The sequence below is a fragment of the Plecotus auritus genome (assembly GCF_963455305.1).
Source record: "Plecotus auritus genome assembly, chromosome: 13".
Classification (NCBI taxonomy): domain Eukaryota; kingdom Metazoa; phylum Chordata; class Mammalia; order Chiroptera; family Vespertilionidae; genus Plecotus; species Plecotus auritus.
The window spans coordinates 20,121,660-20,264,747 of NC_137779.1; the positions used below are offsets into that span (position 1 = coordinate 20,121,660).

General features: G+C 47.6%; 2 protein-coding genes across 5 annotated transcripts; one reads left to right on the forward strand and one right to left on the reverse strand.

Annotated features, from left to right (window-relative positions):
- Nucleotides 1–3,455: 3,455 nt before the first annotated feature.
- On the forward strand, nucleotides 3,456–45,843 carry ST14 (ST14 transmembrane serine protease matriptase). The gene is made up of 19 exons (XM_080650816.1): nucleotides 3,456–3,719; nucleotides 23,458–23,614; nucleotides 24,053–24,180; nucleotides 24,331–24,401; nucleotides 24,760–24,917; nucleotides 25,118–25,153; nucleotides 25,395–25,635; nucleotides 28,740–28,879; nucleotides 29,192–29,289; nucleotides 30,456–30,565; nucleotides 30,725–30,855; nucleotides 32,513–32,617; nucleotides 32,957–33,067; nucleotides 33,176–33,289; nucleotides 33,593–33,715; nucleotides 34,712–34,898; nucleotides 43,748–44,022; nucleotides 44,998–45,134; nucleotides 45,206–45,843. Exons 1-19 carry the CDS (start codon nucleotides 3,639–3,641, stop codon nucleotides 45,365–45,367), a joined length of 2,565 nt encoding a protein of 854 aa, XP_080506942.1. The 5' UTR covers nucleotides 3,456–3,638; the 3' UTR covers nucleotides 45,368–45,843.
- Nucleotides 45,844–71,014: 25,171 nt separating this feature from the next.
- ZBTB44 (zinc finger and BTB domain containing 44) lies at nucleotides 71,015–117,841 on the reverse strand. 4 transcript variants are annotated; one of them, XM_080650531.1, is made up of 6 exons: nucleotides 117,297–117,841; nucleotides 91,013–92,086; nucleotides 79,968–80,052; nucleotides 77,351–77,514; nucleotides 75,980–76,063; nucleotides 71,015–73,008 (listed from the first exon to the last, which is right to left on the reverse strand). In XM_080650531.1, the coding sequence occupies exons 2-6, from the start codon at nucleotides 92,028–92,030 to the stop codon at nucleotides 72,998–73,000; spliced, it is 1,362 nt and encodes a 453-aa protein (XP_080506657.1). In that variant the 5' UTR covers nucleotides 92,031–92,086; nucleotides 117,297–117,841; the 3' UTR covers nucleotides 71,015–72,997. The 4 variants fall into 4 exon arrangements, with proteins under 4 accessions (XP_080506657.1, XP_080506656.1, XP_080506655.1 ...); XM_080650530.1 differs by having other exon boundaries at nucleotides 75,763–76,063; nucleotides 117,297–117,839; XM_080650529.1 differs by having other exon boundaries at nucleotides 75,763–76,063; nucleotides 77,351–77,460; nucleotides 117,297–117,813.
- Nucleotides 117,842–143,088: the final 25,247 nt, after the last annotated feature.

The following is a 143,088-nucleotide window of genomic DNA, read 5'->3' on the forward strand; positions in this document are numbered from 1 at the left end:
TAGATCCGGCGGGCCCCGGTGGCTCAGGGGTTGAGCGTTGACCTATGAACCAGGAGGTCGTGATTTGATTCACGGTTCAGGGCACATGCCCGGGTTGTGGGCTTGATCCCCAGTGTGGAGCGTGCAGGAGGCAGCCAATCAATGATTCTCATCATTCATGTCTCTCTCTCTCCCTTTCCTCTCTGAAATCAATAAAAATATATATTTTTTAAAAGTACTTAATTCACATATCATAATGTTATGAGGATGAAACCAAGTGGGTTTGGTGTCCATGGACATGACACAGTGGCCGTGGGGAAAAGGTCCGGGATTCGCAGTGCAAGGCGTTCATTAGCCAAGAGCTGAAAGGTGACGCTCCAGGAACCTGGGAGACCATACGAGACACTCCTCTGGCTGCGGAACAGCAGTTTTCAGAGTCATGAATGCCATGCACTTACGCTACTTTGAAACCAGCTACTTTCAATCACCCACATTCGCTGAAAGGTCTTGTGCCTCTGGTAACCATAGTACCAATGTACTACCTAGGAGGGACACAGGGGATTTTTGTCCCAATATGCAGAAGCTCGTGTTTTATATCTTCTATTTAGCTCTGGAATGCTTTATATGATGGACGGTAGCAGGTCTATTTTCTATTATAAAACTGACATGAATTATTATGCTAGTCATCATGCTGGGCTCCGGGGTCTCAATGAATAAGTAAGACACGGATGGGCCTGCAAAGAAAAGGTCAATTCCACGACGGAGGTACCAGCAGACCTAGTTGTGGTTTGGAGGGAAGGAAAATCTCAAGGAGAAGACAGGACATCAGTCGGGATGGGCTAGGCTTGCTGCAACATTGAATAACCCTCAACTCTCAGGGCTTAACTTCCCCAAGGCTTAATTCTTTTTTTTTTTTTTTTAATGGTGCAGTCACCTTGGGAAATCATTTGACTTTTTAAAAAAATATATTTTATTTATTTATTTATTTATTTATTTATTTTTTTTACAGAGAGGAAGGGTGAGGGATAGAGAGTTAGAAACATCGATGAGAGAGAAACATCGATCAGCTGCCTCCTGCACCCTCCCTACTGGGGATGTGCCTGCAACCAAGGTACATGCCCTTGACCGGAATCGAACCCGGGACCCTTGAGTCCGCAGGCCAACACTCTATCCACTGAGGCAAACCAGTTAGGGCCCAAAGCTTAATTTTTATTCATGCACCATGTCCGGTGCACATCAGAGGGGTCTCTGCACGTGGCAGCCGCTTAGGGTCACAGGACCATAGAGGTTTTATCTCAACCTGTGCTCCCAGGGTGACTTTGCAAGGAGAAGGGGGTGGGGACTTGCTTCCTTATGCTCCTACCTGGAAGTGGTGTGTGCCCCCTCCTGGGACATTTCCTTGGCCACAGCTAGCCATAGGGCCACACCGACCTTTGAAGGAGAAGGAGTGCAATGCTAGCCCGTGCCAGGAAAGGAGAGAGCTAGAAACTGTGAGTGAAAACCACTGATGACTACCCATGACTATGATGACTCCGTAGGTGACTGGGTCTCAATACACAGAGGTGGGTGTGAGGGAGTAGGGCCTCCCAGTGAATGAGAAGCACTAGGGAAGGTGCACAGGTGGGGAAGCCTGGCTGAGAGGAGCCCCTAGGAATGCTGGGAAGCCAGGTTGCCGAGGAAGGCAGGTGGCGTTGCGGAAGCCATGCTGAGGAGGTTGGGCTGGGTCCAGGAGACACTGCTGCTTGTAAAGCTATGGCCGAGGAAGAGGAACCTGATTGCTGTGTGTGGAAGAGACCAGAGGGCAGAGGCGGCAGACGGGAGGCAGGAGATCACTCGCTTGGTACACAAATCCAGGCAAAGGGTGATGGGGGTGTATGTACACAGGGATCTTCTAAGTGGGGAGGAAAGGAAGGGCTCTATAGATCAGCTACCTGAGAGAAAGGCTTGACCGGCATTGGGACTAATGGGATAGAAGATGTAAGGGGGAGCCCTGGCCGGTGTGGCTCAGTTGGTTGGGCACCATCCTGTGCACCAGGAGGTTGCCGGTTCCATTCCCAGTCAAGGGCACATGCCTGGATTGCAGGCTCAAAACCAGGGGTGCAGGAGGCAGCTGCTCGATGTTGCCCTCTCACATTGATGTTTCTCTCGCCCTCTCCTTTCCTCTATCTCTAAAAATCACTAACTATTCTTTAAAAAAAAAAGTGTAAGGGGGAGGTGGAGATTCCAAGATGATCCCAAGGTTTTGAGCCTGGGAGAATGACACTGTCACAACCAGAGAAAACCGTGGGAGATGGGCGAGTCTGGAAAGGAAGGCTGGGGCTTGAGGACTGCAAAGCAAGGATTTTATTTACTCTTGTTTCCAGGCACCTAGCGTGTGCTTAGCCTGTAACACGTGCTCAGTAATACCTGTTGATTGTGTAGATCAGGGGTCCTCAAACTTTTTAAACAGGGGGCCAGTTCACTGTCCCTCAGACCGTTGGAGGGCCGGACTATAGTTTTAAAAAAAAACTATGAACAAATTCCTATGCGCACTGCGGGCCCGGGACGAGTCAGCTGCTAAGCAGGACAGGCAGCGGCACCCGGCGGGCCGGATAAATGTCCTTGGCGGGTCGCATGCGGCCCGCGGGCCGTAGTTTGAGGACCCCTGTGTAGAACACAACTCCACGATGCCAATGCTAGGAAGGTAGAGCCACCTATATAAAGCCCTAAGACAAGATGCCAAGAACATGTAGAGAAAAAGGGGAGGAGGCTGAAGGGAGAACTTGGAAATCTACATTTAGGGGCCAAAAGTAGGACCAGAGCCCGGGGTAGGTGGGCATCTGCGGATGAGATCAATCCGTGTCAGAGGCTGCACATGGGTAAAGGATGCTGGGAACAGATAAGAGGGCATTTGGGTGAGCAACTCAGGACTCTGGTGACCCCCACTCCCCCAGGGAGAGCTGGAAGCAGGCCAGCAAGGGCCTCTAACCATGAGAACGGGCAGCTCCGGGCCGCGGGGGAGGCCGCGGGAGGCTGGGCCGGGGCAGTCCGGTTTTTGTTTGGGTTTGGAGAGGTTGTAATTGAGACCTAGTCACGCCGCCAGGTGGAGACCGAAGTTGCAAGAGGGCGGGAGAGAAACCACGGCTGGCATCCAGGAAGCGGGTGGAAGGGACAGGGGAAAGGCCACTTCTCCCAGGGGGGAAGGAGAGCGCGGGCAGCCCTTGCTGCTGTGGCGGGGTGCCTGCTATTACGTGCGGGGCGCAGTCAGTGCTAATGGCCACCACCCATGAAGCCGCCGCAGCTCACTTCCCCGTCCCCCCCAGGCCGGTGGCCTTATTTTCCCCTTGACGGACGGAGGCGGCTCCCGAGGCTGGAGGGAGGCGGACCCGCGAAGGGGCGGCGGGTCTGGGGAAGGTGCAGGCGAGAGCGGCGGGAGGCGGGGCGGCCCGGGAGGCCACACCCTGAAACTACCTGCGCGGGACAGGAAGAGCCGGGGCAGACCCGCCCCGCACACCGCTGCTGGCCGGGAGCCGGGCCTGCGACCGGACTCCCCGCCACCTGCGCCCGCCACCCCTCGCCTCCTGCGCCGCGCGCCCCGCGACCCACTGGCCCTGGCGGCGATGGGAGCCAGCCGCCCGCGGGGACCACGCCTCTGAGACCCGCGAGCGGTCACCGGGACCATGAAGAGCAATCGGGGTCGCAAGGGCGGAGGGGGCTCCAAGGACCTCGGCGCCGGACTCAAGTACAGCTCGCGGCCGGAGGTGGGCGAGGGCACGGGCGGCGGGTAGCCAGGACCCCTCGGGCCGGGGCGAGGGCAGCTGGCTTTGCAGGCGCCGTCCGGGCGGGGAGCCGGGGTGCGGCGGCAGCTGGACCGCCCGCACCTCTGCTGCGCTTTGTCTCGGCCGGGGACCGCTCCACTGCCCTCTGTGGCCCGGGAGCTGGCCCCACAGGTGGAATTTCCTGTTCGGCGGGTGCCTGGCCACAGGACCTTTGGTACCTGTTCTGCTGCGCGCCAGCCACGGGGGAGGCGGGAAGGCGCAGGTGTTCGGAGATGCGGACTCTCCAAGGAAAAAAGGGACCATCTCGGTCCCTGGTCCCTCGGGGGACTCCGCGCTATCAGAGCAACCCCCAGAGGAGCCAGGGTTGAGGGGGGTGGGGTGGGGGAGGCTTGGAGTGGGTGGTGTGGCCGGGAGAAGGGAGGTCTCCAGGGGGCTTTGGGGGGTAACCTTGCTTGACCTCTTCAGGAATTTGTTTTTTCCTTACTGGTCAGGGGCATTGGGGGCCCTTTGCAGAGGGCATCCGGGCACCTGGGAGACTAGAGCCTTGGCTGTCGTGAGTTTGGAGCTAAGGACTCCACGGCGGGGCTTGTGGCCGTCTCCAAGGGAGGACAGAGCTTGGGGGAAGGTGCCTCTGTGGGAAAGGATGTGGGAACGTGTCTTGAGCCTTTAGATGACAGGGAAGCCGGGAGCCCTTGTTTGGCAGGAAGAAGAGTGGGAGACTGAGAGATCTCAGACATGACGTGGAGGTCGCGCTGGGATGGGTTGCTAGTTGCCTTGAAGGGCACACCGAGGTGGCAGTGCTCAGCAGGACCCGCAGCCAGGCCCCCACCTCTGCCCAGCGGGGTCCCAGGTTTCCTGGCGGCCAGGTGAGCGCCAGCTGCAAAAGCCAGGCGGAGCCAGGCGGAGCGGTGCCCCTGCTCTCCCTGCGCCCAGGCGTCCTGTGCCCCGTGCTGTGGCACTGCCCCACGCCAGGTCCGATGTTGGAGCTCCTAAAACCACTTCCTTTGCTCCAGCGGCATCCTGGCTTAGGCAGCTCGCAGGAGCCGAGAACCACAAACAGAACTTGTTTCTTCCCCTTTTCACTCCTCTCCTTGTCCGAGCAAGCAAGCATGCGACTGGGCGGCCGGCCTGCGGGGCCTGTGCTGCTGGCCTCTCTCCGCCAGCTGGAGGCACTTCGCCCCATGGGTGCCTCTGTGTTCCTTCCTGTAATTGTCGTGTTTATGAGCCCTGGGTAATTGCCTACCGAGTCTCCTCAGTGAGGACCTGCCGGTGGGTGTTTGTTATTTCAGGGCGGGTTTTTCTCGGTGACTTCCCTTTCTGGCACTCTCTCCTGCGGACGCTGGGGAAGCAGGGTCTTCCCCGAGCCTCCTCTGAGTCATCTCTGACCGTGCGCACCCTAGCCCCACCCCACGGGGCCAGGCCTGGGGCTCACCTCCACATTCTGCCCTGAGCTCCAAGGGCACCACGGGTGGACGTCTCCTGCCCCCTGCCAGCCCTTGCTTTCTTCTCCCCTTGGCCCCAGTTTCTCACGTTCCATGGAGCTTGTCCACTCTGCACCCACTGCGCTCTTCCTCCCACTTGCGATGAGGTGCTTCCCTTCTCATGGGTCACTTTGTCACTTTGTCTCTCCCGCACCCCCATGCCCTCTGCTGAGCTCCATTGAACCAGCTCTGTACCTCGTTCTGTGCCCGGCACCATGGCAGGGAGGGCTAAAAGGCAAGTGGGACATGGCTGTTTCCCTTAAGGAGCTTACAATCTGGAGCGCCGTGTAAGAGGTGTGTGAAGAGATGAGACACAGTGTGCCCTGCAGGGAGTGGCCTGCTGTGCCCAAAGCCCATTCATTTCTCCAGGAAGTTCTCAGTATCCCTGCCCCCCCTGCCCCTGCCCCTGCCCCTGCCTCACCAGCAGCCCCACTCCCTGGGCCACGGACAGTGTTTGGACAGTGTTCACCGTCAGGTCTGCAGACTCTGCCTTCACTTGCTCCCTGACCGGGAGGAGCAGCTGCCTCCCTGGGTTTGTCTTCTGCGTCTGCAGAGCCTCGTTGCCATGCCAGCCCCCACAGGGCACCGTGCTGCTGGCAACGGTTCTACTTGGCGGTACTTGTGTCTGGCTGTGTGCTTCCCAAGGCTGATGCTCCCGCCTCTGCCGCACCCCTACCGGTTCCTGGGCAGCGGGAAGTGGCCGCTCGCTGCTCCGCACACCGTGTCTGGGGTTGTGTGAGCCCCGGTGCATGAGAGCTGGCGCACGATGCCGGCAACAAGAACGGGGAGGTCCGTCTCACTCAGGGTCCGGCCTCTGTTGAATATTTGATGGTGGCCATGAAGTCGCTTTGGCATCGATGGGTTCCTTCTCAGGGCTGCCCATGTAAGACTCGGTGTGCCCTAGGCATGGGGAAGCCAGGGTTGGGAAATCAGACGTGGGGGCTAGGCCGTACAGCTCTGGCTCTTCCGAGAGGCATCTCTTTGTTAACTGGTCAAACATTCACTCATCCACATAGCAGATCTCCATTAGGTACACACCGACGGAGCCTGTGCCAGGTATGGGGCACCAGCACTGGGGAAGACCCAGTGACACAGGCCCTGCCTTCGGGGAGCACCTAGTGTAGTGTGGGGGACAGGGGATTAAATTCTGTGTGGTAAGAACGAGGTTCCGGAGAAGCCCCGGTGGGCACTGAAGACGGGCAGCTGACCCAGGCTTGTGGAGTCAGAGCTGGTGAGTGGGGCAGAGGCCGTCGGTGATGTGGTGGCCGGAGTGACCCACGCGGAGGCAAGACCGGGTGCCGCTGCTTTTCCTGCTCAGAGACGTTACCTAATCTCTGAGCCTCAGCTTCTGTGGCTGTAAAATGGGGATGACATATATGTTCTAGGGTTGTTGCAAGGATTAAAAGGGAGGCTTTACAAAATGACAGCCATTTGTGAGTTGCAGCGTGGTGTATAAATCACAGTTTGAATTTCTGAGTTGAAAAAGGACTCGAGACTAACAGTAGGGTGATGTGGCGTCAGGAGAATGGATGCACATGAAGAGGCTCACAACCAGATTGTCCGGGGGGGGGGGGGGAGGCTCTGACCTCGCAGAAGGGCCGGCCTGCCCCCCTGGGCACAGGGAGTCTCTCTGAGGAACTTGGGGGCACAGATTCCAGCGATCGAAACCCTCCTCCCAGGGTCCCACCTGTCATTTCCCTCCCTTCACGTGGCTACTGTGAACATGACCCTCTATGAAATGGAAACGTGTGCCAAGACCATGGCACTGGCTGCTGGTCCCTTTCTCCTTTTTTTTTTTTTTTTTTTAATATATTTTATTGATTTTTTTACAGAGAGGAAGGGAGAGAGAGAGTTAGAAACATCGATCAGCTGCCTCTTGTACACCTCCCACCGGGGATGTGCATACAACCAAGGTACATGTCCTTGACCGGAATCGAACCCGGGACCCTTGAGTCCGCAGGCTGACGCTCTATCCACTGAGCCAAACCAGTCAGGGCCCTTTCTCCTTCTTATTCTCCGCTGCCCCTCCCATCACACAAAACAAAACGTTTAAACGCTTCCTTCTCTCTTGGGGCTCCCAGAGGCTCCTGTGCTGGAAGGTGTGTGCAAAGGGTGAGGGGTGGGCATGGAAGGTGGTCAGCAGGACACTAAGATTGTTCTTTCGGTGGGGACTCGCCTCACAGGTGCTGCAGATGGCCAAGCAGCCTGCCTTCTCCGGGGGTGGGGGGTGGATTTGTCCACCTTGGTCTGGGGAAGACCTTGGAATTCATGGCCCTCATTTAGGAGATGTGGACACTGAGGCATCAGAGAAGACAGTCCTCCCTCGATAGCTGCCCACTCCCTGTGGGAAGGCACTGAGGATGGGTCTGCCCCGAGCAGGCGCCGTATCATCACAGCTTCCCCCACAGGGTCCATTTATATGGCCTCTCACTCTGCTCCCCGGGAGCCGGGGGCGAGACTGTGTGCACTGTGGCCTGTGGCCACCCTGGCCACCGTGGTCTTGGAGTTCCTCTGGTAGCAGTTCCTTTTCTGGCTTGTGGTTCTGCCCGGGCTGTTGGCTCATGTCTCTCCTAAAGGAGAAAGCGTTCTTGGAAGAGGAAGGAGAGTGGGATGGAGCCCCAAGACGCCGTTGCGTCCGACACTGTGCACATGCTCCTGAGGTGTTTAGAGGACTAGTAATCATCGCCAGCGTCTGTGCAGCCTATGTCATGTGTTACGCCTCTTAGTACTATTATTATTACCCTTTTATAGGTGAGGAAAACGGGCCCAAAGCGAAAAAGTAGTGAGAGCAGGATTTGAACTCGGGTAGTCTGGCTCTGCTGTGTTTTGCTTGGACTGCTCTAGTGCAAGACAGAGCTGTCGGCCCAATGGGCTCAGGACGGGATGGATTACTAAGAGTAAGAATTGATTTGATTTGGGTAAGAGACTGGATTTCTCTTCTTGGGATGTGCCTGAGATGCCTGGGGCTTAGCAAAATTACAGTAGCATTTGCATGAGAATGAGGTTGGGAACATCTGGGCTCCTCAGAGAGAGCTCACCCTGGCTGGCAGTGGTGAGAAGCGTGTCTGGGGTTTGCTCACAGCTTGTGTCCAATAGCTGCCCTTTTTTGTTTGTTAAGAACTTTTCTAGAAGCAGGTCACCTACTGAAAATTCTTTCTTAGAATCTCATAGTTTCAGAATTTGCTTGTTCTTGCCAGACTTAGCAACAGAATCCTTAGAATCTTGGTAACGGTTGTCTGACTGGTCAAAATTTTGGCTCCTTTGTCTCTGAGATGGTGATGATGATGATGATGGTGAAAAGGAGAAGAATATGATGTCAGTCATTCTACCCCTCATTAAATATGCCCACTTAAATTCATTACCTCTGTTTATCCTCATAGCAACTGTGCGAGGAAAAAAAATGCCTAGTTCACAGATGAGAAGACTGAGGCTCAGAGAATTTACATAATGGCCCAAAGGCAGAGGTAGAACAAGGATTCAAACCCAGATCGCTGAGACTTCAAAGCCTGTGATTTTACCCGCAATGCCATTATACAGTTGTATTCCAAAGACGACGGTGATTGATGCCTATTCCCAGCCGAATCCTGGAGCACACCATTAAGCACTGTGGTGAGCACCAGGCGCCAACACAAGTCCACTAAACACCTGTCACACCACTCTTGTCTGGTTTCCCCTTTTAATGAGTTACTCATGTGGTAGACCAGGAGTCCGGCGGGGGATGCGATTTCAACAAGGCTTTGAACAAAACGTTCCTTTATTCATTACATGAATAAATGTCATAATGGAAATTTTTTTTTTAAAATATATTTTATTGATTTTTTACAGAGAGGAAGGGAGAGGGATAGAGAGTTAGAAACATCGATGAGAGAGAAACACCGATCAGCTGCCTCCTGCACACCTGGATGTGCCCGCAACCAAGTTACGTGCCCTTGACCGGAATCGAACCCGGGACCTTTCAGTCCGCAGGCCGACGCTCTATCCACTGAGCCAAACCGGTTTCGGCGGAAATTTTTAAATTAAAAATAATTTACCCCTTCAAGCCAACAAATCCGGTTGCTTACATTTTTTGATGCCTTTTTCCACTTCTTACCCTCTGTGTATGTTTTATCGAGTTTGTTGCTAGGCGCACACCAATTTGTGTTCTGGGAAAGGCATTGTATCAGCCTCCTATCTGCTGGGCACGGTGGAGGACGGGGGCCTGGAGAACCGTAAGGTCCGGTGGGCTTGTGTCTGATTGAAGGACTGTGCCAACAGGGTCCATTTATGGATCCGAGTCCCTCTGGGCTGCTCCTAACTTCTTCCTGGGTTCTGCGACATTTCTCATTTAGTAGCAACTCCGATGAGGTCTTGGAGCATCTGCTTATCCTCTTTGTTGATGGATGACACCCTCCTGGGGGGAAAGGCCATACCTTGGATGACTTAATTATGAGTCAGAAAGACATGGTCAGCCTCTAGGATAGGCAACTGTGTCCATCTCTGTTAGGAGTAAGTCATGCTCTTGCCGTACCACCCTGACAACGGACACTAAAGCCACTTCCTTCCCCCTGTGGTGATGTGACTGCTGTGCTGTGAGCCAGGATGATGAAGCAGGAGGAGATCCGGACTGTAGAGCTGACACCAGCTCAGTAAAAGCCAGGCATGTAATGTGGCTCCCTAGAATCTAAAGTAAATCCCCTCATATTTTTATTTGGTTGTAACTTTAAATTATTATTAAAAGGTTAATATGTACATATTTAAAGAGAATTTGGCTCAGATAAGTAGAAAGAATTTTAAACTGAGGAAAGTCCCCTAGAGAAGCATTTTATTAACTTGGTATTGCCTATCCTATGCATGTTTTCTGAAAGAAGTTGCTTTTTTTCCCCCCCTTACTACAAAAGTTAAGGGTTTTTTGGTTTGTTGTTGTTTTTTAGACAAGCAATACAGAAATATACAAAATAGAAGGTGAAATTCCTCTGAAATTCTCTTCCAGAGTTTTTAAAAAATATATTTTTATTGATTTCAGAGAGGAAGGGAGAGGGGGAGAGAGATAGAAACATCAGTGATGAGAGAGAATCATTGATTGGCTGCCTCCGCCCCACACGGGGGATGGAACCCAAGCATGTGCCCGCAACCCAAGCATGTGCCCTGACCGGGAATTGAGCCGTGACCTCCTGGTTCCTAAGCCATAAGTGAGGGGGAAAAAGAATTTTTTTAAAAAACAACTACCTTCTCTGTGAGCAGAGGATATTATCATTGGCGTTGTTTCTCAGATGCCAACAGAGATTTGTGACTTGTTGGTTATTGCTTCAACCACTGAGCCACGCCGGACGGGTTCTCTTCCAGATTTTATAATCTCTATAGTTTGTCTTATATTCTCCCACAGGTCTTCTATGCATATACAAACATGTACTTATTTGGATATTAATATATAGTATATGTGTACATGATTCTTCTTCCCCAAATGGAGTCATAATGTCACTCCTATTCTGCAACTAAAGACATGGTCAAATAAATTAATTCACACATTTATTAACTTTGGTTGTAGAGCAAAGACAGCCTGTATCTCCCCCCAGTCTTAAGGAGCAGGTGGTTTACCTGAGACTGAGACTGGGATGGTGGTGTGAAGGGGGTGCTAGGGAAACCTGGAGGAAGTCATCTCACTGAAACAGTGGGGGAGGGCCCTGCTTGGCAGCTTCTCAGAGGAGACACCTGAGGTGTTTAGGATGATGGGAAGGGCCTATGTGCTTTCTGACCTTTTTTTTTCTTTCTTTTCATTTAACATTGTCTCTTGGACAGTTTTTCCACATATCACCTACTTTTATTTAATTTTAAATATATTTTTATTGATTTTAGAGAGAAAGGGAATGGGAGAGGGATAGAAACATCAATGATGAGAGAGAATCATTGATCGGCTGCCTCCTGCACACCCCACACTGGGGATTGAGTCCACAACCTGGGCACGTGCCCTGACTGGGAATCAAACCATGTTCCTATGACGCTCAACCATTGAGCCATACTGGCCAGGCTTACCTACTCTTTTAAAAACCATTTTTGAGCCCTAACTGGATTGGCTCAGTGGATAGAGCGTCAGCCTGCAGACTGAAAGGTCCCAGGTTCGATTCCAGTCAAGGGCATGTACCTTGGTTGAGGGCACATCCCCAGTAGGAGGTGTGCAGGAGGCAGCTGATGGATGTTTCTCTCTCATCAATGTTTCTAACTCTCTATCCTTCTCCCTTCCTCTCTGTAAAAAATCAATAAAATATATATTTTTTAAAAAAACCATTTTTGATTGTTGCATAAGCTTCCAACAAGTGGCTGTATCCTTGCTGATTCATTGTTTCATTTTGTGTGTGTGCTAATTGAATATGTTAATGGCAACAGCTGGATCAGGAGAAGGTGGGTAACTGATGAACTGCTCCCAGGGAGACCACTCGGTCAGGCCTCATTTGGATTATGCTGTAGAGTGCTGGGTTCCATGTCTGCATGGGAATATTGCTAGCTCATCGTATTGTGAGGTTGGACCAGATGGCCAGAGGCTTAGGAAACACTTGGATGTCTAGATGATTGCGTTGAGCGTGTTTAGCGAGAGGAGGAGCCGACTCAGCATGGGGACCTGGAAGTCCTCCGGGAGCTGCCTGAGCTGCAGGAGCTGCAGGAGTTCGGCTGGCCCCATTGCCACACTCACGTGCCGGCCATTGTGATGCTGATCACACCTGGTGGAGGAAGGATTTGTAATGTTGGCAGCCAATGAAAATGCTATTTCCCCCAGAAAGGATGGCCTTCGGAGGATGGGGGATGGGATGATGGCTACAAATTGCCTCAGCTCTAAGAATCCAAGTCCAAGGATATGGTTCCGCAGCTCTCCCCGGGCTCCTATCCTGTTACCTCCCTCCACGACAGGGTTCTGGGTTGTGACCTTGGACTTGGGTCCCCAGACCCCCTCCCTCGTGGTGCTTTCTTTCCTGTTTGCGTATTCAGTTCTTTCACCCAAACAGCCACTTAGCAGGGGTCCTCAAACTTTTTAAACAGGGGGCCAGTTCACTGTCCCTCAGACCGTTGGAGGGCCGGACTATAGTTTAAAGAAAAAAACTGAACAAATTCCTATGCGCACTGCGGGCCCGGGACAAATCGGCTGCTAAACAGGACAGGCAGCGGCACCCGGCGGGCCGGATCAATGTCCTCGGCGGGCCGTAGTTTGAGGACACCTGACTTAGAGTGTACTCCGACCTGCCTGAGAGCTACGCAGAAGGTGGGAGAGATGTTTTTTAATGCAGTCCGTGCCAGAAGGCACGTGGGCTTGGGGCTCTTCCACTAACTTCTGCAGATCCTGGGTTCACCAGCACGGCTGCTCACCACCACAGACGTCTCGTGGAATACTACTCAGCAGTAAAAAGGAACAAGCCACTGAAGCGTGCAGTGACTTGAGTCACGCTCCAGGGAATTTTGCTGCGTGAAAAAAGCCAGCAGTCCCTACATTTATATACTGGATAATTCACTTCTATAACGTTTGAAAGGACAGCTTTAGGACTGGAAGATGGGTTAGTGGGGAGGGGCCGGGAGGGAGGTGGGCATGGTCACACCCAGGCAGCAAGAGGGTCAGAATCTCCACTTTGCCGGTGGGTGAATACAAGAAACGATATCAGTGATAACAGCGTATGTGGAACTTAATGTTGACACACAGAGCAACACGAGCAAAACGGGAAACGTGACTCAGATCAATGGGTTATATATATATATTTTTTAATATATTTTATTGATTTTTTACAGAGAGGAAGGGAGAGGGATAGAGAGTTAGAAACATTGATGAGAGAGAAACATCGATCAGCTGCCTCCTGCACACCTCCCACGAGGGATGTGCCCACAACCAAGGTACATGCCCTTGACCTGAATCGAATCCGGGACCCCTCAGTCCGCAGGCCGATGCTCTATCCACTGAGCCAAACCAGCCAGGGCTCAATGGGTTATATTAATGTTGTGGTCGTTAATATAGTTTCATAGGATGTTAGAATTGGGGGAACCTGGGCAGAGTGTCCAAGGGACCCGTTGGTGTTATTTCTTACAAACTGCACATGATTCTGTCATGATCTCAACAAGTGTGTCAATAATTCAGAAAGCACTAGCCTGTGAAATCAAAACGTGGGCTCAAGCAAAAGGCTGAGAAGGAGTTACACGGCACTGCCTTCACTTCTTGCTCCTCTTGCTGGGTTTCTGGGGGGATCTGCCTGGTGGTCGCTGCAGGTGGGTGCTTCTGCTCCCTGTCTGGTGACACGCTGGGGCAGGTGGGAAGGTCGGGGGCCGGGAAGAGGACCCCTGACAAATGAGGACGGACCCAAGAGCCCAGGGAAGGGAAGGGGCAGCGGGGCGTTGGGGCAGCGGATGGAGGGTGAACTTGGAGGCTAGATGGAATTCTCTGGTGGAATTACAAAAGCGGATGTGTCCTGGGGGTAGCTTTTAACTGGGAGAGGAAGAGACTCGAAGAGACCAAATTTGGGGGCGCTGTAAGCTGAACTAGGATGTGAGCTGAGCATTCTCTCCCCTTCCAGCGCCGACACACGTTTGGAAAGTCCCCAGCTTGTTTTGGGTACACTCTACACCTGGCTGTGGAGAGAGACATCTTTCAAGCAATCAATCTATCAACCAATCAATTGCTAACGTTGGCAAGGTCAAGGGTAAAGGGATGGGGAAAGCAGAACAAATAGGAACCGGGGCACCCTGACCTCCCAGGGCTGCCTGGTCTGCTCACTGATGCCAAGTGGGTGGTGCAGGTCATAGGGGAGGCGAGGGCCCAGGAGAACGTACTGTGGATTGAGATGGTCCGCAGAGGTTTCCCGCAGGGGCGTGGCCTTGGCTGTGTCCTCAAGGGCAGGCAGGTTTGGTAGGTGGTGAGAGGAGTCCTTCTGAGTGGGCAGGAGGGGACCAGCCTCCTGGTTTCATGCAGGATTGGGGACCTCCTGGCTGGGGGCAGGGTGAGAGGTGGGGGCCGTCAGCACCCCTAGATCAGATGTGTAAACCGAGACCTGGAGCGTGCTCAGGCAGACTCCCTGGTTTTGCTGGGAAAATGGCTTCAGGTCCAAGAATGGGTGACAAAACCCCAAGGAGGGCTGTCTCCCCTCCCCTCCTCCCTCCCCACCCCCTGCAGTCCCTGCTGGCCTCTGCGCAGGGGGGAGGAAGGGAGGGGAGACAGCAGCAGGAGGAGGCCCTTGGGGTGCAGGGATGGATGGGCTGGTCTTGGTTTGTGGCTCCCAGGGGCTTCCTGTATGAGGCCTCCAGGCAGACTTGTGCTTTTAAGGGTGTTCTTTTTGTTTTGTTTTGTTTTGTTTTGTTTGAATGTTTTAACCTGAACTCCAGCTGCTCCACAAGACCAGAGGGAGGAATGGGCCTTGCTTGGCTTTGGGCAGGTGGATGGACGGTGGGTGGAGAGATCAAAACTGAAGGGAGATCGTAGGTAGGCCCTTGTCATTAGCATGAGTCAGGTAATTTGTTTTTACAACACCTCCACTTAGAAGGCTGCAAGGGGTTATTAACCCACTTTTTAGAGAGGAGAACAAGGCACAGTGAGGCCTATTTGCCCCAATGGCTCAGAGCTCCCAGGCCCCACACCTCATGTAGGTGCCACCCACCCCGATCCCTCAAAAGGGAAGGCAGGGACTTGCATCAGGGGTCCTCCCCAGTCTGTGGTCTGTCCCCTTTGGGGGTCATGTTGCAGGTGCGTGTGGTCCCAGGACCCTGCTCTGTGTTCAGGGCCTGGGCAGTGCATGGAGTTGGGGAGGGAGCCTTGCTGGCTGGCAGGGGCCCAGCCCGGGTTTCTTGCTGACACAGTGCCCGGTTGGCTGAGTCAGGCCCCCACGACTTCTCTTCCTGCCCCGACCAGGTGTGCAGCTTTGTTTGATCTTTCCTTCCCTGGGAACTTAGCTGGGGGTCAGCGTCCTGTTCCCCTGGGTGGCTCGGGGCCACGGATCTCAGGTAATTCTGGGCTTCTTCTTCTGGTGGGAGGACATTGACGGGTCAAAGGGCAAGTGTGAGAAGTTGGGCAACAAGAGGCAGCAGGTTCCGAAGTCCACCACCAGCTGACCCCACCTTGGCTGGGCGTGTGTCTCCGAGGAACTCCGGTGGCCGCCTAGGAGACCAAGGGATGCCCATAGCCTGTTGTGGGAGGGCCCCAGGCATGGAAGCAAAGATCCACCCCGTCCAGCTGAAACTGAAACTGACCGGCTGGCGCCTCTCTCTGTGGTGGGACGTGGGCGAGCCCAGCCTACGCTTCTGGGAAATGAAGGCTGAGTTGCTGGGACTTGAAGTTCCTAAGAATAACCTGGCCCCGCTCCTGGCTGCTGTGTCAGCCTCTCCATAGAGAGGGGCTTGGGAATGTGGATGCTGGAAGCACGTTGCTCACTTCACTTCATTTTTATTGTTACTTTGCATGCCCAGGCCGGTCGGGGAAACGCTGGGGTGGGACCATCCATGGGATCCTGAGACTCTGGCTTCTGAGATCAGTTGTTGGGGCTGCTGAGTGGGCGGAGGATTCTGATGTGGTTCTTTTCCCTTCTCCTGTGTCCCTTTGGTCATCCTGTGATGAACAAACTGAGTGTCCTCTCAGCTGGTCACTGTGCTGGGCCGGGGCTACAACGGCGGCAGGGTGGCTGAAGCCTTGCTCCCGGGAACCTGCATACGGGCTGCTGCTCTCTGTCTACAGCTGCCCGAGGTGTCCTAAGTGTGGGTGGTGACTTAAGTAGGGAGACATATTTGCCCCAGGAGGTCACGGTTCGATTCCCCGTCAGGGCACATGCCTGGGTTGTGGGCTCGATCCCTGGTAGGGGTTGTGCGGGAGGGAGCCGATCAGTGATTCACTCATCATTGATGTTTCTATTTCTCTCTGCCTCTCCCTTCCTCTCTGAAATCAATAAAAATATATATATTTTTTAAAAGTAGAGTGAGCCATCCTAAGTAGGGCCCCTCATAATCAGCCACTTAAAAAAAGAGGCCTTTCTCTAGTTTCTCCTTGGAATCTCAATGCTATGCGGCCCTACTGTGCTCAGCATCGCCTGGGAAGACAAAGGCAGCGTTAGTTTTTGGAATTCATTTCTTGCGCTGTCGTCTTAGGTGGCCCGTGTATCTGGGGATTCTGGCCAGGATCTGACAGGGACTGGCATCCGAGAGGGGATGTGAGAGTTATGCTGGCTTTGTATTTCTCCTTGTAGAGGAAGGCACGTGCCTTCGAGTGCCACAGAACACAACACTTCCTCTCCTTGGAGAACCATTGCAGATGCTCAGACGGTCCTTTCTTGCTTGAACAATCTCAGGGATATTGTATGGCTCTAATGACCCTAGTGACAGTGATGACATCATGGAGCTGAAATCCACCCCGTCTGGTGACGGGTACACTGAGTCACCAGACCCCTACGTGAACAGCACCTGCCACAAATCAACGGCAGAATCGGCAGTGGCGTGTGGAGCCAGTCACCCTGTTCTAGTCTCAGGTCTGAGCAACACACCTTTGTGTCCAGCCAGTGACATCACCCCTGCCCCTTGACCTTGGTCTCCAGCAGCGAAAGCAGGTTACCAGTTGCGGTGTGATGGTCTTGCACGGTTCCTCCCAGGACTCTGAGTGACCTTTTCTGTTTTCAGGTTCATTCCCCTTCCCAGCAGGTCACACCCAACCTTAGCCAAATGAGCAACGATCCTTAAAAAAACACACACAACCATCTGGCATGAAGATTTCTTTGCTCCTCGTCTGCTTACATGGGAATCTTGCATGGATTTTCGGATTGTTGTTATTTTTAAAATTTATTTAATTTATTTTTTTATTGCTTTCAGAGAGGAAGGGAGAGGGAGAGAGAGAGAGAAACATCAATGATGAGAGAGAACCATTGATCGGCTGCCTCCTGCTCGCCCCCTATTGGGGATCGAGCCCGCAACCCAGGCATGTGCCCTTGACAGAGAATCGAACCGTGACCTCCTGGCTCCTAGGTCCACACTCAACCACTGAGCCATGCCAGCCGGTCAGTTAGTGTTATTTTTGTCATTTATGAATGTCAACACTCATCAGTTGCTTTTCTCTAGTCAGGCCCACACTCCGAACGACCGGTGACAAGTGTAGCTCTGGATTCACTAGGATCCCCTAGTGCCAGTGGGAGCATGGGCCCCAGAGAGTTGGGAGCTGGTGGCGGGCCTGCCAGCGTGTGCTTGGGAGCCAGGAGACGGTCCCTCTGGAGTGGGAGGATTGTTTGGTTGACTTGGACACCGTTTTGTTTGCTTAGTATTGAGCTTTCATCCCTGGTAAGTTTCGTACTCCAGGGGAGTCAGGGACTACAAGGGTCTTTCTTCTGTCAAAAATAGCTTTTGGCCAAAACCGGTTTGGCTCAGTGGATAGAGCGTCGGCCTGCGGACTGAGGGGTCCCGGGTTCGATTCCGGTCAAGGGCATGTACCTTGGTTGCAGGCACATCCCCAGTGGGAGGTGTGCAGGAGGCAGCTGATCGATGTTTCTCTCTCATCGATGTTTCTAGCTCTCTATCCCTCTCCCTTCCTCTCTGTAAAATGTCAATAAAATATATTAAAAAAAAATATATAGCTTTTGTACATCAGTTTATTAGGACAACCACCGGCCTTGGGGAGGAGATGAGTCGCTTGCACGGGTGTGCTTAAAGCAACAGGAAATAGGGTACTGAAGGGCTTCTACATGCTCCTGGATTTCTGGACCATCCTCTCTATCCCTCTAATAAGTTGGATGTCAATAAATAAATAAGTAAATGAAATAATAAGTTGGATGGGAATGGCGATCATCTGACCCTGTCCCTGCAACCTGCCCCTTGGGTCATCCCCCTTCATCCCTCCAGGTTCTTCACTCTTCATGTACCCCCAAGCTTTTCACGCCCACCTGTCCTCCAGGAAATCATTCCTGGCTTCTTGTCCGAGCTGGTGTTGAGCCTTGCTGGGTGTCTGGGGCCTGTGGCTGGCTGGTGGCAATTGGCCTTTTATTTGTTTGTAGTAAGCAAGCATCTGGCTTCACAGTGCTGGGTTTTGTATGTACACCTGTAGTAAGCAAGCATCTGGCTTCACAGTGCTGGGTTTTGTATGTACACCTGTAGTAAGCAAGCATCTGGCTTCACAGTGCTGGGTTTTGTATGTACACCTGTAGTAAGCAAGCATCTGGCTTCACAGTGCTGGGTTTTGTATGTACACCTGTAGTAAGCAAGCATCTGGCTTCACAGCGCTGCGTTCTGTATGAACACTTGCCAATGTGTTTACTTCTACGAAAGAGAGCAAGAAGAGGCAAAAGCAGACGCCGGCATGCGTTCTCTCCCATTGGCTCCGTGGCCCTGCAGAGAGATTGTTATGTGGAGGGGGATGGTTGTGTGTGTAGCCAAGCCGAATGGATGGAGCTCCCTGCCCCCTCCTCCACCAGAGCATGCTTGAAACTCGTCTGCGGTGGAAGGGCGTGGCTCTCAGCCTTAGTGTTGCTGCTTTACTGACTTCACTACCTTTGTGACTTTGTACAGGTCACTCCCTCTCCGCCTCAGTTTCCTTATCAATAAAACCACTGGGCTAGGCCAGGTAATCTCTAACATGCCTAAAAATGGAGCAGAGAGTAGGGCCATAAAAGGAAACAGTCTAATTACTGATTAAACAGCATTTCTGGGCTGAGTGGAGCCCAGCGGTCACACTGCAGGGACCACCAAGGCTCTACCATTGAGCCTGTCCCCCGGCTGATGGCCTTGCTCCAAGGCCAGGCCTGGGCCGCCCTGGGGTGCCCTGTCCATGGGGCTTGCTTTCCTTCTTCCCTGAATACTTGCTTCCTGAGTACTGGAAGCTGACCACTCTGGGAGGCAGAGACCAGGACCACCTGGCTGCGTGATCCTGCCAAGTCCTCATTTCTCCTGGCCTGGTCTGTAGGACAGGGTGGTGGCCCTACTCATGAGTGATTCCAGGATGGTTGCGAGGCTCAAGTAAGAAAATAGTTGTGAAATTACTCTGTAAATTGAAAATAAAAACAATAAACAATCATTTTTCTTACATTTCTTCTAACACATACGCACATTTATACAGTCTGTTTAGAGAGTCTAGCTCTAAAGCCTTATTTTTTTTATTATTAAATCTTTAATTATGATTAGACAACCAAGGACCATTGGCCATTGAAAGAAAACCCACAGCCTGAAAGAGAAGGACAAAGTTCTGAAGAGAATGACGACATATCGATATATATAAATACCTAGTTGGTAACCTCAGAAAGGGCCAGAAGGTAATGCATTCATAACATAAGAAAAGATGCCCAATAAAGTAACCATCAAAGAATAAAGCATCATTCTTGGAAATGAAATAGATGATTTTTGAAATTTAAAGAAAAACACGCATTGCCTTTATAGTAAGTCTTGATCAGGTGGTTTTAGTCCTCCAGTTTTGTTCTTCTTTTCATGGTCTGCTGTAATTTCCATATGAAGTTCAGAGCAGAGAGCTCATCAAAAAGCCAGCTGAAATTCTGATCAAGATTATATTGGATCTCTAGACAAACTTGAGAATAGATATCTTGACTACATTGACTCTTGCAATCCGTGAACATGCGATGTTGCTTTGATTTATTTTGGTCTTTTAAAATTTCTCTCAGCAATGTTTTATATATTTTAAAATATTTTTATTGATCTCAGAGAGGAAGGGAGAGGGAGCAAGATATAGAAACTTCAATGATGAGAGAATCATTGGTCGACTGCCTCCTGCACACCCCCTACTGGGGATCGGGCCTTATTTCTTTGATAATATCCTCAGCCAGGCTCTGGAATTGGGCTCTGGTGTCACAGGAGATAGAGGTGAGAAGGGAAGGACATTGTTAGAAGTCCTCAGATCTCCACTTGTGTCCCAAGCAAAAACACCCCATCCCACCAGTCCCACATCAGGGGTGGGAAGTTGATGTCTCTCACATGTTCTAGAATGTTAGTGGCTGGGTTTAAATTGCTCCATCCAAGAGATTTTTTAAAAAAATTATTCTCTGGAACAATTAAAGCACCCCATAGAAAAGATCTGCAATAGCTTAACTGTTGGGAGTGTCCAGTAAAAAAGCCACTTGTGCCAAGCCATTCACACAAAGCTTCTAAACAGCCTTGTGGACCTCATTCCTAAATACTCATGAACAACCAAGCATTCTCGGGCATTGGGGAAAGCCTTGAACATGAAAGAGAAAAGGCATTCAGTAGAAATACAAAGATGAGAAGATTGTCCACCCAAAATTCAGAGAAAAAGAAGACTAAAATTCAGAGAACAAGAAAGGACTGTCAGAAATTAAAGTTTTAAAGCAGAAATGAAAAACTCAATAGAAAGATTAAGAAACAAGATGGATAATTGCAGAGAAAGAATAAGTTAGAGATCAATACATATAATAAAAATTGCAGAGAGGTAGAGCAGAGGATATGAAGGGGAGGATATAATCTAAGAAATAATACAAGAAAGTTTTCCAGGTGCAAAGATAAGAGTTCTCAAATTCAAAGGGTAGGTGGAGATTTCAGCTCACGAAATTAAAAAAAAAAAAAAAAAAAAAAAAAAAAAACAATTCAAACCACATCCTCTAGGCTTTCAGAGAAAGATGAAAAAATACTATTATCATATGTCTCAAAAGCCAAATTAAAAGCTAAAAAAACAATGGAGCCTTTAAAATTGTAAATGAAAATTATTTGACACCTGTAGTTCTATACCTAGCCAAACTATCAACACACATGACTGCAGAATTAAGGTACTTTCAGGAATATCCAAAGTCTGACATTTCTCCAGAAGTTACTGAAGTATGTGCTCCACCAAAATGAAGTGATCCAGGAGAGATGAAGATATAGAATCCAGAAAATGGGGGTTTTTAACATAAGAGGGAGGTGAAGGGAATTCCCAGGATGATGGTGAAGGAGGTTCCAGACACTAGCTATGAGAAAGGACACAGGACTGTAAGAGGGAGACCCCCTGGAGGAAAATGAAATGAGAGGCTATTTGATAGACTTTTTGTGTGGAAGATTAAAAGAGTATTACAGAGGTCTTTGATTGTATGGAAAGACTTGGATGTGTGTTAAAAAGAAACCCAGTGAAAGAATATTTGCAGCAGGGAAAACAAAATATAGTTGTACTGGGAAAGAAATAATAGTGAACAATATTTTCAGAGACTAATAATGAAAACACAGAGTATGGATGTAATTTTTTAAAAAACTTTAGCCCTATCACTATGGGGAGGTTAGGTGAGAGCGAAGGAAGGACATTGAAGTCCACATTATCATAAAAAAAGTCAGTTGATTCTATTTTAAATAGATGAATCAAGAGACAGTAGTACTGGCATATAAGGTAGAAATATGGGGACAAATTCCAGAGCAAGCAGTTTGCCTCTGGGGTGTGTTTCTTATCTTTTTTTAAAATTTCTTTTTATTGAGGTATAATTGACATACAATAATGTGTAAGTTTAAGGTGTATAGCGTGTTGATTTGATACATTTATGTACTGTGATATGATTACCATGGTCAGGTCAGCTATGGAGTGTGTTCCTGTGTACGATATTACATAAAGTCACAGATACAACCAGTTGGGAAAGTAAAAATTTAGAGATAAAAGTATCCAAATGTGACAGGAATGGGGAGAATCTTTCATAGAGAAGGTTTAAATGTGACAAACAAAGAAATGTCCATTCAAGCACGTTATTTAGAGTTCTGAGGTTAACACCAGAAGAACCACATCTGCACACGGTTAAAAATGGCACAGCTGTGGAATTTGGGGTGTGGCTCTCACTTTTATTACAATTGCTTTTGCCGTGGATATGAGGTAGTTAAGCCTATGAACCGTTCAATTTCATGACACACAGCCCCTCTGCATGATTGAAGACAGGCAGATCGCGTGTTGGAAAAAGTTCACATGTCATGGAATGCTGGCCCTGCACCTGCCCCATCCACACATGGTCCCCCCCACCCCCGCCACTTCCTGATGCCCCTTTACAGGGAGGACCCCAGGAAGCCACCATCCTGTTTGTGGGAAGGTGTTTTTTTGTCGTTGTCGTTTGTTTAATACACTTTTACTAGAGGCCTGGTGCACGAAATTCGTGCACAGGGGGTGTGTCCCTCAGCCCAGCCTGCACCCTCTCCAATCTGGAACCCCTCAAGGGATGTCCAACTGCCCGTTTAGGCCCGATCCCATAGGCCTAAACGGGCAGTCGGACATCCCTCTCACAATCCAGGACTGCCTGCCTTCCTGATTGCCCCTAACCGCTTCTGCCTGCCAGCCTGATCACCCCCTAACCACTCCCCTGCCAGCCTGATTGATGCCTAACTGCTCCCCTGCCAGCCTGATTGCCCCTAACTGCCCTTCCCTGCAGGCCTGGTCACCCCTAACTGCCCTCCCCTGCAGGCCTGGGTCCCCCCCAACTGCCCTTCCCTGCAGGCCCGGTTGCCCCCAACTTCCCTCCTCTGCCGGCCTGGTCACCCCTAACTGTTCTCCCTTGCAGGCTTGATTGCCCCCAACTGCCCTCCCCTGCTGGTCTGATGCCTCCCAACTGCCCTCCCCTGCTGGCCATCTTGTGGCGGCCATCTTGTGTCCACATGGGGGCATCCATCTTTGACCACATGGGGGCAGCCATCTTGTGTGTTGGAGTGACCATCAATTTGCATATTACTCTTTTATTAGATAGGATTATTAATTTCAGAGGAAGGGACAGAGATAAAAACATCAATGATGAGAGAGAATCATTGATCAGCTGCCTCCTGCACGCCCCACGCTGGGGATCGAGCCCGCAACCTGGGCATGTGCCCTGACCAGGAATTGAACCGTGACCTCCTGGTTCATAGGTCAACCACTGAGCCACACCAGCCAGGCTGTGGAACATTTTGTTGTTTTTCCGGCTCTTGGGTCTAAGCACGAGTGTGGATTCCAATAGAGACATGACTTTCTCATCTTGAAATCGTTCACTCGGACCCCTAAGGCTGAAGGCAAGGTGGCTTGTTCCACAGTGGCACGGCCAACTGGCTAAACATTGGTGAAGCAAGGCCACTGGGTAGGGTGTACAGTGTACTAGTGTGTGCTGCCCACAGGTGCAGGGGACCGGTGGGGCCTGGGGCTGTGGGGGCTGGAGCAGGGGCTGCCTTTAGAAGCTTGCACCGAGGCACCTGGTGGCCAGTCATGGCCCTGGGCTGGGCCCCACTCCTGGGCCTCTCCCTGTGTCGGAGCGGATTCATGTACGTGGAGAGCTGCAGTGACTGGGTTTGCATGGCGGGGCAGGTGGGAGAGTGTCTGAGCCGCTGTGCCTTCCTCTGTGCAGAGCATGCATGCCTTTGAGGAAGGCCTGGAGTTCCTGCCGGTCAACAACACCAAGAAGGTGGAGAAAGGAGGCCTCAGGCCTTGGGTGGTGCCCGTGGCTGTGCTTGTGATCCTCCTGGTCTCTCTCGCGGCTGGTTTCCTGGTGTGGCACTTCCAGTGTGAGTAAAGCTGGGCTGGGGAGGAGGGCTCTGGGGAGGGCGATGTGGGGATGGCCTACCTCCTCCCTCAGGGACTGACCCAGGGCCCGCATCTTTTTCTTTTTTTTTAAATATATTTTATTGATTTTTTACAGAGAGGAAAGGAGAGGGATAGAGAGTTAGAAACATCGATGAGGAATTGGTCAGAGCTGGCCCATAGTGCTCAGGTCCACTGGCCCCTCCTGGCACCCACTGCCCCGGTTGTCAGCAGTTCTGTTGCTTTTCATGCTTGGGTCTGAGCATGTGTGTGGACCCCATGGGGACCTGGCCCACCATTTCCACGCCCTTTATCATCACTCCCCCACCCCAGGGCTGCTGAGGGCAGCTTGTGGAAATTGGGGGACGGGACAGGGGTGATGTCACTTCCTCTGACTGTTCTCCTTCTCTGGTCTTGCACAGACCGGGATGTGCGGGTCCAGAAGGTCTTTAATGGCTACTTGAGGGTCACCAACGAGAACTTTCTGGAAGCCTATGAGAACCCGAACTCCACTGAATTTGTAGAGCTGGCCAGCAAAGTGAAGGAAGCGGTGAGTCACGTCCTGGGCTGGAGCCCTGTCCTGGCTGTATCTCCCTGAGCCGGTGTGAGGCAGGGAAGGGCACCAGGTCCCAGGATGGAGGGAGTGGCCTGGGCTGGGGACAGAGGTACTGGCCTCACTGAGCCTCCTCTTTTTCCGCAGCTGAAGCAACTGTACAGTGAGATCCGCGTCCTGGGGCCCTACTACAAGGACTCGACAGTGACTGCCTTCAGGTGGGTGCTGCGGAGAAGGCGGGGGGCGGGAGAGGGGGTGCTGGGAATGGGATCCGTGCGCTATTGTAGGGGGACAAGTGCCTGGTGGCCAGCAGGGTGATGCAGCCATGAGGCCCTGGCTTGGGGAACCAAGTCCTGTTCTGTCCACAACTGTGACAGCTTCTGTCTGGGCCGTGTCACCATGACGGAGGGCGCCAGGCGGGAGGGCACCGGGCCTGCCGCGTAAACCACTCCGGAGTGCTAGTGCTCCTTTGCTACTTTTACAAAGTGGGTTTGGGTCTGCACCGGGCATCTGGGCGAGTGGGGACCAGCGGGGGCCCAGAACCCACCCGCATCGCAGACTTGGGCCTCTCCGCAGCGAGGGCAGCGTCATCGCCTACTACTGGTCGGAGTTCAGCATCCCCAGCCACCTGGTGGAGGAGGCCGAGCGCGTCATGGCCGAGGAGCGCACCATCCGCCTGCCGCCCCGCGCCCGCACCCTGAACTCCTTCCTGCTGACCTCGGTGGTGGCCTTCCGTGAGTGCGGGCCTCGGGCTGCCGGGGGTGGGCACTGGCGGGCCAGCCCGGGCCGAGCGGGGGACCACTGCAGGAACTCGCTCTTCTCTGCAGGAAGATAAGACAGCCAGCTGCTGGCTCCTCCCCCGGGGGAATAAGGAAGCAGGAACGAGGAAAGAGGCCAGGCCAGTAAATACTCGATTCTTCCTCTTGTTTTTCAGCCACTGATCCCAGAACAGTGCAGACCGCCCAGGACAGTAAGTGCCATGCCCTCCTCCTAGTGGTGGGTTGGGATGTGGCCAGATGCCCTTCAATTCAGGGGTCCCCACAAGTCACACATTGGTGACAGCCAGCACATCCCTTCGCCTGTCCCAGGCCAGGAGATGCCGCTTCCTGGTCTCTCCTAGGCCCATGGCAACCTGGGGCGCCTTGGGGAGGCCAGCCCTGGGGGTACCCCAGCTCTGCCCGGCTCTGCCTCTCCTCCTCTGTTTCCCACAGACAGATGCAGATTCGCCCTGCACGCCCGATGGGGGGAGCGGACTCGCTTCACCACGCCAGGCTTTCCTGACAGCCCCTACCCAGCCTTCGCCCGCTGCCAGTGGACCCTGCGGGGCGATGCCAACTCCGTGCTGAGCCTCACCTTCCAGAGCTTTGATGTCGCGGCCTGTGACCCCCATGGCAATGACCGGGTCGTGGTGTATGACACCCTGAGCCCTGTGGAACCCCGCACGGTGGTGCAGTGAGTGTCCCGGGGCGCAGAGGTGGGCTGTGGGAGCTGGGCTGGTGCCTCTGGTGGGCGGGGCCTCTGGGCCAAGTTGGAGACAGTGTGTGTCACAGGCCCCTGCAAACTGACAGGCAGCAGAGGGCAGGTGTGGCGCCGTCCTCAGCATGAGCTCAGCGGAGCATCGCGCAGGTGACGTCTCTGCCTTGGCTGTGGTGAGGAGGCGATTGGTCCCTAGACACCAGTAAGCAGGGTGTCCTTCACCGGCAGAGCCAAGGTGCGCCCTGCAGTGGTAACACACGGTTTTGTGGAGGCCTGAAGGTCGGGAGAGGCTGCCATTGAAAAGATAGTTTGTTGCTCGGCTGGCGTCGACCTATGAACCAGGAGGTCGAGGTTCGATTCCCAGTCAGGGCACATGCCCTAGTTGTGGGATCAGTCCTCAGTGAGGGGCGAGCAGGAGGCGGCTGATGAGTGATTCTCTCTCTCACTGATGTATCTACCTCTCTCTCCCTCTGCCTTCCTCTCTGAAATCAATAATAAAATATATATATATATATGGAGCCGTTAAACCTTAAAAAGGAAAGGAAAGGAAAGGAAAGAGTTTGTTACTCACAATTCCCAAACGGAGGGCCCCCTGGGGAAGCACCAGGGTGGTGGGGAGGCGAGGACACGGTGGCGAACATGGCAGTGCTGTTCTGTGTGGTTCCTGCAGGAAAGGTGAGGCAGGGAGGTGCTCTAAGCAACTCCCATGGGCTCTGGGGCCTGGGGCTGTCTCTCCGGGGCTGGGGCCTGGTTGTGGGGCGATTAGGCTGGTGGGTGGTGGCCAGGAATGTGGGAGCCCCAGGGAGGAGACGCGGGGTGGGCCCTGAATGGGCTGCCTTGCACGTGAAAGGCTTGGCCGTGGGTGTGTCTAGACCAGCCGTGGGCAAACTACGGCCCACGGGCCAGCCCGTTCGGCTGTTCTATCCGGCCCGCGGAGCCGAAAGAGCGGAGGGTTCTCTTGCTCTCCCCTCCGCTCCTTTACTTTGAATTTATGTTAGTTCACACAAACACTCCATCCATGCTTTGTTCCGGCCCTCCGGTCCAGTTTAAGAACCCATTGTGGCCCTCGAGTCAAAAAGTTTGCCCACCCCTGCGTCTAGACTGTCCCTGGGAATGGTCTGACCTTGGGAGGGCCCTCTCTTCAGTCAGCAAGGTCCCAGGTGCGAAAGCATCAGGACGGCAGGGACTCGAAAGGCATCACGCACCTGCCACGGAGGTTGGGGTGCGAGATGAACGCCACCCCCGCCAGCCGCTGGTTGGGCAGGGGCTGCCCTCGGAGGCGCTGCAGGCGGCGGGCGGACTGCCCCCTCCCCGCTCTGCCTACGTCTCAGGATGAATGACAGGCTGAGATTCAAGCCCAACCCCAGCGGGAACCATGTGCTGCCACAGCTTAGCATCAGCACCTCTGTCTCCACCCTTTTTGGCGCAGGGTTCTGCCCCTCCTACTTCACTAACTGTACTACAAATAAACACATCTCCTGGGAGGCCAGAGTGGAAAACAGGCATGCGTAAGGGGGACCTACATCATTCATAATCTTACTTTCCAGAAACAGTCACTGCTGACTTTGTGATGTCTATTCTTCCAGACTTTTCTGCTGTGTGAGTGTCTTTGTGATTATATTTAAACTAGAGGCCCAGTGCACGAAATTCGTGCACTTTGGGGCAGGGGTCCCTCAGCCCAGCCTGCACCCTCTCGCAGTCCAGGAGCCCTCGGGCTGATGGCTTAGGCCTGCTCCTTGCTCAGTCCCAATTGGCTGGACCCTAGCAGCAAGCTAACCTACCGGTTGGAGCATCTGCCCCCTGGTGGTCAGTGCACATCATGGTGAGCGGTTGAGCGGCCTTAGCATATCATTAGCATATTATGCTTTGATTGGTTGAACAGAGGACCGGACACTTAGCATATTAGGCTTTTATTATATAGGATATAGGGTTATACAGCACCTTTGGTTTTGTTATCTGCTTTTAAAAAATGAAGTTTAAAATAAAATGAAGGGAAAATAAAAAGTAAATAAAAATGAAGTATACAGGATAGGGCAAAAGTAGGTTTATAGTTGTTCCTATGGAAAATCTATAATAATAAAAGCATAGTATGCTAACTAGACAGGACGTTCTTCTGGACAAAGCTGGGGCTGCGAGGGAAGCCGGTGCCGGCAGCCGGGGGAAGGAAGGCCTACTCTTACAGGAATTTCATGCATCGGGCCTCTAGCAGTACAACAATTCATGAATAATACAAGAATAAAGCCTGCGTTTCACATACTCACAATTTTAAACCTACGTTTGCCCCACCCTTGATGATGATGGTCTTTCTGAACCAGTAATTCTGCCTCTGGTTGTTGTTTTCCGGTGGGACGGACATGGTGTAGTTGAGAGGCAGCAGGACACAGCCCTTGGCCGCCTGGGCTCCGGAGCCTGATGCCCGGGCTGGAATGCAGCCCTGACGCTGACTGACTGTGGAATCGTTAGTTCACCTCTCCATGCCTCAGTGTCCTTATCTGTAAAATGGGGCCAATCGTCTCTACCGTGTAGAGTTGCTGTGAAGCTACCTGAGTTAATGGCTATAAAAGCACTGAGTGTTAGTAGTTCATAGTGTTACGACTACCGTTCTTGCTATTAGCCTGTAGTTTTTTTTGTTTTGTTTTGTTTTCTTTTAAATATATTTTATTGATATTTTACAGAGAGGAAGGGAGAGGGATAGAGAGCTAGAAACATCGATGAGAGAGAAACTTCTATCAGCTGCCTCCTGCACACCTCCCACTGGGGATGTGCCCGCAACCAAGGTACATGCCCTTGACCGGAATCGAACCCGGGACCCTTCAGTCCGCAGGCCGACACTCTATCCACTGAGCCAAACCGGTTTCGGCATATTAGCCTGTAGTTTAATGAATCCTCTAATGTTAGGCAGTCAGTGTTTCTGAGGTTTTGCTATTTTAAATGGATTGTCTTATCATTAAACCCTTACTGAGGTTATGTGTAGGGCAGGCCTTTTGTGGAGGGGCCCAAGGTTAGGGGTGGGGTCCTTGGGCCCCCTCTGCGTGGCTTCTGTGTGCCCTCACTGACGCCCGCCTCTTTTGCCCCTACAGGCTGTGTGGCACCTACCCCCCCTCCTACAACATGACCTTCATCTCCTCCCAGAATGTCCTGCTCGTCACGCTGATAACCAACACGGAGCGGCGACATCCTGGCTTTGAAGCCGTGTTCTTTCAGCTGCCCAAGATGAGCAGTAAGGAGGGCGGGGGTGGGGGCAGGGGCAGGGGCGGGGAGGGCAGAGGGAGAAGGGGACAGCAGGTAGTGGTGGGCTGGCCAGGTCGGTGACAGAGGTTAGGAGCTTCAGTCATAGGCCATTAGCCCTTCACCTGGGTCCGGAGCCCCACCAACGCGGGCAGCCTCCCAGCCCTGGCTGTGGAGCCTCCCGGTGCCCAGCTGCCAGGCCTGGCGCCGAGAGCCCTGGCTTGGCCTCAGGCCACTCCGCCTGCCCCTCCGCCTGGCCCAGCCCGTGCTCAGTCCTCGTGCTCTTTCTCCTCTTTCCTCTCAGGTTGTGGAGGCTACTTATATGACGCCCGCGGGACATTCAGCAGCCCCTACTACCCGGGCCACTACCCTCCCAACATCAACTGCACCTGGGAAATCGAGGTAGGCGCTGTGGGGGGAGGAGAGGGAGGGGTCAGGGAGATGAATGAGAGAGAGAGAGGCAGAGGGAGGAAGGGACGCTCCGGGATGGCACATGAGGAGCGCAGAGGGGATGAGCTCCTTGGCCACCCCCACGAGGCTGCAGGTGTGGACGCACGGGTGGCAGGGTCATGCGTGGCAGGGTTGTGCGTGGCAAGGGCGTGCGTGGCAGGGTCGTGCGGGGCTGACCTGCTGCACAGTCAGGCAGACCCAGACTCCAGTCCCAGCTCCTCCGTGGCTGTCTGGGGGGCGTGGACAGAGCCTCAGCTTGCTCTGGGTCACCTAAGAGGGCCGCTGGCTGCTCCCAGCCAAAGGTGGGGTGGGGACGAGGTCGGAGTGGGCATGTGCCGCTGAGAGCACTTGCTGAATGGCCCTGGGACAAGAGTCCCGCCCACAGGACTGCTTCTCACGCCCTCCCCATCCCAGATCCATCTCCTTTTCCTCCCTCGATAATGGTGGGAGGACCTTCCAGCCTTTTTTTTTTTTTTTTAATATGTTTTTATTGATTTCAGAAAGGAAGGGAGAGGGAGAGAGAGAGTAACATAAAGGATGAGAGGGAATCATTGATCAGATGCTTCCCGCATGTCCCAAATAGGGATTGAGCCGCAACCCGGGCATATGCCCTTGACTGGGAATCGAACCATAACCATAACCTCCTGGTTCCATGCGGCTCTTTGGTCCCTTGAGTGTGGCTCTTCCACAAAATACCACAGCCTGGGCGAGTCTATTTTGAAGAAGTGGCGTTAGAAGAAGTTTAAGTTTAAAAAATTTGGCTCTCAAAAGAAATTTCAATTGTTGTACTGTTGATATTGGGCTCTGTTGACTAATGAGTTTGCTGACCACTGTCCTGGTTCATAGGTCAACGCTCAACCACTGAGCCACGCCTGCCAGGCCCAGCCTACTTAGCGATATAACCGTGTCTCTTGCTCCTGAGTCTAGAGTTTCTTCCAAACACGGCCCACGACCCCTCCTGCTCTGGGTGGCATGTTGCCCCCGTGGCCCGAGAGGAGAAGCAGCAGCCACACTCCCTGCCCACCCCCTCCTCCCAGCCCCACGGCCACCACTGACACCCTCAGGTTTGGGAAAGAGGGAAAGAAGCAGCGGAGACCTAGCAGCGTGTCTTTCTGCAGGTGCCCCACAACCGGAACGTGAAGGTGTCCTTCAAAGTCTTCTACCTGTGGGAGCCCAATGTGCCCGTGGGCACGTGCCCCAAGGACTATGTGGAGGTCAACGGGGAGAAGTGAGTGCCTGGGAGAGCGGTGAAGGCTGGGGAGTGGGGGAGCAAGCCAGTGAGTTGGGGGACTGGCTGGGGAGTCAGGGAGTCGGGCCCGGTGCCCATGTGGGGGGAGTGTCCGCGCCCCAGGGTAGGTCCTCTGCCTACAGTTGGCCTCCCCCGCAGGTTCTGCGGAGAGAAGTCCCAGTTTGTGGTTGCCAGCAAGAGCAGCAGAATCACGGTGCGCTTCCATTCGGACCAGTCCTACACCGACACGGGCTTCTTGGCCGAGTACCTGTCCTATGACTCCAGTGACCGTGAGTGGCTTCTTCGGAAGGAGGAACCTGGCTAGAGGGAAGGACCCCAGCGGCATGCTCCGTGCTGCATCTTCCTAGCGTTGGGCCTTCCTCATCCTAAGGCCCCAGGGAGTGTGAGGCGCATGTCCCTCTGGCAGCCTTCTGAGAGGAAAAAGACTACCTTACATGCATGTATTATTTTTAATCTATTTTTTTAAAAAGATATTTTTATTGATTTTAGAGAGGAAGGGAGAGGGGGAGAGAGAGAGAGATAGAAATATCAGTGATCGGCTGCCTCCTGCATAGCCCCCTACTGGGGATCGAGCCAGCAACCCGGGCATGTGCCCTGACTGGGAATCGAACCGTGACCTCCTGGTTCATAGGTCGACCCTCAACCACTGAGCCACGCCGGCCAGGCCATGAATGTAAGAAAGACCCCCGTGAACGCTGGCATATACCACGCCCTTCGGTCCCAGGTGCGGCCCCTGAGCCGAGGACCCTGGTGCCTTTGGACCACCTGTCCCTGTGGCTCTGGATCACTGATCATCGGTGCTTGTCTCGGTGGCCTTTTAGCACCTTTACGGTTAAGAGCATCATTTTGAGACATTGGAAACTTCAGGGCATGAACACCACACGAACTGCTCCTGGCTTGGACAGGTGCATGAGCTGTCCCTGAGGGATCTAGCAGTTTCTGTTGCCTTTAATTTCACTGTCTGTGGCGTGAGTAGTGGTTCTTCCACGTACAAATGGTTTTTTTGTCAGCCCTTCATCGGAGAATAACCTTTTGGAAGACATTTTAACTATACGCAGGAATCCAAGTTTAAGTAAAAATTCTATGGCATGGCTCTCCACCAAGAGTGAAATTAGCTGCCGAAACCGGTTTGGCTCAGTGGATAGAGCATCGGCCTGCAGACTGAAGGGTCCCGGGTTCGATTCTGGTCAAGGGCATGTACCTTGGTTGCGGGCACATCCCCAGTGGGGGGTGTGCAGGAAGCAGCTGATCGATGTTTCTCTCTCATCGATGTTTCTAGCTCTCTATCCCTCTCCCTTCCTCTCTGTAAAATATCAATAAAAAAATATATATATAAATAAATAAATAAATAAAATAAAATTAAAAAAAAAAGAGTGAAATTAGCTGAGCAAACCCCTTGGATAGGTGACTAAGCTACCAATGCAGACAAAGTGACAATGGTCTCCCCGAACCTCGCCGTCTGCCTGATGACATCAGGTGTCAGACACCTTTCCATTTCAGAAACACGGGAATGAGGGAAATGCCTTGATTAGGGAAATGTGGGACAGGACACCCACATTCCCGAGCTGCCCAGCTGCTGTTGCTCTGTGTTGCTCTGGGACACCTGGCCCTCGGGCCATAGAACCCCCAGCCAGCCCCTTTCTGCTTTGCCCGGAGCTCCCGGGCTTGGGTCAAGGGCCATTGGGAGGGACCTGGGCCAGCCTTCCTGTTTCGGCTGTAAGAACCCCCTTGCCACGCTTGGTGGACCTGGAGTCCCCTGCCCTCTGGTGCCCGTGGCAGCCTGCTCCTCTCCGTTCAGGGTTGGACTGGCCAGTTTTCGTTAGTCCTCAGTGTGGCTGTGAGGTCGGCTCTGGGGAGGGAGGTGAGGCGGGAGCGGCTGTGGAGGAAGGTGGAGGCCCGGGCCTCAGGCCTGTCCTCTCCCCGCAGCGTGCCCAGGGAAGTTCATGTGCAACACGGGGCGCTGCATTGGGAACGAGCTGCGCTGCGATGGCTGGGCCGACTGCGCCGACCACAGCGATGAGCTCGACTGCAGTGAGTGGGGCTGTGGGCCGGGACGTCCTCTCTTGCCCTTGCTGTGCCCTGGCGCCTGCCAGCTGATCCCGGTGGCGGGAGGTGGCGGGAGGTTGTGCCCATCCCCGAGTAGACATCTAGCCCGCCCTCGCTCAGCTGTGTGGAGCCTTGGCCCCGTGGAGCAGGCAGCGCAGTGTCTGCTGTGCTGATGCAGCTCCATCGGCGGCGAGTGGGGCACCCGGATGCTCTCCAGGGACCAGGTCCCCAGGCAGCTTCCCAGGGAAGCAGTGAGGGACGAGTGAGCGGGGGGCTCACATCCCGCGGAGCCTCCCCAGCTGACTGCCGCCCTCGCCCCTCCAGAATGCAACGCCACCTACCAGTTCACGTGCAAGAACAAGTTCTGCAAGCCCCTCTTCTGGGTGTGCGACACCGTGAACGACTGCGGGGACAACAGCGACGAGCTGGAATGCAGTGAGTGCCCGTGGTGGGCTGCCCGTGGGGGGCTGCCCGTGGGGGCCCGGCTCCCTGCAGTCCACTCAGCTGGGACTTCGACCCCTGAAAGTGCTTTGTGCTTCCCAGGTTGTCCGGCTAAGACCTTCAAGTGTGGCAACGGGAAGTGCATCCCCGAAAGCCAGCGATGTGATGGGAAGGACAACTGTGGGGACGGGTCCGATGAGGCCAAGTGCAGCAGCGGTAAGGCCTGGCCCCGCCCTCTGACCTTCAGGGGGTTCCTCCTGCTCCCAGCAGGCCGCCCAAGCACACTCGGTGCGTGCAGAGCTTAATAAACACAAACTGCCTTGTTGACGAAAGGGCGTCCGCAGAGGGAGAACCTTCCAGAACGTGGAGGACCCTCGGCAGGGCTGGAAGGACAGACAGTGGACGGTGGTGTGGTGTGTGGGCCGGGCCTGAGTGAGGGGCGTAGATGGGCGGATGGCAGGCTGTCGATGAGGTCCCCAGTGGAACTGACTTTCTCCCCATGTCCTGCTCCCCATGCAGGGACTGTCGTCACCTGCACCAAACACACCTACCGCTGCCACAACGGGCTCTGCTTGAGCAAGACCAACCCCGAGTGTGACGGCAAGAAGGACTGTAGCGACGGCTCGGATGAGAAGAACTGCGGTGAGCACGGGGTTCACTGTGCGGGCACAGACAGAGGCGGGACCCGCCAGGGCCTCCCGCACCCAGTTCTGCCCTGGCTGCCGCCCAGAGGAATGGATGACCTTGCCGATTTGTTGATTGGCACGAGGGCACTGCCCCATGGGCGTGCTCTGGTCCGGGAGGCAAGGCCCAGGGCGGCCAGCACCTCAGTTGTCCTGGTCCTGGTAGGGGTCCTGGGCTGGCCCCTGCTTCTGGCCCCTGCCACAGGGGAATGGCAGGCCCTGGCTTTCCTGTCCTGCCCAGGAGAGGGGGCACAGCTTCCCAAGCCCTCACTGGTGTTTGCCCGCACCCCACCCCACCCCATGCTTTAGTTTGCAGCCTCGTGTGTGTGCCAGAAGCCCTGGCCCAAGTTAGATCTGAGCATAGCAGCTGTTCTCTGACTTCATGTCACCTGCCCGTGCTCCCTCTGAGCTGTGTCTTCAGCATTCGCCAGGGAAATCTAGGCAAATGACACCCCTGGTAATCTAAGCCCGTGGATGGCAGAGTGTGGCTCTTCCACAAAATACCATGGCCTGGGTGAGTCTATTTTGAAGAAGTGGTGTTAGAAGAAGTTTAAGTTTAAAAAATTTGGCTCTCAAAAGAAATTTCAATCGTTGTACTGTTGATATTTGGCTCTGTTGACTAATGAGTTTGCCGACCACTGATCTAAGCTAACCAGCAGGTGTCTGCAGGCGCCCGAATGCATTTGTGCGGCGGGCGGGGCCGGGGGGGTGGGGAATGGGGGTGAGATGTGAGGGTATTGACCTTGGGAGCAGGGAAGGGGCCCCGTGGAAGTCAGTGGGTCCGAGGCTCAGAGTTCCTCACTTGTAGGGTCTGTCATGCCACAACTGCACCAGCAGTGCTGTGCCCACTGCGAGGCTGCCGCCCCCTGCGGGCTCTCTATGGGCCGGCTGTGGGGCCTGGAGCTGGCACCCACCCTAACTCCCTGCCCTTCCTTCGGGTCCCGGCCCCTCACAGACTGTGGGCTGCGGGCCTTCAGCAGGCAGTCCCGGGTGGTCGGAGGCAAGGATGCGGAAGAAGGCGAGTGGCCCTGGCAGGTGAGCCTGCACGCGCTGGGCCAGGGCCACCTGTGCGGGGCCTCGCTCATCTCCCCCAGCTGGATGGTGTCCGCCGCGCACTGCTTCGCCGACGACCGAGGATTCAAGTAAGCCACAGGGTTGGGGTGGGGGGCTCTGGGAGGCCTGTGTCTGTGAGTCAGGAAGGTGGGCTGGCACTGGGGCAGGGCCGGGCTGGAGGGCGCAGACACCCAGGATGCGGCTACTCACAGCAATAATGAAAACAGGTGTCTCTTAGGGGCTCCCTCTCAGGCAAGCACCACCTAAGTGTCTTCCTAGCGACCCGGCCAGGCAGGTCTGCTCACGTGGCATTTTACAGACACGTAGGTTCAGGGAGGTAAGCACATTTGCTCAGGGTGGCCCAGGTATTGAGTGGCAGAGCGAGACCCGGGCCCAGGTGTGTGGACCCACAGCTGGCTGGTTAACGGGCGCCCCGGGATTTGCTCAGACCAGCCGAGCAGTGACAGGCAGCGCTGCTGGCCAGGTGGCCGCACGCAGGTATTCACACTCCCAGGCCTCGGGTTTCTCGGTGGCACTGGGAGTTTGTATCCTTAGACTGTGAGGATGAAACAGGAAATGCTGGGCTCTGGGTCTGCGCACAGTAGGCGCTCAGCACGTTGTAACCGCAGGTCCAGGGCAGCCTCGAGCCCAGCACAGGGACGGTCCCAAGGGAGGGTTGTGCTGGGGTCTCAGGACGGGCTGGGCACTTTGTGTCGTGGCTCCCGCCCACTCGGGCCCCCCGGCCAGCGGCTTCGGGAGGGAGCCTAGGGGACAGCTTGCTCCTGGCGCTGCGGGCACAGGGCGCAGACATTCCCACGCTCGGGGCCTTCCCGTGAGCTCGTGCTGTTCCGCCACACCAGGGGTCCTCAAACTTTTTAAACAGGGGGCCCGTTCACTGTCCCTCAGACCGTTGAAGGGCCGGACTATAGTTTTAAAAAAAAACAACTATGAACAAATTCCTATGTGCACTGCGGGCCCGGGACGCGTCGGCTGCGGCACCCGGCGGGCCGGATCAATGTCCTCGGCGGGCCGCATGTGGCCCGCGGGCCGTAGTTTGAGGACCCCTGCGCCACACGCTCCGCGAGGAGCCCAGGCTGCCAGGGAGAGGGCAGAAATCGCTTCCCAAGAGACAGAGCCTGTGGCACCACGGATGTCCCAGGCGCAGATGTGGGCATGGTCAGACGGCACGTGGGTGGAGGGAGTGGAGTCAGCGCTGTGGTCCCTGGGGCCTCGCTGGGCAATGTGGCCTCGCGCACCTGACTGTCCTTCCTCTTTCCATTCTGTCAACCTCACTCCAACTCCACCGTGGGCAGAAGTGACTAGAATTCTGCCCGAGTTCTGGGGAGGGCGGCTGTGAGGCATGCCTCAGGGGCAGGGGCGTCTGATCTGGGTGTGAAATGCGAGGACGTTGGTCACCGGACCCGGAGGGAGAGCTGTGAGCAGAGGCAGGTGTGGAGTGTGCAAGCACCTGGTGCACGGTCACTTCGGACATGTTTCTAGGTCACAGGTGCTCGCAGTTCTTCCCGAGAGGAGATATCATGTTGTGGCGGAGGGAACAGGTTGCTGGTTTGGATCATCTACGACTTGTTAGCTGTGTGATCTTGGGTGAGCAAGTTACTGAGCCTCTTTGTGCGTGAGTCCTCATCCGAGAGTGGGCAGCCCTGCCTGGAAGGGCCGTTTGGGAGAGCAAAGGACATAACCTGTGGGCCTAGAGGAGTGCTGGGCGAGCGGTCAGCTCTGTCCGACTGTTGCCTTCCTCCAGTGTCCTCTCCCACCCCAGGGCAGTCACCGGGACCTCCGTGCCACACCTCCCGGCTGGCTTCTGTTACGGGCAGGTGTGCACCTGCTCAGGCAATAAAGACTGTCCTGCCCTAGCTGGTTTGGCTCATTGGATAGAGTGTTGGCCTGTGGACTGAAGGGTCTCGGGTTCGATTCCAGTCAAGGGCACATGCCCAGGTTGTGGGCTCCATCCCCATTAGGGGGCGTGCAGGAGACAGCCAGTCGATGATTCTCATTGATGTTTCTATATTTCTCTCCCGCTTCCTTTCTCTCTGAAATCAATAAAAGTGCATTTAAAAAAATAAAATAAAAATAAAGACTGTCGCCCTAACTGGTTTGTCTCAGTGGACAGAGCATCGGCCTGCGGACTGAAGGGTCCCAGGTTCGATTCTGGTCAGGGGCATGTACCTAGGTTGCGGGCACATCCCCACTGGGAGGTGTGCAGGAGGCAGCTGATCGATGTTTCTCTCCCATCGATGTTTCTAGCTCTCTATCCCTCTCCCTTCCTCTCTGTAAAAAATCAATAAAATATATTTAAAAAAAAAAGAAAATAAAGATTGTCCTCAGCTGGGTACCATGGGCTTTAGAGGGAAGACGCTGTGGCTGGAGTTGGGGTTGCTGGGTGAGTGGGCCTGGCTAGGACAGAGGTGGAGAGTCTTGGGGCTCAGGGCTCCGCAGCAGCACAGGGCTGACAGAGGGACGTCTGTGGCAGGTGATGGGATCCCAGGAAGATGGAGCCAGAGGGGACAGGGGACTCCCCTCCTCCCCCATCCTGTCGTATCCTTCCAGCCCCAGGCCCTGGCCTCCTCCGTGTCCCGCGAGCTGCTCTGCCCTTTCCCACTCCTACGGCCTCCGCCTCAGCGCCCTGGCCCAGGTGGCTGCAGCAGCCCTGCCTGATCTTGTCGCTTCCTCTGAGCACTTCCAGTCTGTACTCCCCAGTGCCAGAGCGGTCTTTCCAGTGAGCTACCCTGATCCTGTCAACCCCTTCCTTACATGCCGGCCGTGGCTTGAAGGATAGCGTAGAAATGCCGCAGCGTGACCCACACGCCACACCATCTGGTCTCTTCAACTGCAGCCGCTTGTCTCGGCCTCACACTGTCCATATGTTCAATTTGGGGGGCTTCCTACACATTCCCTTTGCTCTGTCTGTTTTTGTTTTTTTAAGTATATTTTTATTGATTTCAGAGAGGAAGGGAGAGGGAGAGAAAGAAACATCCATGATGAGAGAGAATCATTGATCTGCTGCCTCCTGCACGCCCCACACTGGGGATCGAGCCCGCAACCCAGGCATGTGCCCTGATTGGGAATTGAATGGTGACCTCCTGGTTCATAGGTCGACGCTCAACCACTGAGCCACGCCGGGCCCTTGTTGCTCTCTCTGAATATGCTGCTTTCTCCCCACCTGTCGATCTGACCAAGTCCTATTAGACCTCCAAGGCCTGGTCCATGACCCGCTCCCTGTCCCGCCTCCCGCCTCCACTCCACCCTCCCCTGTAGGGTCTGCCCACTCCTCTGAGGGACATTTCCCGCACTGTGTCGTGGCCGTTCTCCTGGGTCCCTCCCCACGTTCACTGTGAACTCAAAGACTCGGTCTAGTGCAGCCTTGGGCAAACTACGGCCCGTGGGCCGGATCCGGCTGTTCTATCCGGTTCTCTTGCTCTCCCCTCCGCTCCTTAACTTTGAATTTATATTAGTTCACACAAACACTCCATCCATGCTTTTGTTCCGGCCCTCTGGTCCAGTTTAAGAACCCATTGTGGCCCTCGAGTCAAAAAGTTTGCCCACCCCTGGGACTCTAGTGCAATTCCGAGAACATCAGAGATGCCCAGTAATTACTGAGTAAAGAAATAGATGAGTACATGGTTGACTATGAGGATGATGGGGGAAAGTTAGAAAGGGTGAGGCAGAGTTAGTGGGGGATGTGGAATGCCATTTGGTGAGGTGAGGCTGACTGGGTAGGTGTGGGGACTCAGGTTAGGTTGTCGAGTAAGACAAAGAGGTCCTCACAGTCCTTAGGGAGCTGTTATCTGGCAGCAACAGATTAGAGCGAAACCAGAGGCCAAAAGGTCTGTGTGGAGGCTGGCACTTCCGTCTGGGTGTGAGACTCCGTAGGGAGGGGCGGCAAGAATGGAGGGGGTGGGGGTGCTGAGTCAGCAGAGGGCAGCTGGGGCCGGGCTCAGGGCAGGGACGGGGAGACAGGCGCCCGAGGGTGAGTCTGCAGGGCTGGGGTGAGTAGACTCCTGACTTCCCGAGAGGTTCGAGATCATATGCATTTTCTTTTTTAAAGACCTTATTTTCTGCCCTCACCGGTGTGGCTCAGTGGATAGAGCGTCGGCCTGCGGACTGAAGGGTCCCAGATTCGATTGCTGTCAAGGGCATGTACCTTGGTTGCGGGCACATCCCCAGTAGGGAGTGTGCAAGAGGCAGCTGAATCGATGTTTTTCTCTCATCGATGTTTCTAACTCTCTATCCCTCTCCTTTCCTCTCTGTAAAAAATCAATAAAATATGTTTTTTTAAAAAAAACCTTATTTTCCCAGTTTTTTTTATTTTGAAAAAAAAAATTCAAACCTACTACAAAGTTGCGAATACCATGAAAGAATAAAAATTACAGTGAACTCCCTCATCTCCTTTATCTGTTTCACTAATTGTTGAATTTTACCACATTTGTTTTAGTTTTATCTCTTCCCGCATGCCCATGCACACACATATTTTGTTTTAAACTTCACGTAATATTTTACTTCATTTTATATTTTTTATTGATTGTAGAGAGGAAGGGAGAGGGAGAGAGAGATAGAAACGTCACTGATGAGAGAGAATCATTGATTGGCTGCCTTCTGCATGCCCCACACTGGGGATCGAGCCTGCAACCTGGGCATGTGCCCTGACTGGGAATCGAACCGGGACCTCCTGGTTCATAGGTCGACACTCAACTATTGAGCCATGCCGGCCGGGCCTCATTGGTTTTCTTTAGTCTCTTTTAAATCTGAAACAGCTCCCCCAACCCTTTCATTTTTGGTCTATGTTGGCATTGCATTTTTTTTTAAAGTCCTGGCTAGTTATTTTATACAGTCTCTCAGTTTGGATTTTTCTGGTTGTGGTTTCTTGGTTGGAGTTAGGTCACACAGTTTTGTAGGGAACACTGCCTCGGCGATATTGTGTCCTCAGGAAGCACACGGTGTCTGCCTGGGAGGAGGGTCAGGTTGCGTGGTGAAGGTGGTGTCGGGGTTTCCCCACCTGAGAGGTACTTCCCCCTGGGTTGTGAATAAATAACCTGGGATGACACTTCGAGTCCGTGTCAATATCGTGTTCCCCAGCAATCTTTTACCCAGTGGTTGTAGCATTCCTCAGTGATTCTTTTTAAAAAATATATATATATATATATTTTTATTGATTTCAGAGAGGAAAAGAGAGGGAGAGAGAGAGAAAACATCAATGATGAGAGAGAATCATTGATTGGCCGCCTCCTGCACGCCCCACGCTGGGGATCGAGCCCACAACCCGGGCATGTGCCCTGACCGGGAGTTGAACCGTGACCTTCTGGTTCCTAGGTCGTGATTCTTGCATGTGGTGGTTCCTGCTGTGGTGGGTGCAAAATGTGACTTACCACCCACCCTTTCTTCTGTGTCTATTCGCTGGTTTTCCTGTAAAGAATACCTTTCCTCCTCCTCATTCATTTCTTGGGGATGACTTTTTAGACTCAGGATGAACTCATGGATTTCCGTTCCCCCTTCTCTGCTATTCAGCATGTGCAGTGACGAAGCCTCTTGTGAATGTGCGTGTTCGGAGGATCCTGAGTTTGGCCCGTGAGCGCCTTGCCCTGCTGGCTCATCGTTGTTTGAGAACCCACTCACTTCCGTTAAATACATGGTCTAGGCCAGTGGTCGGCAAACTGCGGCTTGCGAGCCACAAGCGGCTCTTTGGCCCCTTGAGTGTGGCTCTTCCACAAAATACCACGGCCTGGGCGAGTCTATTTTGAAGAAGTGGCGTTAGAAGAAGTTTAAGTTTAAAAAACTTGGCTCTCAAAAGAAATTCCAGTCGTTGTACTGTTGATATTTGGCTCTGTGGACTAATGAGTTTGCCGACCACTGGTCTAGGCTGGCTTTGTTGTTTCCTTGCTCCACACCTGAAAACAGCCATTTCTCCAAGGAGCCTTGGTTCCTTTGAATGGAGAAGGATATTTAGAAACCAAGTTCTGGCCCTAACCGGTTTGGCTCAGTGAATAGAGTGTCGGCCTGCAGACTCAAGGGTCCCGGGTTCGATTCTGGCGAAGGGAATGTATCTTGGTTGCGGGCACATCCCCAGGAGGGAGTGTGCGGGAGGCAGCTGATCGATGTTTCTCTCTCATCGATGTTTCTAACTCTCTATCCCTCTCCCTTCCTCTCTGTAAAAAATCAATAAGATATATTTTTTAAAAAAAGAAAGAAACCAAGTTCTGGCTGGTATTGGGGATGTTATTGCTTTTAGGATGCATTTGTGGGGAAATCAGGAGTGTGTACTGCTACCCTGTGTGTCAGCAGCCGAGGGCTCTTCCTCTGCCCCCTCCTGGTTTGTGGCCCCCTTTTCCCACATCAGAATTTGGCCCCCAACACCAGTGTCTTGTCCTTACGTGTTCAGCCCTCTAGTAAACACGAGACACTTCCAGAATGGCTACCGCGACCCTGCTACCAGCAGCAAACCCGATAGGTCAAGTTCAATGCATTTTTCAATTCTGTTGGTACCTAGAGTAGACGCCACTGTGTTAGAAAAGCCTTTGGATTGAGTTCTGTGTTATTCCTTCTGTGAAAGATGAGATTAGTAAGATATAATAAGGTATTTTTTGGTAAACAGATAAAAGTGAATTAAAAGAGGGGATGGGGGAGGAGTGAGGTGGTGGGAGGCACCTAGGAATTTCCAGTTGAGGGCGGCGGCCAAGCAGGAGCCACACTCCCCTCACAGTGTGTGGCAGATGTGTGCCTGGTGTGCGGCTGGTGTGCGGCTGGTGTGCGGCTGGTGTGTGGCTGGTGTGCGGCTGGTGTGCGGCTGGTGTGTGCCTGGTGTGTGCCTGGTGTGCGGCTGGTGTGCGGCTGGTGTGCGGCTGGTGTGTGCCTGGTGTGTGCCTGGTGTGCGGCTGGTGTGCGGCTGGTGTGCGGCTGGTGTGTGCCTGGTGTGCGGCTGGTGTGCGGCTGGTGTGCGGCTGGTGTGTGGCTGGTGTGCAGCTGGTATGCGGCTGGTGTGCGGCAGGTGTGCGGCTGGTGTGCGGCAGGTGTGAGGCTGGTGTGCGGCAGGTGTGCGGCTGGTGTGCGGCAGGTGTGTGCCTGGTGTGCGGCAGGTGTGTGCCTGGTGTGCGGCAGGTGTGTGCCTGGTGTGCGGCAGGTGTGCGGCAGGTGTGAGGCTGGTGTGCGGCAGGTGTGCGGCTGGTGTGTGCCTGGTGTGCGGCAGGTGTGTGCCTGGTGTGCGGCAGGTGTGCGGCAGGTGTGCGGCTGGTGTGTGGCTGGTGTGCGGCAGGTGTGAGGCTGGTGTGCGGCAGGTGTGCGGCAGGTGTGCGGCAGGTGTGCGGCTGGTGTGCGGCAGGTGTGCGGCTGGTGTGTGCCTGGTGTGCGGCAGGTGTGTGCCTGGTGTGCGGCAGGTGTGTGGCTGGTGTGCGGCAGGTGTGTGCCTGGTGTGCGGCAGGTGTGTGCCTGGTGTGAGGCAGGTGTGTGGCTGGTGTGAGGCAGGTGTGCGGCTGGTGTGCGGCAGGTGTGTGCCTGGTGTGCGGCAGGTGTGTGGCTGGTGTGAGGCAGGTGTGTGGCTGGTGTGCGGCAGGTGTGTGCCTGGTGTGCGGCAGGTGTGTGGCTGGTGTGAGGCAGGTGTGTGGCTGGTGTGCGGCTGGTGTGTGCCTGGTGTGCGGCAGGTGTGTGGCTGGTGTGAGGCAGGTGTGTGGCTGGTGTGCGGCAGGTGTGTGCCTGGTGTGCGGCAGGTGTGTGGCTGGTGTGAGGCAGGTGTGTGGCTGGTGTGCGGCAGGTGTGTGCCTGGTGTGCGGCAGGTGTGTGCCTGGTGTGCGGCAGGTGTGCGGCAGGTGTGCGGCAGGTGTGCGGCTGGTGTGCGGCAGGTGTGCGGCTGGTGTGTGCCTGGTGTGCGGCTGGTGTGCGGCAGGTGTGCGGCTGGTGTGCGGCAGGTGTGCGGCAGGTGTGTGCCTGGTGTGCGGCAGGTGTGTGGCTGGTGTGCGGCAGGTGTGTGCCTGGTGTGCGGCAGGTGTGTGCCTGGTGTGCGGCAGGTGTGTGGCTGGTGTGCGGCAGGTGTGTGCCTGGTGTGCGGCAGGTGTGTGCCTGGTGTGCGGCAGGTGTGAGGCTGGTGTGAGGCAGGTGTGCGGCTGGTGTGCGGCAGGTGTGCGGCTGGTGTGTGCCTGGTGTGCGGCAGGTGTGTGGCTGGTGTGCGACTGGTGTGCGGCAGGTGTGAGGCTGGTGTGCGGCTGGTGTGAGGCTGGTGTGCGGCAGGTGTGAGGCTGGTGTGCGGCAGGTGTGAGGCTGGTGTGAGGCTGGTGTGCGGCAGGTGTGCGGCAGGTGTGAGGCTGGTGTGCGGCAGGTGTGAGGCTGGTGTGCGGCAGGTGTGTGGCTGGTGTGCGGCAGGTGTGCGGCAGGTGTGAGGCTGGTGTGCGGCAGGTGTGAGGCTGGTGTGCGGCTGGTGTGAGGCTGGTGTGCGGCTGGTGTGCGGCAGGTGTGAGGCTGGTGTGCGGCTGGTGTGTGGCAGGTGTGAGGCTGGTGTGCGGCAGGTGTGTGCCTGGTGTGCGGCAGGTGTGAGGCTGGTGTGCGGCAGGTGTGCGGCAGGTGTGAGGCTGGTGTGCGGCTGGTGTGAGGCTGGTGTGCGGCTGGTGTGCGGCTGGTGTGCGGCAGGTGTGAGGCTGGTGTGCGGCAGGTGTGCGGCTGGTGTGCGGCAGGTGTGCGGCTGGTGTGCGGCAGGTGTGCGGCTGGTGTGCGGCAGGTGTGAGGCTGGTGTGCGGCTGGTGTGAGGCTGGTGTGCGGCTGGTGTGCGGCAGGTGTGAGGCTGGTGTGCGGCTGGTGTGTGGCAGGTGTGAGGCTGGTGTGTGACTGGTGTGAGGCTGGTGTGTGGCTGGTGTGCGGCAGGTGTGCGGCTGGTGTGCGGCAGGTGTGCGGCTGGTGTGTGGCAGGTGGCTCACGGGGTGCTCTCTGGCTCCCTCTGCAGGTACTCCGACCACAGCATGTGGAAGGCCTTCCTGGGCCTACACGACCAGAGCAAGCGCAGCGCCTCCGGGGTGCAGGAGCGTGGCCTGAAGCGCATCATCAGCCACCCTTCCTTCAACGACTTCACCTTCGACTACGACATCGCGCTGCTGGAGCTGGAGCGGCCGGTCGAATACAGCAGCACCGTGCGGCCCATCTGCCTGCCCGACACCTCGCATGACTTCCCCACGGGCAAGGCCATCTGGGTCACCGGCTGGGGCCACACCTACGAGGGAGGTGAGCTGGCCTGCCCCTCCTGCCTCCGCTGTTAGGACCAGGCTGTCCAGGGTCAGGGGCGGGTTTGGGGGGGAGGTTTAGAGGACTGGGAGGCTGGGCTTTGGATGCACATCCTGGTTGCATGACTTTGGCGAGTTGCTTAAACTCTGAGCGTGTTTATTCGCCTGTAAATGAAGATAAAATGGTGTCAGTGAACACAGAGCACTGTGTGGAAACAGTGTGATGTAGGGGCCTGTGGAGTGGTGCCTGCGTCGGGACCGGGGGTGGGAGTTCGGCCTCCTCTCTCCTTCTGCCTCCATGAGGGCCCTTAGTTGGTAAATGTTATATTGAAACACTCAACTCTGATCTACTACAGTGCACTGCTGAAATCTGTAGACTATGGAGAGGAAAGAGAAAAATAACCTGACTTAAGGCATTTTATGGTGCTTTCTTCCTCCTTTTTTTTTTTTTTTTAATCCTCACCTGAGGATATTTTTCCCATTGATTTCTAGAGAGAGTGGAAGGGAGGGACAAGGGGAGGAGAGAGAGAGAGAGAGAGAGAGAGAGAGAAACATTGATGTGAAAGAGGTACATCGATGGGTTGCCTCCTGCATGCACCCCTACCTGGGGAACCTGCAACCAAGGTACATGCCTTTGACTGGGAATCGAACCCGAGACCCTTCCGTCCAAGGGCCGGCGCTCTAACCACTGAGCAACCCGCCAGGGCCGCTTTCTGTTCCTGATTCTCACAGCTGCTCCGTGGTGTATAGGGGGTCTTTTTGGGCCTGCCACCTAATGGCTTACATGGCTGCACAGTATCCGGCGGGAGATGCATCATCCGTTACTTAGCCGTTTGTCGCCTCAGGCTCAGGTTGTGTCCAGTGTTGCTAGTCCAGTTATTGCTGTGGGAGCACCTGGGAGGGTGCTGTCCCCACGTGGCGTGGCCCCAGGAGCCCGCCTGCCCAGCCAGCTCAGCCCGCCCTGCCCTCTCGCCAGGCTCCGTGGTGCTGATCCTGCAGAAGGGCGAGATCCGCATCATCAACCAGACGACCTGCGAGAAGCTGCTGCCGCAGCAGATCACCCCGCGCATGATGTGCGTGGGCTACCTGAGCGGGGGCGTGGATGCCTGCCAGGTGGGTGCCGGGCGCCGGGCGGGGTGGGCCTGGGAAGGTGGGCGGGACACTCAGGGCTTGTCTCTCCTCAGGGTGATTCCGGGGGCCCCCTGTCCAGCGTGGAGGCGGATGGGCGGATCTTCCAGGCCGGCGTGGTGAGCTGGGGCGAAGGCTGCGCTCAGAGGGACAAGCCAGGCGTGTACACGAGGCTCCCTCTTTTTCGGGACTGGATTAAAGAGCAGACTGGGGTGTAGAGGCAGGGGCCATCCACTGGTCACCCCAACGTGCACCCCTGCGGGCTGAGCACCGGATCGCTACCTGCACCCCTGCCTCAGGCCCCCCACAGACTGAGCTGAATCCCCAGGACTCTGGAGGTGGAGGACCAGCCGGCAGAGCCTCTCACCTCCCTCAGTCTCCAAAGTGGGGCTGGGAGGTGGGGAGAGGAGGATGCCGGCGCTGACCAGGAGCGGAGGCCTGAGACTGCAGCCGGTCCCTCCAGCCCTAGGCAGCCGGGCCCTTCCCTGGACATCTGCTTCCTTGCCTCTGATCCAGGCCCAGCACGATGCTGCCTCTGAGGGGGGCTGGGCGCTGTGGCTCCTGGGGACACGCTCTTCGGGAAGCCGGGCCCGGAGGACCCCGGACGACAGACAGGTCTACGACGCGAAACCAGCTCCCAGCTGGGGTTCAGAGTGTGTTTGTGCGTTTGAGTAAAATACTTTATTTCTTTTTAAGTATTTTTGTTCTTGCTGCAGCGCTGCCCCTGGAGCCAGGCTGGGAGTGGGGGCCACAGCGCTCGGGGCCTTCTCCGGCCGGCAAGGCCTGGCTTTCTGCTCGTGCCTGTAGCTTCCGAGACCAGGGCCTGCTGCCCCGCTTTGTCTCAGAAAGAAGGAGGAAGTAGAACTTTCCATTAGGTGGGGAGGTGGTTACATAAACGGTGTGTGTGGATGTGCTTACACGTGGGTGTGCTTACGCATGTGTGTGCACGCTTACACGTGTGTGTGTGTGTGTGGGCGTGCCAACACGGGCAGGCGTGAGGGGTCCTGCGGCCTTGGAGGAGTCGTGCTGCCTTGCTTACAGGCTCTCACCTCTCTAGTCCGTCCGTAATCCTTTGCGTTTTACTTAATTATTTAAAATGTTCTCCTTGCTTGGGGTGACCCAGAGGGACAGTGTCAAGGACCTAGGGAGGGCTTAGGGAGTTCTTTTTTAAAAATACTTTTTTTATTGCCCTAACTGGTTTGGCTCAGTGGATAGAGCATCTGCCTGCGGACTGAAGGGTCCCAGGTTCGATTCCAGTCAAGGGCATGTACCTTGGTTGCGGGCACATCCCCAGTAGGGAGTGTGCGGGAGGCAGCTGATTGATGTTTCTCTCTCATGGATGTTTCTAAATTTCTAGACCTCTCCTTCCTCTCTGTAAAAAAATCAATAAAAATATATTTTTAAAAAATACTATTTTATTAATTTCAGAGAGGAAGGGGAGGGAGAGAGAGATAGAAGCATCAATGATGAGAGAGAATCATTGATTGGCTGCCTCCTGCATGCCCCACACTGGGGATGGAGCCGCAACCCCGACATGTGCCCTGATGGGGAATCGAACCATGACCTCCTGGTTCATAGGTCGATGCTCAACCACTGAGCCACACCGGCGGGGCAAATTCTTAATTTAATTTTTGAACAAGAGGCCCTGCATTTTCATTTTGTACGGGCCCCATAAATGGTGTAGCTCGCCCTGCAGCCTTACACAGGTGGCATCTCTGGGTACCCTAAGGTGGCCACAGGAAGTGAACGGGGCAGGAGCAGGGCCTGAGAAGGCTCTGATGGGGTGGAGCGAGGCCTGCAGTCCGCTGGGAGGTGGAAATGACTTCTTCTGACCCCCTAGCTGCTGCCCTGTGGTGTGGGCTCTGGGGGGGTCTGCAAGCCCCTTCGGCTGGGAGAGGTGGCAGGTAACTGCTCTCAGGTCAGGCCCTGTTCACCGGGCTGGGATTCTTCAGGGTGACAGTGAGGAAGGGAGCCTGGAAAGCCAGCGGATAACACAGAGAAAGGTGAGGCTAATCCCCAAAGCAGGAGCGTGAATGTTTATCACAGCCGTGGGCAAACTACGGCCCGCGGGCCAGATCCGGCCCGTTCGGCTGTTCTATCCAGCCCGCGGAGCCGAAAGAGCGGAGGGTTCTCTTGCTCTCCCCTCTGCTCCTTTACTTTGAATTTATATTAGTTCACACAAACACTCCATCCATGCTTTTGTTCCGGCCCTCCGGTCCAGTTTCAGAACCCACTGTGGCCCTCGAGTCAAAAAGTTTGCCCACCCCTGGTTACCACCTGCTGTTACGCGGTGGGGTTGCCTGGAAGACGGCTCAAGCCTCTTCCCCGGGACAGGCATTGGCCTCGGCGGCAGGGAGGGAAGATGCCCACAGGTTTGTGCCCTGGTCTTCCCTCTGCATCTGTGCGGGGGCACAGGCTCCTGCGACCCAGCTGGCAGCCAGGGATCGGCCTGGCTCTCCTCGGAGGAGCCCTCTGAGCCGTGACAGGGCCAGGAGAGGAGAGGGAGCTGGAGCAGCACATCGGGAAGAGGAGGAGTGAGCGGGGCCTGGCACCGCTGACCACAAGGGGAGGCCTGTCTAGAGCATCTTTATGTTCAGGTGCCCCGCCCCCTTCCCAGGACAGATGCAGCAGAAAGAGCAGCTTCGATCCTCAGAGCAGCGTTGCCACATCACGCTAGTCGCCTTGCGGCCTAATCTGCCTCCAGAGATGACACGATGCTCGATGGAGCCCTAGCTCTTAGGGTTCAAGGAGTTCTATTATCCCTTCCTGCTTCCCCCCCGTTCCCTGTTCCCCAGTTCCAGCGTCCTGTGTGGGCAGCTCCGAGGCTCCCTTCTGTCCTCGCCCCTCCCCTCCATTGTTCCCTGAAGTCATGCCCAGAGCTGTTTCCCGCGGAGGAGGACCAATTCCACTGGCTGTTTCTTCCACGGTCGCAGCCACTCCCTGTGGGAGGGCGTGTGTATTTTCCTAGGATGCCGACCACACTTTCCCTCTCCCCTGGCGCTCTGCTTACTCCACTGCATGTGTCCTTCACCTTGGACGTGTCACCATTTCCCTGCCCACGCCCCTGAGATGGAGAATAACAGTCTCTGAGCCAGACCCCTCCCCTGGAACTGCATGTGGACTCGTTTGACTAAAAAAGGGCATTCTTGCATCCTCAGCCTGCGCTTTTTCCAAAGAGCTACAAGATCATGGTGGAGTGTGTGTGTGTGTGTGAGGAGGGGGGGGCGGGGGAGGGGGTGAGGAGGGTAGGGACTAGGTCCAGTAAGCCCCGAGAGGAAGGGAGAAGGGAGAGGGAGATAGAAGTATCAATGATGAGAGAATCATTGACCAGCTGCCTCCTACATGCCCCCTACTGGGGATGGAGCCTGCAACCCAGGCATGTGCCCTGACCGGGAATGGAACCGTGACCTCCTGGTTCATAGGTTGATGTTCAACCACTGAGCCACGCTGACCGGATGCCTCTCGATCTCTTCACACAGCAGTACCTTCAGAGAACAGTCCACTGAATCAAAAGGGCATCAGACACCCTTGAATTTCATAATCTAAGTGCTGTCCAAATACCTGATAGGACAGGAAAAATGCCTAGAAACAGACTAGAAAAATGGAATACGTGTTTGGAACGTGTGACTGTTGGGGGGACCTGGTGATAAACTTATTTACATAAACCAGTGGAGAGGAAGTCTTTGTCGTGGGCCCCCTCTGTGCCACTTGTGATGGGGAAGGGCAGTTGATGTAGGACGTGGGACTGCTACAGGCTCATCTGGCCCTGACCAGGCGGACACCCAGAAGCAGGTCCCGGTCCCGGCCGGGTAGCTCAGTTGATTGCAGCAGCATCCTATACACTAAAAAGTGGCGGGTTCGATTCCTGGTCAGGGAACATACCCGAGGTTGGGGGTTTGGACCCCCTGTTGGGGTGTGTGCAGGAGGGAGCCGAGCAATGTTTCTCTCTTACATCAGTGTTTCTCTCTTTCTCTCTCTAAAAATCAATTAAGCCTGGTTGGTGTGGCTCAGGGGTTGAATGTCGATTTATGAACCAGGAGGTCCCTGTTCGACTCCCAGTCAGGACACATGCCTGGGTTTCAGGCTCAATCAACCCCCAGTGTGGGGCGTGCAGGAGGCAGCCAATCAAGGATTCTCTCTCATGATTGATGTTTCTAGTTCTCTCTCCTACCTCTCTGAAATCAATAAAAATATAAATAAAATAAAATAAAAATCAGTTAAAGAAAGAAAGAAAGCAAGCAGGTCCAGGGCTAGGGAGAGTTCACATTCCTAGTCCGTGTGAGGTCACAGGGTGTGAGGTCACAGGGTGTGAGGTCACAGGGCCTGAGGTCACAGGGCCCGCCTGCCTGGGCTGAGTGTGGGGAGAGGGGCCTTTCAGATGGGCCAGGGACTTTCCACGATCCTCCAGCTGCTCACTGGGAAGTATTTCCTGGGATGACAGCTGCCTGAGGCACCCTTTAGACCTGGAAGAATGCCCCATTCAACTTCACAGGTGGAAGAACTCCCAACCTGCGCTGGAGGTATGTGGGTCCCCTCCCTCACGCTGCTGCGAGAGCACAGACAGGCCTGTAGCGGCAGGAACTCGCTGCACCCCTCTGTCTGTGCCTCTGCCCGATGGTGTTCTGGGTTATCTCAATGTCTCCCACTGGGTGTCTGCGCTGGTAGGGCCCTGGGGGGTCATCGGCTCCTCGGTGATGCATAACCGGGAACACCCAGCAGGGTAGCCAGGTGCCTTGCCCAAGATTCCTCCGTAAGAGGAGGAAGGACGCAAACCCAGCTGCTGCACTCAAGTCCTGTGCTGCCTCTGGAAGCCGCCGGAGGCCCTGGGATGCTGGGCCAGGCCCTCTCCTGCCGGGAATAAACTCACTGGCTCAGGCCACAAGGAAAAGGCCAAAATGCACTTCCACTAGCTGGCCTCTGAAATGGCTCCTTCAGCATTTCCAAAACCTTTCCCTCCCCCATTTCCTTGGCTCACCCTGGCAGCCCCAGGCATTTCCCTTCCTCAGGGGCCAACCGTCTTTCTCCTATTCCTCTGCCCAGGCCCGTGTGGACGGGAGGTCTTGGCAGTGAGCAGAGGAACAACACGTTCTGACCTGGATCCGAAGGATCAGCGCTGCCCCTCACCTTCCTCCCTCAGCCATTCATTTCTGCTGACGGCCGGCTGGCTGGCTGGCTGTGGGCGAAGCTTGAGGGGACGGGAAGGGGCCCACCGAGATGGGGGCACCTTGGCCTGGAGCAGTGCGTGGGAAAGGATGACCGTCCTGCTGAGCCAGGAGGAGTCCCCTCCGCTCAGATCCCCAGACCCAGAGAAGACCCACAGAGGGAGCCCGTGGGCAGGAGGCATCTGTCTCACTCCCCAGTGGCCAGGCTGTTCGCTGGGACCTGGGGGATGTTGGCTTCTGGGGGCCTCCACACCCCTAAGAAAAGAGGGAGCATCAGAGCTGAAAAGACAAGTCCGCTCTGTTCTAGTTCAAAGGCCTTTGAAAAATGAGTGAGTGGCCCTAGCTGGTTTGGCTCAGTGGATAGAGCGTCGGCCTGCGGACTGAAGGGTCTCAAGTTCGATTCCAGTTAAGGCACATGCGGGGTTGCGGGCGATTCCCCAGTAGGGGGCGTGCAGGAGTCAGCCCATCAATGTTTCTCTCTCATCATGGATGTTTCTAGCTCCCTCTCCCTTCCTCTTTGAAATCAATAAAAATATATTTTTTAAAAAAAAAAAAACGAGTGAGTGGCTAACAGTTTGAGCTGCTTCATTGAGTATTTATTTTAAACAAAAGCCTTTTAATTTGGTTTACAAAAGTAGTACGTTTGGGTTTAAAGGCAAAGAAAGATTATTTTGAGTTGCAGCCCGGGGGCTCTTTCTAGGTGCGAGCAGTAGGGGGCGCGCACACGCTGCGTTTCATGAACTAAGCAGCCGGCGTGGAGGAGGAAGTTTGGGGCAGTTCGCCCCTCTCCACGGCCCCCTCCCAGCCAGTTTATGGCGAGTCCTGGGCGCACAGAGGAAGAAGCTGCGTCCCCTCGTGTGGAAGCCGTAGGTTCGGGCCATGGAGAAGGTAGCGTCCCTCTTCCTGTCCCCTCGCCCGAGGTGTGGGCACAGGCAGCGGGGCAGGGGGTTGCGGCACCCAGGGGAGAAGTCAGCCTGCGTGGAGAGGATGGCGGGTCTGTGCGCGCAGGACCCCTGCGCAGTCCTGGGCTGGGACAGGTCTGCGAGGCCAGGATCTTCCGGGCGGGCCGTGGTCACCACGAGGGGAACCAGCATTTACTTCTCTCTTTTCTTAGGGGTGTGGAGGCCCCCAGAAGCCAGCAGACCATCGTTCCAGAGCGGGGACTCCATCCCATTTCATGCCTGGGAACATTCACATCCCTAAAGAGCTTCTCTCTCCACTGTCCGTTCCCAGCCAAGTCCCCATCACATCTCAGGAAAGCTGATGAAGAGCCTGGCGTCTCCCGAAACATCTCCCAATGAGGGGTTTCTTCATGACAGAGAATGAAGTGGATGGAGGCGGGAAGTCTATTGAGACTCACATTATACTTTTTCAAATCAACCATGAGCTGATAAACAGACTGCCCTCATTATGACCCCACATGCCTGCACTCTCACACTTCCTCATTTACGGACTTCCAACTGTGTGCCAGGCCTTGTGCTGGGCACGGGGGCACAGCGAGGACCCCGGAATAACTCCAGGAGGGAAGTGAGGCTTCGGGAAGTTAAGTGGCTTGCTCAGGAGCTGGACTCCAAGTGTCCTGGCCCCACACACAGTGCCCTCCGTCCGGTGCCATCTGTCCAAGAGGGAAGAAGATAAGAACCTTAGAAAGGCAGGGAGTAGGACTGATGTTTCATACAAAGAATGCCCAGCTACTAAAATATGAACTTTGGGGCCTGGCCGGTGTGGCTCAGTAGGCTGAGTGCCGTCCCATGCACCAAGAGGTGGCTGGTTCAATTCCTGGTCAGGACACATGCCCGGTGGCAGGCTTGATCCCCAGTGGAGGGAGTGCAGGAGGCAGCTGATCAAGGTTGTACTCTCACACTGGTGTTTCTCTCTCTCTCCCTCTCAATAAAAATCAATAAAAACATATTAAAAATAATAATTAAACAGAAAAAAGATGAGTTTTGGGCTCTGGAAAGGTGAGCATATTTGTGACCAGGGGTTCCTGTCCCCCTAGATTAACATTCTCTCAGACTGAGTCTGAATTACATTCAGCCTTGACCTCCCAGGTACGTTCCCTTCCCCTTGGGGCTGGTGAACCCCTGCTGTTCTGTACTTAGATTATTCATGGGACTGCATTACAATTCCCGGAAACCAGGACCAAACGTGCAGGTCTACATTGAAAACAGGTTCTACAACTTATTCCAATTACTGCGCAGGCCGCCAGGAATGGTGCGTGGGGAGAAGCAGGCGGAGGCCAGCTCCAGGTGTAGGAGCCCAGGTGCTGCGTGTTGTGCTGGCTGGGCCTGGACGAGGCATCTGCTTCCCATTGGAGACGGGGTGGGGGGAGGGGTGGGGAGGATGCTGGGCAAAACTGGGGAGTTGCTCGCTTTTTCCTTTGTTCTTGGCTCTGCTCATGCCTTCCACCTCCACCCACCCCACCCTTCACTTCCTGGTGCGGAACTGGAAAACCCACCCACCTCCCCCAATAACGGACGGCCGTGAGTGAGAGGGCCCAGGTGAGAATCGGCACATCGGGGACGTCCACACCTGACACCTGTGAACAGAGCCAGGCTTTTATTCCGGCTCCGGGAGGGCGGGCGTTGCTGACAGCGGGGAGAGGAGTGTGAGAAGGGGAACGGCGGCCCCTCATCCACTGAACATGGCAGGCTTCTGGTCCCAGGTAACTCAGGGGTGGAGCTCTGGCCCACCCCACAGGGAGGATCTGGTGGCGGGCAGGGAGCGGGCTCTTGGGGGGCATGGGCTACAGTAGGACTGCAGGGATGGGGGGCGGGAGGCTCTGAGCTACAGGGGTGCCCTCCAACCGAAGGAGCGGGCACACATTTCTTCCGATGTTCCTACTTTTCACTGAGAGCAGTTCTGTGTATGTACAGACATAGCCCTCCGAACCCACGGGTTCTGCGTGGGCAGGTTCCACCGACCTCAGTCAAAAATACCCTAAAAAGTCACACTGCTGCTGACATACACGGTGTAGGTAGCCGACGGTGGTTGGGTGTTTGCATCCGCACTGAAGATGTACAGACGTTTTTCTTGTCATTATTCACTAGACAATACGGCACAACGATTTACGTAGCATTTACCATTGTATTAGGTATTTTATAGGGCTATTTTAAAGATTATGGGAGGATGTGCGTAGGTTCAATGCAAATATGACATTTTATTGAGCATCCATGGGGGGCCTGGAACCCATCCCTGCGGATACAGAGGGATGGCTGTGTGTGAATATATGTGTGTAAGAATGTGCGAATGTGTATTTGTATGTTTTGGGGCACTTACAATGTGCAAGGGGAAGTTAACGTCTCCCCCAAGGCTACTCCGGCCCACCCTCTCCTAGGACCTGAGGGCGACCTGAATTCTCACAGGTATCACGTGTGACGTGGGAGCAGGGGTGATGGGAAGGCCCGGCTCTGGAGAGCTCATGCGGGATGTACCTGCACATACTGGGCACTTAGGTGAATCACGCTTAGCTTTTCCACGAATATGCACGGTTTCCTGTTGAAACCTCAGCCCTTGCACGGGCCTTCCTCGCTCCGTTTCTTTAAAAGCCACTTAATACAACTCTCCAGGGCAGCTGAAGCGCATCTCCTCACCTGCCGGGAAGTTCGTGGGGAAAAGAAACTGCCCTACAAACGCCACTCGTGTTTGCCGACTGAACGCCGGTTCCGTGTGCTTCCGGTGCGTGTGCAGCTCTGGGCTTAGTGCACATGTATGTAGGCGTGTGGTCACCCCCTGCGGAAAGGGAGTGCCTGGGGACTGGATGCGTGCAGGTCTTTGCAATGGCGTTTTCAACTCCCATCGGCCGAAAATGGGGATGGGGAGAAGGAGCTTCGCGTTCCAAAACAGTCCCAACCTGCACCTGCTCACTGAAGGGAGGGACGGTGAGCAGGGCATCAGGACACGAGAAATGTCCCTGGAACTCCAACCCCACCACCCCGGTTTGGTAGAAGCTGAGTGCTTATAGAAAGGGTCACCAGCCAAAACCGGTTTGGCTCTGTGGATAGAGCGTCGGCCTGCGGACTGAAGGGTCCCGGGTTCAATTCCGGTCAAGGGCATGTACCTTGGTTGCGGGCACATCCCCAGTGCAGGGTGTGCAGGAGGCAGCTGATCGATGTTTCTCTCTCATCGATGTTTCTAGCTCTCTATCCCTCTTCCTTCCTCTCTGTAAAAATATCAATAAAATATATTTAAAAAAAAAAAAAAAGGCCACCAGCTAAGCAAGTTTATTTGCATGACGGGGGCGGGGTGGGGGGTGGTGTCTCCTCCACCGACCTGTGAGCTCAGCTCTGGAACCTGGCTCACCTGGCCTGCTTCTTACCCTGTTTTCTCCAGTACACAGTGTTCTCCTCAAGCACAAAGGAAGTTGCCTAAGAATTGGCTGAGGTCTAGTACGTAGCACCGATAGGCCTTGTAGAGCAGACACTGTCCGCTGTTCAGACGGGAGACCTGGTCTTAGGGTCGCAGGCTCACCTCTCACCCGCCCTCTGGCTCTCCTCTGAACCTCTGAGTCACTGGGAAGAGATCTCGGCTCAAGTCCACATGCCTTCTCTCCAGTCTCCTCCACGCTTGTTCTCCGCACCGATGGAGTTGTTCCTCTGCCTGAACATGTATGATGAGCACCGATGGAGTTGTTCCTCCGCCTGAACATGTATGATGAGCACCGATGGAGTTGTTCCTCTGCCTGAACATGTATGATGAGCACCGATGGAGTTGTTCCTCTGCCTGAACATGTGTGATGGTTGTGTCCCACCAAACTCGGCTCCTCTAATCCAGGCCTCCTCTGATCTGGTCCAGCCAGGTCCCTCGGTTCCTCCCCGCAGGGATCCAGCAAACCGAGCTCCTTCATCTCCTGGTCCCTCGGCCCTGTGCTGGGTGCTGCTCCTGGTGTGGCCGCCTCCCTCCCCCGTCCCTGCCTGTAACGCTCCCTTCCTCCCTGGCCCTCCGTAAATCACCTTCTTCCGTGGCAGATATTTCTACATTAGCTTTATTTCTACAATTCTTTTTTACTTCAGAAACCATAAGCTCCTAAGGTCAGAGACGATTGATTCATTCAAGCAGCTTGGGTCTGAGGACAGCTTGCCCTAATGGAACTTAATCTAATGGAGTTTGGTCCAGCTGATGCTAAATAATCGATACCAATGTAATAAAAGTATAGGTTGCTATCTGAGCCTAATAGGAAACCCCAGCCCAGTTGCGTAAGGGGTTGGGGGTAGGGGGGGCAGGGGAGCTCTTCCTTAAGAGGCGGCTCGGGTGAACCAGACGAAAGGAAGAACAGGGCAGGGCCAGGCTTCCAGAGGGAAATTGGGGGAAATGTGGCCAGGCGATGGCGGTTGTTCTGAGGATTAAAGTTAATTCTCATTCATAACCTCACATAGCCTTGTGTTTACAACTCTCATTTAAAAATGAGCGCCCTGACCGGTTCGGCTCAGTGGATAGAGCGTCGGCCTGCGGACTGAAGGGTCCCCGGTTCGATTCCAGTCAAGGGCACGTACCTTGGTTGCAGGCACATCCCCAGTAGGGGGTGTGCAGGAAGCAGCTGATCGATGTTTCTCTCATATCGATGTTTCTAACTCTCTAACCCTCTCCCTTCCTCTCTGTAAAATATCAATAAACTATATTTTAAAAATAAAAAAAAAATAAAAATAAAAATAAAAATGAGTAAGACTTGGATATACGGGAAGCGAGAGTTGAGGCAAACCATGGGGTGATGTGATAATTCTCTATGTTCTGTCCTAAGGTCCCCGGGTAGGTCCCTGAGCATTATGGGAAACAGCCTATGACCATTGCTCGGTAATGTCCACCCACTCTGGTGTTCGGAGCTCTGTGTGCCAGGCACTGCGGGGAATACACAGACGGTCCCTGATGTCAGGAGCTGTCAGGCGAGGGAGAGCCCGAGCAGGAACAAGCTTGGTTACCGTGCACATTGCATTTTACATGCACTTCACTTAATTCTCACAACTCCCTCAGGAGGCAGACTTAAAAGACAAGACAGTGACCGAGAACTGGTTTGGAGCTCAACAAAATCTGCTAAGAGAACCATCCGATAGGAGGGACCTCTAGCCCACAGTGGGGGGCAGTGGGGACTGAGGGTGGGTTCCGGAGGTGATGCCTCACCTCTGTGGATGCAACTGGGAGAGCAGGCAGAGCGGGCTGGGAGGGCTATGGGAAGGGAGCAGGCAGAATTAGGAAGGGCAGAGGCCTGGGTGGGGAGCTGACTGGCAGCATGTGAGGGGCAGACTAGAGGGGCCCAACTGGAGAGGGAAGGGCAGCTAGGGGGCTGCTTTTGTTAGGCCAGAAACAGGCTTGAATTCAGTGACCAGCAGTAGGAGGAAGAAAATATTCAAAATGTTATCAAGATAACCAAGTGGCGGTAACTAGGTTAGAGCCCGTGACCAGCCCACATCTTTAGAGCAAGGCCATATGCAATTTTTTACATTGTAAGGTAACCCCTTACTCTGAGAATTAGATCCTGGCATAAAAGACAAAACCACTCGTCTGACTTAAAAATGACTTAAAACATAATATTACCAAAACTGTACTAACATAGTATAATATCACAGAAGTTGTAGAAAATAATTAGAAATCTGCAAATAACAGAATTACTATTCTAAAATATTTTTTTCCTCTGACTCTATTTTTGTTCATCCGTTTATGCTGTTCATTATATTCCACAAATGAGTGAGATCATGTGATATTTATCTTTCTCCGACTGACTTATTTCACGTAGTATAATGCTTTCCAGGTCCATCCATGCTGTTGCAAATGGTAAGAGTTCCTTCTTTTTTACAGCAGCGTGGTATTCCATTGTGCAGAAGTACCACAGTTTTTGAATCCACTCATCTGCTGATGGGCACTTTAGCTGTTTCCAAATCTTAGCTATGGTGAATTGTGCTGCTATGAACATAGGGGTGCATATATCCTTTGATTGGTGTTTCTGATTTCTTGGGATATATTCCTAGAAGTGGGATTACTGGGTCAAATGGCAGTTCCATTTTTAATTTTTTTAAAAATATATATTTTAATGATTTTTCACAGAGAGGAAGGGAGAGGGATAGAGAGTTAGAAACATCGATGAGAGAGAGACATTGATCAGCTGCCTCCTGCACACCCTCCACTGGGGATGTGCCCGCAACCAAGGTACATGCCCTTTGACTGGAATCGAACCTGGGACCCCTCAGTCCCCAGGCCGACGCTCTAGCCACTGAGCCAAACCGGTTAGGGCCATTTTTAATTTTTTGAGGAAACTCCATACTGTTTTCCACAGTGGCTGCACCAGTCTGCATTCCCACCAGCAGTGCACGAGGGTTCCTTTTTCTCCACATCCTCGCCAGCACTTGTCGTTTGTTGATTTGTTGATGATAGCCATTCTGACAGGTGTGAGATGGTATCTCATTGTTGTTTTGATTTGCATCTCTCAGATGATTAGTGACTTTGAGCATGTTTTCATGTGTCTCTTGGCCTTCTGTATGTCCTCTTTCAAAAAGTGTCTATTTAGGTCCTTTGCCCATTTTTGAATGGATTGTTTATCTTCCTTTTGCTGAGTTATATGAGTTCCCTGTAAATTTTGGAGATTAAGCCCTTATCGGAGATAACATTGGCAAATATTCTCCCATGCAGTGGGCTTTCTTGTTATTTTGTTGATGGTTTCTTTTGCTGTGCAGAAGCTTTTTATTTTAATGTAGTCTGATTTATTTTCTCCTTAGTTTCCATTGCCTTGGGAGCTGCATCAGTAAAGATATTGCTATGATATATGTCTGACATTTTGCTGCTTATGGCTTCTTCTAAGATTTTTATGGCTTCCCATCTTACGTTTAAGTCCTTTATCCATTTTGAGTTTATTTTTTGTGTATGGTGTAAGTAAGTGTTCTAGTTTCATTTTTTTGCATGTATCTGTCCAATTTTCCCAAAACCATTTATTGAAGAGACTATCTTGACTCCATTGTATGCTCTTGCCTCCTTTGTCAAATATTAATTGAGCATAATGGCTTGGGTCGACTTCTGGGTTCTCTGTTCCGTTCCATTGTTCTATATGTCTGTTCTTGTGCCAGTACCAGGCAGTTTTGAGAACAGTGACTTTGTACTATAGCAGTGGTTCTCAACCTTTCTAATGCCGTGACCCTTTAATACAGTTCCTCATGTTGTGGTGACCCCCAACCATAAAATTATTTTCGTTGCTACTTCATAACTGTAATTTTGCTACTGTTAATGAATTGTAATGTAAATATCTGTGTTTTCCGATGGTCTTAGGTGACCCTGCTATCGGTTCTCAATCTGTGGGTCGTGTCCCACAGGTTGAGAACCGCTGCTGTAGAGCCTAAGACCACTATTGGTATATAAAAAAAGCCATAGATTTCTGGGTGTTAATTTTATACATTATTGGTGTATAAAAAACACCATAGATTTCTGGGTGTTAATTTTGTATCCTGCTACATTGCCAAATTCATTTATTAAGTCTAGTAGTTTTTTGATGGAGCCTTTGGGGTTTTCTATGTACCACATCATGTCATCTGTGAATAATGACAGTTTTACTACTTCTTTTCCAATTTGGATGCCTTTTATTTCTTCTTCTTGTCTGATCGCTATGGCTAGCACTTCCAGTACTATGTTGGACAGGAGTGGTGAAAGTGGGCATCCCTGTCTTGTTCCTGTTCTTAGGGGAAATGGTTTAAGTTTTTGCTGAGTTTTTATCAAAAATGAGTATTGGATTTTGTCAAATGCATTTTCTGCATCTATTGATATGATCGTGTGATATTTTGTCTTTCAATTTGTTTATGTGATGTATCACATTTATTGATTTGCGAATATTGTACCAGCCTTGCATCCCTGGAATAAATCCCACTTGATCATGGTGTATGATATTTTTAATATATTGCTGGGTGCAATTTGCTAATATTTTGTGGAGGATTTTAGCATCTATGTTCATCAGGGGTATTGGCCTGTGATTCTCTTTCTTTGTAGTGTCTTTATCTGGTTTTGGAATTAGGATAATGCTGGCCTCATAAAAAGAGTTTGGAAGTGTTCCTCTTGGATTTTCTGAAATAGTTTGAGGAATAGAGGTGTTAGTTCTTCTTTGAATGTTTGGTAAAACTCCCCTGTGAAGCTGTCTGGGCCTGGGCTTTTGTTTGGTGGGAGTTTTTGATTCTGCTTCTATTTCATTACTGGTTATTGGCCTATTCAGTTTTTTTTTTTTTTTTAATTCATCCTGATTCAGTTTTGGGAGATTGTATCTTTCTAGGAATTTGTCTCTTTCATCCACATTGTCCAGCTTATTGGCATATAATTGTTCATAGTATTTTCTTACAATCCTTTGTGTATTCCTGTGGTGTCAGTGGTTATTCTTCCATTTTCATTTCTGATTTTATTTATTTGGGTCCTCTCTCTTTGTTTCTTGATGAGTCTGGCCAATCAGGGAACCATTCATGTTACAGAAAACTGGAGAAGAACCAAGCAATACTTAGAAAGATGGAGTTACATTTATTACGCGTGGGTCCAGAGGAAAATGTCTCTCAAATTCTGGGCCCCAACATGGAGGAACTTTCCCTATTTATATATTTTTACCTTCTTTGTCTCCCAAATATGGGGTGTTTCTGGCCTCCTTTGCAAGTTCTTAAAGAGCCCCTATATGCTGGGGCCTTGAGATCTCAAACAAAGGCTTGGCCTGGTGCCAGCACTGATGTCATCCGGGGAAGGTTTAATGGCCTCTCTGAAGTGGGAATAGTCTTATTTTCCTTATTATTTAAACAAGCAAGCATTTACAGAAGCCAAATAGCAGGGTTAAAATTTCAAACAACAGTTTTTATATAAGATGGATGCTTCATTCAATGGCTTATCAATTTTGTTTATCCTTTCAAAGAACCAGCTTTTGGTTTCATTGATTTTTTTTAGACTGTTATTTATTTCTGTTCTAATCTTTATTATTTCCTTCCTTCTACTTACTCTGGGATTTTCTTGTTCTCTTTCTAGTTAAGTTTTAGGGTTAAATAGTTTATTGCTGATTTTTCTTGTTTTTTTGAGGTATGCCTGTAGTGCTATGAACTTCCCTCTCAGGACTGCTTTTGCTGTGTCCCAGAGATTTTGGGTTGTTGTGTGTTCATTTTTATTTGTTTCCAGGAAGTTTTTGATTTCTTTCTTGATCTCGTAGGTAACCCATTCATTGTTTAATAACATGCTATTTAGCCTCCATGTGTTTGAATGTTTTTGGGTGTTTTTACTGTAGTTGATTTCTAATTTCATTCCACTGTGATCTGAGAAGATGCTTGATATGATTTCAGTCTTCGTGACCTTGTAGAGACTTGTTTTGTGCCCTAACATGTGGTCTATCTTTGTGAATGATCCAAGTGCCCTTGAGAAGAATGTATATTCTGCATTGGGTTGAAATGTTCTATAAATGTCAAATCCTTCTGATCCAGTGTATCCCTTTAGAGTCTCTATTTCCTTAAGTTTTTTTTTTTTTTGTCTGGAAGAACTATCCAGTGAAGTCAGAGGGGTGTTAAAGTCCCCTACTATGACTGTATTGTCGTCGATCTCTCCATTAAAGTCCTCTAGAAGTTTTTTATATATTTAGGTGCTCCTATGTTGGGTGCATGTATGTTTACCAGGGTTATATCCTCTTGTTGGCTCTATCCCTTTAGTATTATGTACTGACCTTTGTTGTCTCTTATGATGGCCTTCATTTTAAAGTCTATTTTGTCGGATATGAGTATTGCTACCCCAGCTATTTTTCATTTGCATGGGAGATTTTTTCCCATCCCTTCACTCTCATCTGTGTTTTATTTTTAGGTGGGTCTCTTTTAGACAGCATATAATTGGGTCATGTTTTTGTATCCATTCCGCTACCCTGCGCCTTTTGATTGGAGCATTTAGTCCATTTACATTTAGGGTTATTATTGAAAGGTACTTATTTATTGCCATTTTAATTGTGAATGGCTAGGTTTCTCTCTGTTTCTTCTGCTCATTACAGCAATCCCTTCAGCATTACTTGTAATGCTGGCTTGGTGGTGGTGTACTCCTTTAGCTTTTTTTTTTTTTTTTTGTCTGGGAAGCTCTTTATTTGACTATTTTGAATGAGAGCCTTGCTGGATATAGTAATCTGAGTCTCAGATCCTTGCTTTCCATTACCTTGAATACTTCATGCCATTCCCTTCTGGCTTGTAGAGTTTCTGATGAGAAATCAGCTGTCAGCCATATGGGAACTCCTTTGTAGGTAACAGTTTTCTTTCCTCTTGCTACCTTTAAATTCTTTGTCTTTAATTTTTGGCATTTTAATTATGATGTGTCTGGGTGTGGGCATGTTTGATTCTTCTTGTTTGGGGTTCTCTGTGCCTCCTGAACTTGTGTGACTTTTCCCTTTACCAGGTTAGGAGAAGTTTTCTGCCATTATTTCTTCTGGCTCTTCTGGCACACCTGCTATTCTAATATTATGTTTCACGTTGTCCCACAGCTCCTTTAAGCTGTCCTCCTGTTTTGTAACTGTTTTTTTTTTTTTTTCAACTGTCTTCTAATTCACTGATATTTTCAACTCTGCCTTCTAATTCTGATTCAATCCTCAGCTTCTGTAATCTGCTGTGTATTCCTTCCAATATGTTCTTTGTGTTATGTCATTCTTTATCTCAGACTGTTCTTTTTTCATAGTTACTATATCTTTTTTCATGCTGTTGAACATCTTTACCATCATTACTCTGAACTGTTTCAGATGAATTTATCTCTGCTTCATTTATGTCTTCTTCTGGAGAATGCTCTAGTTCTTTCACTTGGGGGTTGTCTCCTCATTTTGGCTTTCTGTTTGGGTTTGTGACTATGTATTAGGTAGATCCTCTACACCTTTCAATCTCTAATGCAGGACAGTGTTAAAGGCTGTTTCTAACTAACTAGATCAGGCAAAGACTCAAAGCCTCCAGAAACCACCTCTGCCTACAGACTGATAGGATTCTGACTTGAATTGCCCCCAGGCAATCATCCCCAGGTGTGGTGAGCTTTTTTTCCCAACAGGGTGGGGCAGTTGCTTCTGCCTGGAGGGTGATTGTTATTTTTAATCTCTTAAGTGGCCTTAGGGCAAAATGTTTTCCAATAGGGTGTGTCAACTGTCTTTTTCCTAGGCAAAGCAAATGTCTAAGTGGGAAAGATGTCCTCCGCTGTGTGAGGGAATGACTCAGCCCAGGAAACTTGGGGTGTCTACCTTCTGAGCCCTATCCCCCCGAGTCTGCAGTCCTGGCTTCTGCTCTCATAGCTCCAGTCCACTTCACCCTCCCTCTGCCGGAGCACAAGGTGGGTGGCTCCACAGGGAATTTTGTGTGTGGGCCCTTTTAGAGGGTGCCTGAATTTTCAGCTGTTACTCTGGCAGACAGCACCCTGCTGCTTTTCACAGCCAGATTTTATGTGGGTAGCCGCCTCAGTTTTGGTGCTCTCTGCTGGGGGGTCCAGCTTGGGAATTAGATCCCAGAGTTCTCAGCGGCACCACCCACAGCTGAGATCTCTCTCTGGGACTTCAGTTGCTGTCTATGGGTGCCCGGCCAGCCCTTTCGTGCCTCTGCCCCTCCTACCAGTCTCTATGCGGTCTCCACTTTCAGTCCTTGGGTATCAGGGTTCTCTCCTGCGACTTTTCCCTTAATTATTGAGGAAGTTTTCCTGTATTTTAGCTGTAATACCAGTTTGTTCCTGGGAGCGTGTCTGTGCAGCATCCAGTTACTCTGCCGCCATTGTTAACCCACCATCTCACCTGCATTATCTAATCCACATTTCCGCCAGCATCACCCGCTTCTCTCAGGCGTCTCTCCAAATGTTAGTAGTGCCCAAGAATTACACTAGACCCGGAGGGTAGAAGGTCCTGGCTTCTCTTCCTGCCGCTTTGCCGGGGGATCTTGAGCCCACGGAAGGGATCAGCAGCATGCCCAAATGGCTCTAGCCCTGCCTGCGGCCTAACTGCGGAGAGAACCTGCCTCCCTTCCATGATGGGTAGGAAGGACCCTATGTAGACCATGCATTTATTCCTCTCTCTCATCTCACTGGGGTTTTGAAGGCCATATCACTAAAAGTGCTAGCATTTTAAGAACTGTAGAACACCTGGAAAGGAATTTTTACGAATCTTGCAGGTAGATTCATTTGCATTCAGTAAGGAATTCTGTTCTTAGCAGACTGAAAGCTGTCAGCAGGTTGTGTGTGTTGGGGGGAAGGGGGGGTAGGGGAGACTGGGTGAAAAAAGTGAAGGGATTAAGCAAAAAAAACAAAACAAAAAAACCACCTAATAGACCCAGACAACAGTATGGTGATTACCAGCAGGAAAGGGGGAGGTGGTAGTGAGCATGGGGGAGGAGGTAGAAGAGGGTAAAGGGATAACTGGTGATGGAAGATGACTTGATTTGGGGTGGTGAACACACAATATACAGATGTAGTATAAATTGTATGCTTAGCCGAAACCGGTTTGGCTCAGTGGATAGAGCGTCAGCCTGCGGACTGAGGGGTCCCGGGTTCGATTCTGGTCAAGGGCATGTACCTTGGTTGCGGGCACATCCCCAGTGGGAGGTGTGCAGGAGGCAGCTGATCGATGTTTCTCTCTCATCGATGTTTCTAGCTCTCTATCCCTCTCCCTTCCTCTCTGTAAAATAGCAATATGTTAAAAAAAAATTGTATGCTTAAAAACTATATAATTTTATTAACTAGTGTCACTCTAAAAAAAAATGTTCTCAGACAAAATTTAGCATGTACACAAGTCCTACCATGTGCACTGCTGATGCCAGAGAGCATGCACCTGCCACAGCCCCTTGTTGTGGCGGACTACAGAATGTAATTTGGTTGCAATAATTTTATTAAAGCAACTTTCCCAACAGTCTCCAGATGGCAAGATTCATCAGAGGCAGTCCATTTGAGGCCTTTCCTGAGGCATGTCTGTGTGCGTGTACATGTCCCATGTTGCTACACCTGCCAGGTTTTCTGGTTAATGACTCATTAACTGACTTTCAGACAAAGGCAACCAGAAATGTCAGCTGTCCTTCCTATCCATCCTAGGCAGGGCAAGAAGGGTGTGGGATCATGTGGGAGCCCCACCCAGAGCCTCTGCCAAAGCTATAAATGGGTAGGTATAGAAACGTCAGTTATCTTCTGTAGGAAAATTCAAGCCAACCAATCAGAGTTTAAGACAGCAGTAAAACAGCCTTCCCTTTGTCTGTAGAGCTGTTCAGATCCTAGTTCTATATCAGTTTGCTGGTAAGAAATTTCTATTTAGGCTGAAATGCCCTATCTTAGTTTTCCCACCTGTGTAACAATTTATCCATACAAACATGAATTAGATTAACTTTTGGAATTGGATATTTATAAGCAAGTTCCCTCACTTAAATTCTTAGTATATTTGTAGATTTTGTTAACTTTCTCAGTTTAGTATTTAGAACAAATGTTCCTGTTCAAGAGAGAATGCCCAAACTATTCATTTTAACCCTATCAGTCACGGACATTGATATCTTTGGTTATTACCTTTAGCATCATTCTCTGAAAGGACTTTTTTCCCTAGAATGTAATTCATATGCAAATCAAACTCCAGGGTGTAATTATTTTAAATTATACACCTTGCATTTATTTTATCTTTGTGTGAGGCTATTGAGGGGCCCCACAGTGTGAATGGGTTGAAAAACCAGCATTAACACATCACACTCACTGAATGAAAGCGAGTGCTTCTGAAACTTTACCCTATTCCTCCCTGAACTTAACTCTGATGGGACCCTGGTAGCTTTGGGTCAATGGAATGACTTTCTTGGACTGAAGTATTACTGTGAGCACCCACATCTAGATGAATGTAAAGTTAGAAAGTCTTTCCTGGAGGCTCTCACAGGCTCGCTACCTGTGCAATGAGCTGCTTTCCCCCTTTCTACTCCCTGCTAATTAAGATATTATTGAGAAGTCACCAATAGGTTTCTAACCAATAAAGAGTAACTTCAGAAAGGTTTAGAGCAACTTCTCAAGATGCAGCCCACCCACCACTCAGGAAGTAGCTTTGCAAAGAGCGGCTTCATAGCTGTGGGACTTGATGCCTCTCTCGCTCTTCTATGGCCCCTTCGATCTTAGGGGTGAGGTGAGTGCAGTCTTGGCACTTGCAGCTCTTCCTTATGCCCAGAAAGCTGACAAGTGCTGTCCAATGCACTGCCCTGCAGTGTGCACACGCATGGATGTTAACCCAGGTTATGTATTATTCTGTGACTTTTCGTATCCACTTGACCTTAACCGGTGCCACCAATTCTTCCTTCCAGCCAACATTAAATAACAACAGCAGGAAGTTTTATTCCATAAAGCATTAAGATATTTTAATGAGGAAAAACCCATATCTTAGTCTTATGTTTCTATTCAAAGACACTCAAATGTAATTTTTCCCTGCCTATCCCTTCTAACTTTGTGACCATGTAATAAAGGCCAGTTTAAAGATTTTTTTAAAAAAAGTTTAAACCTTTTTAAAAAAGATTAAACAACCAAGCTAGCAAAAATGGTACTCAATACATACTTTCCTTATTATCAAACAGGCTAGTATTTCAGTACAGTGTAACTATACAGAATATATACAATACACATGTGCACAAAGCAAACACTATAGGCTCAGAACAGATTTGAAAAAACAATATTCACATTGATTACAATAACTCCAAAAAATGATTGTAATGTTCAAACGGCACTTAGTTTACAAAAAAGTCACAAAAAATATATATATATATGTCATCACCAAGAACTACGGTTCCTGTAAAATACTAATAGCCAGAGACTAGTATACAAAATGTGAGGTTCTGACACTGTATACAGTTTTAGGAAACAAAATCCCACACCGTTGTTGTTGAAAGTCAAACATGCCAAGGAACTTATAAGCTATGGCCACTGTCACTGAGAAAAGCCGTACGTGAATGAGATGACTGGATATAGAGCTGGTGAACGGGGTGGGGGGCCGGCGCAGTGGAGAGCTGCACTGGTTGTAGGAGGGGGTAGAAGACAAAGAAACACCATCTACATAACTGAATTCACATTTCCTCCCCAGCATTACCCGCCCCCAAGGGTTTCACAAATGCCAGTGCCCCACAAAGAATCATAATGCTGTAACTTAGCAGGTCTCCCCAGACTCCTTGATGCTGGGCTGTAGGAAATAGGACTAAAGCAGCCGCCCTGAAGACTGTGGGGCTGGTGGTACTACAGTCCTCCAGTTTTAAGTGGAGCTGGATTTACATGTTCGCTCTGTAAAATATTGAGCTAATGTAGCAGCAAATATGAAATTACAGAAACAAACCCACGATTTTATTTTAAAAAATCCATCTGTTAAACATCAAAACAATTTTTTCCTTCATATCTGTCTCCTTTAACCAGACATCGATTTCTTCTACCACGGAATTATGATCTGTTGTCTCAGTCTGACTTTCTCATGTGTCGCTGTGGAAAAACGCATGTCCTAATGCTGGAAAGTTTAAATTTACTGTTAAAAACGGGAATACAGGAATTTTAAAGTAAAAGAACAAAGTCTGTTCTAAAAGTATCTCTCACAAATATATATATTTAAATATTAAAATAGGCTACATAGACTCTTTATAAAATGGCTTTTGAAAAGATAGTAGAGACTCGAAGAAGCCATACACTATCCTCCGATCGGACTAAGGTGCCATTAGGGTGCCTTACACCGAGGCAGCGCTCTCTACTGATGAGGAGCACCAGGAACACAACAGAAAAATCTACGACTACTGGGACTTGGGTTGAAACCAAATTCCACCCTTTTAGGACTATTATTTATTGAAAATACCTTGAAATCTAGGCATTAGAAGCCATCACTCTGTACCAGGAAGAAATGAATCAAGTCCAAGGATCTGATTCTTTCCAAATAAATACCCGGTGGCACTCACTTCAGGCACCTGAGAGACCAAGAGCAGTGCAACTTCCAACCACGTGCCGGACTCCTCTCAGCATGAGGGCCTTGGTTGGCATCTGCTACCTGCAACCCCAGTGTCTCATAGAAGCTCTCAGAGAAGCTGCCCGCATGCGCCCGGTCTTTGAATGACCAGCCCCACTGACACCCAGGGGACAAGGGTGGGGAGACGAGGGCTCCTGGAGAGCAGGAGGACTTCTCCTCAGCAGGGGATGGACTGTGTTTGGTGACCTGAACATCCATTTACAGTGAGATTTTTAAAAACTTAACTGAATAATGAAAACGATATGGTTAGATGGCATTTGGGAAAAGAAAGACAATTTAAAAGAAGTTATAGCCCCTTAAGCCATCAGGCAGCAATTTTATCAATGAATCATCACAATTGAGCCCAGCATTTTAAGCTAATCAGAAAAATTATTCAATTGAGAAGAGAAAGGCAATAAAAATTTGACTTTAGAAAGAGGCACTTCAAACTAAAATTTATTTATTTATTTTGCCAGAATGGTGTGACTCAGCGGTTGAGGGTCAACCCAGGAGCCAAGAGGTCACTGGTTCGATTCCCAGTCAGGGCACAGCCCAGGTTGCAGGCTTGATCCCCAGTGGGGGGCATGCAGGAGACAGCAATCAATGATGTTTCTCTCTCTTCAAGGTTCCTCTCTATCACTCTTCCTTCCTCTCTCCCTAAAAATCTTAGGGGAAGAAAAATGATTACAAAAAATGAGTTTAAAAAATTTTAAAATAGGTTTCTGTCTTCTATCAGTGGTCTGAACTCTTCATTCTTTGTAAACGATCATGTAAACAGCAACCCTGGCGTTGGTTGGAGCTGCCCGGGGCCTATGCAGAGGGAGCTTGCTTAACTCACACTTTCAGGCAGGCTTATTGCTCAGATACTGCCAGCTGAGCGTCCTGTGACAGTGCCTTCCAGCGCGCAGAGGCTATATGTAAAGGCATAGCGCATGGATCTATTACTTTATCATAAAAATATAATCACTATGATATAGTGAAACCATCTAACTGTATAGTTTAATATGAAGTAAAAAAAAAGTACACCTATGATGTCACCCAGAGTCTTCTCCCACAAGCTGACAGATTTAACTTTCTATTAATCTCAAGATACTTATTATCTAAAAATGAAATATCCAGAGTGTTCGTTCCTTAGTTGAGCCTGAAAGCTGGTTCAATTTCATTTCATTGTTTGATCTGAACCATTATTGCTTTTTGCAAATTTGTCTTGCTGAGGACTATCTACATGGTCAGACAACTCAAAGATAAAATTGGGTCCAAGCAAAATAAGAAGTTACTTAGGAGTTTGATGATTTTAATGTAAAGCCTGTAAGACTATGTTCAGCTGTAACTATTCCTCACAGATGTGTTTACTATAATGGAGATTCCCCCAATTTTGTTTCACTGCTTCAGAAAAAAAAAAAAAAAAAATCAAGCTTCTATATATTCTCCTTTCAGTAACTTTCAAAACATAAATATATTATAAATAAAGCATCTATGTCAATAACTCACAGTGGAAAAACCACATTACCTTTTAGCAACTTTGGGTCCTTTCAAAGCGAACTTTGAAGCCTCCCCCCAATTAATATTAACACCTAGGAAACTATGATCCCTCACTTGGACGTATGTGTATTTCAGTTATAACTTCACCTTTCCCAGATGAGTGGAAATACTTAAGTGCTGCATGAAAGTTTCTCATTCTCTTCATCAATTCCTCAAGTCTCAAACTCTTTTCAGTTAAATATTACAATTTTGGGATTGTTCATTCATCAAGTACTGATTCTCTCCATGTACTAATCCAGTATCCATCACCACACAGTAATGTTGTTTGTGCCCCCCCCCCCCCCCCAGGACTACAAAACAGAGAGATGAACACACGATCTGAGAGTCTTCAAAAGAAAACCACTAAACCAGACAACTGGTCTCTATTCAGATTAAGGTAAGTACAAGAATAAAAAATAATAAAATACTGAAAGAGCAAGACAGCTTTCAAAGGCTCCCAGGGAACTGTCTGCACATCAGGAGAGACTGCTCAGTAGTCGGAAGGTAACAGTGTTATCAGTAATAAATACATCAGATGTGCTGGCTAGTCCACCACTTTGGTAAAATACTTTAGCGAAAGGGAAGCTTTTTTGTTTTGAAAGCCAAAGGGCTTTATGTCATAACAAGGAACCAAATTACTGTCAGCCAGAGTGGTTGCTGAAATCTAAGACTGAATGAGGCTATTTAAACATTTTGGTACACTTTGTCTCACTGAAATCAAGAACTTTAAAAACTGACAATATAACTAAATGTATAACTAATTACTTGAAATAAAAATTACGATGACTTGAAATTCAAATTAAGAAAAATTCACTTAAATATATTTGTGGGTGACAAACTCCTTTTGCTTCCCTTTACAGAAAACTTAAAATTACAAAAATATTAAATAAAACCCAATATTCACCTGTTTCTGAATTAGTATAATCACGACATGCTCCAAGTGTCCGCTGTTAGAAATAGAGAGCAACTTCAGGAACTTAACGCCCAGTGCACCACCACAAACATCTTTGCTCATTTCTAAACTGTATCACACCTATGTGGTAGCTTATTTATGGAAAATAAATGTGTTTTCTTGTATAAAATAGTTGGTTTTAAAAAGGCAATTTATTCTGTACCCTAAAATTTAAGCCCTTTAAATATCAGTTACCCTCTTGGGCCTAAGAAAAAGATAGCTATGCTTAAGTATTCTAAACTGGACTCCTTGATGTTTAATTATACTGACAGTTTCTAATGACTGAGATAACGTTAACTGGCTTCCATCTGTTTGCAATGTTTTCCATATATTCTAGTAAAAATTACATGTCCAAACATCCCTCATTTGCATGAATTTTAAATAAATCCAATTACCACTACGTACTATTATCCCTCGAAAGGGATCTATCGATAAGCTAAATATCCTTAAACTGTGTGTCAAGAAGAACGTGAGCCTCCCTGAGAGCGAGAAGGCCTTTGTTCATATCGTTTTATGTTAAATTCTAGTGAGTTAACCATATTGCTAAGATTTGGGAAGAAGACAAGTAACTAAGTATGGTTTTCACAGTATTATACTCTAATTTTTTAAAAAATTGGAAATCTGTGCAATTGCTAATTGCCAATGAAAATCTAAAGTTTCCATCTGGGGAAGAATGGCCCACGGTGGTAACTGCACCTTCTGCGAACACAGTCCACCTTACAGCTGCCCAGGCGGTGCCAGCTCTGTTAGAGTTCTCAGGCAGGTGTGTAAACACCTCCTACCAACAAGATTCTAACGCATTTATTTAACCCCACTTCCTCCCTTCTTTTCCTTTAAAAATAACTCTTACAACTGAGGGCAACAACTGCTGGTCATAATTTTACCTATTGTTTGTCTCGTCCCTGTAAGATTAAAAAATTAACTGTGACATTTACCTACCGGCAGGCATAACTGTTTCCAAAGTACCTGACACTGAAAATAAGAATCGCTGACCTTTCCATCCGGGACACAGCAGGACTGTCACCGCGGAGCTGTTGCAGAAAGCAATTCAACCCTATTGGTCAAGAAGCATGAGTGTGAGCCCATCATAACCTGCCTAGGTTGCTTTTCCTGAAGGTAATATGCACACATTTGAGAGCAAAGGGGTAAGAACAGATTCACGAGTGAGATGAGTTGGAAACAGGTTAAAGGCAGAAGAATACGGAAAGAGACTAAAAGAAAATTAGCCTTAAAAAATTTCAATGAGTTTACTTTTCCTTCCTTTACATTTGTGGGGGGATAAAGTAAATTACAGAATTAGCAAATTAAAAAAAAGAGAGAAACAAATCACTAAAACTTAAAAAATATATTTTATTAAGGTCTAGCACCTGGACAAAATTCAGATCTTGTTTGCTGAATAAGAAACTGTATTTTGTTCCCCTTTTTTCTGATCTAATCAGGTACTCTCATAATTATTAAACTTTGGGTATATACATAGTTACTCAAAGTTCATTGTTCATAAACTTATGAATATTCTGGATCAAGGTAAGTGATGCTTTAACTGGTACTAGATGAAAAGTATACTCCAGCTTAGAGTATCATATAAATTCAACTATAAATCAGAAAGTTTCATTAGTTAGCAGCAAAAAGGTGATATTCATTAATTTAAGATTTTGTTTTTCTTTAGTCTTAACAACTCTTTCCCCCCAGATTTCTGAGTCACAGACCATCATTCTATAGACTATCTTCATCTTTTACATTATTGCTTACATTGTGTAAAAACTACACTAACTGATTTTAATAAACTTGGCAACGTCTAAAAATATTTTGGGACAAGAATAACGTATCACTGCCATATGGAATTTTGTAAACAATCTTAGCTGAGTTAAGAACGTAGTCTTAATATACTTTTTATTTTGTCTAAAACAGCACAATAAAAACATCCCCAACAATACATAAACCTACATATAAAATATAGAGTATCTCCAATATTTTTCCTTTATATAGTATCATGACCGCATATGCAAGAGAAAGTATTGTGGGTGGGGCAAGAGGAAACTAATTTAGGCAGTGACCTAATTAGTCAGACATTAACATTCAAAGACCAGGTGGGCAACTTCAGCCAGAAAAGTAGTATTATAAAGAGCTCCTATGAAATTGGAATTTACATACTACATTCTCCACTCCTGGTCATTCATGCATAGCTGAACTATTCTCAGTCATGGTTTTTGCCTTCTTTTGTAGAAGAAAGGTAAGATGATTTGGAGGACTGGTTCTATAAAGATTCAGGGAATGCCTATTCCCAATATCAAATTTTCACCACGAAAAATCAGAATAGAAAGGACAAAGCTAAAAAAACAAAAGCAAAACCAGGCCCAGGCAACAGGGCTCAGTGGTTGAGCGTTGACCTATGAACCAGGAGGTCACAGTTTGATTCCTGGTCAGGGCACATGCCCAGGTTGCAGGCTCCATCCCCAGTGTGGGTCATTCAGGAGGCAGCTGATAGATGATTCTCTCTCACCATTGATGCTTCCTCTTTCCCTCTTCCTTGCTCTATGAAGTAAAAAAAAAAAGAGTATTTACCCCAATAATTTTTAAGATAGCTTACCATAAATACTTCCGAAAACAAAGGCTTTACAAAATCCTGTACAATGTCCGGTGTACAGGAGTAAACATCTATTCAGGCCATCTGTCAAATTCCTTTTAGCAGTTGTTTCTGGTGTGCCCTTTCATCTCAGGAAGGTCAACATTCACCTGATTCCTTCGTTACCTAATGATCTGTTGTTAGCCTATTAACAACAATGCAAGGAGAAACTACTAGATGTTTTAAGTCAATCGGTTCTCCTTACGTCCAACAGTTGTATTATATTTTGACACCATGTTATTGTGTACTTACAGAAGCAATCTCCCAGTCATGAAAAATAAAACATCAATTGCAGGGTTCACAAAGTAAAAAGGGAAATTCTTCCCCAAAACCTTTTTAAAAAAATAAAATTAAATTTAAATGTACAAGACCAAGCACAGGCACTTTCCAAAAACCAAAATGAAGTCAAACCATGGAATTACTCAATAGTTATAGAAGACAGCTCTGATTTCGGGGGGTCCTCTCCGGTGGCCTCGGCACAAGCGCTGGTCTTGGGCTGCTCTGTCATTTCTTCCTCCTTTTCGGCCAGCCCGCCAAGAGCCCCCAAGGGAAAAGTGCTTTCACAATTCTGGGTTGAGGAGACCTGTGAAATTACAGGCATTTGAACAGAGGAGTTGCTTTCAAAACTGTGTTCTCCAAGATCATACTGAACAAGGGCCTCTTCCTGCTCGTGGTTTAAGTAGTCCGGTACTAGGAAATCACTAAGAGGCAAAGGATGAAACAGAGTTAATTCTCAAACCTGTAGTGAACAAGACACAATAAAAAGACCTGATCTGTAAAACAAGATCAGGATGTTTTATTTCTTCAATTCTTAAAGGAAGATTAAATTTAAGATTTTAGTCCTAGCAAGTTTGGCTCAGTGGATAGAGCATCAGCCTGTGGACTGAAGGGCCCCAGGTTCGATTCTGGCCAAGGGCATGGACCTCGGATGCAGGCTCGATAATGGGTCCTGTTTGAAGTGCGTGTGGAAAGCAACCCATTGATGTTTCTCAGTCTCTCCCCCTCCCTTCCAATCTCTCTAAAAATATCCTCGGGTGAGGATTAACAACAAAAATTGGGAATTTAACTTTTAAACTGTCCTAAATATGAACCTAAGCGCTCCATTAAAACCAAAGTACATCAACTCTCACTACCACCAATAGATAAGATGCAATGTCACCTTGTTTTATGTAGAACAGTTTCTATTAAGCAAAGACCATTTGAGTAAAATTATGCTTAACCTTTCTTGGACAATATACTTATTAAAAGGTATATAAGCCCTGGACAGGTAGCTCAGTTGGTCAGAGCATTGTCTTGATATGCCAAGGTTGCGGGTTCGACCTATAGTCAGTGCACATACAAGAATCAACCAATGAATGCATAAATAAGTGGAACAACAAATCGCTGTTTCTCTCTCTTAAATCAATCCATCAATGGTAGTTTTATTACTTCCTGAAGATAAGTATCCTCATACATAAATGACCTTATATGAAATCTAAAAAACTAACATGTGTGCCCTGCTGTTACATTTAGCATGTAAAAACTAAATTACATTTTAATCAGAATGCTATGAGATTAGTTACATTTTAGTCCTCAGACTATCTAGTTTACTAATATTGAAAGTACTTAATAGTCTATTGATATAAATGATAAGTATTTAATTATTGAATGTAAAATATACCAAAATTTTTACAGTAGGTATTATTCTACGGTAGATATTATTCCTGAGTGGCGAGATCAGAAAAGGCCTTAATTTCTTATATTCCATACTTTTAAATATTTAGTATTTTTGTAGTTAAGACTTATATTTAATCTTAGATGTTTTAAATTTAATCTTAGATGTTTTAAATCTTGATTGCTTCATAATACTAAAATGTCAACTCATACACTTAATAGTTATTTTATAATTGAATTGTCCAGTATGAATAAAATTAAAATCTCATAGGTACAGCACTTTTAGATGTCATGTGACACTTTCTAAAAACTCTTCAGGTGATGTGGAGAACAGAGGGGCTCTGGGTAGGAAAGATACAGAAGAGTGGTTAATGGACACTATTTTAGTCACAAACAATGTTTACTGTGACATGTATAATCGAGGTTCAATGATATGACCACCAGATGATCAGAGTTACAATAATTACATTAAACAAAGTGAATGTTTGATTTGAAGAGAACAAAATCTATGTAGGAATATTTGGAATTCATTGAGAAATAATATTTCAAAGTAAGTGGTTTAAAATTTAAGATTCATTTTATAAAAAACTGAGCATGCCTATAGATGTATTAAAAATGGACAACAGCCCTAACTGGTTTGGCTCAGTGGATAGAGCGTCGGCCTGCGGACTGAAGGGTCCCAGGTTCGATTCCGGTCAAGGGCATGTACCTTGGTTGCGGGCACATCCCCAGTAGGGGGTGTGCAGGAGGCAGCTGATTGATGTTTCTAACTCTCTATACCTCTCCCTTCCTCTCTGTAAAAAAATCAATAAAAATGTATTACAAAATTCTGTTGTCCATTTTTTTTTTTTTTTAATCTAGAGGGAACCTTAGAAATCACCTTTCTAGCCCACATTTTATCCTTTTCTAACTTGCAAGCCCCTTCATTGGGAAAGTGACATACTCCCTCACAACAGCAGTTTATGGCAAAGCTAGAACCTGATTTCCTCAGATACCCTATAAATCAAAGGCAATTCCATCACAAACTATTAATATTAAAAACATGAAGTTTTAAGCTAAAAGGAAAAAAGAAAAACCACTTGATCTAAATAATCATATCCATTATAATTGCTACTGCAATTTCTCTTATTATATATAACTAAAAAAGAGAAATGCTCAAGAATTTTATTAACATCCAGAGTCTGAAGTAATCCAATAGCACTAAGTATCATCTGACATGGCAAGTTTCCAATAAGGTCCATTTAAGATCCACTACAGAATTACTTTAACCTTATATTATATATATATATATATATATATAACAAAACACAACAAAAAAACACCAAAAACAAAACCCAAGAGGAGCCTGGCCAATGTTGCTCAGTGGTTGAGCTCTGACCTATGAACCAGGAGATCACCGTTTGATTCCAGGTCGAGGCACCAGGTTGTGGCCTCAATCCCCAGTAGGAGGCGTGCAGGAGACAGCCGATCAATGAGTCGCTCATCATTGATGTTTCTTTCCCTCCCTCTCCCTTCCTCTCTGAAATCAATAAAAACGTTATTTAAAACCTTAAAAAAACAAAAACCCCAATATCAGTAGCCTGTTCCTATAGAAAAAGATTCCTAATTTCAAAAATAGTATTTTTAATTGTGTATACTTAGATTTAGCAAAATTTTATCAGGTCAGATTGGAGTATGGATTGGATTTTAAAAGGAATGTGACTGGTTACCTGGCAGCCCGATAAAGATAGAGCAGGCTGCCCTAGAAGCAGGAAGAGAGGTCAGAAAGCAGTTTTCCTGGGGGTTCTCGCTGTGCACCTCACCTGCTCTGGAAGTAGTTTGCTAGCTCTGACGCTTCATGGTTCAGACTCCTCAGGTGCACGATTAAATTTCCAGAGTTGGTGAACATGGCGCCACATGTTTTGCACTCGTAAATCCGAGGCTTGCGGATAATGTGCCGGGAAACCCTCATGTGGTGCTTATATTCCCCGAAGGAAGTGAAAGTGGCACCACATATCTGGCACCGGAAACAGCGTTTACCTTCATGCTTTAGGCGATGCATCTTTAGCGAGTAAGCCCTGGTGAACTTTTTTCCACAGCGGTCACACTGAAATGGTTTAATTCCTATAAAATAAAATAAAATATTATCTGAAAACAAATTAACTGAGTTTATCAACCTCACACATTTCTGAGTTATCATTCTGTAGCAATAGATGATTTGAAAATACAAAAACCACCGGCAAAACTGAATTGCAATTCATTATCTTAGGAAAGATACAGAATATCTTAAGTTGCTACTTAAAAAAACAAAACAAAAAAAAAAAAACAGCAAGAGGGGTGGAGTAAACTAGGTAATATACACTCAAATTGGTGTCTGAACACCCTTCAAAATCATCTATTTTACAAGCTTCAAAACACAATTTATCTACAGTATTTAAACATGACCCAAATTCCCTGTAACATTTATTTCATTTGTGAGCTTTATATTGAAAAGATGTGAAAAAGATTGGTACCTACTCTTCATTCATCTCTGAGAGAAATGAGTAGAAGAAAAATTTAACTTTTCTGAACATAATTAACAATCATGATAGAACTACCATTTGATGACTTGGGTTTTAGGTATTTAATGTAATAGTGATAGGTCATTATCAACAGTTTTGGCAAAAAAATTTAAAAACCTTCAGAACATAATCTGTTGATTTAACAGTCACAGGAAACTGTATTAGTCACAGGACTGTTAGATGTGCCTGAAGAAGAGCAACATGAGATGGCACAGCTGAACATGACAGCAGGATTTCTGACTTATCAGAGGTCAGTGTTTCACCTCTAGGATTCTGCTGCCTTTCTGTGATCACTGAACTGAAGTTTCAAATCTGTTTTACACATCATTTATCCAAAATCTCTTTCACATTAAAAAAGGACTACAAAGCTAACTAGACAAGGCACAGAGAAATTCAGGATTGCAGAATTAAAATTAAATTATTAAATATTTAAAAAATCATTTTATTTAGAATTTCAAACTTACAGAGAAAACAGTACAAAGAACACTTACACCATTTGCTTTACAATCTGTATTTGTGCTTCTATACCTCACATATATACACACAACACACCCAGCATCTTTTACTGACGTTACACACACACACACACACACACACACACACACACACACACACACACACGCAGCGCTAAGCTTTAACCCTAATGCTATGCCTGTGGAAAACATACTAATAGCTTCTGACACTGCACTATTTCAACAACAGTCCTGGGCTTATCTGTTCTCATTTGACTTCCCAGAGATACCTATACATTTTTTAAATAAAAACCACCTGTTTGCTATTTTTAACTGGGATTCCAAAGTAAAATGTTTTAGAGTACTCATTCATGCCATAGTAGGGAAGGCGACGTTACCTGAGTGGATGAGCATGTGCTGTTTTAGGTTCTGAATTCGGGTGAATCGCACCCCACAAGTTGGACACTGAAAAGGTCTGTCTGGACCATTTGGGCTGGGCCGTTCTGTACTGCTGGTAGAAGGGGCAATGTAGAGTTGGTAGGGATACTGAACATTTTCCAATCTAAAAAACAGACCAAAGAAGGCAACCAGGCTCTGATTTTTAAGTTGAATAAACATTTCTGCACAACATTTAAGTGAACAAAAGAAAAAGCACTTGAAGATTTTTGGAAACAGTTTCACTGTTAGATGAAAAGTTTCATTTGCGGCAATATGAAAAATGTTGTCCAGAATGGCCAGTATCTTAAGCAAGGATGTACAGCCATACAACACACCATTAACACTTTTACCTCAAGGATCTTTAATCTTTCTAATTCTTTCCTTCCTACTCCTGCTTTAATTTAGGCCCTCGTCAATACAAGGCTGAATTAATAACTCCCTCTCTTTAGCCCACAGGCCTCTGATCTACCCTTCTCACTGTTTCACAATGATTTCTTGGATTCAGTCAGCCACCATTTAAACTCCTGCAAAGGTTCAGTTATCTTCAGAATAAAGTCTAAACCCCTTTGCAAGGCACTCTTTATGACCTGAGTTCTGTGTACTTTTCCAGCCTCATGTCTTGTCATAGTCCCCAAACACACCCTATACCAAGCTGTCCCTCCTAATAGTTCTCTCAGTGCTGTGCTTTTGTACACTGAACTTCCTCTATTAGTCTACCGTCTTTGCCTAGATAACGCCTAGTCATTTTATGAAAGGTGATAAAGTTGCCTCCTCCTCCTGGAAGCCGTCTTTGATTTATCAGCGGCTTAGGTTTGCTACCTTCCTATACAGAGCAATAGAACCATCTGCAGATCACTCGAGATTATGTTTACTTTGCCTATTTTCAACCTCTCTCCTTTCCCACAAATTGGTTTGATTCCTTTGAGGCCAAGGACTATTCATTTCATCTCTAGTATCTCTACCACTTACCACAGTGTCTAGTATAGAACAGACAACCTCATTCATGTTTGAAATTAAGGAACCTAGGCACATTTACATTTGTTTACACCTTCATTATTTATTCAAATGACTAGTAACTAACCTGCTATGCCAGGTTTAGCTATTCAAGAACAATAAACCTTGTTTGCAGTCTTTGAATGCTTCAAGTTTTCTACACATACAATATTTAAGTCTGCCCTGGGCTCTCTATGAGGAATTAATTCAGTGGTCAAAGACAGACAATACTCAAGAAAATGATCAGAATGGAGAATTGAAATAGGGTGAACCAATAGTGATAAGTGCAGCTTTATTTTACACTGGTGGCTAGAAAACGCTCCCTTGAGATTTGACAAGTTCCCAAAGCAGAAACAAATATAGAATGTCCCACGAACTGAAAGGAGATCTATATGGCTAGAATGTAGTATGCAAGGAGAATGGTCTAAAGGAGGTTGGGCAGAAGCTGTATCATATGGGGCTTTAAAGGCATTAGCAAGGAATTTAGATTTTAAGTGTGAATCTATAGGAAACAAGATCATTCCAGTAGCTACATGGAGAATGACTGGAGTAGGGGCAGAATGAAATCAGAGTGGTCAAGGCAGAAGATGGTGGTGATTTGGGTTCAGGTGGCTGTAGCAGAGATGAAGGAAAAGTGGACCCGTAAGAGATGCTTTGGAGGCAGAGATGTGAGGACTTCTTTAAGGATGAAGTATGGGGAGTGAGGGGAAGAACAAGTATACTTCCTGGAGATCCTGCTTGAGAAGTTAGGGGAATGATGAAGCTGTTTGAGGGGAGCTAGAAGTTTTGAGTTCTGTCCTGGGCACAGTTAAGTCTGAGATGTCCCTTACTCATCTATGTGGAAACATCGAGCAAGGAGGGTCAATCTGAAGGTAACTTGGGAATAATGGATATGTAGATGAGGGTTTGACATATTTTCTGTAGCAGGTTAGACAGTAAATATTTCTGGCTCTGCACACCACATGATCTGTTTCAATTACTCAACTCTGCGGTCCACAGACACAGACAATGTATAAACAAATAGTGTGGCCATCCTATATAATAAAAATGTAATATGCAAATGGTCGTTATGCCTTGACGTGTAACGACCGGGTCACAGATCAGCAGGAGGGTGGGGCAGCGAGCTACAAGTAGGCAGCCGAGAGCTACAGGAGGGGGCAGGGCAGTGGGCGGAGAGCTACAGGAGGGCAGCAGCGAGCTACTGGCTACAAGCGGGTGGCAGAGAGCTACAGGAGGGGGCAGGGCAGCGGGCGGAGAGCTACAGGAGGGCAGCAGCGAGCTACTGGCGCACGTATTCGTGCACAGGGCTACTAGTGTTCCAATAAAACCTGATTTGCAAAGGCTGGTGGGCTGGAACTGGCCTCTGGTCCATAATTTGCCAACCCCTGATACAGATACTATTTAAAGAGATGGGACCAGGCAGTTTTAAAAATGCTAAAAAAACTCCTGTACAGGTGGTTTATTTATGATGTGATAAAGCTACCTTGTTACTCTAAAACTTATTATATAATCCCAGATAAAAGACTTAAACTTAAGAGTTGCAAGCACAGTCCTTAAAAGAAAATAACCTATGTTAGTACTAACCGATCATCATCATCTGCGTGAGCATTGGTGCTGGAAGTGCTTTGAAGCGTAGGTAACCCTTCGGTGACACCTTCATCTACCGAACCTGAAAATAAAAGACAGGTGTCAATACTGTGGTAAATAAGCCAAGACACTAATTGCAAGCTGTAACTTTAAGCCTTTAAAAACAGACTAATGCAGCGGTCGCCAACCTGTGTCCCCGGACCCCTGGTGGTCTGTGAGGTCCAAAAGGTTGGTGACTGCTGGACTAATGTATGTGCATATCCTGAATTAATAAAAAGTGTTCTATAATACTTTAAATGTTGATGTCATTTAAAAAGAAATCACATGTAAGACAACAGCCTTATATTAAAACCTTTTAGGACTATTTCTTTGATATAAATGTTAGAAACAAAGCAATTCAAATGTAAACTAAACAAAAATTTACACAAAATTAAATGTTATAAAAATCACTTAAGGAACCAGACAATTTTACTTTTTATTTTTTTAATATATTTTATTGATTTTTTACAGAGAGGAAGGGAGAGGGATATAGAGTTAGAAACATCGATGAGAGAGAAACATCGATCAGCTGCCTCCTGCACACCCCCTACTGGGGATGTGCCCGCAACCAAGTTACGTGCCCTTGACCGGAATCGAACCTGGGACCCTTCAGTCTGCAGGCCGACGCTCTATCCACTGAGCCAAACCGGTTTTGGCCAATTTTACTTTTTAAGTATTTTATTGATTTGAGAGAGAGGAAGGGAGGGGGAGAGAGAGAAACATCAATCAGTTGTCTCCTGCACGCCACCTACTGGGGATCAAGCCAGTCACTTCCCTGGCAAGCCCTTCCTTCCAGGAGGCAACCAACATCCTGACTTTAATGGTTACTATTTCAAGGGCATGTACCTTGGTTGTGGGCATATCCCCAGTAGGGGGCGTGCAGGAGGCAGCTGATCGGTGTTGCTCTCTCATCGATGTTTCTAACTCTCTATCCCTCTCCCTTCCTCTATGTAAAAAATCAATAAAATATATTTTAAAAAAGTATGTGTTCTTCTTAGACATAAATGACTGTAAAACATTTTTCAAGGAACTGTCTTTTTAAAAAAACGTATGTACAGTAAGTTGTATATCACAATAAAATTTTTAATGCCATTAAGTTTATATATATTTTTAATTGATTTCAGAGAGAAAGGGGGGGGGAGAGAAAGATAGAAACATCAATGATGAGAGAGAATCACTGATCTGTAAAGAGGACATATTCTCTGAAAAGGGACATATTCATCCTAACTTCAGCAAATCAGTCCCTTGCAAACCATTTTCAAGCGTGATAACTACTGTCACAAACAACCAAGGCGCATAAGGAAACACGGCAGACAGAGAACCAACAGGAAAAAGCAGGCAGCAGAGATAAATTGGCATGGTTTTCATAAAGAGACGTAAAACAAATATGCTTATTACTATTTTTAACAAATCAGGCAAGCTTGAACAATGATTGCAGAGAAGAGGATTTTGTATCTGTGTTTTCCAATAATCTTAGGCTCTACAGCAGCGGTTTCCAATGGTTTTAGGCTCCACTAGCAGAGTCGCCTAAGACCATCGGAAAACACAGATATTTACATTACGATTCATAACAGTAGTAAGATTACAGCTATGAAGTAGCAACGAAAATAATGTTATGGTTGGGGGTCACCACAACATGAGGAACTGTATTAAAGGGTCGCGGTATAAGGAAGGTTGAGAACCACTGCTCTAATGCCTTGGCAGTGCCGGATGTTCCCCACCCGTCTTAGGGAAAAACTGGTTTTAGTGCTCTGATAGCTACTTACCTCTCCTCTAAAATTAAGCATCTTTTCAAATACCTTTAAAGTACCTTTAAAAAATCACATTGTTGTTTTTAGTGTGAGAGAAGACTCACAAAAATTATCAAGAACACCAATTATTACACAATGTTCTAACACACCGATAGAGGGTTTTGAAAGGAGACAACCCCAACTGTGCCCTCACGGTTCCTGCCCACCCTCCACCTCACCCCTCACTGTTGTGTGCTTAGCGTTCTATGCCTGTCTTGCCTTTTACTCTTTCCCTTACTGTCCAAGACATTTATGCTCCCCTGCCCAATATGCCTACTTATTCAACTTATTCCCAATCCTTCTCATTTGTTGATCCAGGTGTGGGTTTGGGGGCCAAAACGCTGCATTTCGTTTAGAAAGACCTGTTCACTTGTCAGTATCATACCATTTTCACTTTTTCTTTAAAAAAATAAAAAAGAAACTAAAGACTAATATTTCAATCTGTCCTAGGATAAAAACTGGAAAAATCCCCAAAATTTGGACCTGGTCACCATGGACACACACATACACACAAATTCTGCAGTTATTCAAAATACAGGCAATATGAAATCTTACAGGCAAAGACTTGCAAAAAAGGCCTGGAGATATGATTAGGGCAGGCTAGGAAGACTGATCTAGACATTTGCTTCTCACCATCAGGCAAGCTACACAGGCCGGAGTGGGGTCTTGGTGAGGTGAAAATAAAAACCACTGCCCTTTGGATTAATTCTCGCATTGTCAAGAGTTGGCTTAAAAAGCTGGTGAAAAAGAACTAAAACGGAGCACAAGATACCTCTTGCAGATGGTCTCCCTTAAAACAAGGCTATTTCCACATCCTAAAATATCATCTAAAGTTTGGCCTCTATGTCCCTAATTTGATTGACAGGGAGCAAAGGGCACTCTCCTCTCCCCCATGGCTATTCAATGAGCCAAAAGCTAAAAAAAACAACAAACACAAAAACACTCCAAACTAAATTAAGAGTTTAACAAAATATACTTTTAGAATTCCATCCACACTGTAGACATTATAACACATAGTGTTGTATCACACGCAACTACTGGAAAAAAATAAATCTTGTAAACTCTTTTTCCTGAGATGCTGATGGTTTTTACCAATGAGAAGTAATCATATGACTTGGAATTTTATTTGAACTGATTTAAGAGTAGGATATCCAATTCAATATTACTTTCTTGAGGTAATAGTGATGTTTCTTAAATTATTAAAATGAAGTTCCCTTTCTATACTCTGTGGATTCTGCTCTTGGTAACCGGGGCTAAGAATTCTGAACAGATCCTCCTCACCTTAATGAAACAGTAAAGCTGATTTATAGAAACAATCAGCTTTATATAAGGACTATCTCATCAAGAAAGATGCTACTCTCTTCCACCAATAGGGAGTGCTGTTTGTATAGCTTCTGCTGCATCAAACTGACTCCTTACAAAGACTCTTTTCTGGTGGTGAAAATAATCACAGTGGCCGGCCATCCACTACTGAGCATTTACCACGTGCCGGACACCGTTCTAAATGCTTTAAATACAGTATCTCATTTCACACTCGAGGAAGAGAAAAAGCAGCCCTTAATATTTAGGAACTGGCCGGACATGGACACTGGGCCTGGTGTTTTCCTGTTGGACATAAAACAATCTCACAGAAGACCTGCAGAGACCAGGTCACATGGTCTGAAACAAAACACATAATTCTGTTTAAGCACACACAAAAACAATGTCAATGTGTAATCACAAAAATACCCAACATAAGCTACTGCTGTTTTAGGCTCACTTTGGTCTATAGTCCTAGACATTTGTTAAGATAAGCATAGAGTTGTCTCTGCTTTCTGACATCACCAGTCCTGAGAAAACCCACTTTCTTAATCTTCCCTAAATCACCTAACTCAGTGGCTCGCGAGCCGCGGTTTGCCGACCACTGACCTAACTCAAGCCCAAATCCAGTAAGTCCTTTCTAACATCTGCTGACTGAAGCCCTAAAGCCCCATGGTGTGTGAGCTCAAGTAATGAACTCAACTTGTTTAATTACAGGTGCGCTCCTGGTGCACTCTGCAACAGGGCATTGGCAGAAATGGGGGACCCGTGAAGACAGCTGAAACTCCTGTTGCCTTGCACTGGGAACCTCAATAACAGTGCACATCTAAAATCCCTCACAGGGGAGGGCAGAAGGGGGGGGGGGTCTGGATGAAAGAAAGTGAGACCATTAGCCAAATAACATATACACATAATCCATAGTCAGACAATAGTGCGGTGATGGCTGGGAGGTAAGTTCAGGCCTAACTGAGCTCAAATATTTCATTGAAGTATTGGGTATATTTTGTTTTCCTAGAAAAAGTCTTTTGGGAATATTTTGGCTATCCAATCATATTTGTCATTGTTCCCTGGTGGAACTGTTTTCCAACCTCCTAATACCTGCTCCTATGATGTCTGCCTATTGTGTTGACCCTTGTTTCCAAGAGGAATAGATTAAAATGAAAGGATGGACACAGGCCCAATTAGTCCATCTGAACTGGGCCTGGAGACTGAGTTCATAAGGTCTCTGGTTTTAGGTTCACTATTAGTGAAAACATTTCAAAACGTTGAGAGGTATGATGCAGACAAATCTGAAAATATGATGGAAAGTGACAGAAGCCACTTAGAAAAGACCACACACTGCATGACTGCATTTATATGAAATACCCAGAATGGGCAAATTTATAGAGAGTATGCTAGTGGTTGCCTATAGCTGGCTGTGGGACAGAAGTGAGTCGCTGCAAAGGGGCACATGGTTTCTTTTTAGGGTGATGAAAACGTTATAAACTTAGATTGTGAGAATGGTTGCACAACTCTGTGAATATACTTAAAACTACTATAGGATACACTTTAAATGGGTGAATTTTATCATATTAAGTTGTGTGGTTTTGGGTTTTTTTAATCCTCACCCGAGGATATTTTTCCACTGATTTTTAGAGAGAGTGGAAGAGAGAGGGAAAGACAGACAGAAACATCTATGTGAGAAACACATCAACTGGTTGCCTCCTGCACACGCCCCAACCAGGGCCCGGGCTGGGGAGGAGCCTGCAATCAAGTATATGACCTTGACCGAATTGAACCTGGGACCCTTTGGTCTACAGGCTGACGCTCTAGCCACTGAGCCAAACCAGCTAAGGCTGTAAGTTATATTTTAATGAAGACATTTAGAAAAGAACCTTATGCTCTGGCTGGTGTGGCTCAGTTGGTTGAGAGTCGTCCCATGCACTGAAAGGTCACCAGTTCAATTCCTGGTCAGAGCACACACCTGGGCTGTGGGATCCATCCCCAGCAGGGGGTGTGCAGGAGGCAGCTGATGGATGTTTGTGTTTTCTTTCTCCCTTCCTCCCTAAAATCAATCCTATATAATAAAAGCCTAACATGCTAAGTGTCCAGTTGTTCGGTTGGCCAATCAATCAAAGCATAATATGCTAATGATATACTAAGGCCGCTCAACTGCTCGCTATGACATGCACTGACCACCAGGAGGCAGTCAACTGGTCGACCAGTTGCTATGATGTGCACTGACCACCAGGGGACAGACGCTCTGACTGGTAGGTTAGCTTGCTGCTGGGGTCTGGTTGATCGGGAATGAGTGAGACGGGCCAGACACACCCTGGAGTCCTCCCACCTCCATCCCCGATTGTGCACCGGTGGGGTCCCTCGGCCTGGCCTGTGCCTTCTCACAATCCAGGACCCCTCGGGGGATGTCGGAGAGCCGGTTTCAGCCTGATGGCGGAACGACCGGTCACTATGATGCGCACTGACCACCACGGGGCAGACGCTCAATGCAGGAGCTGCCCCCTGGTGGTCAGTGTGCTCCCACAGGGGAGCGCTGCTCAACCAGAAGCCAAATTCATGGCTGGTGAGCGCAGCGGCTAAGGATGTCTGTCAGTCGGACATCCCTTGAGGGCTCCCAAACTGTGAGAGGGTGCAGGCTGGGCTGAGGGCCCCCCTCTTTCCTCCCTCCCTCCCCCAGTGCACAAATTTCCGGCACAGGGCCTCTAGTAAAAACATTAACCAAAAAGTTTTGGTTTTTTTTTTAAAGAGCCTTATAAAGACTTCTTCAATTTTGTCTTTGTCCTGAGAACTGCTTTGCTTATTTGGTGTCATATGCCCAGAAGCAGGCAGGAGGTTTTGTCTGGTCCCTGATCAATGACAACTGGCCTTAAGCCAAGCCCTGGAAATAGAAATTTACACAAGCATTATTCTTTTTGTTGTTGATACTCTTTCCATTGATTTTTAGAGAGTAGAAGGGAGGGTAGGAAGGAGAGGGAGAGGGAAAAGGAGTGGGGGGAGAGAGGGGAAGAGAGAGACAGAGAGAGAGAGAAAAACACTGATGTGACACATCGACTGGTTGTCTCCCACACACTTGCCCTGGGGCCAGGGAAAGAACCTGCAACTCAGGAATCAAACCCAATACCCATTGGTGTATGGGCCAACGCTCTACCAGTGAGCCACACTGGCCAGGGCATGAGCGTTATTTTTTTTAAAATATGTTCTTATTGATTTCAAAGAGAGGGAGGGAGAGAGGGACAGAAACATCAATGATGAGAGAGAATCATTAATCAGCTGCCTCCTGCACACCCCCTACTGGGGATCAAGCCAGCAACCCAGGCACGTAGGGCACAAGCATTAATCTTATGGGCCATTGCAGTTCTGAGTCGTCTCAATCTAAAACTGCACCTCTTCCAGGCCAACATCTGCTTCTTTCATATTTTCTCACTGTAACATTAAGTGTTATAGTATCTTTCAACTTATTCAATTTCCCCAAGGACAATTTTCAAGAGGCCATTGGGGAGGGGGGGTTCTGACAGGAACAAGAGTATTCATCTGAGATGCATCAACACTGGACCAACACTGAGGTGAAGATTTTAAGAAGTTGACGCTGTGGATGTTTCCAATGTATGGCCTTCCTGTCAATGACAGGAACCAAGCATTAGGGGGCACCTTTACCTCCAATAAGCCATGAGTTTGTTTCCTTATTATTTATTTACTAGAGGCCTGGTGCACGAAATTTATGCATGGGGGGGGGGGGTCGGGGGTGTCCCTCAGCCCAGCCTGCACCCTCTCCAATCTGGGACCCCCTCGAGAGATGTCCGACTGCCCGTTTAGGCCCGATCCTACCGGGATCGGGCCTAAACGGGCAGTCGGACATCCCTCTCACAATCCAGGACCGCTGGCTCCCAACTGCTGGCCTGCCTGCCTTACTGATTGCCCCTAACTGCTTCTGCCTGCCAGCCTGATCACACCCTGACCACTCCCCTGCCAGCCTGATTGATGCCTAACTGCTCCCCTGCCAGCCTGTTTGCCCCTAACTGCCCTCCCCTGCAGGCCTGGTCACCCCTAACTGCCCTCTCCTGCAGGCCTGGTCACCGCTAACTGCCCTCCCCTGTAGGCCTGGTCCCCCCAAACTGCTCTCCCCTGCAGGCCTGGGTCCCCCCCCAACTGCCCTTCCCTGCAGGCCCGGTCACCCCCAACTTCCCTCCTCTGCCGGCCTGGTCACCCCTAACTGCCCTCCCCTGCAGGCTTGATCGCCCCCAACTGCCCTCCCTTGCAGGCCTGGTCCCTCCCAACTGCCCTCCCCTGCTGGCCATCTTGTGTCCACATGGGGGCAGCCATCTTGTGTGTTGGAGTGATGGTCAATTTGCATATTACTCTTTTATTAGATAGGATAGAGGCCTGGTGCACGGGTGGGGGCCAGCTGCTTTGCCCTGAAGGGTGTCCTGGATCAGGGTGGGGGTTCCCTTGGGGCATGGGGTGGCCTGGGCAAGGGGCCTGTGGTGGTTTGCAGGCCAGCCATGCCCCCTGGCAACCCAAGCGGAGGCCCTGGTATCTGGGATTTATCTATCTTCTATAATTGAAACTTTGTAGCCCTGAGCAGAGGAGGCCAAGGCAAGCCAGAGCTGCAGAAGCTTGGCTTCCTCCATTGCCAGGGGCAACTCAAGCCTCCTGCTCTCTCCAGCTCCATGGCTGCTGCCATTTTTGTTGGGATTTATTTATCTTTTATAATTGAAACTTTGTAGCCTTGAGTGGAGGCCTGGGCCTGCCAGCGTGTGCGGAAAGCTTGGCTTCCTCCATTGCCGGGGAAACCCAAGCCCCCTGCTCGCTCTGTGGCCGTAGCCATCTTGGTTGGGTTAATTTGCAGACTTGCTGGTGGGCGTGGCTTGTGGGTGTAGCAGAGTGATGGTTAATTTGCATATTACTCTTTTATTAGATAGGATTTCTAGGGTGTACTGAGGCTTTCTTATGCTAAAGACCTATGCTGCAATGACAGGAAAAAGTTACTAGATTCTGTATTCCTGACTAGGGAAATCCCAACCTATTTCTCCAGTAGCACAACCACACGTTACATTGATATTGCTAAAAGCAAAAACAAATCTCCATAAGCTTTACCTTTTACTCAGACTCTACACTGTCCTTATCCACCAACTTCAAGAAAAAAAAAAACCAAAAAAAAAACGAAATTTTAAAACTATAATTATCAAAGCACTTATAAAAACACTTAACCTCCATATACTGCCAAAAGCCTTGATGGCAGTAAGATAAATCCTCTCTAGGATCTGTAAGTTAAAACTGAATTTCTTTGTTAAGATAATAAACTGTGGATTATCTAGAACTATTTATATGTCTATCATTGGTGCTACAGATAAATGAGTATTTCAAGATCAATAATGAAACAATATCACAAAGTCCTTCTCACTTATAAAATTTCTTGAATTCTACCAGATATTGATAATTACCTTTTTGAGTAGCAAAACCCAACCCAAACTTAGTGTTTTTTGTTTTTTTGGTTTTTTTTTTGTTCTGTTTGCTAAATTTAGTGTTTTTGTTTGCCCTAAACTGGGGGTGTTAGATTTTACAGCCTCTTGGTGGGCAAATGGTAATAAAGGGAACTTAAAAGAACAGGTAAAAACTGCCCTGCCGGTGTGGCTCATTTTGTTGTTGTTCCATGCAGCAAAAGGTTACTAGTTCAAATCCAGTTAGGGCTCTATCCCCAATAGGGGATGTGCAGGAGGCAGCAGGCTGATATTTCACTTTCACATTGATGTTTTTCTCTCTCTAAAAATCAATTTTAAAAATCTTACAACAACAACAAAAAACCCACAGGTATAATCTAACTGCTGAGCCACACCAGCCAGGGCTGGACTTCCCATTTCCTAACATTTTATGCGATAAAAAATAAAATCCTGCTTGGTTTAAGCCATTGAATGCAATTCTAACTAAAACCAATGTTCAAAGCTCTTCACAATGTGCTCTCAACCACTCACTTTGTCTTACCTCCTATTATTTTCTATGCTTGTACACTTCCCTGCTTTATTCACATCATTCTGCACTGAATTCGCTGTTTACAAACATACAATACTAGAGGGCTGATGCACGACATTCATTGGGGGGGGGGGGGGAGGAGCCTCAGCCCGGCCTGTGTCCTCTTTCAGTCCGGGACCCCTCGGGCAATGTCTGCCTAAGCAGGCAGGCAGATATCCCCTGAGGGGTCCTTAGCACTGCCACAGAAGCAGGAGAGGCTCCCCCCAATGCCGCTGCACTCGCCAGCCATGAGCCTGGCTTCTGGCTGAGCGGCGCTCCCCCGTGGGAGCACACTGACCACAGAGTGCAGCTCCTGGATTGAGTGTCTGCCACCTGGTGGTCAGTGTGCGTCATAGCGGTCTGCTGTTCAGTCGATTTGCATATTAGGGTTTTATTATATACAACTAGTGGCCCGGTGCACGAAATTTGTGCATGGGGGGGTGGGGTCCCTCAGCCCAGCCTGCACCCTCTCCAATCGGGGACCCCTTGGAGTCCGGCAGTTTTATATTCCTCTCGCAATCTGAAACAGGTAGCTCCTAACCACTCACCTGCCTGCCTGCCTGATTGCCCCTAACTGCCCTCCCCTGCAGGCCTGATCTCGCCCCCAACTGCCTCTGCCTATCGGCCTGATCTCGCCCACCAACGGCCCTCCCCTGCTGGTCTGATCTCGTCCCCAAATGCCTTCCCCTGCTGGCCTGATCCCGCCTCCAACTGCTCTCCCCTGCCGGCCTGATCGCCCCTAACTGCCTGCCTGCCTGATCACCCCTTACTGCCCTCGCCTGCCGGCCTGATCTCACCCCTAACTGCCCTCCCCTGCTGGCCATTTTGTTTCTGATTGGTCAGTTTCTATGCCAGTCAGCATCAAAAGCTCCACGTCCTAGGCAGCCATTGGCTCCTCACAGTTCACCCAGATTTGGTTCTGACTGGTCGGTTTCTATGCCAGTCAGTGTCAAAAGCTCCGCTTCCTAGGCAGCCATTGGCTCCACACAGTTCACCCAGATTTGGTTCTGATTGGTCAGTTTCTATGCCAGTCAGCGTCTCCGGGCCTATCTCCAGGCCTGATTAGAGAGGCGGGGCTGATTAGCAGCCCCTGCGGAGGCCCAGAGAGAAACAGAGGCGCGGCTGCTGGTAAAGCCCAGAGAGGAAGAGAGAGGCAACGGCTGATCAACAGCTGCCACGGAGGCTGTGGATCAGACCCTGCTTCTCTCTTCGGGCTTCTTTCTAGGCCTGATCTGCAGCCCTGGCAACCCAGCACTGACTTCCGGTATTCGGTCAAGCCTTTGGTCCGTCATTAGGGACCATGGGTTTTTATATATTAGGATTCTTCCACACCTCCATGCTTTTATACATTTTCAAAGAAATGTCATTCCCTCGCCTGGGCAAACTCCCACTTAACACCCAAGGTAAATACACAGCATTAACTTTTTTTTCCTTTGTGAACCTGTAACACTTTGTTCATACCTCTAGCCTAGCAATAACCACTGATTTACACATCTGATTCCTCAATTAGACCATTAAATCCTTTTTTTTTTTTTTATCATGTACCCCCAATGCTTGGTACATGTTTTCAATAAATATTTTAATAAAGAATAAAACACTAACTGGACTTTTTAAAAACTGCTGTTATTATTATTATTTTTTGCATTGGAAGTAATTCACAATTCTTTCATATATACCTGTATGTATCTTTGTCCCATCAGATACTGTTCAACTATTTTTCTTTCCCAATGCATAACTTATTAAAAAAATAATAGTACTAGTAGCAACCTCTAAAAATAAAATCCAGTTATCATGCTTTATTCTTCCTAGTATTTCCTATACGACCCAGCAAAAAAACTTTAATCTAGTAAGTATTTAAAGATGCTTGAACTGATTTGATTATAGCATCATGAAAAACTAAAAACACTGTACCTATTGAGGAAGACTGTGGACTAATCAGAAGGTCCTCTTGGACTTGTTCACTTCCTGGCACTGTCTGCTGGTCACTCAGTGAACTCTGAGATGCACTAACGGGCTGGGGTACTTCCTCATGCACCTCCTCATCACTTAATCTTTCTACTTTCACCCGGACATCTTCTTCGGTACCCAGAGGCAAGGTTGTTTTTGTGCTCTCACAAGTCACAAAATCAGCCATTCTTCTGTCTGTCTCAGATGGGCCAGGTAATTCTAGAGTCCGGGTATTTTCTGCCTGCTTAACCTTGTCAGGCTGAATCCTTCTATCAATCCCAAAAGGAAAAGTCCAGGGAAAAGCTAGAGAAGAGTCAACTGGTTGGCTTCTATTTTCTGAGTAGGAAGCTGAAGAACTCAGTATCTGGGGGGAGCTTGTCTGTGTGCTACACTTTACAGGACTCTCGGGAGACATAACGATGTAGCTTTTGCGCTTTCTCCGGGATTCTCGGCAGACAGGAATGGTTCTTTCTACCACACTGCACTCTGACGACACTGGTGAAAGGCTTCCATCTCGAGAAGTGAAATTGCAGTTAGAGTTATTTTCTTGTCCAGCATCGAGACCCTTTTCCGGTTGGCTGTTGGGTGTATTCCATAAAATGCTTGATTTCATGAACTCTGAGCAGGTGCTAGCAACACTAAACATCTGCATATAGCTGGCTGCAGCCAGCACATCAATGATATTTTCTGTGTTAATTGACAGAGTGGCTGTGTAAGCATATTCTAGAAGGGGGATAAAACCAGTCACTGTAACATGATGTAAATCCAACACATTCTTGTCCTCATCCTCTGCTTGGCCTACAAGTTTAGTGCGAAAAAAATCACTGCAAGCTGCTAGTACCACCTTATGTGCCCGGAAGATTTTGTCCTGGACACGAATAGTGATGTCACAGAAATGTCCATCATTTCGCAGCATGTTTAGCTTTCCAAGCATTTCCTGACTGTGGGAAGAAGAGCTATGAGTAAATGTTTTCACACCCATCTTTTCCTTCCTCTTCTACAGATGCTCTTCAAAGATGCAAATGAATCAGAAAGGACCTAAAAAAATACATAAAATAAGCATTAATTGATAGTTTAGTAGTCATAATAGGTAATTTATATAGTTTTCATGTAGCCACTATGCTAAATCAAAAAACTAAAAGATGGCAGTGAGAAAGTTCAAGGTCGGGAATATATTCAACATTCCTCCACATATATATATGGGCAACAAATTTTCAACAAAGATCAAGAATAGGCAATAGAGAAAGGAAAAATCTCTTCAATAAATGACGCTGGAAACACTGAACAGCCATATTCAAAAGAATCAAACTACAGTATGATCTTACACTATACACAAAAATGAACTCAAAATGGATTAAAGATTTGAATGTAGGACCTGACAATAAAATACACAGAAGAAAATATAAGCTTATGGGTATTGGTCTCAGAGATGTTTTTGTGAACTGGACTCCAAAGGTAAGTGGAACAAAAAGCAAAAATGAACAAATGGGACTACATCAAACTAAAGAACGTCTGCACATGCCCTAGCCGGTCTGGCTCAGTGGATAGAGCGTCGACCTGTGGACTGAATGTCCCAGGTTCGATTCTGGCCAAGGGCACATGCCTGGGGTTACGGGCTCGATCCCCAGCTGATCAATGATTCTCTTTCATCACTGATGTTTCTCTCTCTCTCTCCCTCTCCCTTCCTCTCTAAAATCAAAATATATTTTTTAAAAAAAACAATGTCTGCATAGCAGAAGAAGCCATCAACAAAACAGAAAGGCAACCAACCGAATGAGAAAAGATTATTTGCAAATGATACTTCCAATAAGGGACTAATATCCAAAATAGACAAAACTCATACAACTAAACAACAAAATCTGATTTAAAAAGATGACCCGAATAGATACTTTTCCAAAAAAGACATACAGATGGCCAACAGATATATGAAAAGATGTTCAACATCATTACTTATTAGGGAAATGCAAATCAAAACCACAATGAGATACTATGTCACAGCTGTCAGAATGGCTATTATTAAAAACAAACAAACAGCCAGGCCACAAGTTATAGGGGCTGTGGAAAAAAGAGAACCCTTGCATAATGCTGGTGGGAATTGAAATTGGTATAGCCACTATGGAATACAGTAAGGAAGTTCCTCAAAAAATTGAGAACAGAATTTCCATATGACCCAGTAATACTGCTCACTTCTGGGTATTTAGCCAAAAGTTTGAAAACACTTATTCTTAAAGATGCATTTATTCTTATATTATTTAACTAGAGGCCCGATGCACGAAATTCAGGAATGGGTAGGGTCCCTAGGTCTGGCCAGCGATCAGGGCTGATCTGTGGGGCGACTAGCAGGGCAATTGCCCCCCCCACCACCTCCGCTGGCACCCGCCTTGGCTGGCCTGGGGCCTGTGGGCAGTTCCTGTGTTGAGTGTCTGCCCCCTAGTGGTCAGTATGCATCATAGCGACTAGTCATTCTGCTGTTTGGTCGATATACATATTAGGCTTTTATTATATAGGACTAGAGGCCCAGTGCATGAAATTCGTGCATGGGGGGGGGGTATCCCTCAGCCCAGCCTGCACCCTCTCTAATCTGGGACCCCTCGAGGGATGTCTGACTGCCCGTTTAGGCCCGATCCCGGTAGGATCGGACCTAAACGGGCAGTCGGACATCCCTCTCACAATCCAGGACTGCTGGCTCCCAACTGCTCGCCTGCCTGCCTTCCTGATTGCCCCTAACCGCTTCTGCCTGCCAGCTTGATCACCCCCTAACCACTCCCCTGCCAGCCTGTTTGCCCCTAACTGCCCTCCCCTGCAGGCCTGGGTCCCCCCCTCAACTACCCTTCCCTGCAGGTCCGGTCACCCCAACTTCCCTCCTCTGCTGGCCTGGTCACCCCTAACTGCCCTCCCCTGCAGGCTTGATCGCCCCCAACTGCCCTCCCTTGCAGGCCCGGTCCCTCCCAACTGTCCTCCCCTGCTGGCCATCTTATGTCCACATGGGGGCAGTCATCTTTGACCACATGGGGACAGCCATCTTGTCTGTTGGAGTGACGGTCAATTTGCATATTATTCTTTTATTATATAGGATTATATAGGATAGAGGCCTGGTAATGGGTGAGGGCCGGCTGGTTTGCCCTGAAGGGTGTCCTGGATCAGGGTGAGGGTTCCCTTGGGGTGTGGGGCGGCCTGGGTGAGGGGCCTGTGGTGGTTCGCAGGCCGGCCACGCCCACCAGCGACCCAAGGGGAGGCCCTGGGATTTATTTACCTTCTATAGTTGAAACTTTGTAGCCTTGAGCAGAGCCAAGCCTCCTGCTCGCTACGTGGCTGCAGCCATTTTTATTGGGATTTATTTATCTTCTATAACTGAAACTTTGTAGCCTTGAGTGGAGGCCTGGGCCTGCCAGGGCAGGCAGAAAGCCTGGCTTTCTCCATTGCCGGGAAAACCCAAGCCTCCTGCTCTCTCCGTGGCCGCAGCCATCTTGGTTGGGTTAATTTGCATACTTGCTCCTGATTGGCTGGTGGGTGTGGCTGGTGGGTGTAGCGGAGGTACTGTCAATTTGCATATTAGTCTTTTATTAGATAGGATTATTGTATTATTTTCCATACAAACAACTGTAAACCTACTTTTGCCCCACCCTGTATACAATGGAATATTATTCTGCAAAAACATGGATGGATCCTGAGTATTATGCTAAGTGACATAAATCAAATAGAAAAGAACAAGAACCATATCATTTCACGCATGTGTGGGATATACAATAGATAGCAACAAACTCATAAACACACACAACAGAATGTGGTTACCAGAGGGGAAGAGTTGTCGTGGGAGGGTTAAGAGGGTAAATGGGGTCAGACATATAGTGACAGCGGAGACTAGAGCACACAATAGAGCACACAGATGCCAAATTATAATGTACATCTGAAATTTATATAATATCAACCAATGTTACCCCAATACATTTAATAAAAAAGTAAGTTAAACCTTTTTATAAAAACTTCACATATAAATAAAAAATTTTAATTCCTTCTACCTGTCCCCTTAGCTGTCCAATCAGTGGAGTCTACGAGCTAATGTTTTAATGAACTGCCTCGCTTTAACTGCTTCACTTTTGATATTTTATTTGTATCAGTAGATGCGTTACTATCCGTTTGACAGAAAAGGGTTAACTAACTTGCTGAAGTAAAATAGCTTTTAAGTAGCAGACCCAAGATTCAAATCTAAGCAGCCGGGTTCTAGCACTTATTTAACTTCAGTGCCATATACTGCCCCATTTAGGACATAAAGTGGGTCAATTTAGGGGTGTAAGAGTCCAGGTTTTAGAATGTGACAGGCCTAGATTCTGTCTTCAACAATTCCTCAATGGTTGTTATGAGAACTAAGTGAAACAATATATGTAGTAAATGCACAGTATTTAGCACTTTGTGAATGCTCAACAAATAAAAGCAGTTATTATTGTTATTTAGGTAACTAGTACAATAAAACCTTTTCAGAAGTAAATTTATGTAAAAAAAATGTTTAGTAATCAATCAACTGACTGGATTTTCCTTAAAATAAAAGGACAGCTGGTTTGCCAATATCAGAGTTTACATTTATTTACTAAAAACATAAAAAACTAAAATCCTCAAATACTTTTAATGTAGCAATCTAATTATGCTTCAATTTTTATAGTACTTTGCCCTAACCACATTTTATACCTTCTGTGTGAAATCGGGGAGGCTCATATTAGCCCTTCGGTAAGGATAAAACTAACACTCAGATAAGTCAAATGACTAACAAATGACAGCCAAAGCTGGATCTAGGTCTTCTGACTCAAATCACAGTCCTTTTCCAATGCAAAAACATACAGCTATGTACGCCAATTATTTTATCTAAGTTAAATAACTACAAAAAGTAGTTGGTACTGTAATAAATGCAAAACAAAGCAAATTTGGGGAAATGCTTTTGTAAATTATCTCTAAATAAAAAAGATGTCAGCCCAGTCAGTGTGGCTCAGTGGTTGAGCATTGACCCATGAACCAAGAGGTTGCCAGTCTGAATCCTGGTCAGGGCACATGCTCAGACTGCTGACTTGATCCCCAGAGAGGGGCAAATAGGAGACAACCAACTGATGTATCTCTCTCAATGTTTCTCTCCTCTCTCTCTCTCCTCTCTCTCTCTCTCTCTCTCTCTCTCTCTCTCTCTCTCTCTCTCTCTCTCTCTCTCTCTCCCTTCCTCCCTCCCTTCCTCCCTCCCTTCCTCCCTCCCTCCCTCCCTCCCTCCCTCCCTCAGCTGGTTGGGGACCTGAAGTGGGCAAGGACGGAAACCTTTAATTCTGAATAAAGTTCCTGAAAATAATGTTATTTCCTGAAAGCGATCAGCAAAGTTATTAAGACTTGCCCTTCGAAGAGTTGGAGGGAGAACTAACCCTGCAGAATAAACTGAAGTAGACAGTGGAATTGATATTGAAGTGGAAGACAAAAATAAAATGGGTTCTGAGGACCTTGCATAGATAGCCAAACTTGTTCAAAACAATAGTTAAATGTGTTTGGTGCAAAGTCTGATATAACTGGAGGTATGGGATAAGAGAAAGATGAAGTTAGATGGGAAAATGCCTTATATGCCATGTATTTATTACATGATTTTCCCAACACATAGCTACGGAAACTTAGTTTCATTATATATTCTATAATAAAAAATTACAGACAAATATAATTTGGAAATACCACAATATCATACATTGTGGCAAGACTTGGGATGAATGCAGAAATAGTTTCCTCCCACCCCTTTGATTCCAAATTACTTATGGAACAGTACACATGCTTAACACAATACTACTGTTCTTGAGAGTACCTGTTGCTCTTAAGTTCTACACACCATGTTGTTTTGGAAAAAGATTAGGAGCTATTTGTTTTATGGTCACTTCTCCCTCTATGCAAAACCTCTGAGGCAGAGCTCTGGAGCTGAGGGTGGAGATAAGGGCAAGCTTCTCTCTCAAAGACACTCCTGCTCTAGGAACTTAGTGCTTGGTGAAGTGGGGACAGCAGGCAGAGGCCTTCTAGGCTTGACTTGTCTGACATGGAACCACTTCATAAGCTGGGACAAATATGATTAAGGTCCCAGTATTCTCAGTGTGTTGTGCTCAAGGTTCTATAACTGGGGGAATAAATGAAAGAAGAGAGCCTTACCTCTAAACTGTAATGATTTGTTACATTCAATATAAAAGGCCTAAACTAAACACACCAACTAAAACAGAGAATGTCAGAGTGGATTGAGAGAGTGAGAGACCACGATCCAAATATACTACTGCCTACAAGAAACTCATTTCAAATATAGTTTAGGTGGTTTAAAAGGAAAAGGCTGAATAAAACACACCATTCAAATACCAATTAAAAGAAAGATGGAAGTGTTAAATTCACCCAGAATTAAAACAATTATAAATGTATATACTCTTTAAATGAGCTTCAAAACACATGAAACAAAGTGACAGAAATAAAAAAAATAGGCAAGTCCCAATTTTTATTTGGAGACTTCAACACTTCTGTTTCAGCTATTAATGGAACTAGTAGACAGAAGATTAAGAAAGCTAAAGAGCTAAACACCATCAACCAATGGAATAAAATTGACATGTATAGAATACTAGAGGCCTGGTGCACAAATTCGTGCATAGGTAGGGTCTGGCCGGCCCATCCTAATCGGGGCTGATGGCGGGGGTGGGAGGGGAGAAGAGGGGAAGGGGCCGCGGGCGGTTGGCTGGCCAGCCGGCCCAGCTGGCCCTGCTCCCTGGATGAACTCCTGGTTGAGGGGACAATTTGCATATTAGGCTTTTATTATATAGAAAATTCCAGCCACTAAAGGAATACATATTGTTTCCAAAGTATGGACTCTGATCCTAATGGAATGAAACAAACAAACAAAAAGCAATAATAGAAAGATTAAAAAATCCCTCAACACTTGGAAATTTTAAATACTACACGGAATGCAGAGCAAGACTCAAGGGAAGTTAGAGAATGTTAAATTAAACAAAGACAACATGTCAAAATTTATGATATGCAGCTAACCTAAGTGTTTAGAGGGTGTGATACTGTGATTTATAATATATATTTGATCTTCATCCCCATTTCTGGCTAGAGCTCCTAAGTCCTTTGGAATTTCCTAAGTGATGACAACGGCAAATATGTCTCTTGTTATGTCAATTAATTGACTCTTGGAAGGAACATCTATAGGATGGGGGCTGGTTGACAAGAGCACCTACCATATGACCAGAGTGTTGACACTTTCATTCTCACCTCCAGGGAGGTGAGAATGAAGGTTGAATCAATCATCCTATCTAATAAAAGAGTAATATGCAAATTAACCATCACTCCGCAACAAAAATGGCGGCGCCTATAGCCACAAGATGGCGACGCCCAGTCCTCTCAGCCCCGCTGGAGTCCCCCAGTCTCAGGGAGGGCTGCTGCTGAGAGCCAGCAGAATAAGCAGCCTGGTGGAATGCTGCCCAGAGGCCCTCCTGACCCTTTATAAAAAACAAAAACAAATTCACTCCCATGGCATGATCCCCCTCCCAGCGGCGGCAGCCTGGGCTGGGGTCTCAGCCTGGGAGGGGCATGAACCCCTCCCAGTGGCGGCAGCCTGGGGTCTCAACCACTGAGTCACACCAGCAAGGCAGATATGGAGGAATCTTAAATGTTTATTTTTTAAAAAATATGTATTTTATTGATCTTTTACAGAGAGGAAGGGAAAGGGATAGAGAACTAGAAACATCTATGAGAAACATTGATCAGCTGCCTCCTGCACACTCCCCATTGGGTATGTGCCCCCAACCAAGGTACATGGCCTTGACTGGAATCGAACCTGGGACCCTTGAGTCTGCAGGCCGACGCTCCATCCACTGAGCCAAACCAGTTAGGGCTGTCCAATATGTCAAAGAAAAAACCCTATCTAATAAAGAGGGAATATGCAGGGGAGGGCATTTGGGGGTTACCAGGTTGTCAGGGGAGGGCAGTTGGAGACGATCGGGCTGGCAGGGGAGCAGTTAGGTGTCGATCAGGCTGGCAGGGGAGTGGTTATGGGGTGATCAGGCTGGCAGGCAGAAGTGGTTAGGGTCAATCAGGCAGGCAGGCGAGCAGTTGGGAGCCAGCAGTCCTGGATTGTGAAAGGGATGTCTGACTGCCTGTTTAGGCCCAATCCCACAGGGACCAGGCCTAAACAGGCAGTCGGACATCCCCCGAGGGGTCCCAGATTGGAGAGGGTGCAGGTTGGGCTGAGAGACACCCCCCCCCCAGTGCACGAATCGCATGCACCGGGCCTCTAGTGCCTATGTAATCAAGCTTCCATAAAGCCCCCAAAGGACAGAGGTCAGAGACCTTCTGGGTAGTTCAACATGTGGAGATTTGGGGAGAGCGGTGCACTTGGAAAAGGCACGGAAGCTTCATGCCCTTTCCCCATATTTTGGCCTATGCATTTCTTCAATCTGGCTGCTCCTGAGTTATAGCCTTTTATAATAAACTAGTGGCCGGGTGCACAGATTCGTGCACATTGAAAGGAAGTTAATTAGAAGAAATATTTTAATACTAGAGGCCCGATGCACGAAATTCGTGCAAGGGGCTCGGCCCTCACAGCTCAGGCTGCCTTGGCCAGCCCTCGCAGCTCCAGCTTCGTCCAGAAGGTTGTCTGGATGGTCGTTCTGCTATTCGGTCTAATTAGCATATTAGCTCTTTATTATATAGGATTGCTATTTGCCCTTTCTCTGTAATAGAAGTGTCAAGCAAATTCACAATCAACAATGACAGATGGAAACACACGCATGCGATTGGCGCCAGCGAGAGCTTTATGTGGATAGCCCATGCACGAGTCAACTTATTAGCCTTTTATATATAGAGAATAAACTTGCTTAATTAGACCTGCTTTCTAATTTAACTAAACTTTTCCCAGCCCAGTGAAGTATCCCAACTTCTCTTTCAGGTAATTGTCAGCAACAAAGCAGTAAATATCAACACGAAGCAGATTATTATTGTAGACTAGAGGCCCAGTGCACAAAACTCATGCACGGGGGGGAGGGTGTCCCTCAGCCTGGCCTGCACCCTCTTGCAATCTGGGACCCCTTGGGGGATGTCCGACTGCCGGTCAGGGATCGGGCCTAAACTGGCAGTTGGACATCCCTCTCGCAATCCGGACCACTGGCTCCTAACTACTTGTCTGCCTCATCATCCCTAACCACTCTGCCTGCCTGATCGCCCCTAACCACTCACCTGCCTGCCTGATCGCCCTTAATCGCCTCTGCCTGCCAGATCGCCCCCAACCCCTCTGCCTGCCTGCCTGATCACCCCTAAGTGCCTCTGCCTCAGCCCCTACCACCACGGCTTCATCAGGAAGGATGTCTGGAATGACGTCCAGAATGACATCCGGAAGGTCGTTTGGCTGTCCAGTCTAATTAGCATATTACATTTTTATTATTATAGACCACACAGGGAGAACAAAGGGTAAAATATTTAACTACAGCTGTGTCTGATTATATTCTACGCAGTGAGAAAACCTGAAGTCATTTTCAAGGTCCACCATTTCTTACTTCTTTTCAATCGGGTCAAGGTTCTAAGCTTCCTAAATCTCCGTTTTCTGGCTAATGAAAAGGAAATAGGATTCCAAGTCTCCTATCTACCTACTCCAATTCCACCGAGTCTCCTATCTACCTACTCCAGGACTTCTGTGAAGATCAAATGAGATGAGGCATGGGAAAACACTTCACAGACATTTGATTAAAGTGTAAAATGTTTCCATCTGGCTATAAAGCAAGTTGGGTTCCTGGGCTGAAGAAACTCCAAGGAGGCTAGTCGCTCGGGAGAGAAAGCCGGGCGTTGCTACGTTACCTCGTTACCCGGCACTCACAGCGACCATTGCTGGGCTGGGCTGGGCTGTGGGCTGCATTTTGCGCCATGTGGTCTCGGCAGCGTAGACTGTGATTTGGTGGGCTGTCGCTCTGGGGTGGTGGTGGGGCCTGTGTCCTACTTGGGGGAAGCTGAGTGTTGCTTTCTGGGTGCCAGTTCTGTGGTGCTGTTTCTCTGTAAATGGCCAGTATGCATCATGGCTGCTCCTGCATTGTCTGACCCCTGGTGGTCAGAACGCGTCATACCGACTGGTTGGACGTACACTTAGCATGTTAGCCTTTTATATATATAGATGGGTAATCTAGTAAGTAGGAAGTTTCCTTGAGTTCTATGGGCTGCTCTAGCTAATTAATTAAACCCAAGGAGGGGACTGTTGGAATCTCCAATCTATAGCTGGTCCATCAGAAGATCAGGTGATAAACCTGAACTTGTGACCTATGGATCAGTAAGAGTGAGGGGGCACCAGTCTTGTAGGACTAACCCTTTAACTTAAGAGGCTGACTCTTCTTCAGATAGTGTCAGAATTAAGTTAAACTGTAAAACACCCAACTGATATCAAAGAATTGCTTTTTGTTGTGGGGACCCTTCCTCGCACATTAGAATTGAATCCAGAACCCCCTTAGAGGAAAATTTACACCATTAAAAACTTGTATAAAAAATGAGTAAGGTCTCAAATCAGTAATCTAGAGTTTCTATCTTAAGAGGCTAGAAAAGCCCTGGCTGGTGTGCTCCGTGGTTAGAGTGACAGCCTGTGAACCAAAGGGTCATGGGCTAGATTCCTGGCCCTGGTTGGGGTGCATGTAGGAGCCAACCAATTGATGTCTGTCTGTCTCTCTACCCCCTCTCCCTTCCGTGAGGATGAACAACAACAAAAAAGCTAGAAAAGAACAATAAAACAAACCAAGTAGAAGAAATAAAAACAGAAAAATTGAAAATAAAAACAGAAAAAAACAATAAAACCAAACATTTGTCTTTAAAAAGATAAATAAAATTGATAAAGCTCTAGCAAGATTGGAGAAAAACTGACATCGGGAACGAGAGGGTATTATCAATTGTTGAAAATGTCCAGACTAGGATCAAGATGAAGTCACTTATGGTAAGTTCACCAAACTGGAACTTAACTAAGTTTCTATGCTTGGCTCTCCGAGAAAAGAAAGGCCTAAGCCAAACAGTCAGCACTTGCTTGCTCAGTGCAAGTTACCTAACTGGGCTGAAGACATCTCCTCTCTCCATATAAGGAAAGTAACCCTGCTTTTACCCAATCAGCAAATGCCCACTATAACTTCCTTGATCCTACTCACTTTGGTCTATACGCCTCTCACTTTATATGACTCTTTGAGAGCTCCACTCTCTCTAGACTGGATGCTGCCAGATTCAGGAATTGCTGAAAAAAGCCAACCAAATCTTTTCAAAATTTACGATTGTGTTTTTTTTCTTTAACACATTACAGATATAAAAAGCATTAATGAGCCCAGCCAGTGGTTGCGTGTCGACCTATGAACCAGGAGGTCAAGGATCAATTCCTGGTCAGGGCGTATGCCTGGGTTGCAGGCTTGATCCCCAGTGTGGGGTGTGTAGGAGGCAGCCGATCAATGATTCTCTCTCATCACTGATGTTTCTATCTCTCTCTTCCTTTCTGAAATCAATAAAAAAATATTTTAAAAAAAAAGCATAATGAGAATACTACAAATAACTATACACACATAAAGTTGACAATAAAGATAAAACGGACCAATTCTCAGGATAAGCACACACGAAATTCAACCAAAATGAAAAACATAACCTGAATAATCCTATAACTACTACAAAAAATGAATTTAACTAAAATCCTTTAAAGAAGAAATCGTCAAGACCTAGATGGTTTCACTACAGAATTCTACCAAACAATAACCATACAATCCCTTCCAGAAAATAAAAGAACACTTCTCATTTTATGAGGCCAGCCGTACTCTGGTATAAAAGCCAGACAAATCAGTACAAAAGAGAAAACTACACAACAATATCCTTTGTGAACATAGCTGTGCAACGCCTCAACAAAAGATTAGCAACATACTTACTGGTTGAACACTGGATGCTTTCCCCTTAAGATCAGGAAAAAAAGGGGAAAAAACCCAAAAGGTGTATTTATATTGGAAAGGAAAAAATATATAAACTGTTCCTACTTAGAAATGATTATCTACACTCAAAGAATCTTAAAAAAACTAACACCCTCCTAGAGCTAGTAAGTGACAGGATACAGGCTACTATAAAGAAGTCAACTGTATTTTTATATAGTAGCAATGAACTATAGGAAATGTAAAAAAATTCAGGATCACTGGGTCCAATGGCAGTTCCTTACTGAATGGAACCCGCAAACTTTTGGTGCGTGGAACGACACTCCAACCAACCCGGCCAAGGCAGAATTTTCTTCTTTTTAAAAGGCCACACAATATTCCATTGTATTATATTTGGTTTATTCATCTGTTGTTGGACATTTGGGTTGTTTCTTTTTAAAAAATATATATTTTTATTGATTTCAGAGAGGAAGGGAGAGGGAGAGATAGAAACATCAATGATGAGAGAGAATCACTGACTGGCTGCCTCCTGCACGCACACCCCACACTGGGGATCAAGCCCACAACCCAGGCATGCGACCCAACCCGCAATCGAACCTGGGACCTCCTGGTTCATAGGTCAATGCTCAACTACTGAGCCACGCCAGCCGGGCTGGGTTGTTTCCACAGGTTTTCAACCCCCTATTTAACTAAGAAAAGCAAGGTTTATTAACAAGTTCAAAGAATCTCCAGGTAGAGAGAAGTATTGGAGGCCATTTAGTTCCATTGCCTTCTAATACTTAATCATTTGATGGAGGTCATCACAAAAATAAAATTCTAATGTTTTGCAATATCATCCTGATTATGGGTGGTTACCACTTCAAACTGTTCATATTTCTCTTTTCTAAGTTGGCAACTGTCATCAGTATTTTAATTAATTAATTTAGCCTGACACACAACAGACGATGTTCATATGTGTGATATACCTCCATGGGCAAGGCCAGATTTTAAAACAAAAGTGTATAAATATATATCACATAAACTTTACCATCCTAACCATTTTTAAGTGTACGGTTCATTGGCATTAAGAACATTCACATGGTTGTGCAGCCAGCACCATCACCTATTTCCAAAACTTTTTCACTGGCATGGCCAGATTTTAACAACACTCAAAAGAACTGCAAGGAACAAATGCAAACAACATCACAGACTTTACTTAGGCACAATGTTCCCTCGAGGATTTACAAAGTGTATAAGAAATAAATTAATCCATTTTAACATATCAGAAATTTTCATTTTTATATAAAGAAAACAAATGCATCCAATTGCACTTTAAAAAATTAGGCTTTGATACCGAGACGAAATCTTGATTTTTTTTTTATTCTTTACTCCACAGATAATATTTAAAAGGCAGCAAATATGTAGGTAAAATTTACAGAATTACATTGTATATTATGTTACTGCAAATTTTTTCATCCTATCATTCTTGCTCATAGGCAATATGAATGTACAATTCACACTTTGTTTACCCATCCTTCTCATTATAAATGTATTCATGAATAAAAATGAAACTGAACTATAACAATGACAAATACTTCAATGATTCATAATTGCCACAACTATTAATGGTCCTATACAGTAGTAATGGTTGTTTAAGTTGCAGCAGTTAAGCTATGGAAGTCCCACTTTTTAAGCTCTAGCTTTAACTCACAACTGATAAAAGATACCAAATCACAAAACCCCTGGAAAGATATGCTCCTTTGAGGGCCCTGACTAAAGCTGCTCAAGACTGGGACTTCCTCCTACAGAACTCTGGGAATTACCAGTCTGTGAAGATACAGACAACTATGGGAAAACATTGTGTGGATAGTCAATACTGTATTAAGTATCTCCAGAGGAACTGTATGTCAGACTGTGAGGTGTGCCTCTGGGACTGAGTGTTTCTTCTCTTATACAATAGATATTACTATTCATAGCTTGAACACTCTCTTAGAGGTTAAAGAGATAAAGGATAGAAGAAAAGACTATAAAGAGGCAATTTCTTCTGCAACTGGAAAAATCCCTCAGAAATAGAATGAAAGGACTTGAATTTTAGAGTTTAAGAAAGGTTTAGTGCAGCATTTATCAGGTACTAGACACTGTGCTGTAAAGAGCCAAGAAAAGTTAACCAAGTCAATAACTTCGCAGAAGATGGGAGGAAAGCCCGGGTTATTTGATTCGTGGAGTCCACTGCTTTGTTCAAAAATTAGTTAAAAATAGTATCTGGAGCCAGTACTCACACTAAATTACAACAAGCATTCTTTCCACTGATTTATTTGATAATAGTGCAAATACAGTTCTGTTTCCATATAGGAACAATTGCTCTTATTACAATAAAAATTATCTTATTATTTCTAGAACATCTATTCAAACTAGTAATCAACTATCCTGGAAATGACAAGCTGCTTTTATTCAAATAAAAATAAACAGATTTGGGTGAGAAAAATTATGACTCGCTACAGTAAACACATTTCTAAATTGTCAAACTGACAGAAAGTCAGGAAAATTTTACAACAAAATGATGTTTGAAAATAAATTACTATTGGGCCAGAACTTAACCACCTGGGAAAAAAAACCATGAGTATCATACTGCATATCACCAGCATGATCAAAATTCAAAGTACGGTTTCTACTGAATGCGTATTATGTTCAAACCATCATAAAGTAAAAAAAATTTTAAGTCAGCCTCATAAGCCAGAAAGAGTCTATATATGGAACGTGCCTAGTCCCTAGCATATCTTATCTAATAAAAGAGTAATATGCAAATTAACCATCACTCCACTACACCCACAAGCCACGCCCACAAGCCAATCAGGAGTGAATATGCAAATAAACCCATCCAAGATGGCTACGGCCACAGAGAGCAGGAGGGAGGCTTGGGTTTCCCCGGCAATGGAGGAAGCCAAGCTTTCCGCCTGCCCTTGCGGGCCTAGGCCTCCACTCAAGGATACAAAGTTTCAATGATAGAAGATACATAAACCCAAACAGAAATGGCGGCAGCCACGGAGCTGGAAAGAGCAGGAGGCTAGGGTTGCCCGCGGCGATGGAGGAAGCCAAGCTTTCCGCACACCCTGGCCGGCCCAGGCCTCACTTAAGGCTACAAAGTTTCAATTATAGAAGATACATGAATTCCAATAGAAATGGCTACCGCCATGGAGCAAGCAGAAGGCCTGACTCTGCTCCAGGCTACAAAGTTTCAATTGTAGAAGATAAATAAACCCCAGATACCAGGGCCTCCGCTTAGGTCGCCAGGGGGCGTGGCCGGCCTGCAAACCACCACAGGCCCCTCGCCTAGGCCACCCCACGCCCCAAGGGAACCCCCACCCTGATCCAGGACACCCTTCAGGGCAAAGCAGCTGGCCCCCACCCGTGCACCAGGCCTCTATCCTATCTAATAAAAGAGTAATATGCAAATTGACCATCACTCCAACACACAAGATGGCTGCCCCCATGTGGTCAAAGATCCTGCCCCCATGTGGACACAAGATGGCCAGCAGGGGAGGGCAGTTGGGAGGGACCAGGCCTGTAGGGGAGGGCAGTTAGGGGTGACCAGGCCTGCAGGGGAGGGCAGTTAGGGGCAAACAGGCTGGCAGGGGAGCAGTTAGGCATCAATCAGGCTGGCAGGGGAGTGGTTAGGGGGTGATCAGGCTAGCAGGCAGAAGCGGTTAGGGGCAATCAGGAAGGCAGGCAGGCGAGCAGTTGGGAGCCAGCAGTCCTGGATTGTGAGAGCGATGTCTGACTGCCCGTTTAGGCCCGATTCCACCAGGATCGGGCTTAAATGGGCAGTCAGACATCACTCAAGGGGTCCCAGATTGGAGAGGGTGCAGGCTGGGCTGAGGGATACACACCCCCGTGCACAAATTTCGTGCACCAGGCCTCTAGTAGTAATACATAAGAACACGATACAGTAATGAGAAATAGATGAAGTATGCTTACTGACAGATCTCTGACTCTATCGTCACCTCTGGCTGTATTCATCTAGAATCTCTAACCCCATCATCCTTCCTTAACTTTAATTCTGGGACTCTAATGACTAGTTGGAGTGCCAGACAATTCCATCTGAATGTTTGCTATCTTTCAAATTAACCATCTGAAAATTAACTCAAATTCCTTCTCCTCAACTGATACTCCACTGCAAAATTTCTAATTCTATTAATGGTTTTCAACTACCCAGCCACCCAGAGCTTAAAATCTGGTACTCATTTTTGATTCCCCACCTCCCACCTCCTTTCAAAACCTGGAAATCTTCCCTCAGTTACTCTCCCTTCCCAGCCAAATTTAGACAAATTTGATACTTCCCTACATATGACTGTTTACTGACAAATCAAAGTCCTTCTCCAGACAAGAGACTGATTATGTCCACTTCCAAGAGATGACTGACAATGGTCTTCCGAGGTCATTTAGTCTTTGCTCTCTAATCTTCACTAGAGTCTGCTCTCTCTGTGCTTAGTTATGAGGTGGTTATAAATATTATTAAATCCAGCATAATCAATAAGCACAAAAATTGTAAGAATGCTGCAAGTGTTAAACAGAGAGGTATGTAATTTATGGTTAAAATAAAATGCAGAGCTAAATATATTAATAAAGACTGAGAAAGCATACTGCCCCCATGAATGGAATAAATCACTGAATAGGCCCTAACTGGATTCGCTCAGTGGATAGAGCGTCGGCCTGAGAACTGAAAGGTCCCAGGTTCGATTCTGGTCAAGGGCACATGCCCGGGTTGTGAGCTCGATCCCCAGTGGGAGGCGTGCAGGAGGCAGCCAATCAATGATTCTCTCTCATCATTGATGTTTCTATCTCTCTCTACCTCTTCCTTCCTCTCTGAAATCAATAAAAATATATTTTAAAAAAATCATTGAATAGTATGAATGATTCTGAAATACCCACAACAAATCCTGCAACATATGAAGGTAATCAGCAAATGACAAGGAAAAACGACTGGTGAAATGGACAAACTTTAAAGTACATATGTGGTTTCAGGAGCTTCAACACTAGATGGCAAGATTTCAAACTCTTTAGTCTCAGGACCCCTTTATACTCTTAAAACTTACTGAGAATCTCAAACAGCTTTTGTTTATGTCACCTATGTCTACTAAGAGCTACCATATTATGAATTAAAATTTAAAACTGTAAAAACTGATTTTATTAGAAAATAAGCCCATTACATGTTAACATATTTTTAAAAAACACATATTCTAACGTGATATAACACAAACAAAATGAAAGATAAAAATCATATGATCCTATCAATAGATGCAGAAAAAGCAATTAACAAAGTCCAGCACTCATCTATATAATAAAAGCCTAAACAACCATTATGGAGGAACGACCATAACGACCAGTCACTATGATGAGCACTGACCATCAGGGAGCAGACGCTCAACGCAGGAGCTGCCCCCGGGTGTTCAGTGCGCTCCCACAGGGGGAGCACTGCTCAGCAGAAGCCGGGCTCACGGCTGGCGAGTGCAGCGGTGGTGGTGGGAGCCTCTCCCGCCTCCCTGGCAGCAGTAAGGAGCAGCGAGCCAGGTGGGAAGGAGCAGCGAGCAGGTGGGCGGTAAGGAGTGAAGGGTCCCAGACTTGAGAGGGTGCAGGCCGGGCTGAGGGACCACCTCAGCCCCCAATGCACGAATTTTGTGCACCGGTCCTCTAGTCCTATATAAAAAAGCATAGCATGCAAATTGTCCCCTTGACTGGGAATTCGTCTGGGAGTTTGACCAGGGGGCGGGGCCGGCCGGGGAAGGGAGGGAGGCCCCGGCCGGCAGCTGCTAAGTACCCTACCAGTGCAAGAATTTTGTGCACTGGGCCTCTAGTTTATGATAAAAAAAACCTCTCAGCCAAGTGGGAGTAGAGGGGACATACCTCAACATAATAAAAACCATATATGATAAACCCTCAGTTAACATCATACTCATCGGGAAAAATTAAAAGTGTTTCCCTTAAAAACAGGAAGTCAGGGATGTCCACTTTCACCATTCTTATTCAACACTAGAGGCCCAGTGCATGAAAATTCATGCACTAGCGGGCGGGGGGGGGGGGGGGGGGCATCCCTCAGCCCAGCCTGCCTCCTCTCATGGTCCGGGAGCCCTCAGGGGCGGGAGGCGACCCGGCGATCAGGGGAAGCCGACACCCTCATCACACCTCTGCTGCTGCCACTGCCGGAAGCGCAAGCCTGGGCTGGCCCTGGATACCTGAGCCTCAGGTGGCCCTGGGTGGCTGGGCAGCTGCCATCCGAAGCTTGCCTGCGCCTCGGGCTGGCCCTGGGTGGCTGGGCGGCTGAGGGGACTGGGGGACTCCGGAGGCAGGTGCGCGGAGTGGCTAGACCCGTATGGGCGGGGCGGGCCTGGTGAGGCTAAGGGGACTGGCACCGCCATCTTGTGGCTGTGGGCACTGCCATCTTTGAGGGCGTGGCAATCAATTAGCATATTCCCTCCTTATTGGCCGTGGGCACCACCATCTTTGTGACAGCATGACGGTCAACTTGTGTATTCCTTCTTTATAAGATAGTACTGGAAATCCCAGCCACAGCAATAAAATATTACACTGCCAAATATTTTAAAATTTGTTTTCTGCTGTCAATCTAAACAAGAACAAAATATCTCTATGTTTTTCTTGAAAGGAACAACAGTTTTTAGAATTGATTCACTTGAATACTCCTTTTTGAGAACATGTTTTACTTACGCTGAACACTAAGAAAAATGTATTCGATCTTTATTTGATGATGGTTTATTTCCCAAGGGTTCTCCTTAAGTGTTTATTAAGTTCTCAGGGAGAATTTCCAAATGGGTTACTATATCTGAGTTATAAAAAAACTATTTACTTTTATAACTAGCTATTTTCTAATCAAATAAAGATGTCACCCATTTTACTACATAAAGTTCTTTCTAGTTTAGAGCTTTGAGAAGAGACTGAGATTTACCTCCAGGTTAAGAAAAATCAGTTAAACAATTACTCAATGAAGCCAATAACATGATCCAGCAATTCTACTTCTGGGTATATACACCAAAGAATTGAAAGTAGGCACATGAATGTCTATTTGTACACAAATGTACACAGGAGCATTACTCACAATAGACACTGATAGATAAATGGATAAACAAACTGTGGTATACACATACAATGGAATATTGTTTAGCCTTAAAAGTAAATTTTGATATGCACTGTGATATGCACAAATCTTGAAAACATGTTGAAATAAACCAGACACGAAAAGACAAATATTGTCTGATTCTAATTATATGACACCTGTAGGGTAGTCAAATTTATAGACAGAAAGTAGGAAGGTGGTTGTCAGGGGCTTAGAGAAAGGGAAACTGATTATTGCTTAATGGGTAAAGTATAGTTTTCCAAGATGAAAGGAGTTCTAGAAATGGATGGTGGTGATAGTTACTTAACAAAGGGAACATACTTTATGCTACTGAACTGTGCACTTAAGAATGGTTAAGGCCTAGCCAGTTTGGCTCAGTGAATAGAGCGTCGGCCTGCGGACTAAAGGGTCCCAGGTTTGATTCAGGCCAAGGGCACATGTCCGGGTTGCGGGCTCGATCTCCCCCCACCCCACCATCAGTAGGGGGTGTGAAGGAGGCAGCCAATCAATGATTCTCTCTCATCAATGATGTTTCTATCTCTCTCCCTTCCTCTCTGAAACCAATGAAAAAAGTACATTTCAAAAAACAAAGAAAAAAAGCATATGGTTCCTTAAATTAAAAAGAAAAAAAGAATGGTTAAGGTGGGCCCTAGCCAGTTTGGCTTAGTGAATAGAGAGAGCATCAGCCTGCTGACTGAAGGGTCCTGGGTTCGATTCTGGTCAAGGGCTCATGCCCAGGTTGTGGGCTCAATCCCCAGTAGGGGACGTGCAGGAAGCAGCTGATCAATGATTCTCATCACTGATGTTTCTGTCTCTCTCTCTCCCTCTCCCTTCCTCTCTGAAATCAATGTTAAAAAAAAAAAGAATGGTTAAGGTAGTAAATTTTTATTTCACTACAATAAAAAAATATCAATGGCCCAATCTACCTCCTGTTTTCACAAATCAAATTTTATCAGAACAACAAGTAGTGGTCTACTCTTTTATCTTAAAAAACTAGAAAAAAAAGCAAGAGAAACCTAAAATAAAGAGAAGGAAATTAAGTACAAACATAAGTGAAATAGAAAGTAGACAAGCCACAGAAAAAAAGTAAAGCCAAAACTGTTTCTCTTGAGAGATAAGCAAAATGGATAAACCTTCAGCTAGACTAACCAAGGAAAAAAGGGGGAGGGGGTGGGGCAGCATAAGGAAAACCTGGGAAAGAGATAGACAGAAAGCCCCGGTAGAACGATTCAAAACCAAAGAGGAGTGGTGGACAGGGTCAAATGCTACTGAAAGGTCAAATAAGATATAGAGCAAAGTCTATTTAGCCACAGGAGTCACTGATGACCTTAAGGAAGAGTTTGATGCTAGATTGCGATTGTGATAGACAAAGATAAACAGTCTGCAGAAATGAGGAAGTGAAAATTGTGAGTACAAACAATTCAATCTTAAGAAGTTTGGTTCTAAAGATAGAGCAAGAGGTTAGCTGGAGGGAAATAAGGGCTTGAGGGAGGGTACTGGTATTTTTATAAAGTGGGGAGAAACTAGATAATTCCCCTCAACCATAAGTTTTTTAAAATTGTGGTAAAGTATACAGAGAATGTTTTGATTGTTGTTGGAAAAAGATTCAGAGAAGAAGGAAATGTAAAAGGTGGTAACAGCATAACTCTCTGGACAGGTGGAAAGGAACTGGATTCAGTGCAGCGAATGACCTGGCCTTAAACAGGAGATCCGTGAGAGGAAAGAGAAAAGGAAGGGTGCAGTTACAGTTAGGTTTAAAGATGGGTGGTAAGAAGCAATAGGAGTTCTTGTCTGATAGTGCTGCCTTTTATTTCTCTTTGAAATTATAGGTGGAGGCAGATGATTGAAAATAAAGTAGAATTTTGAGGAAAATGAAACATGAGAAATATGTATGGAGAAAAGGAAATGAAGGATGGCTAGGAGGCACTGAAACCCCAATTGAAACTGAAGACCACAAATGTGTAGTGGCAATAATCTATGGTTTTTAAGTTCTATCTCAATAAACGTCAAAAACAAAAGCAGTGACTTTGAATCAATTTCCAAAAAATCATAGTAATCATTAATTAATAGTACTTACATAGTACTTTATATGTACCAGGCATTTTTAAAAAATTACTTTTTACATACTAAATAAAATCAGAGAGAGGCAGTGATTCCTATAAATAGAAAACTTCTCATAAAAGTAAGTTCGTATAGTTTTATATTGCACATAAAATACACCGAAGACAAAAGAAACTGTCCTCATTCAGTAATGGAAAACCACAAAAAGAACATGAGCAGTGTTGGAAAATCCAAAGCAAAGAGCCAATGAAAAGGTAAAACCCAGAGTCAACATGTTAAAAATGAGGAAAAGGTAAAAGTGGATGAAAATACATACACAACCAGTAACCACCAGTAAACGAGAAAAATGAAATGGAAGTAAAGTATGTCTGAGTCTCTGAAAACCCTTTTGTTTTCTTTGTTGGGACTAAAGAATTTCCTAATTTTATCATAGAGCACACATAAAATACTGAATAGTGGGTAGCATTGAATATGCTTGCTTACTAAGAGTAAGCTAGGATCAAATACTTAGCAGGTTAAGAACTGAATTAAAGAGAAAATCATTTTAAAAATAAATTATCTAAAGTTGCTTCAGAAGCCAAGGGTAAAAGTTCTACAAAATCCAGAGAAATCCATCCAGAGATTCATGGTCTTCGGTATATGTTAAGACCAAGATGTTTGTAGTTGAATGCATCAAAACTGTCAAAACCAAATGAATAGCAAATCACATCAACATAAAGAAACAGACCATTTAATACCTGTAGAAAGACAGCAATTTAGACTACCAAAATTACAATCTGACTGGGTATCCAACACTTGTAATTTTAAGGTATTTTTTTAAAGCTATACAAGAAAATTATTAAAATGGAAAAACATTCAATGTGGAGACAAGGAAGATGTTCTCCAAGAAGAGTAAGTTATTAATAAGTTTCATCCACCAATTTTCACTCTTGTAAGACAGAATTATCAATGTGAAATATGATGATGATATAAGTCAGTGATTTATTCCTGGATCAGTTATGTAAAAATGTGCTGGCTAAGGTCACCCTTGGCACTAATAATAATGTTAGTGAAGAAATTAATGCAACACTCAATGTGCCCTTCAAGCAGGAGTGTAATATAAATCTAATGTATCTTTGTATTTTTAAAGGCACATATATAATCATTACTAGAGGCCCGGTGCACGAAATTCGTGCGGGGGGGGGGGGGGGGTCCTTCAGCCCAGCCTGCACCCTCTCCAATCTGGGATCCCTCTCACAATCCAGGGCTCCTGGCTCCCAACTGCTCACCTGCCTGCCTGCCTGATTGACCCTAACCGCTTCTGCCTGCCAGCCTGATTACCCCCTAACCGCTCCCCTGCTGGCCATGATTGCCCTTAACTGCCTTCCCCTGCAGGGCTGGGTCCCCCCAACTGCCCTCCCCTGCTGGCCTGGTTCCCCCCCCAACTGCCCTCCCCTGCTGGCCTGGTTCCCCCCCTGCAGGCCTGGTTCCCCCCAACTGTCCTCCCTTTCAGGCCTGGTCCCTCCCAACTGTCCTCCCCTGCTGGCCTGATTGCCTACAACTGCCCTCCCCTGCTGGCCATCTTGTGTCCACATGGGGGCAGCCATCTTTGATCACATGGTGGTAGCCATCTTGTGTTGGAGTGATGGTCAATTTGCATATTACCTCTTTATTAGATAGGATTTTAGATCTGGTGACTAAGAAAATAGAGATTTCCATCTCACTGCCTAAAATGGGGTGAAGTACTTTTAATATAAAGAACAAAGAAAACCAATGTCACCCCAGCAAATTTAAAAATAAAAAAAAAACAGCCCTAGCCCGTTTGGCTCAGTGGATAAGAGCGTCAGCCTATGAACCGAAAGGTCCCAGGTTTGATTCCGGTCAAGTGCACATGCCTGGGTTGTGGGCTCGATCCCAGTGGGGGACTTGCAGGAGGCAGCCGATCCATGATTCTCTTTCATTATGGATGTTTCTCTCTCTTCCTCTTCTATCTTCTCTGATATCAATAAAAATATATTAAACAACAACGAAGAAAAACTAATGTACCTTTTGGCTTAACAGGAGATAAATTCCAAGCAGTCATTCTGAAGTACATGAAAAACTATTTCAGTCATGAATGTGGTAGATTTAAAGTAAAAATAGCCGATAAAGCTTATATAAAGAGCATGCTCAATAGCAGTCTACAAAAAAACCATAAAATGATAGGGAAACACAATATATGTAACATTTATAAAAATATTTTAAAATTATAGTTGGAAGGAACCTAACTAATTAAGAACCCCCTAATACAGGAAACCCCTTTACAATAGTCTTTGATGCCTGACCATTTTCAGTGACAAAACAGTTGTATCTTTTCAAGGCCAGGAACACTTACTCAAAGTTTAAGAAGACCACTGTCAACATAGAGGATGTAACATGTTATTGGTTTTTATACAACTGTCAATGAAGAATATATTTTTAATCACTCTAACATTTTATTATGCAAACTTTCAGATACAGCAAATTCAAATAATTTTCCAAGTTAATGCCTCAACAGCCAGACCTAGATTCTACCAATAACATTCTACTATACTTGTTTTACCATACGTATATCTATCTGTCCATCAATCCATCTCGATTTCTGATATTTTATCTACTCTTTAAATGCCCACTGAAGTGCTCTCGAAATGCAGTTTTTGAAGCAAGGTCTGCTCTAATAGACATGACAAGCACGTGGGGCTCTTGGGCAGGCCATTTTCAGTGCTGCTACAGAACAAAAACCAGTGGTGAATGAGAATACATCCACTTTTATCACGTGTTATACTCAGTTGTCAGCTACAGCAAAGTAGTTAAGCTCCAACCCTGAAGACCAACAGACTTTAGATTGAAACCTGGATATTGAGCATGCTCCTTACTTGCTAAAAAAGATACTAGCAGCATGTTAATGGGTCAATATGAGATTTATTTATTTTTCAATGTGAGATTTAAATGAGATGATGTATAAAAAATGTTTATTTAGCACAGTGCTGGCTTTTTGTAAGGGCTCAACAAATGTTAGTAATCATCATCATCATCTTCATATTTAGTCCATTCAACCTACCACAAAGAGTATAGCTGCATACATACCTATGCTCTTATTTGTGGCCTTTTTTTTTTTTTTCATTACTTGTGTCTTGGACAGTCTATTTTTACTAAGATTAAAGACAGAATGAAAGTGAATGGGTCCAAAGCACGAGCATCCTCCATTTTCCCAGCGGACTTCCTAAAGGAAAGCGATACCCTTTCTCTTACCAAAAGCAGTGGTAAGTACTACCTCAGGATTACATACAAATCACAAACAGGTAAACTACACCTCTGTAATTGATCTGTAGTCCTTTAATCACGTGGTCACATTTAGCATCACTGATAGCATGGCAAACTGATATGCTGTACCTCCTCTAAATGCAATAGGAAATGCATAGCATCACCTATTAAATATTGTTGCCAGAGAAAGTTTAACTTTAAGCTAATCAAGCTTTTCTTTAGACCTAACTTCCAGCAACAGAAAATTCAGAAGGATAGAGGAATAAATTAAATAATAGTATGAGGCAACAGACAAGTCTGAATGGGGGAGCATTCTATAAAACAGTTTGGTCAGCTGTCAGGATCGCCTTTTAAAAAAGACATAATCACCAAATGCAATGCATGAAGCTTGACTGGATATAGCTATGGGGTAAGGGGAGTTCCCAAAGAGACTTTGGCACAATAAGGAAATTTATATATGTTGATAATTGGGGTCAGTAGGAGAAGGTGTCTATTTTTAGGACATGCATACTGAAATATTTGCATGTCATGATGTTTGCAACTTGTTCTCAAATGGTAGCACACACGAGACATACAAAAAGGGAGAAGAGGGGGGAACAATATGAATCTAGGTAGTGGAGTGTTCATTGTATTTTTTCCTCAACTTCCTTAAGACTGAAATTTTTCAAAATCAAGTTTTTAAAAGGTGTACCTATCTGAGGTACAGTAGAAAATACACCTACATTGGAATTGTATCTGGCCACAAATCTCACCTCTATTACTTAACTAGTTGTGTGGCCTAAGGCAAGTTACTTAATATCACTTAATTTTGTCTCATCTATAAAACTCAAGTAATAATATCTAAATTGTTAGGTTGTTCTGAGAATTAAATAAGATCACGTATGTAAAATGCCTGGCAGCGCTGCGTAAAATAAGTTAGTCTGGTTTTCATAATGAATGAATGCAATCATCCTAAATTACAAGACTACATAAAAGCATTCATTATTTTCACATTCCATATTAAGGAACTACTTTAGGTAAAATTAAATATCCATTGGCAGTTGATGTGAAGTAATGGGGCAAATGAAGATTTAAATATTTGCTTAACCCAATAATTCCAACGGAAACCGTAAACAGCCATAGGAAAACCATAAAAACCTCTACCTATGCAAACTATTTGCCATCAAATTGTGAAGTTTGCTTTGGTATTAGCCTAGTCAGAAAATAAGTGGAACTTAAAGAGATTTGTTTTCCCCTAACCGCAACAGATCTATTTATCTACCTATATGTTGAAAAAATTTATATTTTTGCCTTCATTTTTATAAGTTCCAAGAAGGTACACAATTATTGGGCTGTAACCTGGTTAAGATTCATTTAACTCAGAAAGACGTGATTTCCTCTCTTCAGTTCTAATGTACTTATTTCCCTTCAGGTTAACCCCCTTTTCTCGTTAGGCCGGCAGAAAATGACTAGCTGCTGAGTGATCCTCAGGTAGAGGAAAAAAAAGAGGTGAATGTATTTTTCTTTTTTAAGACGTGCCATTCCTTTCCTTCCCAGCTCTAGAGAAACGCAGCAGGGGAGGAGAGGGAAAAGGCAGTCAGGTCTGGGGCTCCCCGGCTCGCCCAGGTAAGAGGAGGTAACACCTCAGCCTCCTCCGGGTTAGGGTGTCGGGCAATGGGCGTGCAAACGACGTGCAGCGCCCGGGAAGATCGGCCAGTCTCCTCCCCGAAGGATTAAATGCCATTGTGGGGGGGGGGGGGGTACCCTGTGGAGTGTCTCCCACGCAGATGGGGGTGATCAGACCAAAGCTTTCCTTTCCGTCTAGCGCCCAGATGGGGGACGCGCAGTTGTCAGCCCCTGAGCAGGAGCCCTCGAGGGCGCAGGCGACGAGCGGCGGCTGGCCGAGGTTCGCCCTCTCCTCCCCTCCCCTCCCCATTACCTGCGGGCGGCGGTGCGGGGACCCGAGGCCTGGTGCTCCTCCTCCCCGCCAGCTGGGGCGGCGAGGCGGTGGCGGCGGCGGCGGCGGCGGCGACAGCCCGGGGGGAGGGGGCGGAGCGCGCGGCTCGAGCCTCTCTCCTCCCCCGGGAGACAAGGGGCCCCTATCTCGGGCCGCCGAGCCTAGGCCCGCGAGCAGCCCGTGGCCGGGGCATGGCGCCTCGCAGCAGCAACGTGCCCACGAGCGGGGAGCGTGCGGAGCGGCGGGAGGCAGGCGCCCGTGGTGCTCGGAGGAGCCGAAGGGGAGGAGCGAGGGGACGGCCGTTGGGGGCGGTTGGCCGAAGGCAGGCGGCGGTGGAGGCAGCGCGGCGACGGCTCGCGTTTTCCGGGCGTGGGGGGGAGGGAAGGGGAAAGGGAACGAGGGGAGGGGAGGGGAGGTTGGGAGGGAGCCGCCGCCGCGCGCGCGTGCGGGACGGCGCCGCCGCCGTTGCCGTTCCGCTCACTCCAGCCTGTTTGGGGGCACTTTGTTTGTGTCCCACAATGCTCTGCGCGGGCGGCAGGGCTGGAAAGGGGAGGGGAAGTGGGAGGGGCGACCGGGCTCGGGGGCGGGGCGGGGCGCTACGGCGGGATGTAAGGGGGCGAAGCACAGTTTTGGCGCAAGCGCAAAAGGAGCGGCTCGCGGTTGCTGAGACCTGAACTGTGGGCGACTCGGCTGCTTACACACTTTGAGTTTCGACATTGACGTTGCTCACCGTGGCGTGTGTGCACACGTGCAGTTTACATGTCATGCTGCATGCGCCCTGGCTGCCCAGTTTATCTTCCAGCTGTCTCCTCAGCTCGCTCCCCGATTGCACTGACAGAAGCATTTCTGGGCACGGTTCATGCTTCTTGCATTTTTTTTTTTTTAACCATATTGGAACTAAGAACGAAAGAACTCCTGTTTTCTCGAGTGGTTTCTATAGCTGATTTCAGTAGCGGGGCTGAAACCGGAACACCCCAGACCCTTTCGGTGAAGGTGGTTAGCTGGTAATCCGCCCATCCTTCACACTTAGAAACTGTGGCCTGCCCAGAGGTAGCCCCAGACAAGTGAGGGTTCCGCTTCCTTTGCAGACAGCCGACCTGGCCCCGCATTACCCCGTTGCGCACCTCCTTTGCACCCCCTGGTATTCTTTCAATTACCTGAGGTTGCTCTGGCGTTTCCCACGTCCTGGCGAAACGTGGTATTCCAATCACAAGTCTGTCTTTTCCCCTAACAGAGGGCACTTAGAGCTGCTGCAAAGACTCGCCTGTTCCTAACACGACCTTTAATCTCACTTTATTACACCATCACTTCCCTGGCCTTTCCACGGATGGAGTGTGCGGGGCACCCCGAAGGGGCAGGTACTGCCTGGGGAAGTTTTAGAGTTCCTGGTCAGCTGCAAAATCGTGGAAAGTGTTAAAACTCCCAGGACCCGAAGTCTTCGCTCCCCAGGGCTGGTAGGCGTGGGCTTGGGGAGCAAGACCTGGTGGTAAGACAGCAGAGAAACGCCCCCAGAAGAAGCCAGCCTGAAACTCCACAACCACTGAGCCCCAGCTGCCTGTCACTACTTGAGCCAATTAAGCAGAGGGTCGAATCATATGAGTGTTTATTCCAATAACGCTAGCAGTATGTGAGAGCTGTAGGTCATCGATGAAAACAAGCGTTCCCATCCCCCCACCCCCCATAAATCAGCTGCTTATATGGGGTAGGATCAAGATTACATGGGGAAGTAGGCAAACGAAATAAGAATGAGTATGCAAAATGGGTATTACAGGCATGGGGAAGTAAAAATAAAATTGGGTATAATGGTTACAGATTACATTGTTTGGGCAACAGGTTGTTAATCTATCCATGATGATATGATAATGGCCCACACTCCAAGGTTGACTCCCAGGTCCTGGGGGTGTACAACTGCCATCCAGGTTATAATGTGCTTTCTCTACTCAGAACAAAACAATCTCCGTTACAGGGCACGATTAATATTTCTTATACCTCATAGCTAGTCCCCAATATTCTATTTTGGTCCCTAACAAGCCTGCCGGGTGCCTGGAGGTGGAGGGGGCTCAGGCCTGGGAGGCCCAGGGCACCTTGGGGCTCTGTATTTGCATATTTTATTTTCCCACGCCTCCAGTGTTTTAAACAGAATGACTCCTCTTCAAAGTGCTTTGTGCAAGGTGAGCTAACCTCCACTTGAAGTAGAGTGGATTTTTCTTGGTAACATCTTCATCTCCTCCCTGAGACACAGCAGCCAAACGCCCTAGCACCCTAATTGTAACCATCAAAACCACTTCAGAAATAAAGACAATAGAAACGTCTAATTTTATAGTCCTTTACAGTTTCCAACAAGTTTTCAAGTATATATATATATATATGTATATATATATATATTTAATCCTCACAGCAACTGTAATACATAGGTTTTACTTTTTTTTTTCCCCACCATATTTTTCTATTTTTTAAAAAAAATATATTTTATTGATTTTTTACAGAGAGGAAGGGAGAGGGATAGAGAATTGGAAACATCGATGAGAGAGAAACATCGACCAGCTGCCTCCTGCACACCCCCTACCGGGGATATGCCCGCAACCAAGGTACATGCCCTTGACAGGAATCGAACCCGGGACCTCTCAGTCCGCAGGCCAACGCTCTATCCACTGAGCCAAACCAGTCAGGGCCCCACCATATTTTTCTTATTCCCATTTCAGAGATGAGGAAAACCTGAAAGATGTGAATTAGGCCCAGAAAGTTTTGTGCTGAGACTTGAAGAAGGGGAAGAAAAAAAAAGTGGAATGTTTATCCTAGGAGAGCAAGGCTCAGGAAGGGGTAGGAGCTTGAAGCTCTGGCGGGGGGGTGGTGTTAGAGCGCATTTACAAGGTTAAAAACTGGAGAAGAATCAGGGTAGGGACAAAATAGTGTTAAAGAACAAAAATGCAATCAAGTTTAAATCGAATTGGCTTTAGGGAGCATCCCAGCTAGCAAGCTTTCCAGGCAATACGGAAAGCTTCCACAGGCTGAAGCTGGGCAGAACGAGAAGGTTATTAGCAAAAGAAAAGAAAGATTGGCCCAGGCAAGGTTACCCTTCCTTAGGCGAAGGCGGGAGGTTTTATCATGCAGATTCCCTGGGCTTCCTTTGGAGGGATGGAATGGGCCCAGGTGACAGATGACCTCTTTGTACTAGAACAGTGGTCGGCAAACTCTTTAGTCAACAGAGCGGCAAACCGCGGCTCCCGAGCCGCATGTGGCTCGCGAGCCGCAGTTTGCCGACCACTGGACTAAAAAATTCCGGACGGACAGACTGACATTGCATTCTGGGAGAAGGTTGAACCGGCAGGTATGAAATCTGGGTTTGGTGCTTTAGCCCAGGTGACTCCATTTGGGGCCTGTGGTTTTCTCTTTAATGGTAGTCAAGCAAATTCCATCTGCCTCCCCTAGGGCATTTAATAGGACAGTCAATAAAAGACCATCAGGCAAGTCTTTACTTAGTGTTTCTCAAGGGACTGAGGTGTCGGCTCCCTTCATGGCAAGACTGGCAGTGCTGACACAGAAAATAGCCTTCCTTAGAACGTTCTCTTGTCTCCTTTCCCTTCTGTGCTTTTCTATTTGCCATGTTACATTTTCAAATTTTATCATCTTCTACCCTGCCCCCACCCCAGGTCTGGAGAATCAATTAACCAAGAAGTGGCTGTTGGGCCTTTAGAACACAGTGTTAGATTCTCGGAGCTGATGTGAGGGAAACAAATACAAATATTAACTATGTAGGAGCCCTCTTCTCTATTTTGGCTTTGGACAAGGTCAGTTTCTATGATTTCTGCAGCCTCCCACTGTTACCTGTAGAAATCGGGGGGGAGGGGGTGTCCTCGTCCTCACCTGTTGCTTATGAGAATGGAATTCTTGCCATATCCTGAGAAAGAATTTTAGGAGATTTGCACAGGAGAACAGGTGATTTTTATTTTTATTTTAAAAAATATTTTTATTGATTTCAGAGAGGAAGAGAGAGGGGGAGAGAGAGATAGAAACATCAATGATGAGAGAGAATTATTGATCGGCTGCCTCCTGCACACCCCACACTGGGGATCAAGCCCAGAACCTGAGCATACGCCCTGACCAGGAATTGAACCAGGACCTCCTGGTTCATAGGTCGATGCCCAACCACTGAGCCACACTGGCCAGGTGGGAATTAAACTTTTATAGATGAGGAATCCACAGGGATCCTGGATGACAGTTGAAAACCAATAAGCTTATGAAGTGAATTCTGTCCAGGTAGAATAAATTGCTTGGGGAGCTGGTACTTGCTGACAATATGGGACAGCTGCAGTTACATGCTATGAATATTGGATCTGATTTCTGGTTGCACATTAATTCTAGCCCACGAAGGGTCTTGAGCCATGCCAAAAATGACCAAGTAGAACAATATGTGAAAAGATGGCTGGCTCTGGCACTCAATTAGAGCCTCCCCTTAGAGCTCAGAGAATCTGTATAATTCAATTCATTCCTAATGGTGGCTGTCATATTAGCTTGTCTCAGCCCTCACTGTGGTTCACAGCTGTATCTCAGAAGTGACTTAGGAAGGAAGCTTTTAGTAACTGTCTTCATCTCTCCATTTCTACTCTCCCTCCCCTCACTCCCCCGTCCCCCCATCAGTAGTACCCTCTGCCTCTCCTCTCAGTTTTCTTCTATTTACCCTCCTGTGCCGCCTACTCCCTCAATGAAAATATGCTCCAAGGAAATAATACGCTAAATGAATTCATGGTGAGGTACCCATTGTCACCAAGACTTGCCTGTAAACCCTCTCAGGGGCTAGTTGCATTTTAAGAGAAGTCTGTATTTCAAGCTAAAGAAAACGTCTAATTCTGAAGCTCTAAGTGTTAGCTGTTCCACAGGAAAGAGAATTTTTAAAGGACCTAGTTCCAACTTAGAATATTTTTCTGTTTTCCAGGTACACTCTACTTTAGGTACAAATTCCAAATTATAAAAGGGCTTTAGAAAACCAAATTTCTCCTCCTAATATGAAAAACCCCTCTAGGGCTGTTTGGAGTGTGACCTCATTGAATATTGACCTTTTACACCCTTCCAGGCAGACATGAGGGAGGAAGCCAAGACCTTGACCATCATGAGAAGCAGGCCAGGGAGATTTGCACCTTGCTGCAGGAAAAGCAGGCTGATGACCAGAAATAGAACAGATCTAATTCAGGATCTTGACTATATTAGAGCGTAATAAGCAGCCTCCATACCTTTATATGGCCTTTTCCCCGGTTATGGGTGGAGAATCTTCCTTGAGATACAGTACACAGAGGGGAGCTGCCGGTGCTAACAGTGTGAATACCAGAAAGTGAGAGCGAAGAGTGGGAAATCCATTATCACCGTGATTGAATTTAACCTCTCCCAGTCTTTTTTTTTTTTTTCTGTAATGTGGGAACCATAATATCTATTGAAGAGAGTTAAAACTCTTTTGATTGCAAATTACAGAAAAGTGTATTAAACTAGGTTAAGTTAAAAAAAAAAAAAAAAAAAAAAAAAAGAGCCCTAACCGGTTTAGCTCAGTGGATAGAGCGTTGGCCTGCGAACTGAAAGGTCCCAAGTTCGTTCCCGGTCAAGGGCGTGTACCTTGGTTGCGGACACATCCCCAGTAGGAGGTGTGCAGGAGGCAGCTGATTGATGTTTCTCTCTCATCGATATTTCTAACTATCCCTCTCCCTTCCTCCTGTAAAAAATCAATAAAAATATATTTTAAAAAATAATAATTTAGAGGCTTTCATTCCTGGATGTCTAAGGGCCACTGATTTGGAGCAAGGCTGTGTCCAGAGATTCAAAGGACACTTTCAAAACTTTCCAGCTCTCCTTTTTTTTTTTTTTTTAAGCTCTGGTTGTTTTTACTTAGGTTCATCCTGAGACAGTTTGAATTTATATGTCAGTTAAGAAGATCTAAAAAAACTTATCTGGGAGCTTAACAATTCCAACAGACAATCTTATTCAACTATCACTCCCAGGGAAGATTATATTACCTTGCTCAGGTCACTGTGTGGTGGGTTGACACCCCACCAACTGAGCCACACCAACCAGGGCAAGGACTTTTAAGAATTAGTCTCTTAGCAACCTTCAAATATACAACACAATATTGATGCTAGTTACTATGCGGTACAGTAGACGCCCCCTCCCCCCCGAACTTAAAACTGGAAGTTTGTACCTTTTGACCACCTTCACCCCATTTCTCCCACCTCTACCCATGTTGTGGAGCGAACGCGAGTAAAGACCACTGGAGTCCAGACCAAATTAAAATTTAGGGAGCCTTTATTGCCGGCCGGCGACTGTCCCCTCTCCACTCAGGGAGATCAGAGAGCAGCCCCGACCCTTTGTGTCCGACCGTTTTTAAACCCACTCACTACATCCTGTTTTCTTGCAGAGCAAACAGTCTAAAACAATTTAAAACAAAGCAGTTTTCCTTAATTAAAGAGCCAGCCCTATGTGTGCTTAGTGGTTATCTCGCTGCTGGCCTTGAAAACAACACAGTTCTATCCAATTAAAAAAATGCACCTGGCATGGCATTGAGAGTATGGGCATCTCTAGTCTCTGGCCTACAAGGTCAGACAGCTAAGTTTATCTTCCTCATTATTCAAGCAGGCTAGAAAGCAAAGTTATTTTTTAGAATAAGAGTTCGTCTAAAAAACAGCAGAGAATTCCAAACAGTAGTTTTACAAAATAGGCGTTAGCCTTCTCACTAGGAGGAAGCATGCTCAAAAATTCCCACTCTCCAACACCCACTGCCTCTGGCAACCACCAATCTGTTCTTTGCTTCTAGGAGTTCATTTTCATTCATTCATTTTCTTATTTTTAAATATATTTTTATTGATTTCAGAGAGGAAGGAAGAGGGAGAGAAACAGAAATAGAAACATCAATGATGAGCGAGAATCACTGATAAGCTGCCTCCTGCATGCCCCACATTGGGGACTGAGCCGGAAACCCAGGCATGTGCCCTGACCAGGAATTGAACCGTGACCTCCTGGTTCATAGGTCGATGTTCAACCACTGAGCCATGCCGGCTGGGCCATTTTCTTTTTTTTTTAGATTCCACATACAGTATTTGCCTTTCTATGTCTGACTTATTTCACTTAGCATAATGCTCTCAAGATCCACCTACATTGTTGCAAATGATAGGATTTTCTTCTTTTTAATGGCAGAATAATATTCCATTGTATATGTACCACATTTTCTCTATTCATTCTTCAAGTTACATTATTAAGAGGAAAAAAAAGGCAAGGCTAATATCAGAGTGTATAGTATGTTATCTTTTGTACAACAAAATAAAAAATATTGTTGTACATGCCCTTGACCGGGAACGAACTTGGGACCTCTTGTTCAGTTTGCATGAACAAAGTCAGGGAGGATAAGTAAGAAACTAATAAAAATGGTTGGGAGGGGGGTTTCTGTACAGGCTGTAAGAACTGGACAGGTAGGGAATGGGGTGAGAACAAGACTTTGCATTATCTTTTCACACTAAAATAGCACAGATGGTGTAAGAGGTGTCTTCTGTCGCATAAACCACTCTTCACATGCCACATCCTCCATCATGCCTGTCCAACTGTTTCCTCTAGCTAGCCCCATCTAGTCCCACGGTCATGACCTCAACGTGGTAAAAGTATTCCCAGGCCCCTTAGGTCTCATAACAATTCACTGTTTGTGTTCTTCTCTGTGTATATTCTCTCTGTATGTTTCCACATCTCTGTTGTTTTTATTTTTGAGTGGGTTGTTTCATGTAGTTGGTAGAATATGATATTTTAAAAGTTTAGGGCTTTAATTTTCTTAAACTTTATTTTATTATTATTAGTTTTTCTTATATAGAGAGAGGGAGAGAGAGAGAGAGAGAGCGAGCGAGAGAGAGAGAAAGAGAGAGAGAGAGAGAGAGCATGGATTTGTTGTTCCACTTACTTATGCATTCATTGGTTGATTCTTGTATGTGCCCTGACCGGGAATCGAACCCGCAACCTTGGTGTATGAGGTCAACACTCTAACCAACTGAGCTACCCGGCCAGGCCTTAAAAGTTCAGGGCTTTAATTTTATGGATAGTGAATAAATAGACAAAAATCTCAGTGAGTTTATATTCTTTAGATAGGAAGATATAATGGAGTGTGCCTTGTCAATATCAGGGATTATGCTTGCAGGTTCATAGTAATTATTATCTCTGCTGCCCTCAAGGGGATTGTAAAACATTACACATGCACCCCCCACATTTACCCTTATTTGTTTATGTAATGCTGCTGCCAAACTACCTAAAGGCTGTGTCCTCCTGATGGCATATCTGGTGGTAGTTTTGAATGAAGTAAATTATTTGTGGTCTCCTGCTGACGCCCCCAGTAACTAAGGACACAGTAGCCACATGCCAGGCCTCTGGCTCAGATTGATGGGTAAATCTCTGGACTTGGGGGCTTTATTCTTATTCAAAATGAAGCTAAATGGTCCATAAAATTAAAGCCTGCCTTTTATTTAAAAAATCTGTTTTTATTGATTTCAGAGAGAAAGAGAGAGAGAGAGAGAAACATCAATGATGAGAATCATTGATCGGCTGCTTCCTATATGCCCCCTACTGGGGATTGAACCTGCAACCCAGGCATGTGCCCTGACCAGCAATCGAACTGTGACCTCCTGGTTCACAGGTCAATGCTCAACCACTGAGCCACGCAGCCGGGCCAAGCCTGCCTTTTTAATATCACATTCTACCAACCAGAGTAAACAACACACTCAAAAAAGAAAGACAACCAAGATGTGAAAACATCTATAGAGAATATACACAGAGAAGAACACGGCATTACATTGTTGCTAGACCTTACCGGCCATGGGGGGTATTTTTACCGTGTTGAGGTCATAAAGAGGGGACTGGGTTGGATAAGAGAAAACTGTTGGGTGGGCATAATGTTGGGTGGCATTTGAAGAGTGGTTTGCATGTGTTAGAAGATACTCACAGACGCTTTAGCTTTTGAGCACAGCTTACACGATCTGGTGCCTATTTCCCCGAGCTCCTACGAAATCCGTGCTCTCTTTGATCTCGGTTCCTATTGCAGTTTTCCTTTTTTGTAATTGTTTACTGGGCGGTGAGCTCTTTAGAAGGAAGTACACAAAACAATAAAACAAAACAAAACAAAACAAAACAAAAAAGGAGGAAGTACATAGTTCCTCCGTGCACCCAGCCCCTAGCACAGCCCTGACATATAGAAGGCTCTTAACAAGTGTTTGTTGAAGGTCTGGTGGAGACATGCCTCAGGAAGACTGGGTGACACTGGAGATATCCCTTTGGTTGGGGGATTTGGAGTCCACAAGGCGTGCTTTGTTTCCAGTTGGTGGGCTGTCGGACGGCCCACCAACTGAGTGTTTTCAGTCCGTGTTAAGATTTTCTCCTCCCGCTTAGCCTGCACTCTGTACACACAAGGCAGCTGGCTCGGCATAGCCGACTGTGACAGTTCTCAGCTCCCTGCCAGCCAGTTAGGCGATCCCGTCAATCTGTCCCAATGTGTCCCCTCCCTGTGACCTGACAGTAATATAATCCCCTTCCTTGGATTTCTCTGATCGCCTGCCCACGCTCTCCTCACCTCTGTCTGCTGCTGTCTGAGCTGCTCAGACTTGGGCAGCCGTGAGGGACTACGGAGAAGTGAGTTCATCCATAGAGCATGTACGCAGGCAGCCAAGTCCTCCAGGTTTGAGTAAAATGACCCAATCTATTTGGTATTTACTGGGCAGTCACACAGGGACATGTCCATTCTGGGATGTCCCTCGGCAGGACAGATGCTGCCTCAGCCAGATTTGCCAAAGGTCCTTGAATGGGGTTCCTGATGGGAGTCGAAGTCCACTTTCCAAACCGCCCCCTCCCCCCAATTCTACTGGCCACCGGTTTTGCCTTAATAATGAATTCCCATAGGAAATTTTTATTCCCAATTCCTTTAAGATTTTTCCCAAATTGAAATCTCTCACCTGGCCCATAGCTGCAAAGTTAAAAGACTTCAAATTGCGGCTTTGAGAGACAATGGACTATTTTGTTTCCAGGGGGTAAAGCATTGGCACTGGCTAATGAGTTGTATTGCAATGTACAATGCCCTCTGATTGTGTATTATATATTAGCACTCAGGACTTGAAAGAGACAATTGTGCAATGTTTGCCTATTAATTGAGAATAATCATCTCAGCTGCACAGTGTTGCATACCAGCCAGGCTTGTCATTCTCCTATCCAACAGCTTTTAATTGTTGTGTTGCCCTTTCATGGCAACCTTTCTCAGAGTTTGGAGAACAAAAACGGGGACCTACCTAAATATCAGCTCCTTCCCACCCTGAGAGAACAGAATCCATTTAGATGGAAAGGATGAGTTTTCTAATCCCCAGAGAGTGGTCATGCCTTAGAAATGTCCATTATCCATTAAATCTAAATGCTAAGGTCACGGATTGCTTCTTCCTAATAAAGTGAGGAACTATATCGGAGGAAAAAAAAAAGGGCTCGCATGATTACATAGTAAGCTGGAGACTAAAATAGAAGAAATGCCTTAAAAATCATTGGTAGGCCTGGCTGGCGTGACTCAATGGTTGAGCATCTACCCATGAATCAGGAGGTCACGGTTCGATTCCCGGTCAGGGCACATGCCTGGATTTTGGTCTCGATCCCTAGTGTGGGGCATGCAGGAGGCAGCAAATCAATGATTCTCTCTCATCATTGATGTTTCTCTCTCGCGCACTCCCTCTCCCTTCCTCTCTGAAATCAATAAAAAATATTTTTAAATAAATCATTGGCAGGACCCCTCTGGATGCAAGTAGCAGAAAATGTAACTCAAAATATCTTAAGTAAAAATGTTTATTGTCTCACCTAACTGAAAAGTCCCAAGATGGAGAGGCTTCAGCATGTCTAGATTCCAGGGCTCAAAAATATCTTCAGGATTTGGCCCCATGCTCTCCACAGATGACCTCTTGTCTCCTCTGCTGCTGCGTTCTCAGCTGGGCCTCCCTCCTCTGGCAAGATGGCTGCTGGCAACTCATCTCCAGGCTCACAGCTCTAGTGAAAGTCCCAAGACTGAATGTCATTGGACCAACTTGGGTCATGGTCCTCATTCGGAACTAGTATGATGGGCAGGGGGAATGTAGCCTGCTGATTGGCCAGGCCTTGATCATGTCACCCCTAGAGGTAAAAGGCAGGGTCCAATCCATCAACCCGAACCATGTCAACTAACAGTAGAAGGTGGTAGTGCCGTAACCGGTTTGGCTCAGTGGATAGAGCGTCGGCCTGCGGACTCAAGGGTCCCAGGTTCGATTCCGGTCAAGGGCACGTACCTTGGTTGCGGGCACATACCCAGTAGGGAGTGTGCGGGAGGCAGCTGGTCAATGTTTCTCTCTCATCGATGTTTCTAAATCTTTATCTCTCTCCCATTCTCTGTAAAAAATCAATAAAATATATTAAAAAAAAAAAAGGTGGTAGTGATTCTCGAAGGATAAAAAACAACAGCAAAACACAGACACTGTTACCAGAAAAATGAGACTGGATGCTGAACAAAGAAGAATGAATGTTTTGCCCTGGTTGATTTGGCTCAGTGGATAGAGTGTTGGCCTGTAGACTGAAGAGTCCCGGGTTGGATTCTGATCAAGGGCATGTACCTTGGTTGCAGGCTCCATCCCCAACCAGGTTGGGGTGCGTGCGGGAGGCAACCAATTGATGGTTCTCTCTCACATCGATGTTTCACTCTCTCTAAAAACCAATGGAAAATATATCCTCAGGTGAGGATTAACAACAACAACAAAAAGAATGAATGCTGAATGTCTTTGTAGGTTGGTGACTTAAGCCTCATGTTTTCTTCCAGAACCTGTCTATATAATAAAGATGACCGTTTACTGAGTGCCAGGCATGTGTGAAGTGTTTTACATGTAACCTCTCATTGGATCCTCACGGCTACCCTATCAGGGAGGTACGATTAACCCCCTTTCTAAGCAAGAAAATGGAGGCACAGGGAGATGAAATGACAGGCTCTAAGCCGCACAACTATTAAAGAGTGAGTCATTATTCAGGCCTGGCCTAACTCCAAAGCCCATGCTTATTCTTCTTTTGTGTGTTTCCCAAACTTGTCTATTTACAAGACTTTCTGGAGTGTCTATGAAAAGTACCCGTTCTCAGGCACCGCCCCCCCCCCTTCCCCCTGGAGATTGTGATTCACTAAGTGTGGGCTAATGTCTGGGAGTATCTTTTGTTAACAAGTGTGCTCAGTGATTCTTAGGATGAAACTAATTGGGAAATGCACGATATCATGCTGCCTCCCACAGGTTGAGAAACCTGCAAATGGCCACTGCCCAATGCTAGCCCCTCCTGGCGTCCTCCCCCTTTCTCCACAGGTGGTCTGAGGGAATTGCTCTAGCTGCTGGCCATGCTCAGCTCTTTCTCTAGCGCTCTCCAAAGATGGGGTACATAATAGGTTCCACTGGTGTATAAGGAGGCAATATTTTTCCATTTTTTTCAATATCTATTTACTTTTTATCTAAAAAAAAAAGAAATCTAGCTTTACTAAAATTTGACATACAAATTGACACTAGTATTCTCTCTGAACCATGAAGTTAGGGCCATCTATGGTACCTTAGGTGAGTATCCCATGATACAGAGGGACAATAGCACCCCATCTTTTGCTAGCTTCCAGGCCATTGAGTCCTTATCTGTACCTAAGTGGAATGACAGATTATATTCTCCCGTCCCCTGATCCCCAAAGCCACTGGGCTCGGATGGTTTCAGACACAAATTTTACAAAATCAACAAACATGCAATCCTTATATTATACGTCTTGCAGATGATAGAAAAGTGGGAAAGCTACCAGAACCTTTTACAAAGTAGGCAGGACTTTGATACCAAAGTGGACAAGAACAGAACAAGAAAAGAGATGTTATCTGGTAATCACGCTTTAGAATGTAGGTATAAGATCCCTAAGTAAAACATTAGCACATTTAATTCAGCAGTGTGGTAAAAATAACAGGTATCTGATACGTCACGTTAATAGGATGCATGCACGGGACACAGTCACGCAATGCCGTCTTTGCCTTTTGCTATTGACCTTGTAAGCTGAACTGTGGGCTAGTTCTTTCTTGACCCTGAATAAATGAAAAGTCATTGACTTTTTAAAAAATATATTTTATTGATTTTAGAGAGGAAGGGAGAGGAAGAGAGAGAGAGAAACATCAATGATGAGAGAGAATCATTGATCGGCTGCCTCCTGTACGCCCCCTACTGGGGATCAAGCCCACAACCCAGGCATGTGCCCTTGGCCGGAATCGAACCTGGGACCCTTCAGTCCGCAGGCTGACTCTCTATCCATTGAGCCAAACCAACCAGGGCAGTCATTGACTTTTTGGGCCCCTCTGAGTAAACAGTCCTTTGATGTATAGACCCAGGTAATAGACAGAACTTCCAACACCGCTAAGTGAAAGCTTATCCCCCTCTCTCGCCTGAGCCTGCAGCCTGTGGAATAGACGGCACGGCACTGTTCCATATGCTTCCCTCCCTAGAGTTCCTCCTCCCCCCACACACTCAGCAGGTGGTCTCAGACTCTCTAGGGTGGAACCAGGGGAAGGGAGAAGGGCAATAGGGAAGGTCTCCTGGCCCAATGCTGTGATGAGCTGGTATCAGGACACCCTGGACTGGGTGGAAGTTTAAGCTGACTTTTCTAGAATGGGGCTCTTCTGGGGGCTCTCTTTGAGTCCTCCTAGTTCTGGGGATCTCTCCTCTGCAATTTCATTCATGCAGGAGAGTCTTTTCTACCTTGCTACTTGGAATCCTCCCATAGCAACTCTAGTTCTTTTTTTCTTTCCTTTCCTTTTTTTTTCTTTTTTATTTTGTTCTTTTTTTTCTTTAAACCTTATTTATTTAGCCCTCACCCGAGGATATTTTTTCATTGATTTTTAGAGAGTGGAAGAGAGAGGGAAAGACAGAGAGAAATATCAATATGACTGAAATACATAGATTAGTTGCCTCCTGCGCATGCCCTGACCAGGGTCTGGGCCGGGGAGGAGCCTGCAAAAGAGGTACGTGCCCTTGACCAGAATGGAACCCAGGACGCTTTAGTCTACAGGCTGACACTGTATCCACTGAGCCAAACCAGCTAGGGTGCAACTCTAGTTCTTTTTTTTTTTTTTTTTTTTTTTAATATATTTTATTGATTTTTTACAGAGAGGAAGGAAGAGGGATAGAGAGTTAGAAACATCAATGAGAGAGAAACATCGATCAGCTACCTCCTGCACACCTCCCACTGGGGATGTGCCCGCAACCAAGTTACGTGCCCTTGACCGGAATCGAACCTGGGACCTTTCAGTCCCCAGGCCGACGCTCTATCCACTGAGCCAAACCAGTTTTGGCGCAACTCTAGTTCTTGTTAGAAGCTGGCCTTCTTCTTTTTTTTTTTTTTTAAAGGTTGTTTTTTTTTTTTTAATATATTTCTTTATTGATTTCAGAGAGAAAGGGAGAAAGAGAGAGAGAGAAAAACATCAATGATGAGAGAGAATCACCGATCGGCTGCCTCCTGCACGCCCCCCACTGGGGATCAAGCCCGCAACCCAGGCATGTGCCCCTGGCTGGAATCGAACCCGGGACCCTTCAGTCCGCAGGCCGACGCTCTATCCACTGAGCCAAGCCAGCCAGGGCCTTTTTTCTTTTTTCTTTTTTCTTTTTTTTTTTTATGTATTTTATTAATTTTTTACAGAGAGGAAGAGAGAGGAGAGGGATAGAGAGCTAGAAACATCGATGAGAGAGAAACATCGATCAGCTGCCTCCTGCACACCCCCTACTGGGGATGTGCCCGCAACCAAGGTACGTGCCCTTGACCGGAATCGAACCTGGGACCTTTCAGTCCGCAGGCCGACGCTCTATCCACTGAGCCAAACCGGTTTCGGCCCTTTTTTAAAAAAAAAAAAAAATATTTTTTTATTGATTTCAGAGATGAAGGAAGAGGGAGAGAGAGAAACATCAATGATGAGAGAGAATCATTGATTGGCTGCCTCCTGCATGCCCCCTAGTGGGGATCAAGCCCGCAACCCGGGCATGTGCCCTTGATCGGAATCGAACCCAGGACCCTTCAGTCCACAGGCCGATGCTCCATCCACCAAGCCAAACCGGCCAGGGTGAAGCTGGCCTTCTTAAATGGAGCTATGATGATTACACAAAGGGAAATGCTCTCTTTCTTATGGCCCATAACTGGCCCATGGGAAATAACTATACTTCGCTCAGGTAAATTCTGGGAATGGGAAATACCTCCCCTTGCTCTGCATGAGCAGCTACCAGCCCGTCTCTTGTTGCTTGAATTTCTCAGACGTTAGACGTCTACACTGTCCTTCAAACTCCAAAGGACTCTATAGAGCAAGGGGCCAAGAACCCAGATTCCATTTAAAAAAATGGTGGGACTTGTCCTATGGGATATGAAGACTTATTTTTAAATGTCTTAGAAATCAGGACAGTGGGATGGTGTGAGAATTGGAAAATAAATCAGCGGAACATGATAGTAAGTGCAGAAACACACTCATATCTGGACATTCGACATAGGATAAAGGTGCAATTTTATTTTATTTATTTATTTTTAATTTTTAAATATATTTTTATTGATTTCAGAGAGGAAGGGAGAGGGAGAGAGAGATAGAAACATCAATGATGAGAGAGAATCATTGATCGGCTACCTCCTGCACTCCCCCTCCTGGGGATCGAGCCTGCAACCTGGGCTTGTGCCCTGACCAGGAATCGAACTGTGACCTCCTGGTTCATAGGTTGACGCTCAACCATTGAGCCACACCAGCTAGGGCTAAACGTGTAATTTTGAATCAATGGGAAAATAATGACTGTTCAAAAAATAGTCTTTGGAAAATTAATTATCCATATGGAAAAACACAAAATTGGATCCCTCTCTTATATCACAAGTGGGCTAAAATCCTACAAATTAAAAAAAAAAAAGCACAACTTTAGAATTTTAGAAGAAAATATAGGTCTTTATGACCTTGTGTACAGAGAGATTTCTTAAACTTTATACCCAAACCTCAAATTATATGGGGAAAAATAAGGATACATTTTTATTACATTATATTAACCTTAGATGTTCTGCAATGACAAAAGATTCTATAAACAATGTAAGAAGACGAATTTCAGACATTTGGGAAAAGATATTTAAAATGTCACTCTGACAAAGAAAGGGTTTCAGAATATAGAAAGAAACCCTACAAACGCATACCGATGATGGTGATAGTAGCCACGCACTATCCTAAGCACTTGAGATATGTGAGCTCATTTAATATTTATCATGTCCGTGTGAGATAGATGTTTACGTGTTTATTTCCACTTTATAGATGGAGAAACAGACACAGAAAGGGTTAAATAATGTGTTTAGAGTCACACAGCGAGTAAGTGGTGGAGCTGCGCTTGAGCTTGGAGTCTGGCTCCGGTTCCTGTGGTCTTAACCGCCATGTTTGCTCCCAATGCAGGAGAAACATAAACCCAAGTCGTCAATGCCTACGTAAAAGGAATCTCGACCTCCCTAGCAATCGGAGAAGCACAAATGAAAGTACCAAGGCGAAAGCACCTCACCCCCATGGATCAAACAAAAAATTAGAAGTTTGAGGGAGGATGCAGGAAGAAACTGGGAACTTTTGTACATTGCTGGTGGAGCTGTCAATGTGCACGACCATTTTGGAGAGCAACGTGGCAACATCTGGTAAGCTGGGTCTCCTTGGTAGATCGCTCCCTGGAGGATTCAGAGCCCACGCGTGGAAATTCTGGGGACAAGCTTCGTCTTCTCGCTGTTGGCAAACTGCCATGGGAACATTCCAGTCCCCAGGCTCCACCGAAGACGCAGGCACCAACGCCAAAGAGCAGAGCACCAGCTTCTGGGGACAGATGACCCTGCGTGGCAGTGGCCCAAGGCCCCGAGAAGTGTGAAGACCATGAAGAGGCCCATTCTGATCGAGCAGGAAGAGTTAAGCCTGCTCTTGGGAAATCTCTGGCAAATGTTCTCACAGTTGGGTTGGTGAGGACAGCAGTTCCTGATAAAAGCTCAGAAAGAAGATAGAAGCTATTAACACCCTTGGGCTGAGGCCTGCATGTCTTTTGACAGTTCTTCTACGTTTTAGCAAAAGGTGTGCAGGAAATCAAAAAGATTTACAGGCAGCGGGCTGTGAGAGCAGCAGCCTGGAGCCAGGAAGTAGCTCCCGCCCCGGCTCTTTAGGAGATAAAAAGCTACATGGTTTTTGTGCCTGTATCCCTACCTGTGAAATGGGTTTGCTCCTGGCTTAGGATGCTGGGTGTGTACCTGTACCTAAAATACTGAATCTACACTCTGTGTCGGCCAGATGTCCCCAAGCCGTGTCGGCCTGGAGTGGGAACCCTGACCAAACTTGTCATTCCAGGCCCAGTTCTCACCAGCAGCAGGAGCATGAGCTCCCAACCTGGCCCAGTGCTCCGGAACACCGTGCCTTCTCCTGGCGGCACTGATCCCACGGGCACCCCTGCTCTGGACTGAGGGGCTGAGCGGCCCACAAACACTGGTGTGACCCCAACACTTGCCTCACCAAGTTTATATTCCCTTCTCCTCGTCGGCTCTGCATCAGGACTTCCACTGTCCTTTCGTTCTTTTATTTTTCTCTTTCATGGATGCCACGGTCTTTGGAAGCTTGTTTAGACCAAGTTAATGGCCTTTTAGGCTTCCTCCACACGAATTATTATTCACTTTTTGAATAATAAAAATTCTATGTCACGGGGGATGGGGGGGAGGCATCAGGATTTTGGAGATGCTTAGGTGGGGCATGGCCAAAAAAAGGTTGGGAACCACTGTTCTGGACTATTTATTCCTAATTTATCAATTGAATAAAATATGTGTGCGTCTGCTCTCTTTAAGAGTTCATTGAATGTCTCTGATGGTTAAGGTGATGTGGGGGAAAGGGAAATGGTATCTTGCCTGCAGAAGTTCACAAATGAGTGGGGGGAGAGCTGTGTATGTAAACAGTTACGAGATAAAATGAGATCTGTGAAAAGCGTCATGAGATTAGCATAAATTCAAAACAAGAAACATTCGGTTCGAGTAATCTGGGAAAACATTAGGGAAGAGGTAGCCGATAAAATAAAATATGTGTCAGTCCATAAATGCTCAACCGTGGGAAACCAGAGAGGAATGGAGGGCTGGTGGTTTGGAACTAAAGGTCAATGTAGAAGTGGGTTTTGTCAGGGTGAGCTGCCTACAGTTGTATATTTAGGGCAGGGGTCCTCAAACTTTTTAAACAGGGGGCCAGTTCACTGTCCCTCAGACCGTTGGAGGGCCGAACTATAGTTTAAAAAAAAACAACTATGAACAAATTCCTATGCGCCCTGCGGGCCCGGGACGAGTCGGCTGCTAAGCAGGACAGGCAGCGGCACCCGGTGGCCCGGATAAATGTCCTAGGCGGGCCGCATGTGGCCCGCGGGCCGTAGTTTGAGGACCCCTGATTTAGGGCCTTTCAAACTCAGTTCAGCCAGTTTCCACACACCCAACCACGCTGACTTCTGCAATCTGCTCTCCATTGGCTTGATACGGGCTTAGTCTCTGGGAAAGGACTGTTGGAGAACACGCCTGATGAACCAGGGAATGAAGTTCGTGTAAACTACATGGTTCCCCAATGGCAGGATTTTGACAAGACTGGAGTTTGAGGGTGAAGCTGAAGTGAACGAGACAGATGGTACCCCTCATTTTTTGCCCTCCCATCTTTCAAAATGGGTATGGTTTGTTCACAATCCCATCCACTGCTTTCAGCATGACCAGCTTTCCACACTCAGAATGGATTTCTCTTTGTGGTCGGTGAGGCCACTATGCGGTTTGCCTACTGGATTCTGTTTGTGGTTGGAGGTTAAGCACTCTCTTGCCTGCTGTTTCCAGGAATGCGTGGTGTGTCTCAGCGTGCTGCTCGGCGGGTTTTAGTTTACCTCCCTTGAATGGAATGGCAGTCCTCCGGCAGGCCTGTGCGCATGTATAAATAGAGGGACACGTAGGCTGCACTTAATATCCAGAACATAAACCAGCCACCACTGCGTGCTACACCGTCATGCTGCTGTCAGCACCACAGACCATGCTGTGGGGCCCAGCAAACCACCTAATCCCACTGCTTTATCCCAGGCATGGATGGAGCAGGTTTCACGGCCAGGAACGAACACTCTTTTTCCAGCCACCAGCAGCTCTGAGGTTTTTTGGCTTTTCCTGCTTCAGCTGCCCATTGACCATTGGTCAGGGAGGCCAGGGTGAACATGGGAGATTGAGATGTACAGCTAATCCCCACATGTTTGTTTTTTTTTTTGTACCGCAGAAGATTTAGACTCATTTGCCTATGAACCCATTGGACTACGGAGATAATATCAAAAGGGCCTGTTGAAACTGCAGCATTTCCATATTTCTTGCCCAGCTTTCTATTGTATCATATTACTTATGGTCTATAGGGTCCTATATACTGATTAGAATGGACAGATTTTAGGTTGGAATTCTGGATTCTAGTCTCCAGAGAATGGAAACCCCATGAGGGCAGGGCTCATGTGCTATCTTCTTTGTAACTCCTACAGTGTTAGGTACCATGTACTATATGTAAGAGGAGCCAGAAGGTGATTATTTAAAAAATATATGTATTTGTATTGATTTCAGAGAGGAAGGGAGAGGGAGAGAGAAATAGAAACATCAATGATGAGAGAGAATCATTGATTGGCTGCCTCCTGCACGCTCCCTATTGGGGATCAAGCCCGCAACCCAGGTGTATGCCTGACTGGGAATCGAACTGTGACCTCCAGGTTTATAGGTCGATACTCAGCCACTGAGCCACACCAGCTGGGCAATTTTTTTCTGTCTGGAGAGCTTGAGAAACTTCATGGAGGATGGGACATTTGAGCTCATTCTTGAAGGATGGGTAGAGCCCTTAGACATGGAGAAGGAAGAGACAGCAGCAGGAAGAACATGCAGGGAAAACGGTCTAACAGCTCAAGTGAGAATGAGGTGTGTGCGCGTGTGTGAGGTCAGATAGCAGTGGGAGTAAGGGTTGTGGCAGGAGAGGCAAAGAATATCCTTTCAAAGGCTTTAGGATTTACACTGAGTGGCCAGATTATTATGATCTCTGAACGCATAATAATCTGGCCACTCAGTGTATATCCTATATAATAAAAGGCTAATATGCAAATTGTCCCCTCAACGAGGAGTTCGACCAGCAGACAGGCCAGCCAACCGCCCATGTCCCCTCCCCCTGGCCAGGCTGGCCGGACCCCACCCATGCACGAATTCATGCACCGGGCCTCTAAAATATATATATATATATACATATATATATATATATATACTGAGTGGCCAGATTATTATGCATTCAGAGATCATAATAATCTGGCCAGTGTATATGGGCAATGGGAGTCACTGAGGAAGTTTGAGGACTAAAGATCTTTCGATTTTCCAGAGATGGCTCCTTTGCATGTGCAATTATTGGGCAGTGTGAGCTACTTCATTCATTCATTTATTTTCAGGGGAGCACTTTTATTTATTTATTTTTTCAAGGGAGTCTTCTGAAGAAAAAGGACCTTATCATGCTTTTTTTCACCCTTTGTCCAGGTTTGCTATCTGATTTGCCATTTCCTCTCTCCTTCCTTTCACGCTTTTGGCAAGGGAAGAGTTATGCCATTGGTTCTGGCTATTGACATACAAATCAGGTATTGGGTTCATATTACCTCATGACTTATTTTCAGTGAATTAGGTGGGCCAGAGAGTAAGCTGTGATTACCGTATATGGGTTGACAGCTCAAGAGTATGGGAATAAAAGAACTGGTGAGAGGATTCTACAGACAAAGAGGTGGGACCTGCATCAAAGCACAGGACGGCATGCCATGCCTGAGAGAGGCCTCAAAATAGAAGGTGCTTCTCTTGGGATTCACACCACAGGCCTGTGCAGGCAGCCTACCCTTATCACCGTTAATTTCAGAGTTTGGAATTGGGCACCACACCCTGGTGTTAAGCTGTTAACCTCCAGCATCAAGGCCACAGCTGCTGGGAAGAATTCCTCTTTCAAGCTTTGGCCTCATCAGAGCTCTTCATCTGGACAAAGAGTAAATGTTCCTAAATCAGTCCCATGATTCTGGGTTTCTATATATACTTAGGCACTGCCACTCCTTTACTCTAGGGCAGAGGCTTTCTGCAGTGCTCATGGCACCAGAGTAGCGGTGTGTGTGTGAGTGAGTGTGTGCGTGTGTGTGTGGTATGTGTGTGACTGTGTGTATGTGTGAGTGTGTGAGAGTGTGTGTGTGCATAGCCTTTTCAATGCACAGGACGAGAATCCCCTTCCAGATATTTTTTTCTGCTGTTATCCAAAAGAATAAAACATGAAAAAATGTGGACACTTTGAGGAAATGAAGGGTCTTTCTAGAGCACTTCTAGACTCCTTTCACAGCGGAGTCTGCTCTAGGCGGAGACAGGGTTCAGTTTTCAGGTTCTGGAGTTCTTTAGACCTCACCCAGGTTTCCTTGCTGTGTGCCTTGAAGTTACACCCGAGCCATCAGCAGAGGGCTCCCTCAGCCGCAGGAGCTGGGGTTGGCAGCGTTGCAAATGAGAGAAGAAATGCATATCTGACGGCGAGTTTAACATCCAGTACCCCAAAGTGCTTTAGTAGAGAAAGAAGTCCTAACCCAGCCTGAAAACAGACCACTTCAGCAAGAAGGTATTCGCCAGGGTTTACATTAAATGACACTGTTTAAATTCCTGGATCAAGGTCAGCATAATGTTTATGCTCAGAGTAACACACAGCTAAGTTAGCCTTCAGAGAACCTAAAACGCAGAGCAACTCCCTGACCAATGGTTTAATTGTTTCTGAACTGGCGGCTGGACAGTTCCTAAGTGTTCAATCACAGCCCCATCAATCACCATCAGTCCCAGGTCTGGACCAAAGCGTTGCAGATGCCGAAGCCCCAGGTGGCATTTGCCTAGATGCACGCCAGCTAAACACAGGGGGCCTGACGGATACTGCACACTGTCAAGGTATCTAAGGCCATTATCTTTTGGAGCGATAGGAGCTGGCCAGCTTCTCTCACTTCAAGCTGAGAAGGCTGCGTGGGGAAGGTGGGACTGGGAGAAGGCAAATGGGCCCTGCCCGAACATCCTCTACCAGAAGTCAGTATCTCTGTTCTGATTTTCCACGCGGGAGGTGCAGCAGTCTAGGATCCAATGGCAGGTCTGAGTTTAGAATTGGGCTGTTCTCTTACTTGGAATGTGCTAGACAGCCCCTGTCCAGGTTTCTAGGAGTTTCTCCTTAGCTCTAGGCAAATCATCACATTCCTTTTTTATAACCTCATTTGAGACATGTTACAGCGAATTATGTCATTGCTTGTTTGCTATCAGGTATGGTGCTCGGAAGGAAATTACAGGAGAATGCCCCCAAATTCATTGACTAAGTTTGGTCGTTCATTTGGGGGTGATGGGGACATACCTCGTCAGTGGAGGAGGTCTTCTGAACTTTTGAAATTCCAGGGGAAAGGAAGCATCATACTGAAATCGGAAAAGTCACCTTCGCACTGCCTGTCACTACCAGGGCCCATAAGTAGAGAGAACGATTGAATCATTATAGGCACTTTATTCAGATGGCTGGCGATCTCAGAAGATGCTCGGTTATGTACCCTAAAAAGACTGTCTTACACTCAGCCTGTGTTGCTCAGTGGTTGAGCATCAACCTATGAACCAGGAGATCACAGTTCAATTCCCGGTTGTGGGCTAGATCCCCAGTAGGGGGCATGCAGGAGGTAGCTGATCAACGATTCTCTGTCATCATTGATGTTTTTATCTCTCTCTCTCTCTCTCTCTCCCTTTCTCTCTGAAATCAATAAAAATATGTTGAAAAAAAAAAAAAAAAGACCATCTTACATCTCATCTCAAGCCGACCCTTTTCATAAGGAGAGGAAAAGTGTAGGTAAAGGGTTTGAATTCAGGAGGAAGTAGGCCAGCGGTCTGAAATTCAGGGAAAGAGGTTAATCAGCTAAAAGCTGCAGTTAGTGATTTCCCGAGCATCCCTTTAACTGCTGACGGTGGTTATCTGGGCCCTGGGTGGCGGATGCCCTCTCCCTGGAGCACAATGGCTCGGGCACCCTCTTGGTCGCTTGCAGCCCTCCTGGGGCACGAAGGTCGAATTGCTTTTGGGTCTCCTGAAGCAGGAGAGGTCCAGCCACACCTCCCAGTTCCTGGAACAATAGCTTTCTATGTGCATTGATTACTAAGCCCATTAACTATATAGCTAAAGCTAAGTAATTAAAAAATCTTTATTGCCCTAGCCTGTTTGGCTCAGTGGATAGAGCGTCAGCCTGCGGACTCAAGGGTTCCAGGTTTGATTCCGGTCAAGGGCACATGCCTGGGTTGTGGGCTTGGTCCAACGTGCAGGAGGCAGCCAATCAACGATTCCCTCTCATCATTGATGTTTCTATCTCTTTTTTCCTTTCCCTTCCTCTCTGAAATCAATAAAAATATATTTAAAAAAATCTTTATTGTTGAAAGTATTACATATGTCCCCTTTTATCCTCCAGGGACCCCTTCTAGCTTACCCCTGTCCCCCACCCCAGGCCTTCACCACCCTATTGTCTGTGTCCATGGGTTATGCATGTACGCATACAAGTTCTTTGGTTGATCTCTCCCCATCCCCCTAACCCAGGGGTGGGCAAACTTTTTGACTCGAGGGCCACAATGGGTTCTTAAACTGGACCGGAGGGCCGGAACAAAAGCATGGATGGAGTGTTTGTGTGAACTAATATAAATTCAAAGTAAAGGAGCGGAGGGGAGAGCAAGAGAACCGGATAGAACAGCCGGATCTGGGCCGCGGGCCGTAGTTTGCCCACGGCTGCCCTAACCCCCACCTTCCCTCTGGGATTCAACAGTCTGTTCCATGCTTCTGTGTCTCTGGATCTATTTTGTTCATCCGTTTTTTTGGGGGTTTTTTTGTTCATTAGATTCTACATATGAGTGAGATCATGTGATACTTTTCTTTCTCTGACTGGCTTATTTCGCTTAGCATAATACTCTCCAGGTCCCTCCAAACTTCTCGAGTTCCCCATCCATCCTGTGAACAAAATAGATCTCCACCTGCCCCCTATAAAGAGCTATCGGACATGGACACCAGGCAAGCAGACACCTGGCCAGCTACAGCACAGAGCAGCGGTCACCAACCAGTGGTCTGCGGATCACTGGTGGTCCGCGAGGTCCGAAAGGTTGGCGACCGCTGGCACAGAGTGCTCATTGAGCTTGAGGGACAGTGGGGTCTGTGGGTCATGGTAACCAGCACGCTCTGGAGGTGTTTCCAGGAAGAAGCATGTGTCCTCTTTGCGATGGAAAGGCCACCACATGTGAGAAGAAGCTGTGGGGAAGCCACTCCAGGCTACTGAGGTGGGAAACGCAAGCAGTTTCTATTTGTACTGGCTTCCCTCTCGCTCAGATGTTTCTCATCAGCCACGTTCAGATTGATTCCACTTGCAAAACCCTCCTGGCAGTCTTGCTGGTGGATGAGGCTTGGTGGCAAAAGCTCTGGCATTTTCTGATCCTGCCCAGGCCCTGCTCTTCTTGTGTAGTTTCTCGGTGCTTTGGCTCCTAAGCAGAAACTGGCTAGGCAGAGGCTGCTGTTGAACAAAACCAAATGGAAAACAGAACACTGGAACACTGAACGGAGAGCTTTTGGAAAGGTGGGGGATGGGAGTGCCCTGGAGGACGGTGGGGGTCAGGAAAGGGCGGGGCTTCCTCAGAGGCCGCCTGAATCATGCTCTGGTGAGCGTTTGTCACCGTCTCATCTTGTCAGCATCCTCGCTCATCGCGCCAGAGCAAAGGTTACATCCCCTCCCCTCTTTGATCTCGCTAACGGATGCAAGATAAACTATTTGGATCCCTCCAGGGCCATCCTCTCATTTGCTGTCCCTCACGGAAGACGGTGACCCATGACTCCCTGACATCACTTGTTTGTTCTCATATTCCTTCAGCTTCGTCTTGAAGCTTCTCATCAGCTTCCTGCTTGGCAATCAGCTCCCAGCCCCACGGTTTCACAGGTGACCATCATGTATTCATTCCTCCACTTGATACTCAAACTCTTCCTGTCCCATTAAGGAGCATCTGCTCATCCCACTTGCACCCTGCCCAGCAGGGCGGGGCATCCTGCCAGAGGGATTTCTGATCCCTCTCCTCCCACTGTGGAGACTGAGGAAGGGGTGCTGCTGTCCGTGGCCTTGGCCGTCTTTCCTGGGGGCTGGTGGCGTGTTCTGTTGCTCTCGTCCTTCCTGTTGCTGTCCGGATTTGATTTCTCCACGTGTGGTCGTGGGGTCTGAACTTAGGGTGGAGACCTAAGTATTAGGAAGCAGAGAGCCCATTGACTTCTGGACCAAGACCATTATCCAGCCCATTAAAACTGCTATAGCCCCTAGCCGGTTTGGCTCAGTGGATATATAGGCCTGCGGACCAAAGGGTCCCGGATTTGATTCCGGTCAAGGGCACATACCTTGGTTACAGGCTCCTCCCAGGCCTGGGCCCTGCTTAGGGCTCATGCAGGAGGTAACCAATCGGTGTTTCTCTCACATTGATGTCTCTCTCTGTCTTTCCCTAAAAATCAATGGAAAAATATCCTCTGGTGAGGATTAACACTGTCCCCCTCCCCCCCCAAAAAAATCACCTGAGACACACACACACACACACACACACACACACACACACACACACAAGCGCGCAAAGCATAGTCACACAGTTCAACATTCAAAGGCACAAAAGGGCAGAGAGTGGAATACCTGTGTCCCAGCTGCTCCG

What these genes read in the sequence shown, in the direction of transcription:
- ST14 (XM_080650816.1), top strand. Translation starts at nt 3,639, where the DNA reads ATGAAGAGCAATCGGGGTCGCAAGGGCGGAGGGGGCTCCAAGGACCTC. An exon ending in ACTGCACCTGGGAAATCGAG is followed by an intron (nt 29,290 to 30,455) that starts GTAGGCGCTGTG and finishes GTCTTTCTGCAG; the next exon opens with GTGCCCCACAACCGGAACGT. An exon ending in TGAGGCCAAGTGCAGCAGCG is followed by an intron (nt 33,290 to 33,592) that starts GTAAGGCCTGGC and finishes CTCCCCATGCAG; the next exon opens with GGACTGTCGTCACCTGCACC.
- ZBTB44 (XM_080650530.1), bottom strand. Translation starts at nt 92,030, where the DNA reads ATGGGTGTGAAAACATTTACTCATAGCTCTTCTTCCCACAGTCAGGAA. An exon ending in CACGCAGATGATGATGATCG is followed by an intron (nt 77,515 to 79,967) that starts GTTAGTACTAAC and finishes TCTGTTTTTTAG; the next exon opens with ATTGGAAAATGTTCAGTATC. An exon ending in GCACATGCTCATCCACTCAG is followed by an intron (nt 76,064 to 77,350) that starts GTAACGTCGCCT and finishes TTTATTTTATAG; the next exon opens with GAATTAAACCATTTCAGTGT.